The sequence below is a fragment of the Gorilla gorilla genome, chromosome 6, assembly GCF_029281585.2.
Source record: "Gorilla gorilla gorilla isolate KB3781 chromosome 6, NHGRI_mGorGor1-v2.1_pri, whole genome shotgun sequence".
Lineage (NCBI taxonomy): Eukaryota > Metazoa > Chordata > Mammalia > Primates > Hominidae > Gorilla > Gorilla gorilla.
In genome coordinates this window covers 137,333,440-137,457,500 of record NC_073230.2, presented here as the reverse complement: position 1 = coordinate 137,457,500, position 124,061 = coordinate 137,333,440, and the positions used below count along the sequence as shown (strand labels likewise).

Genomic DNA, 124,061 nt, shown 5'->3' with positions numbered 1-124,061 from the left:
CCACCGCGCCCAGCCAAGAGTCTGCTTTTCTAACAAGCATCCGGTGCTGCTGGTCCAGGCCACACTTTGAATACGAGGACCTAGAGGACCTGGGCCTACTTCTGTCCCTTTCTCCTCTGCATTCGTTCAATGATTTGTGTCTTTGGAGCTCCCACAATATGGCATTCTCCACTTTCCCCCCGCCAGCTTCACCCCCTGGCACTGGCTGTGAGGGCCTGGCGGGGGGTGGGGGGAGTTGCTGCCCACTCTCCTTTCCCTGGCAGGGTCTGGTCCCTCGGGGGCCGGGAATGGCCTTGCTCAGGGTGCCAGGATGAAGTGAGCACTCCTCCACTGGGCTTCCTCGTCACCTTCCACGCTTCTGCCAGCCCTGTGTCTCTGTGGTCTCCGCCCTCCCAGCTTTTCCTGCCCTTGGCCCTCAAAGACATGACTTCACTCGCCTATCAACTAGCAGTGACCCCGCCTGGAAGAAGGAGGGTGGAGCCGCCTTCGCAGCTTTGCCAATGCAGAACTGGAACACAGCTCTCTCCATTCCCAGGGAAGGCTGATCCAGACACTTTATCAGGATTTCAGAATTTGGGGTGGAGTTCGATGAATGACTTATTACACCTTGTAAAACAGGAAGTGTGTTTTGAGCAATCTGCCCCAATAGCCGGAGGCACTAGTATTTCGGGTGTGTCCCCTTCACCCAAGCCCTCATTCCTGGGCAGGTCTCAGAAAGGGTTCCTCTAGCGCCCCCTACAGGCCACATCATCAGGGCTCGGCTTGTGGTGGGGTGGGGAGCGCAGAAACGTGCAGACCACAAGCTGTTTGCACGAATAGCCTGCACTCCAGATATCCAGCAGCCCACCCAATACCCAGGAGAGGGCCGGGGGGAGCAGGGGAGAGAGAAAAGGAATGGAGGGCATCGGAAGGGCTCCTCTCTTCTCCCCCAGCAGCCCCAGGCACAGAGCATGTCCCCCACCAGCCCCTGCCCCCAGCCTCCCTGCCCAGACAGGCTCTCTCACAGGTCAGGGAGATAAGTGGCCCCAGCACCAACACTGCCATTTAGCAGTCCTGCCACTTACATCACGAAGGCCTCAGATCTCAGAGGAGACAGGGAGGAGGGCTGAGAGGAGGAGCCAGAGATTGCCATGAGGTTCCTTCCCAGCTCTTGGCTGCAGGGAGTGGAGAGGCCTGCAGAGGTGAGCTGGCGGCCTGTACTGGGGCTCCAGAGGGAGCATAAGGTGTCTTCCTTTATGCATCGACACCCTGACTAGGCCTCATGTGGGTGCTGACCTGGTGGCTTTGTTGTGGTCCTCCCCCTGCCACAGGCCCCTCAGCTGCTCCTCTGTTCTCTGAGGACCTGAGGGATCATGACCTGGGAGGGGAGGGGGTCACAGGCAGCAGGTCTCCACTCTTCTGATGCAAGAAACAGCTGAGTTCGCCTGGCACCTGCGGAAAGCCTTCAGGCTGTCAAAAGCCAAAGCCTCACTGAGGTTTGTTCCTACTTTGGTGTTGGTGCAGGAGAAGGGGCTTGGATCCAAGCCCCCAGTGCTGACATTGACCTACCACCCCATCCCCCTTACCCTGTGCTTGGGTGGTCCAGGGGTCTTTGGCAGGGTGGGAGGGGCAGGAGTGGGGGACTCTGCTCTAAGTGGGCAAGTTGTGTGCCTTTTCACTGTGACAGGAGAACAAGGACAGTCGGCCCTGGGGCCTACTTTGCCCTACAAAATAGATCAGTCTTGCAGATGGTGCATAGCTCCTCCCAGCTGCCAGCCTCCTCACCTCTTTACCTGCTGGTGAGAGTGCGCCTTGTGGCCCAGCCACTGGTAAGACTCCTGTCCTGGCCGCTTGCATCTCTTCCTTGCCCCCGGCCCTGTCCTGGTGTCCCCCACTACCAGTCTCTCCTGTTCACTGACCCAGACTTCTCCACCCCCTCCACTGCACCCAGCGGCTTCATCTTTCACTCTTTGGAATCCTAGTGCTGTAGTAAGAATAGTAGCAAACACTCAGACAGCATTTCTATGTGCCGGGCACTGTTTAAAGCACTCTGTATATATTGATTCATTTAATGGTGGCAGTAACTCTAGGAGGGAGAGACAATTATTATCCCAATTTTGCAAATGAGAAATCTGTTACATTGGGAAACAGTAAGATTGAGTTAAGCCTAAGGGCTGAAGAAAGAAGGAGATAGAGACCAGCAAAGCAGGCCTTGGGAGCAGTCATCCTTATCCAAAGATGAAAAGACTTGTTTTTTGTCATTACAAAGTAATGTGTGCAGCAGACTTCCCTGACCCTTGCCCTACCTACTCCTGATCCCCAAGAGCTACAGACACAAAGGGATGAAAAACAGGCACCCAGGGCTGGGCACGGTGGCTCACGCCTATAATCCCAGCACTTGGGGAGGCTGAGATAGGCGGATCACTTGAGGTCAGGAGTTTGAGACCAGCTGGGCCAACATGGTGAAACCCCGTCTCTACTAAAAACACAAAAATTAGCTGGGTGTGGTGGCACATGCCTGCTGTCCCAGCTACTTGCGAGGCTGAGGCATGAGAACCACTTGAACTCGGGAGGCAGAGGTTGCAGTAATCAGAGATCTTACCACTGCACCACTCTGGCCTGGGCTACAGAGGGAGACCCTGTCTCAAAAAAAAAAAAAAAAAAAAAAAATCAGGTACCCACTGGAGGGCCCCTCTGCTGGCCTGTTCCCATTCTCCAGTCCTAGAATCCAGGGCAGGAGGGGAGAAGGCCAGGGACCAGAGCCAGGAGGGCTCCTGGGTTCCAGGCTCTATTCCTCAAGCCGCCCCCCTCACCACTCTGCTTCTTGTTCACCTCCAGTTTTCTTCATTTCTCTTGGGAGAGAGCGGGGCCTGGCCCTGTGGGTGCTGGGAAAGGTGTTCTGGCCTGCCTGGGAGGGGGCAGCCCCACAGAGCTGGGCTGAGGTGCCCTCATTCCAGGCCTGTCGTGCCCTCATTCCAGGCCTGTCTTTTCTTGACATCCCTGCCGTGGTCCTTCCCCTCTGCCTTCCCTTCGCTGTGACTCCCAGACCCAAAACAAACTCTACTCTCAGGTGGTTGGTGCCTGAGTCCCGTGCTGTTCCTGGTACACTGTCCCCTCCCAGAAGGGATTCAGCTGCAGCAGTATCCCTAGAATGTAGCCTCACTCTCTGCCCCTAGAGAAGGACAGAAAGCCTCAGAGTGTGGTTGAAAGAGGGAGAGAGTGCAAACTGCTGAGCTCAGAGAGGCCAGATGAGGAAGTAGCTGTTGGAAAGATGTTAGCCAGGGCCGCTGGGAGGGGGTGAGGGAGATCAGAGTCTGGGACCCAGAAAGATGACAGGGCTCTTAGATGACAGAGGTGTTCAGGGTGTTGAGATATACACCTGGGTGATTTGTTTGGTATTGATTCTAAATATCACTCTTTAAATTGTGATTACAATGTAATATATGGGCCGGGTGCAGTGGCTCATGCCTGTAATCCCAGTACTTTGGGAGACCAAGGTGGGAGGATTGCTTGAGGCCAGGAGTTTAAAAACCAGCCTGGGCAACATAGGGCTAACTTAAAAAAAAATTAGCCAGGCGTGGTGGCACACACTTGTAGTCATAGCTACTTGTGAGGCTGAGGCAGGAGAATCCCTTGAGCCCAGGAGTTCTAGGTTACAGTGAGCTATGATCATGCAACTATACTCCAGCCTGGGCAATTGAGGGAGACCCTGTCTCTTTAAAAAAAAAAAGCGGTCTATGGATAAGCCATGACTGGGAGAAAATATTTGCAAAGGACGTAGCTGATAAAGGACTGTTATTGAAAATATTTTTTCTTTCTTTTTCTTTTTCTTTCTTCTTTCTTTCTTTCTTTCTCTTTCTTTCTTTCCTTCCTTCCTTCTTTCTTTTCTTTTCTTTCTTTTTTTTTTTTTGAGACAGAGTCTCGCTTTGTTGCCCAGGCTGGAGTGCAGCGGTGCAATTTTGGCTCACTGCAACCTCTGCCTCCCAGGTTCAAGCGATTCTCCTGCCTCATCCTCCTGAGTAGCTGGGATTACAGGTGTGTGCCACCATGCCTGGCTAATTTTTGTATTTTTAGTAGATATGGGGTTTCACCATGTTGGCCATGCTGATCTCGAACTCCTGACCTCAAGTGATCTGCCTGCCTTGGCCTCCCAAGGTGCTGGGATTACAGGCATGAGCCACTGTGCCTGGCCAAGAACCCTTAACACTCAATAATAAGAAAAAGAACAATGTGATTTAAAAATGGGCAAAAGAGCTGGAAGGATAGCCCAGCAAAGAAGATATACAGACAGACAATAAGCATATGAAAGATTCTCAACATTGTATGTTATTAAGAAATTGCAAATTAAAACAACAGTGAGAAACTACTACATACCCACTGGAATGGCAAAAATCCAAAACACCAAATGCTGGCAAGGATGTAGAGCAACAGGAACACTTATTCATTGGTGGTGGGAATGCAATATGGTACAGCCACTTTGGAAGAGAGTTTGGCAGCTCCTTATAAAACTAAACATACTGTTACCATATGATGCAGCAATTGTGTTCCTTGGCATACCCCAATGAATTGAAAACTGTCCACAGAAAAACTTGCACAAGGATGTTTACAGCAGCTGTATCCATAATTGAAAACTTGGGAAGCAACCAAGATGTCCTTCAGTAGGTGAACGGATAAATAAACTGTGGTACATCCAGGTGATGGAATATTATTCAGTGCTAAAAAGAGGTAGGGTGGGCATAGTGGCACATGCCTGTAATCCTACCACTTTGGGAGGCTGAGGCAAGCGGATTGCTTGAGCTCAGGAGTTTAAGACCAGCTTGGGCAACATGGTGAAACCTTGTCTCTATAGAAAAAAATACAGAAATTAGCCAGCGTGGTAGCATGCACTAGTAGTCCCAACTACTCGGAGGCTGAGGTAGGAGGATCACTGGATCACTTGAGCCTCGGAGGCAGAGGTTGCAGTGAGCCAATATCACACCACTGCACTCCAGCTTCAGCCTGGGTGACAGAGTGAGACCCTGTCTCCAAAAAAAAAAAAAAAAAAGGAGGGGGAGAGTTATCAAGCCATGAAAATACAACATGGAGGAAATGTAAGTGGATATGACTAAGCCAATCTGAAAACATGCTATGTGATTCCAACTATATGACATTCTGGAAAGGGCAAAACTATGGAGGCAGTAAAAGGATCATTGGTTGCCAAGGGTTAGAGGGGAGGAAGGGATGAGTAGGTGGAACATGGAGAACGTTTAGGGCAGTGAAACTGTGCTGTATGGTACTATAATGGTGGATACGTGTCATTATACATTTGTCCAGACCCACAGACTATACAGTCCTGGAGAGATCCCTTATATAAACTATGGATTTTGGGTGATAACAATGTGTCAATGTAGTTCATTTATTGTAACAAATGTACCATTCTGGTGAGGGATGTTGATAATGGGGGAAGCTGTGCTTCTGTGTGGGCAAAGAGCTTATGGGAAATCTCTGTACTTTCCACTCAGTTTTGTTGTGAACCTAAAACAGCTGTAAAAAAGTAAAGTCTATTAAAAAAATTGAGATGGAGTCTTGCTCTGTCACCCAGGCTGGAGTGCAGTGGTGTGATCTTGACTCACTGCAACCTCCGCCCCCTGGGTTCAAGCGATTCTCCTGCCTCAGCCTCCTGAGTAGCTGGGATTATAGGTGCCCACCACCACGCCTGGCCAATTTTTGTATTTTTAGTAGAGGAGGGGTTTCATCATGTTGGCCAGGCTGGTTTTGAACTCCTGACCTCAGGTGATCCATCCACCTCCACCTCCCAAAGTGTTGGGCTTACAGGCAAGAGCCACTGCACCTGGCCTATTTAACAATTTTTTAAAGTATTGAGTAAAAAAGGAAACAGAATGAGGCCAATTACCCAATGCCATTCATGTAAATTAAAAGCATAAATACAAATAAAATAGTATTCCATGTCAAAAAAAAAAAAGCTATGTTCAGGCCAGACAATTAGGAATACACAGAAAAATAAATGTAATAATTGTGATGCTGTTGTATATATGCTTTTATGTCTTGCTTTTTTTCTCTTTTGCAGGCTTAGTATTTTAGTTCCACCTGGTTTGAAAAATTAACGTTGTAACATAATTATTTTTCATTTTATTACAATCTTTAACACTTTATTTATATTATTATTATTATTATTATTATTTTGAGACGGAATCTTGCTCTGTCACCCAGGCTGGAGTGCAGTGGCTCAATCTTGGCTCACTTCAACCTCCGCCTCCCAGGTTCACGCCATTCTCCTGCCTCAGCCTCCTGAGTAGCTGGGACTACAGGCACCCGCCACCAAGCCCAGCTAATTGTTTTTTGTATTTTTTAGTAGAGACGGGGTTTCACCATGTTAGCCAGGATGGTCTCGATCTCCTGATCTCATGATCTGCCTGCCTTGGCCTCCTAAAGTGCTGGGATTACAGGCGTGAGCCACCACGCCCAGCCTAACACTTTATTTTTAATAGTTGCATTACGGTTGTTCCATAATTTATTTAGCCATTTCCCTATATCTTTTTTAATTGAGTCGGAGTCTGGCTCTGTTGCCCAGGCTGGCGTGCAATGGTGCGATCTTGGCTCACTGCAACCTCTGCCTCCCGGGTTCAAGTGATTCTCCTGCCTCCGCTTCCCGAGTAGCTGGGACTACAGGTGTGCGCCACAATGCCCAGCTAATTTTTTTTGTATTTTTAGTATAGACAGAGTTTCGCCATGTTGGCTAGGCTGATCTCGAACTCCTGATCTCAGGTGATCCACCCGCCTCGGCCTCCCAAAGTGCTGGGATTACAGGCGTGAGCCACCGCACCTGGCTGCTATTTCCCTATTGTTAGACCATGTGGTAGTGTCCAGTGTTTTGTTGTTATAAATAATGCTGTCAAGAATATCCTTAAGCTTTTTTGTTTGTTTGTTTGAGACAGGATCTGGCTCTATCTCCAGGCTGAAGTGCAGTGGTGCCATCATAGCCCACAGCAGCCTTGATTTCCTAGGCTCAAGCAATCCTCCCGCCTCAGCCTCCTGAGTAGCTGGGACCACAGGCATGTGCCACCATGCCCAGCTAATTTTTGTATTTTTTGTAGAGGTGGGGTTTCACCATGTTGGCCAGGCTAGTCTCAAACTCCTGGGCTCAAGCAATCCACCCACCTCCGCCTCCCAAAGTGCTGGGATTACAAGCTGAAAGGAAAATGTCTTTTGGTAGAGAGATTGACTATTGCTGTTGTTGTTTTGGTAAGAAATGGTTGAGAAAAAATAGTTCTATTTTGAACATGACAAGTTTGAAGTATCTCTTAGATAGCCAGGTAGAGATGTCAGGTAGGTGGTTAGATAAGATTAGTCTGTGGTTTAGAGGTCGGAGTTGGCATTTCCTAGATAGATGAGATTACCTAGGAAAAACTATAGATGGAGGAGGCAGAGCAGCAAAGGAGGAGAGCCAAGAAAATGCAGTGTCTCTGAAGGCAAGACAGTGAGTCTTCAAGAAGAAAGAGTAAATGATTGTGATGGTTAATTTTATGTATCAACTTGACTGGGCTCAAGGATGCCCAGATAGCTGGTAAAATATTATTTCTGGGTGTGTCTGTGAGGGTATTTCAGGAAGAGATTAGCAGTTGAATCAGAAGACTGAGTAGAGTTTACCCTCACCAATGGGAATAGCTATCATCCAATTGTTTGAGAGGTTGAAGAGAACAAAAAGTCAGAGGAAAGATGAATTTTCTCTCTGCTTGAGCTGGGCATCCATCTCCTCATACCCTTGGACGTTGGTGCTCCTGTTTCTCCAGGCTTGAACCAGGACTTACACCATTGGTTCCCCCAGTTCTCAGCCTTCAGGTTTGGACTAGAACTATACCACCAGCTTTCCTGGGCCTTCAGCCTACAGATAGCAGATTGTGGGACTTCTCAGCTTCCCTAATTGCATAAGCCAATCTGTCATAATAAATCTCTTCCTACATACCTACATATATCCTTTTGGTTCTGTTTCTCTGGAGAACCTTGACAAATACAGTGATCAGTGAGATCTACTGTTTCAACAAGGTCAAGGAAGAAGACCCAGCTCCACTGGACACAGCAGCCTAAAAGTCAGAATGACTTGGCAAGAGCTATTCGGTAAAGCAGTAAGATGGATGCCAGACTGGAGTACAGGGTGAGAATGTGGAGACGATACATGCAGACAACTCTGCTGGGAAGAGCAGGGAAATGGGGTGGGAACTTGATTAGTGCTGCTTCCCATTTCTTTGACCTTCCTGGATTCTTATGCCAGCATCACAGTTTTTGTTTGTTTGTTTGTTCATTTATCACAGAATCACTGTAGCTTTGTAAGTATAGTTTAACAAAATGAGTATATACAAACCGTCCAAAGGAGCAAGTTTCTGCCATACATCCCACTTGCTACTCTTCTTTTTCAAAAGGGTTTATTTTCCCCCATTATTCTCACCAATGAGCTTTAAAATAATTATTTCAAACTTTAAAAATATATTGATAATTTATTTTATCTTATTTTATTTGAGGAGGAGTCTCACTCTGTCACCCAGGCTAGAGTGCAGAGTGCAGTGGTGCGATCTCGGCTCACTACAACCTCTGCCCCCAGGTTCAAGTGATTCTCCTACCTCAGCCTCCTGAGTAGCTGGGATTACAGAGATTACAGGCCACCAAGCCTGGCTAAATTTTGTATTTTTAGTGGAGACGGGGTTTCACGATGTTGGCCAAGCTGGTTTCCAACTCCTGACCTCAAGTGATCCGCCTGCCTCAGCCTCCCAAAGTGCTGGGATTACAGGTGTGAGCCACCACTCCTGGCATATATTGATATTTTAATTGAAATAGTACTAAAAATAGAAATCAAGTTGGAGAGAATAACTTTATAAAATTTTGAGGGCCTCTATCCATAAATAAGAGTTGTTTCTCCATTTATTGAAGCCTCTTTTATCTCTCTCAATAAAGTTGTATGGTTTTCTTCACAAAAGTTCTTTTCATTTTTTGATAAATATAAACTTATTTGTCTTTAACGCACTTTGTTTATATGGAATAGGATATTTAGCTTTAATCTAATCACATTTTTTTCTAATAGTTTTCTAACTGTTTCACAAAACAATTTTTTTTTTTTTTGAGACAGAGTCTCGTTCTGTTGCCCAGGCTGTAGTGCAGTGGTTCGATCTTGGCTTACTGCAACCTCTACTCCCTAGGCTGAGGTGATCCTCCTGCCTCAGTCTATCTGGTAGCTAGGACTACAGGCGTACCCAGCTAATTTATTTATTTATTTATTTTTTGAGAGGAAGTCTCACTCTGTCGCCCAAGCTGGAGCGTAGTGGCACGATCTCAGCTCACTGCAGCTTCCGCCTCCCGGTTCCAGTGATTCTCCTGCCTCAGCCTCCTGGGTAGCTGGGATTACAGACACGTGCCACCACACCCTGCTAATTTTTGCATTTTTAGTAGAGAAGGGGTTTCACCCTATTGGCCAGGCTGGTCTCAAACTCCTGACCTCAGGTAATCCGCCTGCCTCAGTCTCCCAAAGTACTAGGATTACAGGCATGAGCCACCTCACCTGGCCACTGCCCAGCTAATTTTTATATTTTTTGTAGAGACATGGTTTTGCCATAATGCAATTAGCCAGGTGTGGTGGCATGCGCCTGTAGTCCCAGCTACTTAGGAGGCTTGTTTAGCCAATAATAATATTTTAACTTTTCCTTTATTCTTTTCCAATATTTTGTGCTTATTTTTTCTCCTCCTCCTTCTTTTTCTCCTCCTTAATCTTCTCCCCCTCCTCCTTCTATTTTCTTTATCCTCCTCCTTGTTCTTCTGGTCTTATTGCATTGGCTACAAATTGTAAAACAAAGTTAAACATCAATATTGATAGAATCTCCATTTCTTTCTCTCTCTTTTTTTTTTTTTTTTTTTGAGACAGAGTCTTGCTCTGTCACCCAGGCTGGAGTGCAGTGGCACAATCTCAGCTCACTACAACCTCTGCCTCTCGAATTCAAGTGATTCTCCTGCCTCAGCCTCCCGAGTAGCTGGGAATACAGGCACACGTCACCATGCCTGTGTAACTTTTGTATTTTTAGTAGAGAAGAGGTTTCACCCTGTTGGCCAGGCTGGTCTTGAACTCCTGACCTCAAGTGATCCACCCACCTCAGCCTCCCAAAATGCTGGGATTACAGGCGTGAGCCGCTGCACCCGGCCCTTTTTAGTTTTTTAAAAATGTACAATAACTTATTGTTGACTGTAGTCACCCTGCTGTGTTATCAATACTAGATCTTATTCATTCTAATTATATTTTTGTACCCTTAACCATCCCCACTTCTTCCCACTGCCACTACCATTTCCAGCCTCTGGTATCCTTCTACTCTGTATTTCCATGAGTTCAATTATTTTCATTTTTAGCTCCCACAAATAAGTGAGACCATGGGAAGTTTGTCTTTCTGTGCCTGGCTTATTTCACTTAACATAATGACCTCCAGTTCCATCTATGTTGTTGCAAATGACAGGATCTCATTCTTTCATGTGGCTGAATAGTACTCCATTGTGTATATGTACCACAGTTTCTTTTCTTTTTAAATTTTTTCTTAAAAATTTTTTTATCAACTTTTAAGTTCCGGGGTATATGTGCAGAATGTGCACATTTGTTACATAGGTAAATGTGTGCCATGGTGGTTTGCTTCACAAATAAACCCATCAGCCAGGTATTAAGCCCAGCACCCATTTGCTGTTCCACCTGGTGCTCTCCCTCCCCCAACTTCCCTGATAGGCCGCACAATTTCTTTATCCATTCATCTGTTGATGGACACTTAGGCTGCTTCCTAATTTTCTGTTATGTGAATAGTGGCACCATAAACATGGGAGTGCAGCTATCTCTTTGATATACTGATTAGTTTTCTTTTTTTCTTTCTTTTTTTGAGACAGAGTCTCACTCTGTCGCCCAGGCTGGAGTACAGTGGCTCGATCTTGGCTCACTGCAACCTCTGCCTCCCAGGTTCCAGCTATTCTCCTGCCTCAGCCTCCTGAGTAGCTGGGATTACAGGCCTGCACCACCACATCCGGCTAAGTTTTGTATTTTTAGTAAAGATGGGGTTTCACCATGTTGGCCAGGCTGGTCTCGAACTCCTGACCTTGTGATCCACCTGCCTCAGCTTCCTAAAGTGTTGGGATTACAGGCGTGAGCCACTGCACCCGACTATATACTGATTAGTTTTCTTTTGGGTATATACCCAGCAGTGGGATTGCTGGATCATATGGCAGTTCTAGTTTTAGTTTTTGGAGGAACCTCAAAACTGTTCTCCATAGTGGTTGTACTAATTTACATTCCATTTCTACCAACAGTGTACAAGAGTTCCCTTTTCTCCATATCCTCTCTAGCATTTGTTATTGCCTGTTTTTTTGGATAAAAGCCGTTTTAACTGTGGTGAGATGAGATCTCATTGTAGTTTTGCTTTGTATGTCTCTGGTGATCAATGATGTCAGACAGATTTTCATATACCTGTTTACCATTTGTATGTCTTCTTTTGAGAAATGTCTATTCAGATATTTTGCTCATTTTAATTTTTTTAATTTAATTTTTTTTTTTTTGAGACAGAGTCTTGCTCTGTCAATCAGGCTAGAGTGCAGTAACATGATCTTGGCTCACTGCAGCCTCCACCTCCTGGGTTCAAGCAATTCTCCTGTCTTAGCCTCCCGAGTAGCTGGGACTACAGGTGCACACCACCACACCCAGCTAATTTTTGTATTTTTAGTAGAGACAGGGTTTCATCATATTAGTCAGGCTGGTCTCGAACTCCTGACCTCAGGTGATCCCCCCCACCCCGCCCCCCGGCCTCGGCCTCCCAAAGTGCTGGGATTACAGGCATGAGCCACTGCACCAGGCCTAATTTTTAAATTGGATTATTTGATATTTCCCTATAGAGTTGTTTGAGCTCTTTATACATTCTGATTATTAATCCCTTTTCAGATGAATAGCTTGCAGATATTTTCTCTCATTCTTTGGGTTGCCTCTTCACTTTGTTTTGTTGCTGTGCAGAAGCTTTTTAACTTAATGTGATCCCATTTGTCCATTTTTTCTGTTGATGTCTGTGCTTGTCAGGTATTACTCAATAAATCTTTGTCCAATTCAATGTCCTGGAATTTCCTCAGTGTTATCTTTTTAGTAGTTTCCTAGTTTCAGGTCTTAGATTTAAGTCTTTTTTTTTTTTTTTTTTTGAGACGAAGTCTCACTCTGTTACTCAGGCTGGAATGCAGTGGCGCCATCTCGGCTCACTGCAATCTCCGCCTCCCAAGTTTAAGAGAGTCTCCTGCCTCAGCTTCCCTAGTAGCTGGGACTGCAGGCACACGCCACCATGCCCGGCTAATTTTTGTATTTTTAATAGAGACGGGGTTTCACCACATTTGCCAGGGTGGTCTCGAACTCCTGACCTCAAGTGATCTGCCTGCCTTGGCCTCCCAAAGTGCTGTGATTACAGGTGTGAGGCACCACACCCGGCTGATCCTTTGAATTTCTGTGATATCACTTGTGATGTCTCCTTTTTCATCTCTGATTTTATTTATTTGGGTCTTCTCTCTTTCTTCTTAGGTAGTCTGGCTAAAGGTTTGCCAATTTTATTTGTCTTTAAAAAACAACTTTTCAACTGGACGCAGTGGCTCATGCCTGTGATCCCAGCACTTTGGGAGGCCGAGGCAGTGGATCACCTGAGGTCAGGAATTCAAGACCAGCCTGGCCAACATGGTGAAACCCTGTCTCTACTGAAAATATAAAAAATTAGCTGGGCATGGTGGTGCATGCCTGTAATCCCAGCTACTTGAGAGGCTGAGGCAGGAGAATCACTTGAACCCAGGAGGCAGAGGTTGCAGTGAGTTGAGATCGAGCCACTGTACTCCAGCCTGGGCAACAGAGCAAGACTCCATCTCAAAAAAACAAAATAAAAATAATTTAAAAACTTTTCATTTCATGGATCTTTTATATTGTTTTCCTTGTTTCAATTTCATTAATTAATTAATTAATTAATTTATTTTTTAGTCAGAGTCTCACTCTGTCGCCCAGGCTGCAGTGCAGTGGCACGATCTTGGCTCACTGAAACCTGGTCCTCCCGGGTTCAAGCTATTCTCCTGCCTTAGCCTCCCAAGTAGCTGGGACTACAGGCTCATGCCACCATCCCTGGCTAATTTTTATATTTTTAGTAGAGACGGGGTTTCACCATGTTGGCCAGTCTGGTCTTGAACTCCTAACCTCAAGTGATCCACCCACCTCGGCCTCCCAAAGAGCTGGGATTACAGGCGCAAGCCACTGCGCCTGGCCTCTGCTCTGATTTGTATTATTATTTTTCTTCTACCAAGTTTGGGTTTGTCGCCTTGGCTTGTAAAAAAAAAAAAAAAATAAGAAAAAAATGAAAGAAGAAAAAAAAGTTTGAATTTGGTTTGCTCTGGCTGTCCTAGTTCCTTAAGATGCATTAAGTTGTTTATTTGAAGTTTTACTACTTTTTTGATGTAGGTGCTTATAGCTATAAACTTTCCTCTTAGTACTGCTTTTGCCGTATCCCATAGGTTTTGGTATGCTGTGTTTCCATTATCATTTGTTTCAAAATCTTTCAATTTCCTTCTTGATTCCTTGATTGACCCACTGGTTATTCAGGAGCATTTTGTTTAATTTCCATGTGTCTGCATAGTTTCTAAAGTACCTCTTATTGATTTCTAGTTTTATTCCATTGTGGTCAGAGAAGGTACTTGATATAATTTCAGTTTGTTTTTTTTTTAAATTTTAAAGTCTTGTTTTGTGGACTAACATATAGTCTGTCCTTGAGAATGATCCATGTGCTGAGAAGAATGTGTTTTCTGCAGCCATTGGATGAAATGTTCTGTAAATATCTATTAGGTCCATTTGGTCTGTAGTACAGAACAAGTCTGCTATTTCTTTGTTGATTTTCTGTGTGGATGATCTGTCCAATGCTGAAACTGGGGTGTTGAAGTCTCTAGCTATTATTGTATTGGGGTCTATCTGTCTCTTTAGCGCTAACAATATTTGCTTTATATATCTGGGTGTCACAGGTATGCTTAAAAAAGATAAGAAAATGGGCTGGACTTGGTGGCTCATGACTGTGATTCCAGAACTTTGCAAGGCTGAGGTGGGAGGGTCAGCCTGAGCCCAGGAGGTTGGTGCTTCAGTGAGCTGTGATTGCGCCACTGCCTTCCAGCCTAGGTGACAGAGCAAGACTCTGTCTCAATAAAAGAAAGAAAGAGAGGAAGGAAGGAAGAGAGAAGGGAAAAGGAGAAAGAAAGAGAGAAAGAAAGAAGAAAGGAAGGAAAGAAGGAAGGAAGGAAGGGAGGGAGGGAGGTAAATGAACATCCATGTATCTGTCTCATAGATTAAGAAATAAAACATCACTGGTATCTTAGAAGCCCCTTGGATTCCCCTCCTGAGTCATAACCACTCCCTCCTTGTCTTCTTTACCCCAGGGAATGACTCTCTTGACTTTTAGGTTAATCCTTCCCTTCCTTTTGTCTATGGTCTTTACCATATATGTGTATATTCCTAAACAATATTGGGAAGCAAACATAATCCTAATATGAAAGGAAAGGACAATTTTATACTAGATGAAGACTCCCAGGATTATTTTAATCTACAGTCCTGGGAAGCACAGGACTCCCTGCAATGAGGGCATGTGGCCAGGCTGTAGCATCAGCCAGACCTTGGACATCTGGGTGGAATACGGTCAGGGGCAGCTGGCTGCTCTGTGCTTTCTGCCTGGGAGCTCACTTCCATCTCCTTCTTTCATGGGCAGGTCAAGTGCAAATTTCCTGATCAGGCAGCAGGGTGTGGCAAGAACATGAGCTCTATAGCACTTGGTCAAGTTAAGGCTAGTACAATTCAGTATCAGGGCCAGACTCACCAGACATTCTGATCTGAGTCAGGTTCCAAAAATGGTACACTGACAGCAGTGGTCTTGGTGGTGATAGCTGCCAGTGTGCCTGTCTCCTGAGTTAGTAACACTGTTCCAATCTGAACTGGGATCCCTTTGCATGTGGCGCACAGCTGCTATCTTGGGATCCCCCTCCACTGTCTTCCCAGGGCCTCCCTTTGCTTCTACCCTGTGGCGGATCTCTATTTCTTGCACCCTGTGCTTTCTACTTTCCTGTTTGACTCTCTGGTTTTGGTGGAGCACTTTCTCCGGTAGCTTTTTCAGATACTGTGCATGGGAGGCAAACCTTTTGAAATTTCATACATCTGAGAATGTAAATACCTGTATTCTAACTTCTTACTTGATTAATAGTTTGAATGGGTATAAATTCTCAGTTGAAAGCATTTTCTTCAAAATTTTGAAGGTATTGCTTTTTACTTCCAGTGTTGCTGTTGAGAAATTCAAAACATGTATGATAATTGAGTCTTTGTATGTTATGTTTTTGTCTTTCTATCTGGAAATTTCTAGACTCTTCTCTTTAATTTGTCTTGGTGTGGGTTTATTTTAATCTACAGTGTTGGGGACTTGGTGGACCATTTTATGGTCTGGCAACTTGTGTCCTGTTCTAGAAAATTTCTTCATATTCGATAATTGATTATTTTCTCTCTTCCATTTTCCTCTGGTTCTTTATTTTTTTCAGTTTGTTTTCTTTCATCATTTTTCATTTTTTTAATAGCCCTGGGAAGAACCCAGAGCCACAAATGCATTCGAAGTGTCAATGATCAACTTGATGCAGGACTCTTTCTTTCTTTTCTTTGTTTCTTTGTTTCTTTTTTTCCTTCCTTCCTTCCTTCTTTCCTTCCTTCCTTCCTTCCTTCCTTCCTTCCTTCCTTCCCTCTTTCTTTCTTTTTTTGGCAGGGTCTCCCTTTGTCCCATAGGCTAGAGTGGAGTGGTGTGATCATGGGTCACTACAACCTTCACCTCCCAGACTCAATTAATCCTCACCTCAGTCTTCCAAGTAGCTGGGATTACAGGCATGTGCCACGAGGCCCGGCAAATTTTTAAAAACTTCTTAGAAAGACCAGGTCTCACTATGTTGCCCAGGCTGGTTTTGAACTCCCGGGCTCAAGTGATCCTCCCGCCTCGGTCCCCCAAAATTCTGGGATTACAGACATGAGCCACTGCATCTAGCCCTTTTTTTCTTTTTAGAACATTTATGTTGATGCTGAATTCCTGGAATTATCTTTTAATGCTCTTATCTTTTCTCTCCTATATTTTCTATCTTTTAGTATGTTTGCTTTACTTCCTAGGGAGATTTAATCAACTTTTTAAAAAATTTAATTTAATTTAATTTAATTTTATTTATTTATTTTTTTATTTTTTATTGATCATTCTTGGGTGTTTCTCGCAGAGGGGGATTTGGCAGGGTCACAGGACAATAGTGGAGGGAAGGTCAGCAGATAAACAAGTGAACAAAGTTCTCTGGTTTTCCTAGGCAGAGGACCCTGCGGCCTTCCGCAGTGTTTGTGTCCCTGGGTACTTGAGATTAGGGAGTGGTGATGACTCTTAAGGAGCATGCTGCCTTCAAGCATCTGTTTAACAAAGCACATCTTGCACAGCCCTTAATCCATTCAACCCTGAGTGGATACAGCACATGTTTCAGAGAACACAGGGTTGGGGGTAAGGTCACAGATCAACAGGATCCCAAGGCAGAAGAATTTCTCTTAGTACAGAACAAAATGAAAAGTCTCCCATGTCTACCTCTTTCTACACAGACACGGGAACCATCCGATTTCTCAATCTTTTCCCCACGTTTCCCCCCTTTCCATTCCACAAAACCGCCATTGTCATCATGGCCCGTTCTCAACGAGCTGTTGGGTACACCTCCCAGACGGGGTGGCGGCCAGGCAGAGGGGCTCCTCACTTCCCAGTAGGGGCGGCCGGGCAGAGGCGCCCCTCACCTCCCGGATGGGGCGGCTGGCCAGGCAGGGGGCTGACCCCCCCACCTCCCTCCCGGACGGGGCGGCTGGCCGGGCGGGGGGCTGATCCCCCCACCTCCCTCCCGGAAGGGGGCGGCTGGCCGGGCGGGGGGCTGACCCCCCTCACCTCCCTCCCAGACGGGGCGGCAGGCCGGGCAGAGGGGCTCCTCACTTCCCAGTAGGGGCGGCCGGGCAGAGGCGCCCCTCACCTCCCGGACGGGGCGGCTGGCCGGGCGGGGGGCTGACCCCCCCACCTCCCTCCCGGACGGGGCGGCTGGCCGGGCGGGGAGCTGGTCCCCCCACCTCCCTCCCGGACGGAGCGGCTGGCCGGGCAGAGGGGCTCCTCACTTCCCAGTACGGGCGGCCGGGCAGAGGCGCCCCTCACCTCCGGACGGGGCGGCTGGCCAGGCGGGGGGCTAACCCCCCCACCTCCCTTCCGGACAGGGCGGCTGGCCGGGCGGGGGACTGGTCCCCCCACCTCCCTCCCGGACGAGGTGGCTGCCGAGTGGAGACGCTCCTCACTTCCCAGATGGGGTGGCTGCTGGGCGGAGGGGCTCCTCACTTCTCTCAGACGGGGCGGTTGCCAGGCAGAGGGTCTCCTCACTTCTCAGACGGGGCGGCCGGGCAGAGACGCTCCTCACATCCTGGACGGGGCGGCAGGGCAGAGGTGCTCCCCACATCTCAGACGATGAGCGGCCGGGCAGAGACGCTCCTCACTTCCAGGATGTGATGGCGGCCGGGCAGAGACGCTCCTCACTTTCCAGACTGGGCAGCCAGGCAGAGGGGCTCCTCACATCCCAGACGATGGGCGGCCAGGCAGAGATGCTCCTCACTTCCCAGACGGGGTGGCGGCCGGGCAGAGGCTGCAATCTCGGCACTTTGGGAGGCCAAGGCAGGCGGCTGGGAGGTGGTTGTAGCGGGCCGAGATCACGCCACTGCACTCCAGCCTGGGCGCCATTGAGCTCTGAGTTAACGAGACTCTGTCTGCAATCCCAGCACCTCGGGAGGCCGAGGCTGGCAGATCACTCGCGGTTAGGAGCTGGAGACCAGCCCGGCCGACACAGCAAAACCCCGTCTCCACCAAAAAAATTTGAAAACCAGTCAGGCGTGGCGGCGCGCACCTGCAATCTCAGGCACTCGGCAGGCTGAGGCAGGAGAATCAGGCAGGGAGGTTGCAGTGAGCTGAGATGGCAGCAGTACCGTCCAGCTTCGGCTCAGCATCGGAGGGAGACTGTGGAAAGAGAGGGAGAGGGAGACCGTGGGGAGAGGGAGAGGGAGAGGGAGAGGCTAATCAACTTTATCTTCTAATCTTTCTATTGAGGGTTTTTATTTCTGCTGTCATGATCTTTTTTTTTTTTTGTTTTAGATGGTCTTGCTATGTTTTCCAGGCTGGTCTTGAACTCCTGGGCTCAAGACGTCTTGCTGTCTCAGCCTCCTGAGTAGCTGGGATTACAGGCATGGGGCCACTGTGCCTGGCTTATGCTGTCATTATTTTATTTTCCAAGGCATTATTGTTACTGTTACTGTTCTCTGAACGTTCCTTTCTATAGCATCTTATTCTTGTTTCATGGATACAGTATCTTCTCACATCTCTGAGGATATTAACAATGATCTTTTTGGTGCCCTCTACTCTTTGTATAACTTGTTTCTCTAAGTTACTTTTTCTGATTGTTTTGTCTCTCACTTCTGTGTTAGAAATGTCCTGCATGTCTGGTAATCTTTGGTCATGATTAAGGTTGAGGGATGGGGGTAGGAGGTTGGTGGGAAACTCCAAGCTCACATGTTGGGTTTGCTACAGTAGGGTGATCTAACTAGGTTGTTTTTGGAGAACCCCCATGTCAGAATCTTTAGATCTTTCCTCTTAGGCTGGTAAAATGCCCCAGTATAGAATCTTCTGGTCTCCAGCCTGGAAGCAAAGGTCCTGCTCCTACGACTTTGGGAACCAGTTCTGGGAGAAGGCTCAGGGTTTCTGTATTCAGCATTCAATATGACTTGGTCACTTAATCCCCTCATTTTCAGCATTTTCAGTCTGGCTTATCTGTTCACAACTGTGCCGGAAGTTTCCCCAGTCCAGATACCTTCAATCTTACCTTCCTCAGAGGAAAATCCTCCAGACTCTTGTGATATGAGAAAGACTGTTGCCCAGTGGTTTGGAGTTAGGGAAGAGGTCTAGGGACCTAACTGTATTTCAGCTCAGTCCCTACTTTAGCAACCTTTCCCGTAGTTCTGGAGATACCTTGGAATGCCAGTTTCTGTGCCTTCTGAGAGCCTTGCAATGTAAATCAAGTTGGCTCTCGGTTTTCCCCACTGCCAGTTGGGGATGTCTTTTTCCTTGGGGCTGGTAAGTCAGTAACCGCATGACTGCCTGCCATCCTGTCTCAAAAATACTATTGCTATTGTCTCCTTTCCTGGTCTTTGCATCCTTGCAGGTTTATCTCTTGATTTGAAAATCTCTTTACTGGAGTTTTAGTGGGGTTTTGGGAGGTAATTGAATATGCATTCAATTACCATCTTAACCCAGAACTCTTACTTCCTTTTTCAATATATTTTAAAAATTATTCCTGGGAATAACCCCACTGGGTCATGGAGGATTGCTATCTTAATGTACTGGGATATGTTTATTTCTGTCTTTCCACGTAGAAGTCTTTAAGTGAACATGATTAGCAGGAAATGGGCTTTTCTATGAGGAGGATTCAAAGAAAATGTCTCCAGTAGGATAACTTTTATTAAGCATATGAGAGAAAATTAGAGGCTGAATCCCAGTTTGCAGCCTCCGGGCAGCCCCTAATGGACTTGGGGGTGGGGGCAGGTTATGATAACCCCTGGGGGTGCATCTGGAGATGTCCTTTGCAATGCTTTGTTAAGGGACCTGGAATAAATCCCAGACTTTATCATTGATGACCCTGAGAGTAGTTCAGTTGGTGGCCTGATTTGATTTTACATGAATTGGCGGGGTTCTGTGATAAGGAAGATGCCTTTCTGAAAAGCAACCCATTGCCCATATGGACCCCAGAACCATTCATCATTATTCACTTATCAAATAGGCGTGGACCATATCCACAAAGTGCTAAGCTAGCTCTCAATTACTGAGGCAGAATCTGCCCTAGGTAACTCTTTAAGCAACACCAGCACCCGCCCCCCGCCGCCCCACACCCTGCAACTGCCACAACCTTCAAGAGAAGAAGAGAGGGGATATAGATGGAAAGGGAATTCAGGGTCATATACAAGGCTACAACATGGTGACAATAATTTTTCTGTCTCTGTGGCTCGTGATGACGAATAAGTAAGGAGACTCTTATAAAGCATCCACCATCATTCTTGGCACACAGTTGGAAGTTTAGATTTTGAGGGAAAGTTTTAAATGGTGCAGGGAGACAGAAGTGTTTCATGTTCTGATACTTTTAAATTACTATCATTGTTTGAAGAAAACATGAAGGGATTTAGAGACTCAAAACCACATGAATGAGTCAGTAGTACTTAAATTAGTCACTACTACAACTTAACAGGTTCCATGAAGTATACATAGTGACTGCTCAGTTTTCTTGGTCATCTTCAACATGTGTCAGCTTTTGCCTGAGCTCTCTTACTTTCTGTGAAGGGGCACGCTCTTTTTTCTTTGTTTTTCCTTTTGAGACAGGGTCTTGCTCTGTCGCCCAGGCTGGAGTGTAGTGGTATGATCACAGCTCACGGCAACCTCCACCTCCCAGGCTCAAGCAATCCTCCAGTCTCAGCCTCCCAAATAGCTGGGACTACAGGTGCCTGCCACCATACCCCATCACGCCCAGATAATTTCTTTCTTTCTTCTTTTTTTCTTGCTTGCTTGCTGTTTGTTTGTTTTTGTTTTATCTTTTGCTGTGTTGCCCAGGCTGTTCTTGAACCCCGGGGCTCAAGCGATCATCCTGCCTCAGCCTCCCAAAGTGTTAGAATTACAGGCGTGAACCACTGAACCCAGCCTTTGATTTTACTGTTCTCCTCACACCTCTTACTAGAAACCAGTTGTAATCCACTTCTCACAAGCAGCTTAGCTCACCATTCTTTCTGGCAGACATTTCTGAAACAGTATTTTTGAGAGATCAGTTTTAGCGAAAAGACATGTCACACAGGGATTGGCATTTGGCAGTTCACCGGTGAAGTGAACTGCTGTGTAGCAGTGCAACTGTTGAAAACCACCAGGTGGTGGAGAGGGCCGGCAGGGAGACGTTCGAGTTTCTACCAAGCTGTGCAATCTTGGGCAAATTCGGTAATTTTCTGTGTCTTCATTTAATTGTCTGCAAAGTGGCGACATACACAGGGTTGCGGTGAGGACTCATGAGATAAAGGAAGTAGAATTGTCCATTGTACTTCTACTTAGCAAACGGTGGGGCTCTTATTGCCCGGGGTGCCATCCTGGGGCAGGCTGCCATGTGTGCGCGTGTGTGCGCGCGCCCTCCGACCTGCGAGTGTGTTTCCTGGCGCGCGTGTGGATGTGTGTGCTGGGCCGCCCTGGGAGTGTGTGATTGCTCTCGCCAGGCTCACAGCGAGGCGCCCGCCGCGGCTGATTGACAGCGCTGGGTGAATGAGCGCGCGTGGAGGCGCCCGGCACCGAGGTGGCCGCGGCTCCGCGCTGCTGTGAGCGCCTGCCTGCCCGCCCGGGTGTGGGGGGACCGCGGGCGGCGGGCTGGGTGGGAGGAGGAGGAGGAGGAGGAGGAGGAAAGAGGGCGCGGGAGCGAGGGCGGGCGGGCGGGAGGGCAGTCAGAGCCGGCTGCCGCGGAGCCCCGGCGCGGGCGGCCTCGCCGGGGAGCGAGGCTCGGAGCCAGGAGGCGGCGCCGCTGGGAGTGAGCGCGGAGTGCGGAGCGCGGGGCCTGGCCGCCCGCCTGGTGAGAGCGCTGCGGGCCGCGGGCCGGGTCGGGGGCGGATCAGGGGCAGCGGGGCGGCGAGGCTGCGGTCTCTGGACTAGGCGAAGGGCCGCCGGGGGCTGGAGGTCCGGATCTTCAGTCGGGGCGCTGGGCACAACAGAGAGAAGCGGTGAGACACCACGAAGCGTTGCCCAGCCGGGCGCCAGGGCCGCCACGACCGCCCCTTTTCGGAGACTCGGCGAGGAGACCTGCCTGCGGGAGAGACCCCGGGGAGCAGGTCGGCCGGTCCGGGCTGGGGGTGTGTGTGCGTGTGCGCGCGCGTGTGTGCATGTGTGCCTGTGAGGGGTGGTGGGCGTGTACGAGTGTGGGGGGATGGCGGTGTGTGGCATGTCTGTGTGTATGAATGTGTGTAGGGGGTGTGCATCTTTCCGTACAGTACATGCCGTGTGTGTGTGTGTGTGTGTGTGTGTGTGTGTGTGTGTGTGAGAGAGAGAGAGAGAGAGAGAGAGACAGGGGAGGCCGGGGGCTCACAGAGCTTGGGTTTGAACCCATGCAGGGAGGAGAGTGGCTCGGCAGGACAGAGTGTGTGTGTGTGTGTGTGCGCGCGCGCGCGCGCGTGCAGGGGCAGGGGTATGTGAAGGGTGAGTGTGTCACGGGCGCTAGGTGTGGCTATGTGTGTGATGTAAGGGTGCCGGGTGCACGTGTGTCCCTGGCTCACCCTCCCTTCCCCCACCAGATGTGTGCGCACAGAGGAGAGAGTTCTGGGGAGGGGGTAGGAGTCCGCCGCAGCTGCCTGCAGTTTGCCCAGCTTGCCTGCCTGGCGTTCTCCTCCAGGAAGCCGGAGATCGCCAAGCTGCCCCTCCCCCGAATACTTCAAGGGTCCTAGGGAAGGGAACAGGCCCAGCCCCAGGAAACGGGAGGGGCGGGAGGGAAGGTGCTTCTGCCAGATTGGGAACCTTGCTTCTCTGGCCCAGAGCCTGGGCGGCCTTCTGACTGGGCCAGCTCACTCAGCTCTGGCTTTACCCCTCCCGAGGCCCTCTGCCCCCTGGGGTCTGAGAGTGAGGGCGCCAGCACTTTTGGCCGGGGCGGGAGGTGGGGGTTGGAATAGGTCAAGACATCGGAAGGGCTTGCTTGTTCACAGTTATATGCCCAGAAGGGTGCTTGGCAAACGGTAAGCCTCTGTAAATACTCGAGGCTCAGCAGAGGGAAGGAAGAGAGGAATCCATGTCTGGAAGCCCAAGTCCATCTCTTTTGCTACTAGTTAAGGATGAGGGCCCCTGGTTGCAGTCAGACCCCAGTTTCTGCATGAGCAGAGGGGGAAGGAGGAACCCCCAGGCAGGGATTTGTGCTGGGGCCTGAAGGTACAGGAAGGGCCCGGCAAGAAGAGCCAGAGCCATGGACAGGACACTTTGCATCCTGCCCACACTACCTGCTTCTCTGAGATCAGAAGCCTCTCTCTGGGACATCCAATCCTGGGAAAGGGAAGAGGGTGGCCACAGCCAGGGCTCACAGGGCCTCTCCTCTCTCCAGGACCTTCCTCCTCAAAAGGTGCTGAATAACTGAGTCCCTGCCCACCAAGGCCACCTGAAGCCAGGTGGGGCCATGGCCAGGCATGGCTGTCTAGGGCTGGGACTGTTCTGCTGCATCCTGTTTGCTGCTACTGTGGGCCCCCAGCCCACCTCTTCCATCCCAGGTGCCCCTGTCACCACTTTGACCCCCGCACCTCAAAGTGAGGCCTCTGTGCTGTCTCTCAACCTGGGACTTAACTTCAAATTCCATCTTCGGGGACCTGCTGCTGTCTGGGGGAGCCCAGTCACAGAGACCCAGCCACTCTCTCTTGGGCCAGGCCAGGAGCCAGGGGAAGAAGTGGCCAGTGGGCTGAGGACTGACCCCCTTTGGGAATTGCTGGTGGGCTCCTCAGGGAACTCTCTCACTGAGTGGGGCTCCACCGAAGGTGGCTCAAAGCCCCGGGCCTCCTCCCTGCTTCCGGAGTCCACATCCCGGCGCTCTGGGCCCAGCGATGGGCCCACTGCCCCCTATCAGCCCAGGAGGAGCACTGTGACCTGGGACACTGCTCTGATGGTGACAGCACTTCCATCCAGTGCTCCCAGGCCCCACCAGAGCGAGCTGGAGCTGAAGTTTGACATGGCACTGAGAGCAGGTGCAGCCCCCACGCTTGGGCATCGAACGCTGCCCCTGCTGCCCAGCCTGCGGGCCAGCCTGGCAGAGATTGCTGGGCGCCTGGGACCCTTTGGTGAGTAACCACCCCATCCCAAGGAAAGCCCCTGCTGGGCACCCCTGGCAGGTAGGAGGCAGCTTCAGCCTGGGCTTCTTTTGCAGGATTCTTTGGCACTACTCTGTCCCCACTCCGGAACTTCTCCGGCCTGAGCCCCCCAGGTGAAACTACATCCACAAGCTCTGCCTCTGGAGTTTCAGGTTCTCTGGGTGAGTTTATTTCATTGCAATAAACTATTGTGGAACACCTCTACGTGCCAAGCGCTGTGCTAGGAGCCTAACAAGTACCTTTCTTTTTTTACTTTCTTGCATTGCTTCTTCCAGGCCCTAGGATATGGGCTACTACTTCCACGGAAGGAGTATTCTCTTTGCCATACTGAATCTGGTTTGCTCTTTGTAGCTTAGCTCATGGTGTACATGAGCTTAGCATGTGGCTACAATTCCTGGGACAGTGACTTCCTTAGGACAAACTCTGGGGAAGGACATAATTTTCTCCAAACTCCCAGAGGCAAGGCTGGTTGGTGGGGTGGCACTTGAGCCCCATGTGCTCCCTTTGCAGGGTTCCTTGGTACCACTCTGTCCCTGCCCCCATACTCCCTGGAGAGGAAGCTCTCCAGCCCAAGTCCTCTGGACCCAGCTGCTTCCCTAAGTTTTGCCTCGATTGCAACAACATCATTAGGTAAGTATCCAATTCATTTGAACTTGACAATTATTTATTGAGCACTTACTACATGCTAGTCACTCATCAGTGTTCTGGGACCCTTTTATTTCATTGTCATCATAATCATAATCATCATTCTCTTCATCATCACCGTGGAGATATATATGAATGGTCTGAGAGCAAGTATTGCTGGAGAAAGTCCCACACAGAGTTAAGTAATGGTCCCCTGAGAGTTTTGCAATGAGAGGCAGAGCAGGATGTAGACAGATGTATCAGGGACAAACGGACACAGGAACTTCTTCATGATTTCCACAGCCCTGGCACTAACCCCACCCTCCACTCCAGTCTGCCTGACCTGACTCCCCACCAACCTTGGGGCTCTTTCCTTTGCCATCTGATCTGACATGACATGCTGTCAGATATGGGCAGAGCTGGGTTTCTCATTGGGAAGACACTGAGGAGGAGACCTTGAGCAGGCAGATGCCACCTTCGTTCAAGAAAGCCTTTCAGAACATGCACACGGACAAGCTGGTGGTACGAGGAAAGACCACAGGCTCGGGAATCTTGAGACCTGGCTTTGAATTACAATTTATTTACTCACTAGCTAGTGACTTTAGGCACGTTATTTAACCTCTCTGAACCTAAATTTTCTCATAGACCCAGGGTTTAATAATAGTACTTGCTAGTTATTGCAAAGCTCTCAGCATGATGCTGGGCACAAAGTAGAGGCTCATTAAATAGTAGCTATTAACCTTGCTTCTGTCCCCCACTGCATCCCAAATCCACTTCCAGATCCTACCTCTCAGAAACCTCAGCCTTGGCCCCAGGCAGTGGTGGGACAACACAAACCACACAGCAGAGGGCACAGGAGCTGGAGGAGAGGTTCTGGTGGATGAGGCAGGGAGTCATGGAGAGGGACTGAGGGGCTTTCAGGCCCAGCTTTGCTCTGCAAAAGGTTTACTGTGGCTGTGAAACTTCTCAGTCACCCCACACTAGGCTCAGCAGTGGAAACCACTGGTCTCCCCAGCTTCTTCCAGCTCCAGACCTTACCCATGACCTGGTTCTCTGGCTCACTCCAGCCACAGTCACTGCACTCCCTTGGATGGTGGGTGAGGGGCCTGCTATGCCCCTGTCCAGCTCAGCGTGCAGCAGGGGCAGGATGTGATTGGGGGTGGGAGGCAGGTTCTGTGCCTCAGGGGAAGGATGCTGGCTGGCAATCTGTCGGCCTTGGTGACAGCGCTGGCCAGGCAGGTTTAATGAGTCTGGACAGTATCAGAGGCAGTGCAGCCGGGCAGGCTGGCGGCCCCACCTCATTCCCCCTCCTCCCTGGTAGCTGCAGGAACCCAGCCCCTGATACTGCACTTCTAAATAAACCCAGGAGAGCTATAGGCCTCCTGGAGAGAACGCCAATGGGCCTTGCTCTTGCCAGCAGAGAGAGAGAGAGAGAGAGAGAGAGAGTGTGTGTGTGTGTGTGTGTGTGTGTGTATTTGTATCAAGCAGTTACCATACAAAGGGAGTCTCTCTGTGTTGCCTCTAGAATCTTTCTAACCTAAGTGCAACTAACCTTTGACTCCTAGGCCCTTCTTGCATTAGGTCCCCTTCACCTCAGACAGAGCCTGTATTCAGTCCATACATACCAGAACAGTTATCAAGTTAATCAGTGTGCAGCTTTCATGCCAGTTAATCAGTGCCCACCTCGCTTAGTCCACAGAGGGTTCCCCTCCACTCCCTGACCACTCTGGCTGGTGTCAGTTCTGATTGGCTGGCACCTGTGCCAACTCAGTTGCTAAATATTTTGAGTGTCACCCCTAGAAAGTGTAACCACCCTCCATGAACCTGGAGGTGGGGGTGGGGAGAGGGATGGGGCCAGGCCACTGAATGGACTGTAGCTTCCAGCATCCAGAGTGGAGACATGATTCCTAGCCCTTTGATCTGGGCAGCTGGTGGATAATCAGGCCTGACTTTTCCATGAATCAAACTGTTCCCTCCCACAACCCCTCCCCAGCCAGCGCCTGCCTCACCAGTTATTCACATTGATATCTCCTCTCCTCCTGGCCACTGAGGTCAAGAGGGCCCACAGGGCCAGAAAGGGACCTCCCAGTAAAGGAGGCTTGCTCAGGAGAGAGATCCTGGGAAGGGAGGAACAGAGATGACTATCTTCTGGACTCTTCTGGGGAAAACTGAAGGCTCTTTCTGGAGAAGCCTCCAATGGGGAGATGGGTGATGAGGTCAAGAGGACCCTACAAAGGCAGAAGCCAGGTTTTTTTTCCACCTGTCCCCATTCACACCTGGACCAGTGTGGGGCATGCAGAGCATGGGATCAGTGTTTCTAATTCAGAACTCCTTTTATGACACTTGAGCCATCCCTGTACTTTGCCTATTATCTGGTTTTTATTCCTTTTCTGGATTTATTTTATTTTATTTTTTATTTATTTATTTTTTTGAGATAGAGTCTTGCTCTGTCGCCCAGGCGGGAGTGCAGTGGTGTGATCTCAGCTCACTGCATCCTCCGGGTTCAAGCGATTCTCCTGCCTCAGCCTCCTGAGTATCTGGGACTACAGGTGTCTGCCACCATGCCCGGCTAATTTTTGTATTTTTAGTAGACACGGGGTTTCACCATGTTGGCCAGGCTGGTCTGGAACTCCTGACCTTGTGATCTGCCCACCTTGGCCTCCCAAAGTGCTGGGATTACAGGCGTGAGCCACCAGCCCAGCCTGGATTCTTATGAATGTTGAAATTTGCTGTAGTTGCCATAGAGCTTAGGTATAGAGATGAGAGATAAGGTTTCCTGTGGCCCATGGGTGAGAAGTAAAAATGGAAGAGGGTGAATTGGAGCCAACCTCTGACAGCTGCACTTACCTGTACAGTGAATAAAGAGGGTGTGGTAAGGGGGTGACAGGCTGGGTCAGACTGTGGGCTCCTAGGTCATGTCTTCCTGCCCCTCTGCAGAGGCCACAGAGGCCAAAGAGAGATACAGCAAACCCAATCACTTTGCAGAGGAAGTGGGTTGGGCAAGGGCATCTGAAGGGACCAAAGAATGAGGGGTGAGGTGGTGTGTGCGTTTGATCCTGCCATTGCCAGACCTATGCCACCTGATCAGCAAGCTCTCCATTCCCAGCTAAGTAGTTTCTCGTTTAATTGATGGCTGGTGTCTTTATTAGTGTTAAGGGGTGGGTAGGCCATCAGAAAAGTATTATTTGGCCGGGCGTGGTGGCTCACGCCTGTAATCCCAGCAGTTTGGGAGGCTGAGGCAGGTGGATCACAAGGTCAGGAGTTCGAGACCAGCCTGGCCAATATGGTGAAATTCCATCTCTACTAAAAATATAAAAATTAGTCGGGCATGGTGGCATGCACCTGTAATCCCAGCTACTTGGGAGGCTGAGGCAGGAGAATTGCTTGAACCTGGGAGGTGGAGGTTGCAGTGAGCTGAGATCATGCCACTGTACTCCAGCCTGGGCGATGAAGTGAGACTCCGTCTCAAAAGCAAACAAACAAACAAACAAAAAACCCAAAGTTATTAGTTAAACAGAGTTCATAAAGTGAGACAATGTGTTGATGTTCACTATTTGACTAATCGTTGTCTTTCTATACAAGTTTAGGACTGTGAAAGGCTTTGAAAACAGACTGCAGCCTTTAGTTAATTGAATCAAGAACCTGTTTGAGACCGGAGGTAGTCACACTGACACACACACAAACAGGTGATGGATCAGCGAAGAACATTAGCTGGTGATCATGATAACGACACAATCTTGACTGAAGGATCATTATGCACCAGGTTTTCCAGAGTTTTACACACGTTGTCTCATTTTTCTCACAACAGTCCTATGCAGTAGGTACTCTTACTCATTTCAGATTTGAGGATGTGATGGAATGGGAACCACGGCGCATGCTGCCACTTGCAGTTGGCAGTGAGCTGTGTATATTTAATGTTTTGGCTGCTTCCTTTCTGCCCTCCCCAGTTGTCCAATTCCATCTTCCCTTTCCTTCTCTCAGAGCCACCTGCCAGCCCCCTCACTCCTTCCTTTTCCTTGTTCTCAGAACTCTTATGTTTTTTGTTTATCTTTTACGCATTTATTATTTTTAAGAACTGTTGTGTGTGTGTGTGTGTGTGTGTGTGTGTTTTTGAGCCAGAGTCTTGCTCTGTCACCCAGGCTGGAGTGCAGAGGCGCGATCTCTGCTCACTGCAACCTCCGCCTCCCTGGTTCAAGCGATTCTCCTGCCTCAGCCTCCAGAGTAGCTGGGATTACAGGCATGTGCCACCACGCCTGGCTAATTTTTGTATTTTTAGTAGAGATGGGGTTTTGCTGTGTTGGCCAGGGTGGTCTCAAACTCCTGACCTCAGGTGATCTGCTCGCCACGGCCTCCCAAAGTGCTGGGATTACAGGCATGAGCCACCGCGCCAGGCCTAGAACTGTTATGTTTTGAGTGTCCCCTGCATGAGCTGACCCTGCCTGTGGCTGGGGGTGCTCCTGGGGTCTTCCTGTGTTGTCCAGCTAGGGCATGGCCAGGGCAGGGCCAGGCAGTTGGGTGATTGTCAGGCACCCTCCTCTCACATTCCATATCTGTCTTTTGTCCACCTATCCATCCCTGCCAGGCTGTCCACATCCTTCGCCATCGTTTCTTCTTCCACCCTTGCCTGTGGCTGCGGTCCTGCTGAATCTGTAGGTGAGGGCAGATAGAGGTTCAGCTTCCAGCATCTTCCCTTGCTGCCTGGACCTGGGGAGAATCCTTGAGTCTAACTCTACCCAACTCTTCTCTTGCTCCAGAAGAGTAGAATTAAGGATCTTACTCCTCACCCTCTCTTAGTTGACTTCCCTTTTTCCAAGGGATATGGGAAGGTATTGGAGCACAGGATGAGGCTAGGGACCCAAGATAGCAAACCCCAGAGCAACTGAGGGGCTCACTTACTTAGATGGCATTTTATCCCACTATGATGTCCCCAAGAGTTTCTCCCTGGGAGTTCCTAAGGGCACCTTTTGAGACCTGGGGGAGTCCATCTCAATGTCACCTTCCGTACAGTGTGGGGAGAAGCATGGAGGCATCTATATTAAGACAGTTAGACCAATGGCTTTGTGGATGAGGCAGGATAGGGGTCACTGCCATGGATAGGCTAAGGGTTGGGGTGTAGCAGGCAGGAAGGCCAATGAATAAGGAGAAATGATGTTTTCCTCAGAGTGCTGAGACAGCATTGTCTTACCTCTCCCCTGATGTACGTGTGTGTGTGTGTGTGTGCGTGCATCTGTGTATGCACACGTGTGGGCTTTTCCTTGAGATGGAGATAAGGTGGGGGAGTAGTTGAAAAAGGGCAGGGAAGCTCCTCCTAGCACTAAGTTGGGGGTTGGGAGTCAGGGGTGCAGAACAAGAGATAAGCACACTAATGTTAGAAAGAGGCTTTGGAATCACAGAAAGGGGCTCAGACTGATGTTCAGACCTGGGTTCTAGGTGCAGCTCTGCCCATTTGTGACCTTGGGCAGGTCACTTTGCCTCTCAGAAGAGCTTCAGTATCTGCATCCGGCAGTACAGGGATTCATTTAGTCAATGAATATCTGCTAAATTCCAACTGTGTGACAGAAACTAATTTAAGTATGGAGATTCAGATGTGAGCAAAGAAACAAAAATCCCTGTTCTCGTAAAGCTTCCTTTCTGGTGGGGGGATTGAACTGGAGGGGGTGTCTAAGGCTCCTTCCAGTTGTAAAGTTCTGTGACTTCAGAGAAAAACTCTTTAGTAGAATCACAAACGAGCCAAGCAGGGAGCTGGGGGGCCGAGGCAGAGCGGGAGAAGTAGGAGAAGGAAGAGGGGAAGGATGACAGCTGAAACTCCAGCGAAGACATTGAATAAGGGCGCGGGGGAGGGAAAGGTGAGAGGCCAAGAGGTGGGGAGAGTCTCATATGTAAGACAAGTGTGTCCTGGATACCGTAGGGGACTCTGACTGGCATTCAGGCTACTGCTTGTGGGGTGGGTAAGGGGAGGGCTGCATCATTGCCTCAGCCAAACGTTCTTTGCCCACAGACCCCACAGTCCCCATCTCTGGCCCAGATGACCTCTCTCCTCCCGCCAGCCTCGGGAACCCTTCGGGGCAGCCAGAGTGTGGGCCAGGGTCCTGCAGCGTGGGAGAATTGCCTGAACGCGAGGGGCAGCCTCCCGAGGCGCCGAGGCCCCTCTTTTTCCTGACCCTGGAGGCCGACTGGGCAGAGGCCAGGGCTCGCTGGGGGCTGGCCTGGGAGGCCCACGTGTACGGGGTAGGCGCGCTCTTCGGCCTGGTTGCCCTGCTGGCGCTGCTGGCTCTGGCCCTCTTGCCCTGGCGCTGCCCGCCCGGCGCCCCCTGCCTGGCGCTGCTGGACCTGCTGCTGCTGTCGGCCGGGACCACGCGGGCCTTCCCGCTCTTCTACGACGCCTATGGGCACAGGGATCGACTGCCCGCGCTCGCCTGGCTGCTGCTGCAGGACCTTCCGCTGCCCTGCCTGGCTGCCGGCCTGGGGCTGGCCTGCCTGCTGCTGGCCCGGCCGCGCCCGCCGCGGTGCCCCGCCGGCCTGGCTGCGCTGCTGCTCCTGGGGCTGGGGCTGGCGGCCGCCGCCGCCCTCGGGAGCGCCGCGCATCGCCCGCTGCGGCCCCTGCGGCTCGCCTCGCGCGGGCTGCACGCCTTTCTCGCCGCTTTCCTTTCGGGGCTGCTGCTGGCGCTCTCCTGCTGGGGCGGGCGGCGGCGGCGGGCCGGGGCGCCCCTGGGGGGGTCGGGCTTCAAGGGCGCCACACCCCTGCCGCAGGGGCGCAGCCCCTTCGCCCCTCGGGAGTCCTGGCGGCGCGCGGCGCGCACGGCCCCGGTGGCGGGCACCTTCGGGCTGCTGAGCGGAGCCCTGCAGGGCTATGAGGTGCTGCACGCCCTGGGCTACGGCGGCCAATCCGGCCTGGAAGGGCCCTGGCCCTGGTGGGCCTTCCAGCTAGGCCTGCGCCTGGGCGAGGTGGGCGTCGCGCTCCCGTTGGCGCTGCTGGGCCTCTACCCGGCGCTCTGCAGTCCTCGCGTGCCGCCGCGCTGCTGGGCCAAGCTCTTCCGCTTGTCCCCGGGCCACGCGGCTCCGCTGCTGCCGGGAGGCTGGGTCACTGGGCCCCCAGACAAGGAGCCCCTGGGGAGCGCCATCGCTCGCGGGGACGCGGAGCTGCTGCAGCTGTGCGCGCTGGCAGGGCCAGGCCCAGACCTCCTACTCCAGGGTGGAGGTTGCCGGGGCTTCGAAGGCGCGGCGGCCAACCCGGCCCCGTCCCCGGCTTCCTCTCCCTGCAGCGATTACACCGTGGACTTCCGCCCGCCCTCCCCAATCAACCTGCGACGCAGCATCGAGGAGGCCCTCTGCAGCGAGGCCCTGCTTGCGCCTGGCCTCTTCCAGGGCCCTGCCTTCGAGGACGCTCTGCCTGGGCTCGGCCTCTACCGCACCGCTTCGCTGGGGACCGGGGGCAGGTCCAGTGAGAGATCAGGGGAGGCCCCTGGCCCCCCTGCGCCCCCGGAGCTCCCCTCCCCTGGGGCTTGGCCCGCAGGCAGCAGCGTCTCATCTGGCTCGTTCTGCGGACTCTCGCGGGACAGCTCGTCCATGCTGCTGTGTTCCAGCCCCGACAGGCCCCCGCGCTGCCCTCTGGTCTGCGTCCTCAGTCCCCCGCGGCCCTCAGGAAGCAGCCCCAGCCTCCCGGCCTCAGGATCCTACCAGGCCCTATCCCCACCCTCTCGTGACTCCCCAGAGCCTGCTTCTGAGCTTCAGGCCGAGGAGGCCTTGCTGCAGGAGCAGTTCCTGGACGCCTGCCGACAGATCGACGAGCTGAGCGTGGGCAGCGACACCATAGACCTGTGAAGAGGTGGCCACCTTGCTACCCTGCGATATGCCCCTTTCTGGCGCCTGCCCTGCCCGAGACCTGCACACTGTAATCCTTCCCCAATCCTCCCTGGCTCAGATACCTCTCCAGATTCCTTCCCCATCCAGGGGTCCCTGGGTGGGTGGGTCAGCAGCCAGGCTCTATCGATTGGGAATCAGTGCCACCTTCTCTGGAGCCCTGGGTGCTGATGCCCTCAGCTGCAAATCTAGGTTGGCAGGGGTCCCATTTTCCTTGGCATTCACCAGCAATAAAGCTCCAAGGTGCTCCACTCCTGACCACCACTCCCCACTCTGGTGCTGAGTGAGAGGGGCTGTCCTCAGAGGACCCTGGGACCTGCCTCAGGCCCCCTACCCACCTCTGCCATGCCTAGGAATCCCACCCCTGTGTGAATGGGACTCCCTTTCCTCCATGTGACACCCACAGGGGTCCATGACCCATCTAGGAGACTTTATAGCAGTTGGGTGGGAGGGGAATGCTCTTAATTTATCAATAAAATATTTTCAGAGGAGCAAGGTCTGACTTTTTTGGGAAAACTCGATTGAGCAACAGCACCAGTGATTCCATCACTAGTGGAAGAGAAGCAGCTCTTGGGTGGGATGGGTCCATTCCAGACCCCAGGGACCTTCATACAAGACCAACGAGTCTTGTCCTGTTTCTGGGATGAGTGGGGTTACTGGGAGCAGCCCCTTGAAGACTCTTCTGAATCGTTGGGAAGTGGCTTTTCACAGAGATGGGACATCACCCTGGGGGGTGAGGCAGAAACTCTACTGTCATTGGTGGAAATGCCTGCATTCTTAGGAGTCGGCTTCAGGTCCTGGTAGACAATTGGCTGGGGACTAGTTAGGAGTCAAGTCCTTCATGGAAATATTGAGACGCATGTAAAAGGTCCTGGTCACCTTGAGCTGGGATCCTCAGCAGCCTCTCTGCCATGTTCCCACAGTTTGGGATCTACAAAGAGGAAACTACCTTTCTACCTTTTCACCCACCAACAGGGGCTCTTCAACCCCCTCCCCCTTCTCCTGAAGAACTCTCATCTCTAATAGGTGCAGATCCTCCCTGGAGAAAGCCTGTCCAGCCCAGCCAGCTCCTGTAGCAAAATTCACAGTGAGAGACCCACAAACACATCCAACCACCAGGCACTCTGTAATCCCTCCCTTGCCTGGAACATTTGGCTCTGCGCTCTGTGGTGTGTGTTTGTCATTTGGCTAAAATGCAGTCGTTCCGAGTAGCACAAAAACAGGGTTGTGGATTAGATTTGAAAACAAAAATCTGACAGTGTTTTGGCAGCTGTCCTGCATATCACAGGGAGACCTGCAGGAGCATACAAACTAGGCTCAAAGTGGAAACACAGGAACCTCGTGATTTTTTTCTTCCAACTTTGACCATCAGCTCCTGGGGACTGGAAGGGAGGCTTGGGAGCCAAGAGGGAAGCAGGCAGGGAAGCCAGGAGAGGGTAGAGCCCTCGGCCAGACCAGGTCCAATGCAGGAGTGGAAGAATTCAAGCACTACTCTCCTTGCAGATGAACATCTGTCTTGGCTGAGAGGAGCGTCCAGGGCCTGGGACCTCAGATGGAGGAGGAGAATCAATTGTGTTTGGAGGAGAGGGAGAATCGTAGTGGGGAAGAGAAATGGGAGGGAGGTGGTGCCGGTGCGGTGGAGGGATGGGACTAGAATGGTTTTGATTGCGTCTCCTCCATCACCTGGCTCAGAAATTCTTGCTGCATCCTCACTCTGGGCTGAGGCCCAGAGAACTGCCAACCTCCTAATTACAGGCATTTCTCACTGGTGTCGTAGTGGCTGCAGTGGGCCCAGCATCAGAGCTGCTTTGTGTCATGCAAGGAGTGTTGCTGCTCTGAGAAACTGCTCCTTTTCTTTCCCACTCACTCTTCTATCTGCCTCTCATCTGCCTCTGCTCACACTCAGCTCCTCGATGCCATCTCTTCCTCACACTGGTCCTTGCCAGCTCCTGTCTCTCTCACTCACTTTCCCCAGCAAGGGTCCTTGGGTTCATGCACACACTTCCCAAAAGAGCAGTCCAAGCCCTGAATACCCCAGCCAGTCTCTCTGTTGGCCTGTCTATTGGTCTCTCTCTCTCTCTCTCTCACACACACACACACACACACACACTCACACTTCTGCACATACACTCCTTTTCTGTGTGGCAGCTCTAAATGGAGTTGGGGGGGGGCAGGAGGGAGTTGAGGGAATACAGCTCGGTGTTCACCAGCTCCAACACTTCTTTGATTTTCCTCGGCAAGGATAACCTCAGCCCTTTTACTTCATAAAGAGGCCAAGATTTTGTTTAGAGGACCCTTTCCTTTTGTCTCATGCCTCATCCCTTACCCAGAGTGGGTTTCCCAGGAAGAATCCAGGTAGATCCTAATGCCTACACCCTTCAGTTCCAAGTCTTGGTATTGTGGGGACTGAAAGACAAACTCACATTCATTCATTTATTCATTCATGCAATCTCTTAAAGAATATTTACTGAATGCCTATGACGTACGAGGTGCTGGGAGTAGACAGGTGAACGAGGTAGACACCAGCCATGAATTTACGAAATTGAAAGCCTGTTGGGGGAAGGCAGATGTTAAACAACTGATGACATAAATAATCACAATAGCACAAATAATTAATTATAGTTGTGACAAGTGCTAAGGCCAAGAACTATTCTGTATTATAAGAAGGTTTAGCTTGCCAGGGGGAATGGAGCTAGAGGGATGGGATCTGGAAGAGGCTGGCTGAGAACAGCCCAGGCCTCTCTTACTTTCTTTCCTGGCTCCTGCACAGTGATGGATGAGGAGGAGGCCAGCAGTTTATTTCCCCTGGAAGCCACATTGCTGGTGTGATGCAGGGTAGCACAGCGCCTGCTATTTAATAAAGATTGCTTCATGTGTCTTGGGTAGATGGATGAGCAAATATTCCTGAGGAAAGAACCATTGCCTGCCCTGATAGAAATGGATTGGAGGGGATTGGGCTGAGAGACAGATCGGGGAACCAGGTCTGAACCGTGGGGAGGGTAGAAAGGGTCAGCTGCACTGTTGTCCTCCCAGAAGGGCACAGAACCCTGCACTGTGGGTGGCTGCTGCCCCCTGATGGGCATAGAGACACAGTTAGATTTGTCCTAAATTAAGGAAGATTTGGATCAGAGCTATTTAAAACTTAGCATTTGTGGAGGGTCTCACAAAGGAATATTGGAACAATCTTCTCAGGATTGTTTTCCTTGTACAGACTGCAGCCAGGACTAGGAAGGCTTCCCCTTAGCTGGGGTTCTGAAGCTCACAATTTAATTTTGGGGGTGGAATTTTAATTCCTAAGGTGATAGGAGTGGGCAGGAGGGAAGGAGAAGGAAGAGGAGGATGTGGAGTCCCAAACCAACTTTGTTACATGATCCATCCCATTGCCTTTATCTGTTTGTTTCTCTTTATCCTGGATAGGATTAACATAGCAGCCTTAAAAATCTGTTTTGTATTTCAAAGCTTCCTTTCCTGAGTAATATTTTTAAATTTATTTTTAAATTTTTATTGTTATTGTTTTGAGATGGGGTCTCACTCTGTCACCCAGGCTGCAGTGCAGTGGCGTGATAGCTCACTGCAACCTCCGCCTCCCCAGGTCAAGCGATCCTCCCACCTCAGCCTCAGAGTAGCTGAGACCACAGGCACATGCCACCACACCCAGCTAATATTTTGTACTTTCGGTAGAGACGGAGTTTCATCATGTTTCTGAGCCTGGTCTCGAACTCCCAACCTCAGGTGATCCGCCTGCCTTGGCCTCCCAAAGTGCTGGGATTACAGGCATGAGCCACCACACCGGGCCTACAGGCATTTTTTTTTTTTTTTGTCTGACTTTCTGGAGGGCCAAAGAATGATAACATCTGCTTATTGTGAGAGGGTTCTGAGAAAGTTAGCCAAACCTTTAGCAGAAAAATACCTAGGGGAAACCTTCAACAGAGAGGGCCCTTCTCCATCACAGTGCTCTTGCTCACTCCTCTCATCAAACAAGGGCAATTTTTCAAGAGTGTTAATGGGAAACCATTAGGCATCCACCTTAAGGTCCTATTTTGGCTCCTTCTGACTTAGTTTTGTTTCCTAATCTTAAAAAATCTTTAAGGGGCTCACATTTTTCTTCAATTATATATATATATATATATATATATATATATATATATATAGAGAGAGAGAGAGAGAGAGAGAGAGAGAGAGAGAGAGAGAGAGAGAGAGAGAGAGAGAGAGACTGCATTGACATGCTTAAATTCCAAAGACGTTAAGTTCTTTAGAGATGGACTAAGTGGCTGGTATCATTGCTTACAAATGTGTTTTGAACTTGATGGAGCTAATGTTGAAAAATAAAGTTTAGGCTGGGTATGGTGGCTCATGCCTGTTATCCCAGCACTTTGGGAGGCCGATGACGGCTGATCACCTGAGGTCAGGAGTTCAAGACCAGCCTGGCCAAGTTGGTGAAACTCTGTCTTTACTGAAAATACAAAAATTAGCCAGGCATGGTGGTGGGTGCCTGTAATCTCAGCTACTCAGGAGGCTGAGGCAGGAGAATTGCTTGAACCTAGGAGGTGTAGGTTGCAGTGAACCGAGATCGCACCACTGCATTCCAGCCTGGGTGACAGAGTGAGACTCTGCTCAGAAAAAAAGAATAATAAACTTGTATTTTATTTTCAGAAGTCTCGAACTCCTGAGCTCCAGTGATCTACCCATCTTGATCTCCCAAAGTGAGTTATATATATTTTTGAGATGGAGTCTTCCTTTGTTGCCCAGGCTGGAGTGCAGTGGTGCAATCTCGGCTCACTGCAACCTCTGCCTCCTGAGTTCAAGCGATTCTCCTGCCTCAGCCTCCCGAGTAGCTGGGATTACAGGCATGTGCCACCATGCCTGGCTACTTTTTGTATTTTTAGTAGAGACGGGGTTTCACCATGTTGGCCAGGCTGGTCTTGAACCCTTGATCTGGTGATCCACCCACCTCGGGCTCCCAAAGTGCTGGGATTACAGGTGTGAGCCACCGCTCCTGGCCGTGAGTTGTATTTTTAAAAAATAATCGTGAAGTTTTATTTTAAGCATTGATTACTTACTTCGAACGAGAGCTCCATAAACGTGATGTTTAGTGTCCACTCCCATCACTATCAACCAGTCGTCTAGCCATCCAAAATGTATTGAAAGTGAATGGGGCTTGAGGAGATCATGAAACTTAATTTTCACCGTAGTGCCTTATAAAAGGTACTAAAACTGTAAAGTTTTTGAGTTTTCTATCTGCCATGTTACTATCATTTAAAAGTAATGATTTGGCTGGGCTCAGTGGCTCACGCCTATAATCCCAACACTTTGGGAGGCCGCAGTGGGAGGATTGGTTTATCCCAGGAGTTCAAGACTAGCCTGGGCAACACAGGGAGAACTGTCTGTACAAAAAAATAAATAAATTGGCCAGGCATGGTGGTATGCACTTGTGGTCCTAGCTTCTCAGGAGGCTGAGGTGGCAGTATTGCTTGAGCCCAGGAGATCAAGGCTGCAGTGAGCCATGATGGTGCCACTGCACCCCAAGTTGGGTGACAGAGCAAGAGTCTGCTAAATAAAAAAATTATTTAAAAAATGGCCTTGGGTACTTTTTTTTGAGCTAGTTGTTCTGCAAGGTGTAGCTCTCTTGCACCTATTCAGGTCCTGAGCCCAGTGGCATGGCAAACACTCTCTGTGTTCCAGAACCAGGAGCACCCAGATCTCCTAGCCAATTAAGAGCTCTCAGCTTTGGGTCTGTCTGATGAGCTGACTTGAGACAAAGATCTTCTGTTTCTAGGAGGACCTGGGTTCTAGGTCTCTGTGTATAAGTTGGATGTTATGTTTGCTTTGAGTGTGTTTGATGTGGTCCTGCAGTGTGTGTGCTGTAATTTATTTGTAAGAATTTTTGGACTAATAGTCTTCCCAGCCAGGTGTGGTGGTTCACACCTATAATCCTAGCACTTTAGGAGGCTAAGGGGGGCTAATTGAGCTCAGGAGTTTGAGACCAGCCTGGGCAACATGGTGAAACCCTGTCTCTACAAAAAATACAAAAATTAGCCAGGTGTGGTGGTGCACCTGTAGTTCCAGCTACTCAGGAGGCTGAGGCAGGAGGACTGCTTGAACCTGGGAGGTCGAGGCTGCAGTAAGCCGAGATCGTGCCGGTGCACTCCGGCCTGGTTGATAAAGTGAGGCCCTGTCAAAAAAAAAAAATCTGTTTCCACCATTAGACTGTAATCTCTATGAGGGCAGGGACCCTGTCATTTCTTTGCTCACCAGTTTTATCCCTAATGCTTGGCTCATAGTTGGAGCTCAATATATATTTATTGAAAGAATAATTGTGTACGATCTGTGTCTATGTGTATTTTAGTAGCTACAATTTGTTTGTGAGGCTGAGGTGACAGACAGCTGATGTTCTCCGAAAATGAGAATCGTCCGAATGATGTATATGATATATCTATGTCTACGTCTTAGTGTTCCGGTTGTGTTTTATGCACGTAATCTGGGAATCTGTGGAGGCACTTCAGAAAATATCAAACACCCACAGTATATCAGATCCTGAGTTACGCCCGGGGCAAAAACGACTTCTTCTGCCTGTCCTGCTAACTTTGGGGAGGATCTGGAGGTGAGATTTTTAAACAGGGTTGAAATTATTTATTTTTATTTTGTATATTAAGAAAAAAAATTACTTTTTGGAGGCCTTCCGGCAAAAACCAGAAAGCCTGCTAGGCAAATTCTAAAAAAGCTGTAACACTAGGGTAGAAATTATTGATGCCAAGTTTACACAAAAGCGGCGAAGGCGATGCTAGGGCAGGGGGCGGAGCCCCGCTCCAGAAGCTACGCCCCGGGGCGCCATTATTTTTTCATTCCGGAACCTTTTATCCCCCTCCCGACCACGTTTTCCTCCGGTCTCTTTTGAGCAACGAGCACTTCCGGAATCTCTCGGCGTGTGAGCTTGGTTGTCCTACCAAAGCCAGCCTCTCGGCTCGCGTGCGCCGGCCTAGTTTGCTCGCGTCCTCACGCGCTTTGGGTTTCCCGGTCTCATGGCCGGCCTGACCTTATTTGTGGGCCGCCTCCCGCCCTCGGCCCGCAGTGAGCAGCTGGAGGAACTGTTCAGTCAGGTGGGGCCGGTGAAGCAGTGCTTCGTGGTGACTGAAAAAGGTAGGGGCGGGGCGGTCGAGGATAGGGGCGGGGCGGTCGAGGATAGGGCCGGGGTTTCCTGCGATCGAGGGCACCTTCCCAAACTTCAGGGAGCCGTATCATTCTTTACCCGCCCCGAAGAGAAGGGACAGGGAACTGAGTTTCTTTTCCAAACTGATTCTGCTTTAGATGCGTTCATAGGGGTCAGTTTATGAAGGGCAAAGCATTCCCTTACGTTTCTATAGCGCTTTCTGTTGATTATGCGCGCTAAAAATGAAAATAGTTAACTAGAGCATCAGTAAGACTTATTGAGAGTCACCTGATTGGCAGGTACAGTGATCAGTTTGATACAGGTTATCTCATTTAGTTTTCTCAGCAATCTTACCGGATGGAGAGTCTCAACGTCATTTTACAGACAGGAATCCGGGATTTAGGGGAATTTAGTAACTTTAAGTTTGTACAGCTGTTAAGTAGTGGACCCCCGATTTGATCCTCAGACCTGGACATCTTAGCCAGGATGCTATCCACTTGTTCATTCATTTATTCAGCAAATACTTAATACCTACTGTGTGCCAGGAAGTGTTGTAGGTCCTGGGGATGCAGCAGTGCACAACACCAAACCAAAAAAATCTTTGACTTTATGTCTTCAAGGTGGGGAAGAGAGCCAATAAACAAGCCAACCGTGAAAATGATGTCAAATGCTAAGGAGAAAAATAAGCCAGGGAAAGGGGTTAGGAAGTCTATGTGCATGTGTGTAGTGGGGAGAGGGGGTGAAGAGTGGCAATATAGGTAGGGTGGCCAGAGAAGGACGGACTGAGGTGAGAGAGTGAACACATGCCTCTCCGGAGGAAGAACAATTCAGGAAGAGAAAACAGCAAGCTCAAAGGTACTTGAAACAGAGGTGTTTTTGGTATATTGGAGGAGTAGTAAGGAGGACAGGGTGACTGGATTGAAGTGAGTAAAGGGAAGAGAATTAGGAGATGAGATCTAGAGTAGCAGATCATGTAAGATTTTTTTTTTTTTTTAAAGACTGCGTCTTGCTCTGTCGCCCAGGCTGGAGTGCAGTGCCACGATCTCCGCTCACTGCAACCTCTGCCTCCCGGTTCAACCCATTCTCCTGCCTCAGCCTCCCAAGTAGCTGGGATTACAGGCGAGTGGCACTACACCTGGCTAATTTTTGTATTTTTAGTAGAGACGGGGTTTCGCTATGTTGGCCAGGGTTGTCTGGAACTCTAGACCTCAGGTGATCCGCCCGCCTCATGTAGGATGTTATAGACCATTGCAAGGACTTTGGCTTTTACTCAGAGATAGGAAGCCACTGATTTTAAGCAGAGAGCAGTAAGTGTGATCTGGCATTCGTTTTGAAAGATTCTCTCTCTGGCTGGTGTGTTGCGAATAGACTGTTGGAGAATAGGACAAAAGCTTATATACTTAAAATAGGGACCGAAAGTGCTGCACAGTAATGTTTATTAAACTGCAGATTATTACCTATTAGTGGGTCTTGAGTGGGTCATGACTAGAGTTTGTTTTGTTGTGTTTTAGAAACAGGGTCTTGCTCTGTCAACCAAGGTTGGAGTGCAGTGGTGCGATCACAGCTCAGTGTAACCTTAAACTCCTGGGCTCAAGCAATCCTCCTACTTCAGCCTCCCAAGTAGCTATGACTATAGACGTGCTTCACCATGCCTGGCCAATTTTTGAATATTTTTTGTAGAGACAGGGTCTCACTACATTGTCCAGGCTGGTTTCAAATGATCCTCCCGCCTTGGCCTCCCAAAGCACTGGGATTACAGGCGTGTGCCACCACGCCTGGCCTAGAGTTCTTAAAAAATTAAATAGTATAGGAATACATCCATATATGGTAAAGGATAAGTCTTTGTAAAACTTTTAAGTTTTAAATAAAGAATATAAGTATGTACTGGGTTCCAGTGTAAGTAGCATTCCGTACTGTGTGTACTACACAGTGCCAGGTGGTTGTATTCCAGGGAAGAATAGGCCATTGAATGGGAGTTCTCCTCTGAGTCCTCAGAATATAGGCTACATGCAACCTTACCTTAAACCTTGTGTACTTGGTCTAAATCCTTAAAAATCTCTTACTTCCTTTTAAAAAACTATGCACTTTCCTATCCAGACAGCTGAGATGTACTGGAAAGAGTGCTGCACTCAGTGAAACGGGAGGGAGGGTATGTGGAATGAAGTCTTCCTCAATAGCAGTGCATGTCACTTCACCTCTTTAAGATGGGAATAATTTCACAGGGTTGTCAGGGACTCTAAATGTACGTGAGCATGCTTTATGCAGACATGTAAAATGTGTGGTATTTACTGTATGTCCTTTCATTTGGGTGTCAAACTCCTTTACATTTCAGCTGCTTTACTTTTGGTTGTACCGATCAGGAAGGGCTATGAATTTTCTTGTTCTCATTTTCTGAAAGGTGAGTGGGCAGCTTTTATGATAAGGAGTTCAAGAGAAGAGAAAAATTGATGTTATGTTGCTTTAACCAGTTTATGTAGATCAGTGTCCTGTGTCAAAGGGCTTATACCCTGAAGGAGATTCAAAGGCAGTGGGAAGAGAAGCAGAGCATATGAACTATGTGTCCTTTTCAGGTAAAGGCAGACTTCTTGATCTGTCCTTTTCCTTTTTGATGCAATAAATTATTTAAAATTTTACTATACAAAATGTTAAACCAAAAAGGGCAAAGGTGGGTTACAGTTGATATTTGTAGTTTTTATCTCCTTGGTCCTAATATTATTCTTTGTGGAGTCCTATGGAAGAACATGGGGGCTGGTGAGGAGGAGTTAATTCAGCTACTAACACCCTGTGTGACATTAACCAATTCACTTACTGTCTTCCATCTCAAATTACTTACTTGGAAAGAAGGGGTGATAATATTTGCTTTACCTATTTTGAGGTGTTCTAAAGATAAAATGAGACAAGAGTGCACAGCTGCTTTGGAAAGGTTTAATTTGATATTGACAGCTAAGGCGTTGGTAATAGTGGTCATAACATCTGCAGTCTCTCTGAGCAGTATTTATTGTTTGAGGTTCTTTTGTCTGGGCCTCAGGCATTTATTGCTGATCTATTTTGAGGAGTAACTGCATTATTGTGTTCTGATTTTTGAAGCTACCATACTGTCTTAATTCATTTTCTGTTGCTTATAAGAGAATACCTGAAACTAGGTACTTTGTAAAGAAAAATTTATTTCTTAAGTTCTGGAGGCTGAGAAGTCCAAAGTTTAGTGGCTGTATCTGGTGAGAGCCTTCTTGTTGGTGGGGACTGTGCAAAATGCCCAGACAGTGCAGAGTGTCGTGGCGAGGGTGCTGAGCATGCTAATGTGCTTGCTCAGGTCTCTCTTCCTCTTCTTATAAAGCCCCCAGCTCCACTCTCATGATAGCCCATTAATCTATTAACCCATTAATCCATAAATTGATTAATCTATTCCTGAAGACAGAGTCCTCTGATCCAGTCACCTCTTAAAGACTCCACCTTTCAATACTGCTACATTGGGGATTAAGTTTCCAACACATGAAATTTGGGGGACACATTCAAACCATAGCATATACTTACCTTTCCTGCCTTCTTTGGTGATGTTTTGTTCTTTTTGATGTTGAGTTCTTTGAGGGCCTCATATGTCATGGATTCTCTGTTTCCTTGGGATTATCAAGAAAGGGGGAAGAAGAGGAGCCAACAGCAAAGGCACTAAATTAAAAGAGGAGGAAGGCTAACAGTTTCTAAGCAAAGTGGGGAGGGAACCACTGATACCACCCTTGTTTCTCGCCCTCCTGAGACTTTTGGCAAACTGATAGCAAGATGGGTTGGCAGTATATCCTCTAGCTTAGGCTTTGAGGATTTACTCATTTAGTGCTCTTGGCTTATGGTTCTCTCTCCTTTTCACACTGCCCCTCCACTCCTTCCCCCCTCCATTATTCCAGGGAGTAAGGCATGTCGAGGCTTTGGCTATGTCACTTTTTCAATGCTGGAAGATGTTCAGAGGGCCCTCAAGGAGATTACCACCTTTGAAGGTTGCAAGATCAACGTGACTGTTGCCAAGAAAAAACTGAGGAACAAGACAAAGGAAAAGGGGAAAAATGGTGAGTTTCTAGTAATTGAAGGAAGTTTTTCTCCCAGGGTGAGGAGGAGCACTATGAAAATGAAAGAGGGAGGCATGGAGGTAGCTTCTAGAACTTAAAGCTTTTTGCATTTCTTTTTGATCTCCAAAATCATCCAGTGTATTGCGATACTCATTTTAGTTCTTTGGAAAAATCTGGTATTCCTTGGTATTATTGCCACACTTAACCCTGTGGTAAATGCCATCTGTCGCCAGTAGCTTTTTTTTCTGTGATGTTCTGGCGTAGAAGTGGGTGATTTTCGAGTACTTATTCCATTACCTCTTATTTTTTAGAAAACTCAGAGTGCCCAAAGAAGGAGCCGAAGGCTAAAAAAGCCAAAGTGGCAGATAAGAAAGCCAGATTAATTATTCGGAACCTGAGCTTTAAGGTAAGTGAGAGAGAAAATGAACATTGCATGTTTTGAAGGCTTTTAGAGCCAAGATGTGATCATTAGTAGAACTCCTCACCAAGATGGTATAATTGGGCTTAATTCCTTCTGGGAATCAACCTTACCCCTGTTGAATTCAGAAAGTGGGCCTGTGTAATAAGGGCACTAAGTGTGAAGCTGCTTTCCTTTTTGGGGAAACTACTACTGAGAAAGAAAAGGTAGAAAAAGTTCTCAGACGTCTGTGTTTTTGCCTTTTAGGTACAAAGTAAAATGTCTTCTATTTAGAAACATTTGATGTCCTAGTATCAAAAATAAAAAAAGTAAACATATTCATGTTTTTCATAATTAATGAATTTAGTAGTTGATATTTTATGTTAATTTGCTGTGATTGTATTTCTCTTTTTCTTTCTTCACTTTTGGCTTCAGTGTTCAGAAGATGACTTGAAGACAGTATTTGCTCAATTTGGAGCTGTCCTGGAAGTAAATATCCCTAGGAAACCAGGTACTAATGAACCTTCACTTGGTGTGGATTACGTTAGTTAACATATTACCCTTGAACAAACATGTATGATACATATGAAGTATTTGGCACAGTGCTTGACAACTAATGAAAACCCAAATAATGATTTTATTCCCCTGATGATATTTTCTGTTGGATCAGAATTAGTTTTAGAAGGTGAGTTAGTTTGAGAAAGTGTTTTGCTCTCCCCAAGTCCAAGTCAGAGTATACTCAGTAAGAAGATGTAAGCAATTGCTTTGGGGAAGGGGCTGACCTGCTGGCAGAATTTGGGCCATCTTGTGGGCCTGAATTGCAGTAATTTACTTCTTAGTATTCTGGCTACCTCCTGCTGCCTCTCACTTCTTTGTACATTTGCACACAGATGGGAAGATGCGCGGTTTTGGTTTTGTTCAGTTCAAAAACCTCCTAGAAGCAGGTAAAGCTCTCAAAGGCATGAACATGAAAGAGATAAAAGGTAAGCTTTCTATACCCATATCATTGACCCAGATATTTCTGGTGTTTTGGTGAATTAGTATAGTAACCCACTTTCTGCATTTTCAAAAGATGTTTGCATTATTAAGAGGCTCATTGCTAATATGGTAGCTATTTAGGTGAAATACTCTAGAACTTGATCTTGGGGTTAAACTTGAAAGAACCCTTGCCAGTATTCTTTCTTTTATCTGGTGAGAGTGTCCTTTTAAATCCCTAGTGAAAAATGTCCCTGAGATAATTGCTGATAGATGCAGGTTGGTATCTAGGTTCCTCCTTGGTTATATCACTGTTCAGCATCTGTGGGCTATTTATTAAACTGACTGTGACTTATATATTGACTTATCAAGTACTGTGCCTAAAGAAGTTATTGCCGGCCAGGCGCGGTGGCTCACACCTGTAATCCTAGCACTTTGCGAGGCCGAGGAGGCAGGTGGATCACCTGAGGTCAGGAGTTCAAGACCAGCCTGGTCAACATGGCGAAACCCCGTCTCTACTGAAAATACAAAAATTAGCCAGGTGTGGTCGTGCACGCTTGTAACCCAGCTACTCAAGAGGCTGCGGCAGGAGAATCGCTTGAATCTGGAGGCGGAGGTTGCAGTGAACTGAGATGGCACCACTGCACTCCAGCCTGGGCGACAGAGCGAGACTCTGTCTCAAAAAAAAAAAAAAAAGTTATTGCCGTAGAGATGTCCTAGCTTCCAGGTAGGGTGCAGACGATTCCAGAATGCCTGTTTTGATTCCTGATAGTCTAACTGGAAACATAGTTCTAATTCTTTATTTTTTTACTCCGTCTTATCCCAGGTGTGGTGGCTATGTAGAAAGGCAAAATTTCTGTTCATTGATAAAAAGGTTAAGGGTTAAAAGGAATAGGCAGTGACTAGGAGCTTTATTTAAAGACCAGCATTCCCTGAATTGGCAGTTTCTTTGTCTCCACTGGTTCCATTATTGTCTATGATGACTAGGGGTCATTTACAGAGGTAGGGTTTTTAAAAGGAGAGCCTTTCTGATGCCACTTCTCTGCTTGACAGGCCGGACAGTGGCTGTGGATTGGGCCGTGGCAAAGGATAAATATAAAGATACACAGTCTGTTTCTGCTATAGGTAAGATGTGGTAGTGTTGGGTGAGTAGGGGCGTTGTATAACCTGGGTGAGAGTATTGAAACAACTCCTATGTTCATGGTAAAAGTGTAAGAAAAAGGCTGGGTGCAGTGGCTCTTGCCTGTAATTCCAGCACTTTGGGTGGATTGCTTGCAGTCAGGAGTTTGAGACCAGCCTGGCCAACATGCAAAACCCCATCTCTACTAAAAATACAAAAATTAGCTGGGCTTGGTGGCGGGCGCCTGTCATCCCAGCTACTTGGGAGGCTGAGGCAGGTTCTTGAACCTGGGAGGCAGAGGTTGCAGTGAGCCGAGATCACCCCACTGCACTCCAGCCTGGGCAACAAAACGAGACCTCATCTCAAAAAAAAAGTGTAAGAGAACCTGCTTATCAGAGTAAGACTATTGTGGAAGATTAACCAAAAGAAGGAAAACTCTGAATTCCTGCTGGCTCAGAAGTGAGTCCAGGTCTGTTTGTCAATTCATATCGTACCATTTGGTGCTCTGGTCCCAAAACCTAGGCTCTTTTGAGTCTAAGCCCCTTCCTGGGAGTGGCTGTGAGTGAGCCTGAGTTCATTGTCCCCTTTACTTGCTGTTCTTTCCAGGCTGTGCATAATAGGAGTGATGGAACATTAAGAATAGAGAAACTTAAAACTTGAGGTTTATTTAGAAAATAATTGGCTGGTAAGCCACCAGGGTGTCAGAGAATAGAACGCACTGAGATTAAAGTTCATGGCTTGGCTTTGCCCCCTAGTGAGCATTTTGCTGGCTGTGATGTACGAATGGTAGACTGCTTGGAGAGGCTCAGTTGCCACTTCTTTCAGTCTGGGCCAGATGAACCTTCAGGCTGATGAATGGGACAAACTCTAAAGGAATCTGGGTGATGAGAGTTTTGTTTATTTCTGTTTTTGCTTTTTCTTTTCTTTATACTTTCTCCTGTTATATGCAGTAAGAAAAATATATGAAATTCTGTAAAACCAATGAAACCAAGAACTTGGAGTATTGGTTACTTTTGTTGAAATAACATTGTTTTGGATATTAAATGAATTCCTACTTTCTTTACCTCCCTCCATAGGTGAGGAAAAGAGCCATGAATCTAAACATCAGGAATCAGTTAAAAAGAAGGGCAGGGAGGAAGAGGATATGGAAGAGGAGGAAAACGATGATGATGACGATGATGATGAAGAAGATGGGGTTTTTGATGATGAAGATGAAGAGGAAGAGAGTATAGAATCAAAGGTGACCAAGCCTGTGCAAATTCAGAAGAGGTAAGCAGCTCATCCTGTTCTGAGACAGCAGGGGAAGATTCAAGATTGTCTCCGAGAGGAAAAATTCTCCTTTTTCTGCCTGTATCATTGCAGAATTGACATGTGTAATGAAATTGAATAAGCCCTCTGTCAGCCCACCTCCTTAGTTCTGATCTGTGCCATTGCAGAGCAGTCAAGAGACCAGCCCCTGCAAAAAGCAGTGATTATTCTGAGGAGGACAGTGACCTAGAGGAAAGCGATAGTATTGATGATGGAGAGGAACTGGCTCAGAGTGATACCAGCACTGAGGAGCAAGTGGATAAAGGTTTGTTTGGATTTTCATAAATGTCTTTAGACTTTAAAAAAGTTACTGAAGTTATGGAAATGAGCATCAGTTCTGCTTAGATCTCTTTTTAAATAGGACTCTAAGGTGTTCTATCAAATTTATGTTTAAATGCTGAAAAGGAAACCTTTATACTCCTTTCTTCCAAAGGTTTTTTTGTTGTTTCCTTTTTGTTTGTTTTTTAAGTGAGTTTTGGAGTGGTGTTTGAGGGTTAAGATTCTTAGGGAATTGAAAACCTAGCTTAATGCTGAGGTTCTACCTCTCTCTGGATTGTCCAACTTGATTGAATAACCAGGTAAACAGCATCTTATACAGATAATATAGATGAAACAGATGATATAACCATCTCAACATCAAGCTAGATTTTAAACAACTCCTAGGAGTTGAGATGGGGATAAAGAACTGTTTAGTCAGTTTGGACTGCCATAACAAAATACCATAAACTGGGTGGCTTAAACAGCAGAAACTTATTTTCTCACAGCTCTGGAGGCTAGAAGTCCCAGGTGCCAGCTGATTCATTTTGGGTGCAGCTCTCTTCCTAGCTTGCAGACTGCTGCCTTCTCGCTATGTGCTTGCATGACCTTTTCTTTGTGTGCTTGACAAGGGGAGAGAGAGAACAAGTAACAGTGAACTCTGGTCTCTCTTTTCTTATAAGCACAGCAATCCTATCAGATTAGGGCCCAACCTTAAGACCTCATTTAGCTAGCCTCAGTTACCTCCCTAAAGTCTCTGTCTCCAAATACAATTATATTTGGGGTTAGGGCTTCAATGTATGAATTTTGGGGGAACACAGTGCATTCCATAACAAGGACCTCTTTGAACATGTTGTAAAACTTTAGCCAATCCTTATTGCTACCTTTATTGAGAATAAATTCAACTTGTTTATTGAGGAAGGCAGGTCATTACAGAATGAGAAATGGCTAATAACTGGTTCTTTGATTTGTCTGGGTGGAGATTTTTATTTCAGCTGTTTTTATTCTGATTCCATTTCAGTAAGTCTGACATGTTGGTTTGACCATATAAGAAATCTGAGGAAATAAGCTTTTTCTGTGAGGAGAGAATGGTATACACCTTAGAATCAAAGAAGCTTTTACACTGAAGGGACTCTGAGATCCTGTATTCTACAACCCACAGTCAGCTGTCTCATGCCATTCTTTCACCTAAAAAACTTATAGGACAGATAAATGATAATGATAAAAAGTTAAAACACAACACAGAAGAGTGTAGTACACAAAGTAAAAGTTTCTCACCAATCCTAACAATTCCCTGAAGTAATCACTGTTGTTTCTTGTGCATCCTTCCAGATATTTTCTTTGTATGTATAAGCTTATATGTCTGTTCTTGAAAACAAACAGTGAGTCTCCCTTATACCCAGATCCTCAGCTTCTTAGGGAACTTCCCCAGAGACAACCAAGGTTATTTGTTTCTTGTGTATCTATAGATATTTTAATACATTTATAAGCAAAATGCACACATATACACACACATACACATTCAAAATGTAGTGTATTTTATAATTTGTATGTGATTGTATGTGTATGTTTTTTCCTCAAAGTTTCCTATGTCCTATACAGTATTTCCAGAAAGTTTACACTGTCATAGTAGTATATGGAAATGTCTTTTTCCCATACCCTTACCACATTGGATTCCATCAGTCTTTTTGATTTCGCAATCTGTTCGTGAAAAATAGTATCTCATTTCTTGTGCTATGTTTTCTTTAATTAAGAGTGAGTTTAAACATCTTTCCATGTACTTAGCATGTTCTTTGTCTATTTTTATTTTTATTTATTTATTTTTTTTGAGACTTTGTTTTGCTCTTGTCACCGTGGCTGGAGTGCAATGGCTCAATCTTGGCTCACTAAAACCTCCACCTCCCAGGTTCAAGGGATTCTCCTGCCTCAGCCTCCTGAGTAGCTGGGACTATAGGCGCCTGCTACCACGCCCGGCTAATTTTTGTATTTTTAGTAGAGACAGGGTTTTGCCATGTTGGCCAGGCTGGTCTCGAACTCCTGACCTCAGGTGATCAGCCCGCCTCGGCTTTTCAAAGTGGCGTGAGCCACTGCGCCAGGCCGATCTTTATGTACTTAAGAAGTTAGCTGTTTGTCATGTGGCTTACACTAATCTCTTTAAGTTTGTTGTTTTTCTTTTTACCTTAGCTGTGCAAGTCTCAAACAAAAAGAAGAGGAAATTACCCTCTGATGTGAATGAAGGGAAAACTGTTTTTATCAGGTATGGTCTTTCTGCCTCCAGAATTGCTTTTGCATGGTCTTCATAGATCTCTCTTCCTTCTTCTTCTCTTTTTGGCACTAGTTCTGTTACCTAGCCCAGAAAATTAGATCAAGCACATCTGGTCCCAGGAACATACTAAACAATGAGAAATGTAGGACAATCAGAACTATAACACAGAAGACAGATAGCATGGGTCCTGACATCATGTCTTCATTTAGATTTCATGCTTTGTAATTGGGTTGGCATCATTTGGAAGAAATCATTTCAACATCTTGCTTCCAGCCTTTGTTTTAGGGGGAGTGCTGGAGAGGATTGACACTGCTTGTCTCAAATGATTTCTGTCTTTATGCCTAACTTATCTTCTGATGCAGTGTCCAGAATAAAGTAAGGCATCTCATCTGTTTCCAGGAAAACTAGGTGGGAGTGGGGGTGGCGACAGGCTTTATTTCGTGTTGCTGTTGTGTTTTAGCTCTACTGACTGCAATAGATTGCTGCTTTTATGAGGTCAGGATGTCTTCAGTATACCTCAGGCCTGCCTTCTAGTCCTTCTTAAGTACCAGTGTACTAGGGTCATTTGCATCCGATTTTAGAGGTATATATTTTATCTTCTTGTACAATCTTTTAGAATTATTTTCTTGGGTGCGGTGGCTCAGGCCTGTAATCTCAGCACCGTGGGAGGCTGAGGCAGATGGATCACTCGAGGGCAATTCGAGACTAGCCTGGCCAACATGGTGAAACCCCATTTCTACTAAAAATACAAAAATTAGCTATGCATGGTGGTGCGCGCCTGTAATCCCAGCTACTCAGGAGGCCTGAGGCACGAGAATCGCTTAAAACGCAGAGGTGGAGGTTGTAGTGAGCTGGGATTGTGCCACTGCACTCCAGCCTGGGCGACAGAGCAAGACTCTGTCTTAAAAAAAAAAATTTTTGTTTTCTTATACAATTTGTGTTCATTCTAGGAAATTGATGAAATACATGAGCAAAAAGTCAAAAAAATTAACCTTAATAACTACTCAGAGAACACCTACACTGCATGCCCACATCATAAAGATTCACAGAGATGAATTTATACATGCTATACTGAAGCCCATTTTCTCACCTAACTGCATGTTTTTCCATGTGTTTTAAAGATTGTATTATTTGGAACTGCCATATAAATAATTTTGTATTTGCGGAGGATCTGTCTAACAGGAAGGAAGAAATGTCACAGTGAAGAAGCAGCCTGTGACCTCAGTACTAAGGATACCATTCCTTATACACCTTTTAATAAAGAACTTAGGGAAATAAAGGGGTGGAAGAGAGAAAACCATGTCTATCTTAGATAAGGCAAATTAAAAGAAATAATGTAGCTAGGATATGTTTTATTGCAGAAAACCTTTTTTATCTGGGTTATCCATGAAATAGAATCATCCATGGGGCTATTCAGTGCATATAAGAGAAGTAAAATTACAGATACTTATTAGGGACTGTTTTGCTTACCCCTGGAAGGATTTACATAGTTGGGGAAATGAGGAATCTTTATACTGTGTTGAAATTTAAGGACAACAAAATTTCCTTCCAACATTTTTTTAATCCCATCGAGAGAAGTAAGTAGTTTTCTTTTTTTGGACTTAGTAAATTTTACTGTATTTGCTTTTGTGTTACTATTTTGAGGGATTTTTCTGACTTTAGTAAGATTTTAATTGAAACCTGGATTTAATAGCAACACAGAGGAAAAAATGGCTAATTGAGAGAGATAATTTGACTTTTCTCACTAGTCTGCTGTGAGTCTTCTAGTTTGTAGTAAGAGAAATGAATTTTGGTCAATTTAAGTGAAAAAAGAGGGTTTCAGAATCAAAGTTGTCAAAGAGCAAGCCTCAGGAAGAGGGTGAAAATCTGGGCAGTTCTGGGGCCCTAGGTGATGGAGGCTGTGGGTATTTTCTCTGGGGACACCACTTTTTTTTTTTTTTTTTTTTTTTAAGGTATAACATAGATTCTGTAAAGTACATTAATATAAGCATATAGCTCAGTTAAAATTTTATATGTATACATCCATGTAGCCACCACCCAGATCAAGATGTAGAAATTTCCAGCACCCCAGAGGTTTCCCTAGTGGGGGGCACCGCTGTTTAGAAATGAATCTTTACCTGCAGTTTCTGGTCTTTGTATGTGTCTGTTTACGTTTTCAGATTCCTGAGAAAGAGAACCTCATTGACAAAGGAAAGTCAGTTGGGGCCAAGGGTCACTGGGGGCCATCCCTATGTATTAGTGCTATTTCTGAACAAGGGAGAGTTGATATCTAACTCACTTACATTGTCCTGGAACATAGGATCTCACTTATGTAATTGACTTTTCTTGTGATCATCTGGTTATCTTCCATAGAAATCTGTCCTTTGACTCAGAAGAAGAAGAACTTGGGGAGCTTCTCCAACAGTTTGGAGAACTCAAATATGTCCGCATTGTCTTGCATCCAGACACAGAACATTCTAAAGGTATGTGTTGTCAGCTGGCCAGGCCCTAAAAGGATTGAGACCACTGCCGTGGGCACTGACTAGGTTACGAGAGCATAATGTGTGCCATTTTGAGGGGTTCACAGTCCATCCAGCCCAGGTTTCTGGGTTCTATAAAAGTACCAGGGATGCTGGGCACGCTGGCTCACGCCTGTAATCCCAGCACTTTGGGAGGCCGAGGCAGGCAGATTGCCTGAGCTCAGGAATTAGAGACCAGCCTGGGCAACACGGTGAAACCCCGTCTCTACTAAAATACAAAAAATTAGCCGGGTGTGGCAGCGTGCACCTGTAGTCCCAGCTACTTGGGAGGCTGAGACAGGAAAATTGCTTGAACCCGGGAGGTGGAGGTTGCAATGAGCCGAGATCATGCCACTACACTCCAGCCTGAGCCACAGAGCAAGACTCTGTTTCCACGAAAAAAAAAAAAAAAAAAAAAAAGGACCAGGGACATCCTGGTCTTTAATGGTGTCACACTCAACATCTTTAATGGTGCCGCTAGCCATAATTTTGTCTAAGCTTTTTAATCCCTTGCTTATTTACTTTAGGGTAATGAATTCCATTTTTGCTCTTTGCATTTCAAATGTGATAGTATCTCATAGGTACTAATCACTCCACATTGCTTGAAATTACCAGGATCTTTTTTTTTCCTGTTGCTTTTGTTAGAGGTAGAAGCTGACAGAAAAACTCTGTTGCAGTGTCGGCCATTAGAAGGAAAACTCTATGTTGCAGGAGTGCTGCCTTAGATTTCTTTTTTTTTCCGAAAGCTATTTCTTTTGAGTTTTAAGGATTGACCATTCTTCATTCTAGTATACTGTTGTTAGGTAAGCATCTTTCCAACCCATTCATAATCTTTGATATCACCTATTGCAGTCATTCTCCTAAAGCACTAAGTTCTTTTTTTTTTTTTTTTTTGAGACGGAGTCTCACTGTGTTGCCCAGGCTGGAGTGCAGTGGCGCCATCTCGGCTCACTGCAAGCTCCACCTCCCGGGTTCACGCCATTCTCCTGCCTCAGCCTCCTGAGTAGCTGGGACTACAGGTGCCCACCACTGCACCCGGCTAATTTTGTGTTTGTATTTTTAGTAGAGTTGGGGCTTCACCGTGTTAGCCAGGATGGTCTCCATCTCCTGACCTTGTGATCCACCCGCCTTGGCTTCCCAAAGTGTTGGGATTACAGGCGCGCCCGGCGTTAAGTTCTTAATTTATTGTGATTCATGATGCGTTTGAGATCTAGCAAAAGCTGTGAATCCTCTCCTTAGAAAAGTGCTGCTTCGGAGGCTGTGTGGGCTCTCTCGAGCCTATCCATGGCTTAAGAACCTCCATGCTAAGCCTTTTTATCTTTCACATTGATAGAACCTAATCACTTTTGATTTTTACTCAGCTAAAAAAAAGTAAGACCTGGCCGGGAGCAGTGGCTCACGCCTGTAATCCCAGCACTTTGGGAGGCTGAGGCAGGCAGATCACCTGAGGTCGGGAGTTCAAGAGCAGCCTGACCAACATGGAGAAACCCCATCTCTACTAAAAATACAAAATTAGCCGGGCGTGGTGGCGCATGTCTGTAATCCCAGCTACTCGGGAGGCTGAGGCAGGAGAATTGCTTGAACCTGGGAGGGGGAGGTTGTGGTGAGCTGAGATCGTGCCACTGCACTCTAGCCTGGGCAACAAGAGCAAGACTCCGTCTCAAAAAGAAAAAAAAAAGTTTAAGACCTGGTGTGTGCCTGAAATCCCAGCTACTCAGGAGGCTGCGGGGAGCCCAGGAGTTAGAGGCTTCAGTGAGCTATGATTGCCACTGCACTCGAGACTGTGAGACAGAACAAGACCTCCTCCATCTCTTTAAAAAAAAAAAAAAAAAAAAAGATGTGAATAAGTTAGCACTGTGGAACAGAGTTAGGGATGTAATCCCAGCTATGCTACAGATAAACTGGGTGATTTTTGGCAAATCATTTAACTACCGTTGGCTTCAGGTTTTCATCTGTAAAATGAGTGGGTTCGAGTAATCACTTAAGGTACCTGCAGCTCTCATGTTTAGTTATACTACTTGGATCTTTTCCATTTCTAAAATGTTTTTAGACAATTTGAGTTGCATAGAATGTTCCAAGTTAGTGGTATGATATTGCTTTACTTTGGTGGTAGTATCTTTTGTCTCTTTTTTAGTGCAGTAGTATATTGGGTTAATACTTTTAGAATGAAGCCTACAGTTGACTGACTAGATATCCCTTGTGGTCTATTAATGTTAACAGAGTTCATGATCTTAATAAGCATAGTTTTAATCATTTAAAAAAAATGTATTGTCCTTCCCTAGCTCATTAAATTTTTCTGATACCTTTTTTGCCTACTCATGCAGCCTCGTGCTGCTCCTGTAATTTATCCCTCTCAGCATGCCATTTCACTACCTGGAAGAGCTAAGTATTAACTGCAGTCTTTTAGGGAAATGTTAAGACTGAACCCAGTACTGACTCTGGAAACTCCAATGATAAAATTCTTACCCATTCAGAGAGAAGAACCCATTTTCTTCATATTCAATCTAATTAGATTCATTTGAATCTGCCTATTAGAAACATTTTCCCCATATTTCCTTATTTGTTTCTTTCTATTGAGTATCTATTAATGCTGTACACTATGGTAGGTGCTAGGGATATAGAAACAGATAATAATTGTGGTCATTTTTCCTGAGGTATTCATTCTGTTTGGGAAGATGTCACCTGACTAGTGCTATAATAAAGATGTGAGTGGAGGATAGGAGGCAGGAGGGAACACAGAAGCTCCTAGATGGTGACCTTTGTGTTGGCCTGGCGCATGTGTCCTTTCAGTTAGTCTGTGCCATTCATTTTTATAGGAGGCAGACGATCAATGCCCCCAGTAGCTCTAGGAAATATGGCAGCATTTTAAATATTTAAAATTTAAAGGAATATTAAACAAAATTATGAAACTTGTATTTCTTTTTTGGAATCTACTGAAAGGTAAACTTATTTTCTTCGCTTATAAAAGTTGTTTTTTATTGACCGGGTGCGGTGGCTCACACCTGTAATCCCAGCACTTTGGGAGGCCAAGGCAGGCGGATCACCTGAGGTTGGGAGGTCGAGACCAGCTTGACCAACATGGAGAAACCCTGTCTCTACTAAAAATACAAAATTAGCTGGGCATGGAGGCATCTGCCTGTAATCTCAGCTACTTGGGAGGCTGAGGCAGAAGAGTCACTTGAACCCAGGAGGCGGAGGTTGCAGTGAGCCAAGATTGTGCCGTTAGACTCCAGCCTGGGCAACAAGAGTGAAACTCCGTCTCAAAAAAAAAAAAAAAATTGTTTTTTTGTCAATAGCAGAAATAGAGATGGGTTAATTGGTCCTGCATCTAATCAAGGAAAGGCATGCCTTATGGAGATTCTAGAGTATGAGCCAAGAATTGAGCTCCTGGCTTTCTGGTTCCCTGCTATATTCATATAGTAGAGGACAGAGACTTTTACTCTGAGAAGCAGATCTGCCCATATCTGATGCCTCCCAAGTGACTTTGAGACAGTGAGATCTGTAATTAAGTTCAGGGTTAAGTGGTTCCTGCTTTATTTTTTAGTCCTCTTAATAGGTACTTCATAAGTGATGCTGAATTAAGTGTTAGGCTGGAATTTCTCTACCATTTCATGTGGATATTTCTTTCTTTTCTTTTCTTTTTTTGAGACAAGGTCTCACTCTGTCACCCTGGCTGTAGTGCGGTGATCATGGCTTACTGCAGCCTTGACCTCCCGAGGTCAGGTCATCCTCCCACCTCAGCTTTCTCAGTAGCTGGGACTATGGGCATGCACCACCACACCCAGCCAATTTTTTTTTTTTCTTTCATAGAGACAGGGTTTTGTCATGTTGCTTAGGCTCTAACTCTTGGGCTTAAGCGATCTTCCTGCCTTGGTCTCCTAAAGAGCTGGGATTACAAGTGTGAGCCACCACACCCAGCCTTCACATGGATATTTCTTATTAAGAGAGATCATGAGACTAAAGTTCTAAGAAGAATTAGAACAGATGAAGGAAGTAATAATAAAATTTCATTAAGAGCAGTGGTATCTTTGTCTTGATTATTTGGTACCTAACATAATGCCTGTGTCATAGTGCAATATGCGTCACTTAATGATGGGGATACATTCTGCAAAGTTCATTATTTGGTGATTTTGTCATTGTGTGAATGTCATAGTGTACTTACACAAACCTAGGTGGTATGGCCTACTACACACATAGGTCATATGGTATAGCCTATTGCTCCTAGGCTACAAACCTGTACAGCACAGCATGTTGTTATACTGAATGTTGTAGGCAGTTGTAACATAATGGTAAGTATTGTGTATCTAAGTATTTCTAAACATAGAAAAAGTATAGTAAAATGCAGTATAAAAGATAAAAAATGGTACAACTGTATAGGGCAGATCCATTGTAATCTTCTGGGACCACTGTTGTATATGCAGTCTGTCACTGACCAAAACTTCCTTATGCAAGTACATGGCTGTATTTTTTTTGTTTGTTTGTTTGTTTTTGAGACGGAATCTTGCTCTGTCGCCCAGGCTGGAGTGCAGTGGCACTATCTTGGCTCGCTGCAAGCTCCGCCTCCCAGGTTTACGCCATTCTCCTGCCTCAGCCTCCGAAGTAACTGGGACTACAGGTGCCCGCCACCACGCCTGGCTAATTTTTTGTATTTTTAGTAGCGACGGGGTTTCACTGTGTTGGCCAGGATGGTCTTGATCTCTTGACCTCGTGATCTGCCCGCATCGGCCTCCCAAAGTACCGGGATTACAGGCGTGAGTCACTGCGCCCGGCTACATGGCTGTACTTAATAAATGGATGCCACCTATCCCTTCCACTCTGTGTCAGGCTGTTGCCATTTGCAATGTTGTCTTTGGTTTATCTGTGGGAGTTTGGGATCTCACTGAATTGTGTCTTCTTGTGCAGGTTGTGCATTTGCCCAGTTCATGACTCAAGAAGCAGCTCAGAACTGCCTTCTAGCTGCTTCTCCAGAGAATGAGGTAAGGAAGATATTTCCTTTACCTTATAACACAGGAGGCAGTTTGGCTCTTAGGGGCAACATCTGGTATTTATACAAAGCTTTATTATTATTATTCTTGTCAGTAATAATAAAACTAACACTTATTTAGCACTTTGTGTTAGGCACTGAACTTTACATGCATTATCTTAATCATTACATCAGCCCTTTGAGCTAGGCAGAATTATGATCTCTACTTCATAGGTGAGGAAAAGGGGATAATAACGTATCTGATATTTGTTGCTTGCTGTCTGTGTCAGCCTCTATCCTAGACTGATAACATGAAAGACTAGGATAAGGAGGTATTAAGGTCGTCTGTGAAGTAGAGTAGATGTTTGAGAGAGAATATGTGTGGGAGATGGAGAATTACTCCATTTGTTCTATAATCGAGTATAATGTTATCTAATATTGCTGTTATTTCTTAAGTCCTCTTGAGTAAGTACTCTACTATTTCATTAGCTTTCTTTACAATACTAGACATTTGCCTGGTTACAGATAATTTTCCTCAGTTTGGGTCTACTTTGGGACTAATCAACTCCCAGAAAATAAATTCTTTACTGCTGACTGCCTGAAATACACATGTGGACTTTTGCACAGCTATACTAAATATTGTGAGGCCCAGTGATCCATTTGTAGCTAGCTGAGCTGAAACGTCGTAGGGCTTGGCTTCCATAGCGTAATTGATGTTTGCTGTATCCCTTTCTGTGGTGTTCTTGTCAGGTGCTTAGTTTCTAGTTTCTACTCATTATGTGTTGTTTTGTTTTGTTTTTGTTTTTTTTATTTTTTTATTTTATTTTATTTTTTTTGAGATGGAGTCTCGCTCTGTTGCCCAGGCTGGAGTGTAGTTGCGCGATCTCCGCTCACTGCAAGCTCCATCTCCCAGGTTCATGCCATTCTCCTGCCTCAGCCTCCTGAGTAGGATTACAGGCGCACACCACCATGCCCAGCTAATTTTTGTATTTTTAGTAGAGATGAGGTTTCACCATGTTGGCCAGGCTGGCCTTGAACTCCTGACCTCAGGTGATCCACCTGCCTCAGCCTCCCAAAGTGCTAGGTTTACAGGTGTGAGCCACTGTGCCCGGCCATTATGTGTTTTAAGAAAGGGTTGTGATCTGTTACAGGCTGGTGGGCTTAAACTGGATGGCCGGCAGCTCAAGGTTGACTTGGCGGTGACCCGTGATGAGGCTGCAAAGCTTCAGACGACGAAGGTGAAGAAGCCGACTGGCACCCGGAATCTCTATCTGGCCCGAGAAGGCTGTGAGTAGGGAGATGTAACCCAGGCTTCTAAGTACCTGGCCCTGTGCCATATCATTGATCCAGCAATAGTATGTCTGGGAGCATGTTTCACATTAAAAACCCAAATGTTCTCTTTATCAGTGTTATATGATCATTCCACTTTAATAAATGTGGCTCTCTATTCGTAAACCTTCACTCATTTTTGTGGATTAACTGTCCCATTATCTTTTCTGCCTGGTTGCCTTTAGTCTTTTTCAGTAGAGGATTGGCAAGGCAAAGGGGGAGGAAGAACTCAAAATACCTTTGCTTCTTGTCATCATTTCTAATAAGAGGTTTTCATTATGACTAAAATTACTCTTTTGGATTATTCATGGATTTAAAATGTGCACCCAGTACTTTCCTTTAGTGTCAGAAAGACAAAAAAAATTAGCTTTAAAAATTTAAAAAAATTCTTCTAGGTCACACAGCATTTATCAGCTCACCTCCTCCATAGCTTCACAGCCTGTACTAGTAATGTCCTTTAGCCTTCGACACCGGCCCTCTATGGCAACATAACTGTTTTCGGCTGGCTTATCTCACTGTTTAGTAATGGACCTCAAGTATATAAGGAACAGCAAAGTTAAGTTCCAAGGGCAGATTATAGGTGGAACATTGTGCATTCTAAATGCCCAAAATGTACTTATGTTCCATACTTCTTCCAGGCCTTTCTTTCTGACTTTGGGCATGTACGTGAAGATTCTTTGAGGGGAGAGAAGGAGGAGAGGAATAAAATCACAAAATGTTTAGAGTTTTAGTCCTTGAGAGCAGCTCTGAGCCCAGAACTTAGCCCTGTAGCCTATTTCTGGACCTAACCAAATGCCACCGTGTCCTGGCCAACATAGTCCTCTGGGCCCTGTACAAAGAGTTTGCATCATTCAAATCACATTCCTCTTGTTGCTCAGTGAAAATTCCCTTGTTGATGTCTTGGCCTTTTTCCCTCTTTCTGCAGTGATTCGTGCTGGGACGAAGGCTGCAGAGGGTGTGAGTGCTGCTGATATGGCCAAAAGAGAACGGGTAAGTAGATTAGGCATTGACCTTCACGTTCTGCATGGCCTATAAATCAATCAAAAATAGTTATCGAATGCTAGATGTGCTCATCAAAGAGCCCAGTATGGTCACAGACCATACTTATTGCCCTGTTAGAGAGAAAAGCACATAGGTGAAATAGCAAGTAACCCAACATTATACATAGTATTCTATCTGTTTTCTATGCCGGTATAAAAGAACTCTGTCTTATTATTTGTTTCCCTAGTGCTTGGCAGTAAATGTTTGCTGAACACATGCTGCTACATCATGCAGTAGACAGTCAGAGGCTATTGCTACGTGTAATTAGGTGTCAGTATAAACACAGAATAATGTAAAAGGGGAAGATCAGAATGAGCTGGAGTTATTAGAGAAGGGAGAAGATATGGCTCTTGAAAGGGGTAGCTGTCAGTTGGGAGGAGTTATAATCTCCAGATTATAAAATCATTTTAGAAAAACTCCATCTTATGGATGTTTCCGATGTTAACCGATAACTCATATTCCTTTGCTGCTTGGTAATGTTCCCAGTAATTTTTACTTTTTCTCATATAACTTACTTTCAAAAAGCCAAGCCAGCCTAGAATGGTAAAGATGCATAACTGTGAACAGAATTAGCTATGGAACCTTAACATACAGATGAGGAACAGGGGTGAGAGTGTAATGACAGCAGGAGGCAGTGTGTCTTTTTTTCAGTGTGCACAGATTCTGCACTAGTGTTTTCAACTTTTCTGGTAGTGAACACCTAGAAATCATAGGCTCTGGAGACCCATCCCTAACTGGAGAAATTACAGAAAATTTTAAAGCCTCAATTTTATAAGGGCACTATATACCCTTGTCTGATCACAGTGCAATAATGACATATTTAATTTAAAACTAATTTTGTTAGCAAAGAGCTCATTCAGTGATAGGTATGCATTATAAATTCACAGCAGGCACAGCTTTTCCTGACAGAAAAATAGTCTGTTGAACTTAAACATGATAGCCTTTTCAGATGTTCCTTTAATAGTCATTTTCCAGGGGATTTGTTTATTTTGTGATCTGTTGGTACTTTTACCAAACAAGAAGCAGCAGGACTGAGAAGACTTGACAAAAGAGAAACTTTTAATTGAAAACTTTTTTCTACCAACTTGGTTTAAAAAAAACTAATTGGGAGAAGAATGTCATCTTTCATTTCATTTTAGACACAGATCACGCAGGAACTGGGGTTTTGTAGCAGCATAGTTGAGGGTATTGCTCTAAGAGGAAAATATGGTTCTGTGGTCATTGATACTCCTTTGCCTCAGGGTGGCAGAGTTGAGACAAGACAGCATTCTGTCAAGTATTTGAATAAGTTCCATTTCCTTTTGGAAGGATTAGATAATCAGTTGAGTTGGTGGGTAGATGAGGACTGGGCATAGATGTTAATCACGGTATTATTTGTTGTTTGTTCTGGGCTACATTTTGAGCTAGGGATTTTTTTTTTTTTGGGACCGAGTTTCACTCTTGCTGCCCAGGCTGGAGTGCAATGGCACGATCTTGGCTCACTGCAACCTCCGGCTCCCAGGTTCAAGCGATTCTCCTGCTTCAGCCTCCCGAGTAGCTGGGATTACAGGCATGCACTACTATGCCTGGCTAATTTTTGTATTTTTAGTAGAGACAGGGTTTCACCATGTTGGCCAGGCTGATCTTGAACTCCTGACCTCGGGTGATCTGCCTGCCCTGGCCTCCCAAAGTGCTCGGATTACAGGCGTGAGCCACCCTGCCCAGCCTTATATTATCTCATTTTGGCCTCACCTCAGTGCTCAGAGACTTTGATCTACTGTTTCATTTTATAGAGGAAAAATTGAGGCTTTAAAATTTTATGTAATTTCTCCAGTTAGGGATGGGTCTCCAGAGCCTATGATTTTACTATTACCCACACACCATCTTGTTCCCTTGGACTTTTCTTTCCCTATACTAGGCATTGTAAAGCTGCGGTGTGGGCAGTTTCCATCCGTTTTCTATATGTGTGGTTATGTGATGGGGATCATAATTCTTTCCTTTTGGAGAATTATGAGCCTGCCTCTTAAAAAGAGTGGGTTGTACTGTTAACCATTGGTTGTTCTTTCAGTTTGAGCTGCTGAAGCATCAGAAACTCAAGGACCAGAATATCTTTGTCTCCCGAACCAGGCTCTGCCTGCACAATCTCCCAAAGGCTGTAGATGACAAACAGCTCAGAAAGCTGCTGCTGAGTGCTACTAGTGGAGAGAAAGGGGTGCGCATCAAGGAGGTGAGACGTGGCCCTGTCCATTTTGGAACTTTCATTCTGATCTTGGGTCAGATCAAGCATTTCCCTCAGGCTGTGGTGCCAGATTTTGTTTGTTTTGAGACGAAGTCTCACTCTGTTACCCAGGCTGGAGTGCAGCGGTGCAATCTTGACTCACTGCAACCTCCTCCTCCTGGGCTCAAGCAGTTCTCCTGCCTCAGCCCCCTGAATAGCTGGGACTATAGGCGTGCGCCACCACGCCTGGCTAATTTTTGTATTTTTAGTAGAGAAGGGATTTCACCATGTTAGCCAGGCTGGTCTCGAACTCCTGACCTCAAGTGATCTGCCCACCTCGGCCTCCCAAAGTGCTAGGACTACAGGCGTGAGCCACTGTGCCGGGCCATCAACAGATTTTCTTCTGGACATGTTGTCAGCATGCATAGCTGAGTTTAGCAGTTTCTTGGTTTTGTTCTTTTTCTGCTAAGAATTGTCTTTTACATCTGACTGAATTACAGCAGAATGCAAGGAAGTCTCTGTCTGCATGAATTAATTTAGCAAGCATTTATTAAATGCCTGTTGTGTGCTTAGCATTATACTTTGTGCTATTATGTGAATTTTCTTGCAAAGAAAATAATCTGCTTTGCTTTTTGGAAGAGTATTTTACTCCTAGTTAGATTCTTACCCTGTGGTCAGAGTCCCCTATGCCTTGTGGTCAACACAGGAAGCCATGTAGATGTTCAGCAGTTGAATTAGAAAAACACTGGGTTGACACCAACTTGGTTAGACTCTGTGTGAGTACAGAACTTTTCTGCCTCCACATTCCCCTTTGCGTATTTCTCTTTTCTTTTTTTTTTTTTCTTCCTTTCTTTCTTTCTTTTTTTTTTTTTAGATGTGGTCTTGCTCTGTCTTTGGCTGGAGTGCAGTGGCACCATCTCGGGTCACTGCAACCCCCACCCCACCCCACAAGCTCAAGCAGTCCTCCCACCTCAGCCTCCGAAGTAGTTGGGCCTATAGTTACACACCACCATGCCTGGCTAATTTCTTTCTTTCTTTCTTTTTTTTTTGAGACGGAGTCTCACTCTGTCGTTAAGCTGGAGTGCAGTGGCACGATCTCGGCTCAATGAAACCTCCGCCCCCCGGGTTCAAGCGATTCTCTTGCCTCAGCTTCCCGAGTAGCTGGGACTACAGGCACGCACCACCACGCCCAGCTGATTTTTGTTTTTTTAGTAGAGACGGGGTTTCACCATGTTGCCAAGATGGTCTCGATCTTTGACCTCAAGTGATCCGCCTGCCTCGGCCTCCCAAAGTGCTGGGATTACAGGCGTGAGCCACCTCGCCCAGCCCATGCTTGACTAATTTCTTATGTTTTTGGTAGAGACAGGGTTTTGCCATGTTGCCCAGGCTGGTCGCAAATTCCTGAGCTCAGACGATCCCCCTGCTTCGGCCTCCCACAGTGCTGGAATTATAAGTGTGAACCACTGGGCCTGGCCTTGCATATCTCTGTCATACTGCTTACTATTACCCTGGCCTCAAACTGTCTGTCAGTCACTTCTCCCCACTAGACTGAGTTTTTGAGGCAAGCGTTATCTCATTATCCCCAATCCTTGGTGTAGTACCTGGTACATAGTCATCTCTTGGTCAATGTTTATTTTAAAAGTACCATTGCCAATATTTTGGGTCTGCTTTACTCTGTTTCACCACCATAAACTGTTTTCCTAATCCCTGAAAACCTCTTCAAAATGTGTGGATTGGTATTTGGGAGATTACTTGAGAGAATGTGAATATATCAGCACATATCTGACACCACAGTTAGTAAAACTGCTCAGTGTTACTGGTTATAGGGGAGGGACAGTTGTGTAATTTCTCCTATCATCCGAATACTTAGTGTCTGCATATTTAACACCTGTCATAATTTAGAGAAATTTATGTTTATTCTAGAATATTTTGCATTATGTTGAATTTTCCTCTTAATTCTTTCCTATTTGTATGTATAGTGTCTCAGTAAGATGGTAAGCATCTTGAGAACAGGATCTTCATTATATGCTTCTCTTGATTCCCTTACAGTGTATGACAGTTCTAGGCACAGAGTGGACACTGGACGTAAACTAAATGTGGCATCCATGTGTCCCCAGTACTTAGCCGTTTCCATTACATGAGAACGACAGCTTTGGTAGTAATGGCATGTAAATGATCAGTTTTCTCAAAAAATCCTACCATACTTTGGTGCCCCAGATGTTTACTACATCTGGCTTAAGGATTTAAGGGAAAACCACACTAGAGAGGATCTGAGCTGCAAGCAAAGAGAGCTGAAACTTCTTCCTGTATTTCTGACCCTGTATGTTGGGGAGACTTTTTCCTATGCTTGAAATGTCTTTCTTATCTAAAGCCATCAGGCCTTCCTCCTTTCCTTCTTCAATAATTTCCTTCCTGAGGGCTTTTTTCAGTTGTAAGATCTATGGACAGTACTCCATCCTCGGCAGCAACTTGTTACATGCTTAAAATACCATGTACCTCTCAATTTGTATGTATCGCGAACAGTTGTGTTTGTATTGTGTTTGTTTTTTAACATCCAAACCACTTTATAAATTTTCTTTAGGAAGTTTTGTTTATGTGCTTTTTTTTAGGTCTCTGTTGATGTCTATAAACTAGTAGAAAGCAAGAAAACACAATTTTAATCTGTTTTATGCTCTTAGTAGGTAAATTCTAATAAGATGGACACACATAAGTGTTATTCCAGTGTGATTTTTGTGATGGTGGTATAAATGAAGATTATGTTTCAATAACCTGATTTTTTTTTTTTTTTTTTTGAGACAGGGTCTCACTCTGTTGCCCAGGCTGGAGTACAGTGGTGCCATCATGGCTCACTGCAACTTCAACTTCCCCGGGCTCAGGTGATCCTCCTGCTTCAGCCTCTTGAGTAGCTGAGGTGCCACCACACTGGCTAATTTTTTGTATTTTTTGTAGAGACAAGGTTTTGCCATGTTGCCTAGGCTGGTCTCAAACTCCTGGCCTCAAGCAATCCTCCTGTCTCAGCCTCCCAAGGTGCTAGGATTACAGGCATGAACCACCATGCCCACCCAATAGCCTGATTTCTTATTGACTCTATTAAAGCAGTTCATGTCAGGCAAGTCTTCTCATTCTGTAATTACTGATTTTTTTCTTGCTCTACTCATAGTGTAGAGTGATGCGAGACCTCAAAGGAGTTCATGGGAACATGAAGGGTCAGTCCCTGGGCTACGCCTTTGCAGAGTTCCAAGAGCACGAGCATGCCCTGAAAGCCCTCCGCCTCATCAACAACAATCCAGAAATCTTTGGGCCTCTGAAGGTAGGCCTTGTCCTCTGGGGAGACTTGTTCCCTTAGGACCACTTGCAGGAAACCAGCCTTCTCCTTTATGCCTAGTGTCCTCTGACATTTGAGGGGTGGGAAACAGTGGCAAGTGGACAAAAAAAAAAGGTGGGTTGGGGGAGGATGTGTGAAGGGGAAAAACTCAGCTCATTGCATGCACAGATTAAGAAGTCTAATGAATGGCATTCTGTCTCCCTCTGACAGAGACCAATAGTGGAGTTCTCTTTAGAAGATCGAAGAAAACTTAAAATGAAGGAATTAAGGATCCAGCGCAGCTTGGTACAGAAATTAAATGGTCCATATTTTTAAGGACATAAACTCTTCTATTTTGTTCAATTTGTGCTTCTGCTCTCTTAGGGTAGTTCTCCCCTCAGTTAGGTTTTTTTGCTCCCAGTTCCCTTTACTCCCAGTTCCCTAAGCCTCTCCAGGCCATCTTCTTATCTGCTGGCCCATGTCTGATAGCTCTACAGCAGAAGGGAAAGGAAGGAGAGACGAAGCAGACCAATGTTATTTCCAGTCAGCCGTTTTTTACAGTGTTTGGTGATAGTACGTGCCAAAATTAATGGTTGAGGTTAAGGTTTCCCATTACCTGTAGATTTCAGTTATCTCTTCCATATTTTCTTTTATTAGTTGGCTCCAGAAGTGTGAAGCCTGATAGTTTTAGTACTGTTTTTAATCTGGTGTGGTATAGAAGGTGGAGCAGGGACTTTAGGAATACCTGTACTCATGCTCATACTCTGGCTCTGCCCTTTTTGCTGCATGTTCCTTGGCAGTTATTACCACTCTGAACTTCAGTTTGTAAAATGGCGGGGACAACATCTGCCTCACTTGATTGTTGAGGACTAAATGAGATAATACATGTCCATCGTCTAGCATACTGCATGGTCAGCACGCAGTCAGTACTCATTCTCTTACCCATCTTCCCCCAGGACATACAGGGCCAGATTATTCTTGACTCTGTCATTTTTAGAGCTCTCATTGATATTGCACAGCAAAGTTCGCTTGCATATACAGCAAACATTTGTAGTCTTTGTGGTGTATACCAAGAGGATTACCAACAGACGAGCCATTCTGGTGGTTAATGCAATGGCCCTAGGTTGGAAAATCTGGGATCTGGTTATTGTTCAAGGCAACTTTGTTCCCCAGATAATAGAATTGTTTATTACGGTTAGCCATTGTTTCAGAGGTGATTCTGAAGCTACCAGTTTTGTTTGTTTTTCTGTTTGAGATGGAGTCTTGCTGTGTCGCTCAGGTTGGAGTGCAGTGGCACAATCTCAGTTCACTGCAACCTCCGCCTTCTGGGTTCAAGCGATTCTCTTGCCTCAGCCTCCTGAGTAGCTGGGACTACAGGTGCACACCACCATGCCCGGCTAATTTTTGTATTTTTTTAGTAGAGACAGGGTTTCACCATGTTGGCCAGGCTGGTCTCGAACTCCTGACCTCAAGTGATCCACCTGCCTCAGCCTCCCAAAGTGCTGGGATTACAGGCGTGAGTCACTGAGCCCAGCCTTGTTTGTTTTTTAACATCCAAATTACTTTATTTGTTGCCTGGATTTATATTCATACTGTTCTTTCTGTGTAAAAATGCCTCTACTCACTTTGCATATGCAGATCAAATGATCTCTTTCAAGTTGCATGCCTCCACCTCTCTCAAAAGATATAAGGCCCTCTTTACTTGATTTTCATGAACTTCCTTAAGCTATGTAGTTTTTTTTACTTTGGTTTATTTGTGTATGCATCTCTTATCTCCACCTGGCTGTGAGTCCTGAAGGGTAGACACTATTTTTTTGTATCCTGGAAACAGACTGGCACACACTAGGCATATAATAAATGTTCATTGTATCATTGTACCTATCTAGATTTCTAAGGTGAAAGGGAAGAACAACACACACTTATCATTACATTAATTTCACTTGAATCTTCTGTTTCTTCCACTTCAGTGCAAACACTTCTATAACTTCCTTGATGCCTTCCTTCCCACAGCATCTTTTCCTTGTTGTCTTCACTTCATTTATTCCATTCCTGATGTTCTTCCTTTCTTGAAAACGATCTCAGTTTCTGACCTATGTCATTTTTCTTCTCTCTGAAGAGATTTATTTCGTATTTCTTGCAGACAGGTCTACTGGCAACAAATTCCCTCCATTTTCTTTTGTCTGAGTAAGTCTTTTCCTTCACTTTTGAAGGATAAGTTTATCGGATACAGGATTGTAGGTTGGTGATTTTTTTTCTTCTAAAAATTTAAATATTAAATATCTCACTTCACTCCCTTCTTGCTTACATGGTTTCTGAAGAGAAGTCTTGGAAATCTCTCTCAATCTACTCTGGTTTGGTAGGGTGCCTATTAAAAACAAAAGAGAGAGAGATTTGATGTAATCTCATCCTTGTTCCCCTATAGGTAAAATTTTCCTCCTGTCTGGCTTCTTTCAAGATTTTATCTTTGATTTTCTGCAGTTTGTCTATGATATGACTAGTTGTAAATTGTTTAGTATTTATCTTATTTGGTCTTCTCTGAGTTCCTAGATCTGTGGTTTAGTGACTGTCATTAGTTTTGAAAAATTCTCAGCCCTTATTACTTCATTATCTTTTCTGTTGCTTGCTTTCTTCTTGTATTCTCCTTCTACATAGGTTACACCTTTGATAATTGTCCCACCTACTGACTTTTGAATTTTGGGCATGCACTCTTCCTTATTTCTGTGTTATGGGAAGGGGAATGGTTATTTTGTGGCCCCCACCCAGTAACCATCTGTTACTGTGGCAGGGCTTGTGAACTACATGTATTCACTTTCCTCTAGTCTCCAATTGTGTGGGGGAGGAATTCCTCTTCTTTCATGTAGCTCACATAAAGCTCATCTTCTGCTGAGTATTTGCAGCAAACAAAGCTCATCCAGAAACCAGATGGCATTTTCTTGTTTTATGCAGCAAAAAATGAGATCCAAGCCTGCAACTGGTGAGCCTCAGAAGGGGCAACCAGAGCCTGCAAAAGACCAGCAACAGAAGGCAGCTCAACACCACACAGAGGAACAAAGCAAGGTGCCCCCAGAGCAGAAGAGAAAGGTGGGCTCTACCTCATGGACCGGGTTCCAGACCAAGGCTGAAGTGGAGCAGGTGGAGCTGCCTGATGGAAAGAAGAGAAGAAAGGTCCTGGCACTCCCCTCACACCGAGGCCCCAAAATCAGGTGAGATGCAGGAGGGCAGAAGCATTGAACAGTGGGTGAGTTCTAAGCGGGTTCGTTTTTGCTGAGTTATTTTCTCTTTGTGGCATTTGTTTGGTTGAAAAGGATGCTTGGTGCTATGTATTCCCACACACGGGGTTAACACGCGAGTCTTCAACACCATCAGAGATGTCACTCTTAGATCAATGGCAGAGGGGCCTCCTAGGGCAGGCTTTTGTGCCCCTTTTCTCCTCTTGAAGAGCTTCCTCTTGTCCAGATGGCCATCTCTGCCAGCTGAGACCACATACTTGAGGTTCAGTTGTAGTTTCTGTTTGGGACAGCAGATTAGTGCTCTACAGAAATAAATCTTTACAAAATATTTGTTAAATAAATGAAGGTTTTTGAGATATCCATGGGGTTTTATTTATTTATTTATTTTATTTTTAGAGACATTGTATTATTATTCAGTTCTTCCACTGCTATAAAGAAATACCTGAGACTGGGTAATTTATAAAGAAAAGAGGCTTGGCCGGGCGCGGTGGCTCACGCTTGTAATCCCAGCACTTTGGGAGGCCGAGGCGGATGGATCACAAGGTCAGGAGATCGAGACCATCCTGGTTAACATGGTGAAACCCTGTCTCTACTAAAAATACAAAAAATTAGCCGGGTGCGGTGGCGGGCGCCTGTAGTCCCAGCTACTGGGGAGGCTGAGGCAGGAGAATGGCGTGAACCTGGGAGGCGGAGCTTGCAGTGAGCCGAGATCGCGCCACTGCACTCTGGCCTGGGCGAAAGAACGAGACTCCGTCTCAAAAAAAAAAAAAAGAAAAGAGGCTTAATTGGCTCATGGTTCCACAGGCTGTACAGGAAGCATGACAGCAGTTGCTCATCTTCTAGGGAGGCCTCAGGAAACTTAATCATAGTGGAAGGTGAAGTGGGAGCTGGCACATCACATGGCCAGGAGCAGGGGGGAGTGTTTTAAACAACCAGATCTTGTGGTAACTCATTCACTGTCACGAGAACAGCACTGAAGAGATGGTGCTAAACCATTCATGAAGGAGTCATCCCCATGATCCAGTCACCTCCCACCAGGCCCAGCCTTCAACATTGGGGATTACAATTCAACATGAGATTTGGGCAAGGACACAGATCCAAACCATGTCACAGGGTCTTGCTCTGTTGCCCAGGCTAGAGTGCAGTGGCATGATCATAGCGCACTGTAACCTCAACTCCTGGACTCAATCCACCTTCCTCAGCCTCCTGAGTAGCTGGGACTTTTTAAGTTCGTTTTAGTAGAGACAGGGGATTGCTATGTTGCATAGGCTGGTCTCAAACTCCTGGCATCAAGCAGTCCTAAGTATACAAATGTTGAGCTTTCAGAGGGTCTGTTGCAGTATCCCTTTTTAGAATGACTTCACTTATCATGGGCTTGGGAAGGGCCAGTGTACAAAGAGAACCTAGGGGTGTCAAATTAGAAGAAGGACTCAAGGTGACACTCGGCCATGTTATTTCAGGTTGCGGGACAAAGGCAAAGTGAAGCCCGTCCATCCCAAAAAGCCAAAGCCGCAGATAAACCAGTGGAAGCAGGAGAAGCAGCAATTATCGTCCGAGCAGGTGAGTTCTGCAGGACATACAGCTTTGGTATGGCATGGTTCTGCCAGGTCGTAGCCATGTTTGTACCTTGGTTAGTTGAGCAAAAAAGAAAAAAAGAAGGACTTCTGTGTAGGACGGTAGCTTTTTAGAGAATGTTGAGCTATACAATCATAAAAATGGAGAGAAAAAAGTAAAATGAACCTCCATGTATCTGTTCCTGTGTTTCAGCAGTCTCCTTGTTTTACATATTCCCCATAACATGCTTTCCCCACTAGAGTATATTAAAGCAAAGCCCATTTCACATGTAAATGTGTCTCATATGAAAATGAAACATATTGCTCAGAAAAACCTCAGAGTGCATCTCTAACTGATCAGGCCTTAAACACACACACCTTATGCCATTATAATATCTAATGAAACTAATAAGCCCTTTATCATCTACTACACAAATGATATATTAAATCCATATTAAAATTTGCCAAATTGCCTGAAAAAAATTTTTTTATACTTGGTTAATGTGAGTCGGGATCCAAAGTCCACACATTATACTTGGGTTTTTAATTTCTTAAATCATTTTTTTCTTCTCTAATATCCATTCTCCCTTACCACCCTTTTTTCCATGCTATTCATTTTTGGAGAAACCAGGTCATTTGTGTTACATTTTTAATTTAGCCATTTGCTTCTTTGTGGTGTCATTTAACTTGTCTCTGTGACACCCCCATATTGCCTGTCATCTGGTAGTTAGTTCGGTCTGGTAGCTTGATCAAGTTCAGTTTTCTTTTTTTTTAGTTTTTTTGAGATGGAGTTTTGCTCTTGTTGCCTAGGCTGGAGTGCAATGGCGCAATCTCGGCTCACTGCAACCTCTGCCTCCTGGAGTAGCCTCCCGAGTAGCTGGGATTACAGGCATGCGCCACCATGCTCAGCTAATTTTGTATTTTTAGTAGAGACGGGGTTTCACCATGTTGACCAGGCTGGCCTTGAACTCTTGACCTCAGGTGATTCGCCTGCCTCGGCCTCCCAAAGTGCTGGGATTACAGGCGTAAGCCACCGTGCTTGGCCTCAAGTTCAGTTTTCTTGAAGAGAGTATTTCATAGGTGGTGTGTGTGTTTCCTAATATCACCTGAGGCACATACTACCTGGTTGCCCATTTTTAGTGATTCTGAGATTGATCAGTAGATTTGAGGATTATCTGCCTTATCCCTCCATTGATGAAGTTCCCAATTAGCCTTTCATGTAATGGCCTTAGCAATTATTGATGAGTGTTACCAGATCCATTATTTCATTATGGGTTACAGAATGCTGATTATTTAAACTTCTATCTTTTTGCATTTTTAATTAGAACTCTAGAAAGAAAAATCTTCCTTTGTCAATTATTTGGTTACCACAAAATATCATTTATGTAGGAAAGACAGGATAAATGCTTGATTTTTTTTTTTTTCTCTCTCTATTAGTTTTCAGAGTAATGAGCTGTTGCCATACTGGCTCATTTTAGTATTATGAAATCCTGAGTTTTCATATGCTTGATGTGTTTCAAATACTGTCATTATTCTTACTCTGTGTAAGGCTGGCAGAAGCCCCTGCAGGTTGGCTTCTGAGTCTTTCTGATGTGGCCTATTTGTCTGGTAGTATCCTTGCTTTCTAGTGCAGGATGTCCCAGGCTCAGCTCAGGTACCTCTTCCCCAGTCCTGACATAAGCCATTTTCCCAAGGAGCCTTAGTTCCTTTTAGTAGAAAACGGTGGTCCTACATTCTTGAACACTTGAAGTCAAGCTTGCTTCTCCCCTTCCCTAGTCTCTTTCCTTTAAGGGTAAAAGCAGCATTAGCTTCCCATCCTACTCAAGAAATCTGTGTCTGGGAAGTTTCTGACCTATACCATACTATATTATAGAGATCTCTGAAATCCCATGAGCAGTGTTCTTGGGGAGGGAACGGGCAAGCAAGAATGGCCGGACTCTGTGCTGGCTCATCTGCTTTGAGGCTAAAGTGAGCCTTTGGGAGCTAGAGTAAGAGAGGCCCCTGAGCCCCCAGCAGACAGGGAGGTTAGTCAGGCCCTGCTCCCTGTGCACTCACTCTTGGTCTAATTTCTTACCAGTGGATGATTTTGTTTGAGCCTTTCTCTCTAAGAGTCTCTCTCTAGAAACCTACCCCTTTCTGGTAGATATGATCTCTGTCCCACTTACTTTCTCTCTTGGGTGGCCTGAGGGTAAGGTGATATATAGTCTTTGAAATCGATTATATTATGTTTCTAATCCTTTCATTTGTAGGTATCTAGGAAAAAAGCTAAGGGAAATAAGACGGAAACCCGCTTCAACCAGCTGGTCGAACAATATAAGCAGAAATTATTGGGACCTTCTAAAGGAGCACCTCTTGCAAAGAGGAGCAAATGGTTTGATAGTTGATGATGCCAGCAGGCTGGGTAAGAAGCTGGGTTGTGTACTTTCTGGTGACACTCCTGGGCTCCTCCCCATCCCCCGTGTCTCTCACTGAGGGAAAGAAAATCCCCGGGGGGCACTGCCACTGTGCTCGGAGGTGCCCTGGACTGTGTACATCTGAACTTTGGTCCATCCTTTGATGTGTGGTTCGTTAGCCACAGAGAGAAATATCTGAAAGTCAACATGATGCTTCTTGCATATTATCCAGATTATTGTGTGAAGTTGTGTCTATAATTATTACCAATTTTTATTCTTTATTTCTCAAATGGAAACACCTGAAAAAGCATTCTGGAGTGCTGAATTTTTAAGATGTATATTTTGTTAAGCATATTCTCTAAATGAGATATTGTGTGGCTTTTTAGTAACAATGTCATTTCTAATATGTGTGACTCCTTTATTATGTATGAACATTCTTTGACATTCCTAATTCAGCTCTGTAGTCTTACACACTGCAGGAACCGACTAAGCGAGAGCAGAGAGAAATGCTTTCTAACCTAATCACTGCAGGCGGAGACACTTGGAAAAGAATGGGGGGAGGTGGGGCCTGACAGAGAGCAGCACTTATGTGTTTGTCAGATGAGGGGATATCCAGTTGAATTGGCCTGCAGTGGCCTAAAGACACTAGCCTGGTTAGCGATGACCTGCATTTCTCTCATAGAGCACCTCCTTTTTCATCGTACCCACTAGCTCTCTAAGTCCTCCTTAATGAGGACACTTGATCCTCATTAAGTCTGCCCCTTAAGATGGCTTCACACCTACTGAAAAACTCCAGGGGTTTGACATCTCACTTTGATTGAAATCTTGTCTTCCTATAACATTTGATTCCCTGGGCTCTTCAGCCCTGTCACCTCTGCTTGTCTTTATCCACTCTCTTCTTCATTCACTTTTGGCTACACAGGCCTTCCTTCCATCTCTTGACTCTTGACCACCTCAGAGCCTTTGTGTCTGTTCCCTTTGCCTGTAGAGTTTTTCCCTTGCATCTTTTACTTGTCACTCAGATCTCCACTAGTTGTCGCCTCCTCCTGGAGCTCTTCCCAGACTATCTAAAGTAGGGCTTTTCTTCCCCTCCCCTCTATCTTGCCCCCTTACTGAAATCTGCTTCCCTGTTTCTTCTTTTTTTTTTTTTTTGAGACGGAGTCTCGCTTTGTCGCCCAGGCTGGAGTGCAATGGCGCTGTCTCAGCTCATTGCAACCTCCACCTCCCAGGTTCAAGCGGCTTTCCCGCCTCACCCTCCCAAGTAGCTGGGACTACAGGTGCACGCCACCATTCTTGGCTAAATTTTGTATTTTTAGTAGAGATGGGGTTTCACCATGTTGACTAGGCTGGTCTTGAACTCCTGGCCTCAGGTGATCCGCCCACCTCGACCTCCCAAAGTCCTGGTATTACAGGTGTGAGCCACCACGCCTGGCCTGCTTCCCTGTTTCTTTCTAGCACTAATCTCTATCTGAAATCATTTGTCTCTTTCTAGCACTAATCTCTATCTGAAATCATTTGTCTCTTTCTAGCACTAATCTCTATCTGAAATTGTTTGTCTCTCCAGTTAGAATGTATGCTTTGTGAGAGGGACTTTATCCCTCTTGTTCACTCCTGTAGACACAGCACCTAGTACTGACCCAGGCACGTAGTAAGTATTGAATAAATATTTGTTGAATGAAAAAAATAAGGTAGGAAAGGAAGAAACAGTATTCAGTAGGCAAGAGAAAAAGTTGAGAACGTGGCCCAAAATTCTTGATTGCTTAGTCTAGTTGAGTGTTACAAATAATGCTTTGACAGAACCATTGCTGAGCTAGAGATATGGTTATATCTTTTTTTTTTTTTTTTTTTTTTTTTTTTTTTTTTTTGAGACAGTCTTGCTCTGTTGCCCAGGCTGGAGTGCAATGGCATGATCTTGGGTCACTGCAACCTCTGCCTCCTGGGTTCAAGTGATTCTCCTGCCTCAGCCTCCCGAGTAGCTGGGATTACAGGTGCCGCCACCACGCCCGGCTAATTTTTGTATTTTTAGTAGAGACGGGTTTTCACCATGTTGGCCAGGCTGATCTCAAACTCCTGACTTTGTGATCTGCCCACCTCAGCCTCCTGAAGTGCTGGGATTACAGGCATGAGCCACTGCACCTGGTTGAGACATGGTTATTTCATCGCAATATCTTGGGGAACCCATGAATGCTCTGAAATGCCTTTGGTTTAGAAATGGATGAAGGAGAGGCCATGAAAATATTTTAGACCTTTTGGAGAGATCGAAAGGACAGGTGATTTATCTCCAAGTTCACCTCGAGACATGACTTGGGCTGTCAAACGTTCTTACGGTAGCCTGGCAACATGTCTTTCTCAGCCTGGTCTGTACAGTGTGGAGGAAGTAAGGGACTTTATTAAGAGTGTCACAATAGCTATAACCTGCCAGTCAGTTGATCTGTTTTTCCTTGGCCACCTCTCCGTCTGCTCACCACTCTTTTTTCCCTAGTACACGAATATCTTTAACATTCAAAAATATATCTTAACACTTAGGATAGATCAAAATTGGTGTTCATTCAGATAACATTGTCAGATTCTCTTAGATCCAAATATTTCTTTTAACAACTTAACAGTATGTTAAAACCTCATTCACTTGCTTGGAGAGCTGTTGTACAGTTCTTTAAAGAGTTCTTTATATGAGGTTGAATCTTCCCTTTCTTAATAGTCAAATTCTATATATGGTGTCTTCCTTTGGAACACCTTACCATGGGCTATTTGGTCAGCTCCATTGACTTCTTGCCTTGGGAATTTTAGTGCAGTGAGAGTTGTGCTCACTTCTCCTTCACTTCAGGGCCTGATGTGTCAGGAAATGGAGTTTTCTGAATTAACATGAAAGTTGAGTAACAGATTGCTTGGTTAAAAAACAACAGGTGGGGCACAGAGTCTCATACCTATGATTGCAGCACTTCGGGAGGTGGGAGGATTGCTTGAGGTCAGGAGTTTGAGACCGACCTGGCCAACATAGTGAGACCCCCATCTCTATTATTTTGAAAAACAACAGCAAATTTTTTGTTAACATCCAAGACAAGGCCACCAGTCAAAACTATCAAGTTTTAGTAGTATTTTCCTGCTTGATTACATAATAGCCTGGCTTAGAGATACAACCTTTAAATAAGGAATCTTAAGATGATGTGCAGCTGTTCTTTGCCTTATTTGTTTGTTTGTTGGTTAGTTTGTAGTTTCTAAGAATCTGCTCTGTTCAGCTGTACAGTTCCTTCTTCTGGAGTTAACCTGTGGCAAGGATTATGTTTCACCTGTCACAAAAATGAGATCTGTGCCTTCCTCTATTATAAAGTTAGGGCATGTGATTCATTCTTTGAAATACTTCAAAATGTACCTTGGTATGTTTTTGTCTTGAAAAGAGGTTTTCTAGCTAGAAATTCGGGGCCCAGAAGGTCAAGGCTCCAGAGATCCCCTTCTCATCATCCTTCAGTTGTCTGAGGAGACAGAGGATCACATGTGTCACAGTGAGTGCTGATTCCCCAGAATCTGCAGTCTTAAGCTCTCCCGCTGACCCACACAGCCAGTTCTCTGTTTCATATTCATGTGACCCACTGTGAAATGACAGGCAGCTGCCAATTCTGTCATATAAGAAGCAGCTCTGCCCATGCAACTTTGAAAGTTCCTGCACTTCTCCATAGACTGCTCCTTCATGGAAATAAACACATCATCACACTGTGGGTGCCTAAGCTAAATTTGTTTGCAGTTTGATGATGCCCAACTCCTTTTCAACTCAGCCTTAATTGGCACTTTAAGGGCCAGGATGAGGTTTCTCTCAGGCCAAGTCGAGATTTCCAGATTTCCTTTTGTCCAAGGCTGACCAGTTTAGAAGTTATTCACATCCTTGTTTTAGTTCTTTCCTTCTTGTCCTGGTACCTCTTCCTTTCCAGGATTATTTGCAGAGTCTGTGATGGCTTACTTGGTGACCAGACATGGGGTGAGCTACTGGTATAGTCTGCTTACTTTGGCATCTATTCTGAACTGGTCATTGGCTGTACATGAGTTTTTGTGCTGGTAAAGGAATATACTGGGAAGATTGGAAGGCACAGACTGGGAACTAATTCTGAGAAGAGAACTGCTGAGTCACTGAAAGACCTTTTGGACCACCCCCAAATGGAGCATCTTGATAGATGGCAAATCCAGTGTTTCTTAAACTTGTCCATGCTGCCCAGAGCCCACTGCCTTTTATCAGATGTGAGACTTCACTGCCACAGTGTCATCCCACAGTCTCCTTCCCTGGACATTTGATAAAGGGAAAATCATTTCTTGTCCTTCAAGGCAGGGACTATTATTTTTTCACTTTTCCACATACCCCACAACACCTAACATTGATTTACTCGTAGTAGGAGTTTCGTACTGTTGAACTCTCTAAAGGCCATTTGTTCCAGGGCCTAGCTGGGCTTGTGAAGGACAACAGAGTCATTTCCTAAGGACCCCAAAAGACAGCATGAAGGAAAAAATAATAATAAACTGCTGTTCACAGTGCCTTGAGTGTACCACCTATGTACTTTCTGCTATGCCTTGTCCATTCCAATCTGGACAGTCTCTGTGCCCCTCCTTTCCACTCAAGTGCTATCCAGCACTCAAGTTCTGGCTCAAGGCCCAACATCTCCCTGGGGACCTCAGCCATCCCAGGGCATTGTGACCCCTTCCTCTAAGTCCCCAGCACACTCGCTGATTGGTACCCTCTCATTCGACAAAGCATATGCCATTGTGGCTTACTTGTCATTTCTTTAGGTCTTGCCTTCCCAAGTAGATCATGAGCCACTTATAAGAACTAGCTCCCATAGTCCCAGCCCCCAGGCCTGGTACATGGCAATGCTTAGTGATTGGTGATTGAGGATAATGGTGGTAAAGGATGTACCAGACAGTCATCTCCTGAAGAGATGCCGAACAACCTGTCCTTGTTTTATGTATTTTCTCTTTCTTTCTTGTCCAGTTTTATTCCTCTCATAGTAACTGCTCAAAAAATGTCAGTTCCTGTCACTCTTCCACCCCTTTTCTCCCTCTCCCCTGCACTGTGGTCTGGGCCTTGGTCCACTAGCAACTCCCCTTAGGTGTTGCTTAATCTGCCTCATGGCCAAAGCCAATCCCATTCCTGTCCCCCTGCTACCCAAGGGACTCCCAGTCTGTATGCACAAGGCGGGATGGTGAAGTCTGGATGTGCAAGAAACCCAGCTGTAAGAAACAGGTTCCCTCGGCTTGGCATGGTGGCTCATGCCTGTAATCCCAGCACTTTGAGAGGTCAAAGTGGGAGAATCACTTGAGCCCAGGAGTTCAAGACTAGCCTGGGCAACATAGCAAGATCCCACCTCTACAAAAAAAGAAAAAATTCAGAGTCTCAAATGTCCCTTCATCTCCTTACTCTCGACCTGTCTCCCTAGTTCTCTGCCGCCTTTTCCTCTCCCCTGGATCTGACACTCAATTGTCTGCACGCACTTTTCAACTGAAGGAGACTCCAATGCCATCCTTCTGATGAAATTTTTGCTTTGGATACTACTGCAGAAAAAATGCTATCTTGTATTCTGGTCCATGGTGGGGAAGACCCTGTCGTAGAACCTGGCACCTCAAGTGGAGGGAGGGGCCAGAACATTGTTCTTATGCTATTTACAGTGAGACAACAGGATTGATGCAGAACTTTTTTTTTTTTTTTTTTTTTTTTTTGAGACAGAGTTTCATTCTTGTTGCCCAGGGCTGGAGTGCAGTGGCGTGATCTCAGCTCACTGCAACCTCCACCCCCCAGGTTCAAGCAATTCTGCTTCCTCAGCCTCCGGAGTAGCTGGGATTACAGGCGTGCGCCACCACGCCCAGCTAATTTTTGTATTTTTAGTAGAGACGGGGTTTCACCAGTGTTGGCCAGGCTGGTCTCGAACTCCTGACCTCAGGTGATCCACCCACCTCGGCCTCCCAAAGTGCTGGGATTACAGGCATGAACCACCGTGCCCGGCCGTGATGTGCAACTTTCTAATAACATACTTCTGAAAGTGCTCTGACATACATCCCTCCTCTGGTACCACAGTGGCCATCAGTTGCCAGAGAACATGAAATTATCCAGCCCTCAGCTCTGCAGCAGGATTCTGAGGAGTAAAGCAGGCCTGTAAAGTACTCTAAAGTACTTCAGAGAGGTAATGCCACAAAGCGAAGAACACCTCTTGGAGGCAGAGCCCCTCAGCCCTATCCAGGCCAGCAGTGTCCACTTGAAATCTGAAAGCAGCCTCCCTCACCAAACCAGCAAGATGGAAAACCTCCCTGGGTTGGCAAGTGGCCCTGGGAAGCACATGCCCCATCTCTGTCAGGATAGCAGTGGAGAGGTATCGTGCCAGTGCCAGCTCCACCCACCCAGATGGTACTCAAGACTCCAAGCCTGTCAATGGGATGGAAACTTTCTGGCATTTTCTGTCAGAAGGTTGAGTTAGCACTGAACCATCTCATGTGTCTTTTCACTGAGTAACAGCCCATATCCATTCCATGAAATGAGTGACTGCTTTGCTGAATCAGATAGTAACAAACATTTATTTGTAGTCTGGTTGTGTCATATCATGGTTGAATTGCAAACAGGTTGGATACAAGAGTCAGCAAAAATCAACGAAAGCATTCTGTAAAAAACTTTTCTAGAATTACAATAAATGGCATTGTATATTTTATTATTTATAAATTATGTGCTGCACATCATTTTTATCAATGAAATTTATAATAAATTTCTGTACATATATACATTTTTATCCCAGAGAGCCAGTTGTTAAGCATTTACCAGCAATAAATGCTTTTTGTTTCCTGCTTACACAGGTTCTGGGAGTGGCCAGCCCACTCTTTGGGATGTCCCCACTTCCTTTTTTAGTTGTCCAAGTAGTGTTCTGCCCAGCCTTCCAGACTCTCTTTCTTATCCTTCCCTCGAAACTATTCTGTTCCTTATGCTTAAATACTTTCCAGTTGTGGGAGCTTTGCTATAGGCCCTTGGCCTTTCATGGGTAGCTTCTGATACGTGCATGGGTGTTAATAGAGGAAGTTGACCCCGCCTGGTAAGAATAATGACCTATGGAGACCTGGCCCTTTGTCTTATGGCTTCTCAAAGTGACAGCTGTTATGGGAAGTTCAGGCATCTTGACGTGGAAAATACATTGTTCATTTTCTTTTAATTTTTTTTCCCCTAACCACTATACCAACAGGGATGGAAAGATACTTTTAGTTGGAAGGAATTTGGAGCCCTTAAACGACACCTGGAGCAGCTGCCTGTGGGTGGGGCTTTGCACAGTCTCATCCTGGCAAGGGAGGACCAGCCAAGGACCAGTTTTGCAGAATTGTCATCATGAGGCCCTGGTTGTGTGCTGGGCTGGGTCATTGCCCCTTTCCAGGAGGCCAGGCCAAGCAGGGCTGCCTGGCTTAGGCTTTTGCATCTTCAGCATCCTTTCACGTCTCTTATCTCAGGTGACCTTCACAGCAAGCCTGGTGAAGGTTATTGAGAAGCAGATGTCACCACCTAGTCTTAGAGCTGATGAAAGCAGGATGTGGGGAAGTCCAGACCCTCTCCTGAAACCCCTTGGCCACCTGAGCTAGTACCAGAGCAAGGTCCCACTTGGCCGTGAGTGCTGTCTCTAGGGCCTATTTCAGGAACTGTCTCATATATAAGAACAGAACACTTTTTGCCAGCTATACCAAATGTTTTTGGGATTAAAAAAGTAGTTTCTCTTTTCCAAATTAGGTGGTAAGAAAAGGAAGGGCATTTTCATTCTCACATTCTTTGAATGTTGAAACGTTTTAAAAACTTCCAGCTGGGCTTGGTGGCTCATACCTGTAACCCCAGCACTATGGGAGGCTGAGATGGGAGGATCCCTTGAGGCCAGGAGTTCAGGACCAGCCTGGGCAACATAGTAAAACTGCTCAAAATTAAAAAATTAGCCTTGTGTGGTGGTGTGCACTGTAGTCCCAGCTGCTCGGGAGGCTGGGGCAGGAGGATTGCTTGAGCCCAGGAGTTTGAGGCTGCAGTGAGCTATGGTTGTACCACTGTACTCCAACCTGGGCAACAGAGTGATACCCTGTCTAAAAAAATAATAAAAATAAAAAAGGATTAAACCCTTTACTTGACCAGCTTCTTTTCCCACTACCCCAGGACTAACTAATCATTACATATTTTTGTAGTTGTTTTTTCTTTCTTTCTCTCTCCTGATCTACCACAAGCCAAATGTACTCATATTACATACTAATAGGTGAAAAAAGATAGTTTGAGGAGTGAATACATTTATTTTGTGATTTCCTAGGCAGTAGCTAGGACTCCCTTAGAGGTTGCTAATAGGGAAAGGGTGCGCTGGCTCTACTCAGTTTTATAACTGCTTTTCCCCGAATTCTGCAGACATCTTCATTCCCCTGGAGGTCAGATAATGGCTATTTATTTTCCATAGCCATGAAAATCTCTGGGGAGAGCTGTGGCAATTTGACGAGAGCTATTAAAGGGACATTAGGATTGAAGTGGCTGCTCAGGCAGTCACATACCCTCGATCCTCATCTGCAGGGACAGCTGCCAGAACGAATGAGCCCAGCTCTCCTGCCCGCAGCCAGCTGCGTGTGGGTGCAACTGGCGACCAGCCACTGGAGTGAGTCCCAGGGAAGGGGACGGGTTCTTAGAATCACTATTTGTCTCTGCTCTCTCCCTCTCTGCAATAGGACGGGCACTCTAAACTCACATAATGGTTAATAACAACAGCTAACAATTACTGAGCACCTACTATGTGTCAGGCATGTGCTGAGGATGATCGCATCAAGTAAAATGCCTGTCTCTGGCCCAGAGGCCCAGAAGAAGAGAAAGAAGGGAAATCTGTAGGAGGCAAGCAGTCCCTCACCCCTCTGCTTGCAGACCTTTGGTGACAGGACACTCCCTGTTTGCTCCAAGCACCTCTTGCATTTTCAGAGCTTGGGACACACATTCAGGGACTTGCACTTCGATAGAGTGCCTCAGGACCCCTCGTCGGAGCCATGGAAAGTCAGTTTCTGGGCCCATCCTTCCTGTGGGGGTGTCTTTCCTTCTCTTGGCCACCCCCTAGGAATCCCTAGTAGAGAGCAGGCACTTAATAGCCAGTGCAGTGAGAGTGGTCTGTGATGTCTGGGCCAGGGCAAGGCCCGCCAAGTGGGCTCCCAGGTGCCTGCCACAGAGCCTCTGGGGTTTGAGGCCCTCAGTGACCCTTAGGCAATAGCTGGGTCTTAATGAGGGATCATGTCCTTTCCTGGGTAGTCGGGGGTAGAGGGGTGTGAACTGATCTGAGCTACTCTAGGAAGGCTAGAGACAAAAGCAGGAACGAAGAGAAAGGCTGAGGCTCCTTCCAAGAGACTCCAAGTCCTGAGGGCAAGAAGCGGAGAGCCTTGTGCCAGGCCAGGTGTTGCCCCTGTCAGTGCTGACGGACAGGCAAGAGAGGCTGCTGATGCTGCAGCCCTGTGAAGCTGAGACTCACCCTTTGCCCACTTTCACAGCCATCTCCCTAGGAGGCTGTGGTGACACAGGTAAAAGCCAAAGGACAGAGGATGACCCTGGACAAATCACTCAGACCCTCCAGTCCTCTTTGCTCATTTATAAAATAGAGGCAAAAAGCCCCCTAGTAGTAAATGAAATAGCCACTGTAAAAGAGCACGGGAGATAGGGTCTGTGATGTTTTTTGTCCCCAGTGTCCTGAGTGAATTCACAGGAAAGGGGAGAAAGACTGGTTGCCCACTTCCAGGGTGATTGGCTAATTTCCACTTCTTTCCTGTTAGGGATGGGAACACACGCCAGAATCCTGGGAAGGCTGCATGTCCTCAGGTGGTGCTGGCCCCACCTCCAGCCTCTGCAGGGATACCAGGATATGAGCCAGGCTCTGCTCCCAGGGTGACCCATCCTCCTCAGTGCCCCTTCTTTCCTCACAACTGCAGGCAGAAGGAGAGTGTGTCTTGTCTCTCTGAGGAGCTGGCTATGCCATTTAAGCAGGCCCGAGGGGTGGAGCACTGTGAAGAGATGGCACCCGGGTCCCTGTTCCTCCTTTTCCAGAGCAAACACTGCTAAGGGATCATGACAGTCCCTGCATCTGGCCCAGACTGGGCCTCGGGAGGCTTTTGACATCAATCCATGCAACCACACCCAACAATTGGAGTCAGCATGGGAGGTGAGACCCACTTGCCAATTTTGCTCTCAGGGAACAGCCTTCTTTACTAAAGCATAGCACAGTATTGATAACAGTTGTTTCCAGGCATCGTAGAAAGCGTTTAGTGGGCATTAATGTCTTTGATCCTCACCACAAGGTCAGGGGTTGGATGATGTTAGCATGCTCATTGAAGGATCAGAAAAGTCAGGCTCAAGATAGCTCGCCCTTCATTCAGACAGCCAGTGTTAACTGAATATTAACTGTGCACCCGTCTGTGCCAGTGTTCCCCCAGGAGCTGCAGAGGGTCCTGAGCAGAGTGAGCTCAAGCTACTTGGGAGCTCACATTTCAGCTATCAGTGCTGATTCATCTCAAATGTTTGATCCATGCTGGGTTCTAACCCTTCCCTGCTCAGAGCCCTCAGAGTCCAGGCCAGGTAGAACCCAGAACAGAGCCTCTGGCAGGAAGGAGCTTGCATGGTCCTCAGGCTTCATGTCCAGAGATCATTCCTCCACTTTGAGCTTCTTTGTGAAAACCAATCACAAAGAGAGGAGGGGCGAAATGTGCCAAAGCCTCTGCCAGGGTTGTAGCAAGGAAACCTGGGCTTCTAGGGAAAGTTGAGAAAGGGCCTATATTAGTCAGCTAGGGCTACTGTAAGAGAGTACCACAGGCTGGGTGGCTTAAACAACAGAAATTTATCACCTTATGGTTCTGGAGGCTAGAAGTCTAAAATCAAAGTGTTGGCAAGGTTGGTTCCTTCTGAGGAATTTCTTGGCATTGCCTGGCATATAGATGCATCACTGCAGTCTCTGCCTCGTTGTCACATGGCCATCTGCTCCCTGTGTCTATAGGTCTATGTCCAAATTTCCCTCTTCTTATAAAGACACCAGTCGTATTGGCTTAGGCCCAGCCCAATGATTTCATCTTAATTTGATTACATCTCTGCTATGGTTTGAATGTGTCCCTTCCAAAATTCAGGTTATTGCCAATGTGATAGTATTGAGATGGGGGCCTTAAAGAAGTAATTAGGCCATGAGGGTGCCTCTCTCTGAAGGGAGGCTCATTGGATTGTATCAGTGTAACATAATTTACATAACCAGTTCTTTATGTGATGGAAATCCCATTCAACGGTTTCCAACCTTTGCTATTACAAACTGCTGTGAAGAGAAACATATGTCATTATACTAATCAGGTGCTGTTGTTGTTTTTATAATGCATTATCCTGGAGAGACTGCCCCTCCCAGGGCTAGCTACTTTGGGGAGAGAGTGAACAACTTGGTCGAGCGTGCCTTTCGTATGCAAACCAGTCAATCCAGAGCCCATACCCCCAGTCACCTCCTTTATCAAACTCTGACACAGCAAGCCAATATTCCCCCTGCCCTAAATCACTCCAGGGACAGGCATGGGACAACTAGGGACCATCCCTATAGCCAGGACCTGCCAAAGTTATACAGATTAGCCAATCCTAAGCCTGCTTCCCTGCCTTGCCTTGCCTTTCTGCTGGAAACTACATTAAAGGCGCTGGATCGTGCTTTTCCCTCACCCCCTCTGCTTCTTGGCTGACCCAAGTTCTTCCTGTGTGGCCCTGCAAGGCGTGACACACCTCTCCTCCTGGGAACTGCATAACAAACTCTTCTTGCAGAGATAGTTTTCTCTGTGTCTGTCATCTTACCATACCTGATGAAGACAAATATGGGTACATTTTTTTTTTTTTTTTTTTGAGAGAGAAAGGGTCTCACTCTGTCTCCCAGGCTGGAGTGCAGTGGTGTAATCACAGGTCACTGCAGCCTCGACCTCTTGGGCTCTAGTGATCCTCCCACATCAGCCTTGCAAATAGCTGAGACTACAGGCACACACCACCATGCCTAGCTAATTTTTGGTGTATTTGTTATAGAGACAGAGTTTCGCCATGTTGCCCAGGCTGGTCTCAAACTCCTGAGCTCAAGTGATCCACCCACCTTAGCCTCTCAAAGTGCTGGGATTATAAGTGTGAGCCACAGCATCCGGCCATGGGTACATTTTAAAGCAGGCGTTTTGTTCATGTGCAGCCCTTGCTCTCAGTTAAGGGGAAAATGAGTGATCCTTTGCTTGGCTCTGAAGCAGCAGTGTTTTATATGTAAAGAATATATTCTGTATATTTAAAGAAAAGCAATGGGGGGCATTTGAAAATAAATCAATTCATTTTTTTCTGATTATAAAAATAATATATGCTCAATAAAGAGAATCTGAAAAATACAGAAGTATTGGGGGAACCCACCCCCAATATTTCAACATAGGTTCTTTCTATTTTCCGTAAGTGTCGGCCGACTGAGAAATAAAGAGAAAGAATACAAAGAGAGGAATTTTACAGCTGGGCTGCCGGGGGTGACATCACATGTCAGTAGGACTGTGATGCCCACCTGAGCCTCAAACCAGCAAGTTTTTTATTAAGGGCTTCAAAAGGGGAGGGGGTGTAAAACAGGGAGTAGGTACAAAGATCACATGCTTCAAAGGGCAAAAAGCAGAACAAAGATCACATGCTTCTGAGGAAACAAGACAAAAGGCAAAACAGAACTACTGATAAGGGTCTGTTCAACTGTGCGTGTATTGTCTTTTTTTTTTATTATTTAAGTTTTAGGGTACATGTGCACAATGTGCAGGTTAGTTACATATGTATACATGTGACATGCTGGTGCGCTGCACCCACTAAGTCGTCATCTAGCATTAGGTATATCTCCCAGTGCTATCCCTCCCCCCTCCCCCCACCCCACAACAGTCCCCAGAGTGTGATGTTCCCCTTCCTGTGTCCATGTGTTCTCATTGTTCGATTCCCACCTATGAGTGAGAATATGTGGTGTTTGGTTTTTTGTTCTTGCGATAGTTTACTGAGAATGATGATTTCCAATTTCATCCATGTCCCTACAAAGGACATGAACTCATCATTTTTTATGGCTGCATATGTGTATATGTGCCACATTTTCTTAATCCAGTCTATCATTGTTGGACATTTGGGTTGGTTCCAAGTCTTTGCTATTGTGAATAGTGCCGCAATAAACATACGTGTGCATGTGTCTTTATAGCAGCATGATTTATAGTCCTTTGGGTATATACCCAGTAATGGGATGGCTGGGTCAAATGGTATTTCTAGTTCTAGATCCCTGAGGAATCGCCACACTGACTTCCACAATGGTTGAACTAGTTGACAGTCCCACCAACAGTGTAAAAGTGTTCCTATTTCTCCACATCCTCTCCAGCACCTGTTGTTTCCTGACTTTTTAATGATCGCCATTCTAACTGGTGTGAGATGGTATCTCATTGTGGTTTTGATTTGCATTTCTCTGATGGCCAGTGATGGTGAGCATTTTTTCATGTGTTTTTTGGCTGCATAAATGTCCTCTTTTGAGAAGTGTCTGTTCATGTCCTTTGCCCACTTTTTGATGGGGTTGTTTGTTTTTTCTTGTAAATTTGTTTGAGTTCATTGTAGATTCTGGATATTAGCCCTTTGTCAGATGAGTAGGTTGCGAAAATTTTCTCCCATTTTGTGGGTTGCTTGTTCACTCTGATGGTAGTTTCTTTTGCTGTGCAGAAGCTCTTTAGTTTAATTAGATCCCATTTGTCAATTTTGGCTTTTGTTGCCATTGCTTTTGGTGTTTTAGACATGAAGTCCTTGCCCGTGCCTATGTCCTGAATGGTAATGCCTAGGTTTTCTTCTAGGGTTTTTATGGTTTTAGGTCTAACGTTTAAGTGTTTAATCCATCTTGAATTGATTTTTGTATAAGGTGTAAGGAAAGGATCCAGTTTCAGCTTTCTACATATGGCTAGCCAGTTTTCCCAGCACCATTTATTAAATAGGGAATCCTTTCCCCATTGCTTGTTTTTCTCAGGTTTGTCAAAGATCAGATAGTTGTAGATATGTGGCATTATTTCTGAGGGCTCTGTTCTGTTCCATTGATCTATATCTCTGTTTTGGTACCAGTACCATGCTGTTTTGGTTACTGTAGCCTTGTAGTACAGTTTGAAGTCAGGTAGCGTGATGCCTCCAGCTTTGTTCTTTTGGCTTAGGATTGACTTGGTGATGTGGGCTCTTTTTTGGTTCCATATGAACTTTAAAGTAGTTTTTTCCAATTCTGTGAAGAAAGTCATTGGTAGCTTGATGGGGATGGCTTTGAATCTATAAATTACCTTGGGCAGGATGGCCATTTTCACAATATTGATTCTTCCTACCCATGAGCATGGAATGTTCTTCCATTTATTTGTATCCTCTTTTATTTCCTTGAGCAGTGGTTTGTAGTTCTCCTTAAAGAGGTCCTTCACGTCCCTTGTAAGGTGGATTCCTAGGTATTTTATTCTCGTTGAAGCAATGAGAGCACTCATGATTTGGCTCTCTGTTTGTCTGTTATTGATGTATAAGAATGCTTGTGATTTTTGTACATTGATTTTGTATCCTGAGACTTTGCTGAAGTTGCTTATCAGCTTAAGGAGATTTTGGGCTGAGACAATGGGGTTTTCTATATATACAATCATGTTGTCTGCAAACAGGGACAATTTGACTTCCTCTTTTCCTAATTGAATACCCTTTATTTCCTTCTCTTGCCTAATTGCCCTGGCCAGAACTTCCAACACTATGCTGAATAGGAGTGGTGAGAGAGGGCATCCCTGTCTTGTGCCAGTTTTCAAAGGGAATGCTTCCAGTTTTTGCCCATTCAGTAGGATATTGGCTGTGGGTTTGTCATAAATAGCTCTTATTATTTTGAGATATGTCCCATCAATACCTAATTTATTGAGAGTTTTTAGCATGAAGGGTTGTTGAATTTTGTCAAAGGCCTTTTCTGCATCTATTGAGATAATCATGTGGTTTTTGTCTGTGGTTCTGTTTATATGCTGGATTACATTTATTGATTTGCGTATATTGAACCAGCCTTGCATCCCAGGGATGAAGCCCACTTGATCATGGTGGATAAGCTTTTTGATGTGCTGCTGGATTCGGTTTGCCAGTATTTTATTGAGGATTTTTGCATCAATGTTCACCAAGGATATTGGTCTAAAATTCTCTTTTTTGGTTGTGTCTCTGCCCGGCTTCGGTATCAGGATGATGCTGGCCTCATAAAATGAGTTAGGGAGGATTCCCTCTTTTTCTGTTGATTGGAATAGTTTCAGAAGGAATGGTACCAGTTCCCCCTTGTACCTCTGGTAGAATTCGGCTGTGAATCCATCTGGTCCTGGACTCTTTTTGGTTGGTAAGCTATTGATTATTGCCACAATTTCAGCTCCTGTTATTGGTCTATTCAGAGATTCAACTTCTTCCTGGTTTAGTCTTGGGAGAGTGTATGTGTCGAGGAATTTATCCATTTCTTCTAGGTTTTCCAGTTTATTTGCATAGAGGTGTTTGTAGTATTCTCTGATGGTAGTTTGTATTTCTGTGGGATCAGTGGTGATATCCCCTTTATCATTTTTTATTGCATCTATTTGATTCTTCTCTCTTTTTTTCTTTATTAGTCTTGCTAGTGGTCTATCAATTTTGTTGATCCTTTCAAAAAACCAGCTCCTGGATTCATTAATTTTTTGAAGGGTTTTTTGTGTCTCTGTTTCCTTCAGTTCTGCTCTGATTTTAGTTATTTCTTGCCTTCTGCTAGCTTTTGAATGTGTTTGCTCTTGCTTTTCTAGTTCTTTTAATTGTGATGTTAGGGTGTCAATTTTGGATCTTTCCTGCTTTCTCTTGTGGGCATTTAGTGCTATAAATTTCCCTCTACACACTGCTTTGAATGTGTCCCAGAGATTCTGGTATGTTGTATCTTTGTTCTCGTTGGTTTCAAAGAACATCTTTATTTCTGCCTTCATTTCGTTATGTACCCAGTAGTCATTCAGGAGCAGGTTGTTCAATTTCCATGTAGTTGAGCGGTTTTGAGTGAGTTTCTTAATCCTGAGTTCTAGTTTGATTGCACTGTGGTCTGAGAGATAGTTTGTTATAATTTCTGTTCTTTTACATTTGCTGAGGAGAGCTTTACTTCCAACTATGTGGTCAATTTTGGAATAGGTGTGGTGTGGTGCTGAAAAAAATGTATATTCTGTTGATTTGGGGTGGAGAGTTCTGTAGATGTCTATTAGGTCCGCTTGGTGCAGAGCTGAGTTCAATTCCTGGGTATCCTTGTTGACTTTCTGTCTTGTTAATCTGTCTAATGTTGACAGTGGGGTGTTAAAGTCTCCCATTATTAATGTGTGGGAGTCTAAGTCTCTTTGTAGGTCACTCAGGACTTGCTTTATGAATCTGGGTGCTCCTGTATTGGGTGCATATATATTTAGGATAGTTAGCTCTTCTTGTTGAATTGATCCCTTTACCATTATGTAATGGCCTTCTTTGTCTCTTTTGATCTTTGTTGTTTTAAAGTCTGTTTTATCAGAGACTAGGACTGCAACCCCTGCCTTTTTTTGTTTTCCATTTGCTTGGTAGATCTTCCTCCATCCTTTTATTTTGAGCCTATGTGTGTCTCTGCATGTGAGATGGGTTTCCTGAATACAACACACTGATGGGTCTTGACTCTTTATCCAATTTGCCAGTCTGTGTCTTTTAATTGGAGCATTTAGTCCATTTACATTTAAAGTTAATATTGTTATGTGTGAATTTGAACCTGTCATTATGATGTTAGCTGGTTATTTTGCTCGTTAGTTGATGCAGTTTCTTCCTAGTCTCGATGGTCTTTACATTTTGGCATGATTTTGCAGTGGCTGGTACCAGTTGTTCCTTTCCATGTTTAGTACTTCCTTCAGGAGCTCTTTTAGGGCAGGCCTGGTAGTGACAAAATCTCTCAGCATTTCTTGTCTGTAAAGTATTTTATTTCTCCTTCACTTATGAAGCTTAGCTTGGCTGGATATGAAATTCTGGGTTGAAAATTCTTTTCTTTAAGAATGTTGAATATTGGCCCCCACTCTCTTTTGGCTTGTAGAGTTTCTGCCGAGAGATCAGCTGTTAGTCTGATGGGCTTCCGTTTGTGGGTAACCCGACCTTTCTCTCTGGCTGCCCTTAACATTTTTTCCTTCATTTCAACTTTGGTGAATCTGACAATTATGTGTCTTGGAGTTGCTCTTCTCGAGGAGTATCTTTGTGGCATTCTCTGTATTTCCTGAATCTGAATGTTGGCCTGCCTTGCTAGATTAGGGAAGTTCTCCTGGATAATATCCTGCAGTGTTTTCCAACTTGGTTCCATTCTCCCCGTCACTTTCAGGTACACCAATCAGACGTAGATTTGGTCTTTTCACATAGTCCCATATTTCTTGGAGGCTTTGTTTGTTTCTTTTTATTCTTTTTTCTCTAAACTTCCCTTCTCGCTTCATTTCATTCATTTCATCTCCCATCACTGATACCCTTTCTTCCAGTTGATCGCATCGGCTCCTGAGGCTTCTGCATTCTTCACGTAGTTCTCGAGCCTTAGCTTTCAGCTCCATCAGCTCCTTTAAGCACTTTTCTGTATTGGTTATTCTAGTTATACATTCGTCTAAATTTTTTTCAAAGTTTGTAACTTCTTTGCCTTTGGTTTGAATTTCCTCCTGTAGCTCGTAGTTTGATCGTCTGAAGCCTTCTTCTCTCAGCTTGTCAAAGTCATTCTCCGTTCAGCTTTGTTCCATTGCTGGTGAGGAACTGTGATCCTTTGGAGGAGGAGAGGTGCTCTGCTTTTTAGAGTTTCCGGTTCTTCTGCTCTGTTTTTTCCCCATCTTTGTGGTTTTATCTACTTTTGGTCTTTGATGATGGTGATGTACAGATGGGTTTTTGGTGTGGATGTCCTTTCTGTTTGTTAGTTTTCCTTCTAACAGACAGGACGCTCAGCTGCAGGTCTGTTGGAGTTTGCTAGAGATCCACTCCAGACTCTGTTTGCCTGGGTATCAGCAGCGGTGTCTGCAGAACAGTGGTTTTTCGTGAACCGCAAATGCTGCTGTCTAATCGTTCCTCTGGAAGTTTTGTCTCAGAGGAGTACCCGGCCGTGTGGGGTGTCAGTCTGCCCCTACTGGGGGGTGCCTCCCAGTTAGGCTGCTCAGGGGTCAGGCACTTGAAGAGGCAGTCTGCCCGTTCTCAGATCTCCAGCTGAGTGCTGGAAGAACCACTGCTCTCTTCAAAGCTGTCAGACAGGGACATTTAAGTCTGCAGAGGTTACTGCTGTCTTTTTGTTTGTCTGTGCCCTGCCCCAAGAGGTGGAGCCTACAGAGGCAGGCAGGCCTCCTTGAGCTGTGGTAGGCTCCACCCAGTTGCAGCTTCCCAGCTGCTTTGTTTACCTAAGCAAGCCTGGGCAATGGCGGGCGCCCCTCCCCCAGCCTCGCTGCTGCCTTGCAGTTTGATCTCAGACTGCTGTGCTAGCAATCAGCGAGACTCCGTGGGTGTAGGACCCTCCGAGCCAGGTGCAGGATATAATCTCCTGGTGCGCGGTTTTTTAAGCCCGTTGGAAAAGCGCAGTATTCGGGTGGGAGTGACCCAATTTTCCAGGTGCCGTCTGTCACCCCTTTCTTTAACTAGGAAAGGGAACTCCCTGACCCCTTGCACTTCCCCAGTGAGGCAATGCCTCACCCTGCTTCGGCTCACACACAGTGCACTGCACCCACTGACCTGGGCCCACTGTCTGGCACTCCCTAGTGAGATGAACCCGGTACCTCAGATGGAAATGCAGAAATCACCTGTCTTCTGCGTCGCTCACGCTGGGAGCTGTAGACTGGAGCTGTTCCTATTCGACCATCTTGGCTCCTCCCCCCCCGTATTGTCTTGATAAACATCTTAAACAGCAGAAAACAGGGTTGAGACCAGAGAACTGGTCTGACCACAAATTTACCAGGGCGGAGTTTTTCCCCACCCTAATAAGCCTGAGGGTACTGCAGGAGACCAGGGAATACCTCAATCCTTATCTCAACCACATAAGAGAGAAACTCCCAGAGCAGCTGTTTACAGACCTCCCCCCAGGAATGCATTCCTTTCCCAGGGTATTAATATTAATATTCCTTGCTAGGAAAAGAATTTAGCGATATCTCTCCTACTTGCACGTCCATTTATAGGCTCTCTGCAAGAAGAAAAATATGGCTCTTTTTGCCCGACCCCACAGGCAGTCAGACCTTATAGTTGTCTTCCCTTGTTCCCTAAAAATCAGTTATTCTGTTCTTTTTCAAGGTGCACTGATTTCATATTGTTCAAACACACATGTTTTACAATCATTTTGTACAGTTAACACAAATATCACAGTGGTCCTGAGGTGACGTACATCCTCAGTTTATGAAGATAACAGGATTAAGAGATTAAAGTAAAGACAGGCATAAGAAATTATAAAAGTATTATTTGGGAACTGATAAATGTCCATGAAATTTTCACAATTCATGTTCCTCTGCCGTGGCTCCAGCCGGTCCCTCCGTTCGGGGTCCCTGACTTCCCGCAGCACACAAGAAAATTTTAAAAATTTAAAACCAACTATTCCTCCAAAAATTAAAAATAGAAATATCATATGATCCAGAAATTTCACTCTTCAGCATATACTCAGAAGAACTGGAAGCAGGGATGTGAACATAAATGTGTGCATCACTGTTCATAGCATTATTCACAGTAGTTAAAAAGGGGAAACAGCCCAAATGTCCATCAACAGACAAATGGATGAACAAAATGGGATATTTAAGTTATGTACAATGGAACATTATTCAGCCATAGAAAGGAATGAAATTCTGATACATGCTGCAACATGGGTGAACCTTAAAAACACTGTGCTAAGTGAAAATAACCCAGACAAAGGGAAAATATAATATGATTCCACTTGTATGAAGTACCTAGACTAGGCAGATTTGTGAGTGACAGAAAGTGCCACAGACGTTACCAGAGGCTGAGGGTAAGTGGCAATGGGGAGGGAGGTATTGTTTAATGGGTACAGAGCTTCAGTGTGGGAAGATGAAAAACTCCTGGAAGATGAAAGAAAAAAATTCTGGAAAATTATAGTTGTGAGGGGTTACCTAATATTGTGAAAGTACTTAATGCTACTGAATTATACACTAAAAAATGGTTAAAGTGGTAAATTTTGTTACATGTATTTTACTGGAATGAAAACAATTAAAACCATCTATAAATCATGGTATCCAGAGGAAACAATAAGTATTTTGGCTGATTTTAACACTTTTTTTCCCCTGTAGATATGTGCTTTATAAAATTTGGCTAATAATACTATGCATGTAATCCTGAGCTCTTGAATTTTACATTTTAATTGTATTTTCCATGTCATTAAATACAATGAAATCACCACCTTTAATGGTTGCATAATTTAACATTATATGGATGTTCCATGTAATGTTAAATATGTGTAATGTTCCATGTCATTTAACTGTATTTTCCATGTCATTAAATACAATGAAATCATCACCTTTAATGGTTGCATAATTTAACATCACATGGATGTGCCATGATTCCCTTTAGACATTGAAGCAGTTTCTAATTTTTCATTACTATAAATAAGGCAGTGATGAACATCTTTTTGTTGTTTTTTGAGATAGAGTCTTGCTCTGTCACCCAGGCTGTAGTGCAGTGGTGTAATCATAGTTCATTGCCAGCCTTGAACTCCAGGGCTCAAGTGATTCTCCAACCTCAGCCTCTCGAGAAGCTAGGACCACAAGTGTGTGCTACCATGCCCAGCTAATTTTTTTATTTTTTGTAGAGATGGGGGTCTCCCTTTGTTGCCCAGACTGGTCTCAAACTCCTGGGCTCAAGTGATCCTCCTGCCTTAGCCTCCCAAAGTGCTGGGATTACAGGCATGAGCCACTGTCCAGCAATGAGCATCTTTGTAGATAAACATTGGCCTAACTTTCTAATTAATTCCTTAAGATAGATTTTTAGAAGGAGAATTACTGAGTCAAAGGTATGAATTTTAAAAAGCCTCTTTATACATAGCACCAGATTATATTCTAAAAATTGTAGAAATTTATACCATGTATGGTATTATGGAGGGACATACAAGGATACAAGTTTTACTGTACCCTCTCATGATTAAGTTAATTTGAAAGGCAAAAAGTGTCTTCTATTTATATGGATTTGATTACTAGCAAGGTTGGATCTTTTGTATGTTTATAGTCATGTGTATTCTGTGTGAATTGTCCATTTTCTTCACCCAATTTTCTTTCTTTTGTTTTTTTGAGGCAGAGTTTTGCTTTTGTTGTCCAGGCTGGAGTACAATGGCGTGATCTCGGCTCACCGCAATCTCTCCCTCCTAGATTCAAGCGATTCTCTTGCCTCAGCCTCCCGAGTAGCTGGTATTACAGGCATGTGCCACCATGCCTGGCTAATTTTGTATTTTTAGTAGAGACCGGGTTTCTCCATGTTGATCAGGCTGGTCTCAAACTCCCGACCTCAGGTGATACGCCCACCTTGGCCTCCCAGAGTGCTGGGATTACAGGCATAAGCCACCATGCCTGGTCTTCTTCACCCAATTTTCCAGTGGGGTTTTAAGGTTCTCCTTACTCATTAAGAATAGTGGCCATGTTGTCATTTTGTAGCAGTTCAATTTCCAAGTTTGCTGTTTACCTTTTAATTTTGGTAGACCTATTTTTTATATAAAGTTTGATTTTCCTTTTCGATTTTTTCCATTGCTTTTATGCTTATAAAGTTCTTACTGCTTTTAAAAAATGTTTTATTTTTTAAAATTTTTAGACTCCTCTTGCTATCATTCCCAAAGTTTCTTACTGCTTTTGCAAGTACAGTATATACATTTTTTTTTACCTATATTTCCTCTGAATTTTTAACATGGTTCTATAATTAGACATTTGTATTAGTGTCCTAGGGCTGCTGTAGCAAAGTGCCACAAATTGGGTGGCTTAGAACAACAGAAATGTATGGTCTCACAGCTCCGGAGGCTGGAAGTCTGAGATAAAGTGTCAGCAGGGCCGCTCCCTCTGAAACCCATAGAGGAAAGATGCTTCCTTGCCACTTCCAGCTTCTGGTAGCCCCAGACTTCCTTGGCTGGTAGCAGCATGGAGCTCCAGTCCCTGCCTCTGTCTCCACACGCCATCTTCTTATAAGCACGTAAGTCATATTGGATTAGGGGCCTACCCTACTCTCCTATGACTGCAATTTAGCATAATTAATTGCATCTGGAATGAAACCGTCTCCAAATAAGGTCACATTCTGAGGTGCTGGGGGTTAGAACTTCAACATATCTTTTTTTATGGACATAGTTCAACCCATAACAGCGTTTAACTCATCCACACAGAATGTACTTATTTGAATGTGAGATGTGAGAGTATTTCCCCCCAAATCGTTAACCAATTTTCTCTGTACCACTTGCCAAATAATGCCACCTCACCTCACAGCAGTGCGATTCCATCTTCATTAGACACAAGCCTCTTGTACGCGAACTCCTGCTTGTAGATATGACCCCACTGATGTGTCTGCTAATTCTTGCATCATGGCTACACTATTTTCATTGTTTTAGCTTTATTGTATATTTAATATCTGATAAGGCAAAATTCTTCCTTATTCATCTTCACATTTTTTTTCTCAGCTATTCTTGCCTATGTATTTCTTCTGAGTAAACTTTAGAAGAACTGTGGCATGCTTAACAACAACAAAGCAGCAAATCTCCTTGGACTTTTAATTGGATTGTGTTCAACCTACAGGTCAACTCTGCAGCACATGCAGCCTTTCTATTTGGGAACATGGCATGATTTCCCATTGAATTAATTATTTCATGGGTTTCTAAAAAAGTCTACAAAGTTATAAGAGATAGTTTCCATTTCTAACACTGGTGCAGTAGATTTGAGGTGTTTTTGTTATTGTTGCTATCTCTGCTTCCCCATCCACCCACCCCCATTATATCTTCTAATTGGTTATTGCTAGTTGATAAGGAAGCTATTGAATTTTGCATCCAGCCACTTTATTAAATTTGCCTGTTAGTTCTAATAGCTTTTCAGTTTATTCTTGTGGGCTCTCTGGAGCTTTTTGCATAAACCAATTCAAATGAATAATTAACTCTCCAGCTGAATCAGTGACCTTCCCTAAATCAGGCCTCTTGTGAATTTAGGGAATTTGGCTGAAGGAGAATGCCGTGTAAATGCGGTGTGCAAAGGGGCCTTGGAAAATCCTGGTAGCCTCAGGAATGCTCATATTCTTTAATTCATTATTTCACTCAAGCGATGAATCATTTCACTCAAAATCTTCCACTAAAAAAAGGGATCAGAGCCAGGTGCAGTGGTGCATGCCTGTAATTCCGGCTACTCAGGAGGCTTAGGCAGGAGGATTGCTTGAGTCTAGGAGCTCAAGACCAGCCTAGCAAGACCTAGTGAGACATAGTCTCTAAAAATATGAGAAAAAAAAATGATCAGAACTGTGAATGAAAGAATTTAGGTATCAGGCCATGTATTATATTTATAATAATGAAAATTGGAAACAATCGGATGATTAACATTAGCGGATTTCGGCTGGGTGCATGGCTCACACCTGTATTCCCAGCACTTTGGGAGGCTGAAGTGGGAGGATCACTTGAGGTCAGGAGTTTGAGACCAGCCTGGCCAACATGGTGAAACCCTGTCTCTACTAAAAACACAAAAATAAGCCGGGTGTGGCGGTGGGAACCTGTAACCCCAGCTACTTGGAAGGCTGAGGCAGGAGAATCGCTTGAACCCAGGAGGCGGAGGTTGCAGTGAGCCGAGATGACACCACTGCACTCCAGCCTGGGCAACAAAGTGAGACTCTGTCTCAAAAAACAAACAAACAAAAAAACCAACCAAACAAAAAAAACCATTAGCAGATTGTTTGAGTAAATATTCACGTGGTTTTCACCTCAGCCTCCCGATCCCCTTACTCTGCTGACTCCATCACAGGCCCAGATGTCTCCCTCAGACTCCAGCCTCCAGCCTCCCAAACCCTGCCCACTGTGGAGGCTCTGACTGTTGCAGAGGCTGTCCAACCGCTACACACCCAGTCAGAGCTCAGCCTCTTGGTGGAGGTCAGGTTCCTCAACCTTGGGCAGGTTCTTGGCAAATGCTGTGAGGTGCATTTAAGTGCAGGAGATGACTGGGGAGGACTCGGGAGAAGCATCCGAAGGGAGTGAGGAAAGCAGACCATGCAGAGGGAGAACTTGAACTTCGACACACGGAGCCATCAGCTGGTCCCACAGCTCTAGAGCTGAGATGATCCTTCAGAATTGCCCCAGAGAGACTCTGGGAGCTGGGCTCTGGTATGCCCGCACCCACCAGTCACTGGATGGCGACTCTCCTTGGAGAGGGGATGTGACTTTAGGGGAGGACAGTTCCTGGAGAGGGACCCAGGTATGAGCAGCCAATACGCCCTCAGGGAACCAAATGCCTCCATTCTGAAGGGGCACCTGGGTGGCGCCTCACAGCATTCACTGCACCCACTGTGGTGGGTTAAAATGGCCACACGTTCTTTGCTACTCCTTCCATTCAGAGTTGGAGGCTGTTTCTCCTTTTCTTAAATATGGACTGGATCAGTGACTTCTTGTACCCAATAGAACGTGGCAGAGTGACTTTGTGTCATTTCTGAGATTGGGACATGGAAGATATAGAGCATCTGCCTTTGATTCTTAGAATACACCCTCTGGGAGGCCACCCCATTGAAGAAGTTCAGCTATCCTAAGACCACCATGCTGTGAGGAAGCCCAAGCTAGCCACTTGGAGAGAGAGGGGCCATGTGGAGGAGCACCAAGGTGCTGAGCATGTGAGGGACACATGGACCTTCCAGACCAGCCATTGGCTGGGCACAGTCAAGAGAATGGCCCCAGGTAAAGTTGTGTGGAGCAAAACTGCCCTGCTGAGCCCTGACCATTTCTTGGCCCACCCAATCATGAGAAATAATAAATTGTTATTTAAGGCCACATTTTAGGGAGGTTTTTAATGCAGGAATACAGGGAAATGAAACACTTTCTGGCTTACTCTTTTTCCTACATCATCTGTCCCAGTTTGTGGCACCATGATCCACAATCATCCACACTAGACACTTCGGTTGTAGGAGACTTCTCCGCTCTCACCTCTATGCCATGTCACTGGCCAATTCTTGGGGAGGGTGTAAAATGTTACTCCTAAATAATTCCTGAGACCGCCCCACCTCGACCTGCCTGTTGCCAGCACATTTGCCCAGATTCTCAATCTTCTTGCCCTGGACAGGTGCCATGGTTTCCACACCAGCCATCTCAAACTCCAGCTTTGGCCAGAGTCACCTCCCTAACAGGCGTGTCGCCCTCTCCCTGACCTAAAGCCTCATGGTGGCTGCCCATCAACTGTGGAATAAAGGCTCAACTTTAGCCTGATGCACTAAGAACTCTGCCCATTGGGTCCACGCTTGCTTGACCAAATTTCCCTGCTCTTCTAACTTAAAACTTCAGGCTTCAGCAACAGAGAGCTCTGCTGGGTTTTGCCACTCATATGCGATTTCTCCTTTTTGTGCTTCTCTCCAGAATGCCACCTTCTCTCTCCTCCTTCCAGCTGATTCTCAGGTCAGCAATCACGCTTTCTGGAAACCTTTCTCCTTTCCTCCCCCAGCATCTACCACACTTGCTGGACTGGGGGGCCCTCTCTGGGAGTTCATTGCCATCAGATTTGTGTGTCAAAGAAACAGCCACATTGGAAAGGAGTTTTACACCCCTTCCCAAGCTAGACTGGGCGGGGACTGGGGGACTGTGAGATGGCTGCCAGGCCCAGACAGAGGCTCTCACGCAGTGGAGGCCCTAGGAAGGAGAGGGAGGCTTCTGGCCTTCATGGAATTGAATTGAATTCATCATACATTTCTCCTTTCCTCCTTCCTCCAGCCCCAGCTGACAGCGGGGCCAACAGGTGAATTCAGGGACCAAAGCTGTTTTGTTTTTTTTTTGAGATGGAGTCTGGCTCTGTCACCCAGGCTGGAGTGCAGTGGCGTGTTCTCGGCTCACTGCAACCTCCGCCTCCCAGGTTCAGGTGATTCTCTTGCCTCAGCCTCCTGAGTAGCTGGGATTACAGGCATGCACCACCACGCTGGGCTAATTTTTGTATTTTTAGTAGAGACAGGGTTTCACCATGTTGGCGAAACTGGTCTCAAACTCCCGACCTCAGGTGATCTGCCCGCCTCGGCCTCCCAGGCTCCGTTACAGGCATGAGCCACCACGCCCGGCCAAGGCTGTTATTCTTTTAACAAAGTTACTGATTTTCCTTCAGCCCAGTGTACTGGAGTCGTAACAACCAGTATTTTACATCTGAGATGTAGGTTCAGTTGCTACAGTATTCGTGGCTGTAGAATTAAGTGGCTGTAGTATTTAAGACACATAGTATTTCATATCTGTAATATTTAGTTACTCTAGTATTTAGTTTCAGGTATTAGCCCCATAGGACTCAGTGGCTATCATATTTGGAATCGATCATATTTCGCAGTCATGCTATTTAGTGGTTGTAGAATTCAGTGGCCTCCTGAAATCCAGTGACTAAGAGTGTGCTCAAGTTTCCTTTGCTGCTGCTGGACAAACTGTCGTCCCAGCAGTTCTGTCTTTCCTGTCAGTTCAGCTGCTCCCTGAGCCGATGTCCTCTGCTCATAAGCAATTTTTCAGTCCCTTGGCAAGTCTTCATTTAAAACTGCACTTCTCTGCAGTGCCCGAGAGATTTTTCTTCTGTTTTTCAAAGTTCAGCTGTTTCTGAATCATTTTCTATACTCTCCTCCCTCCACCCCTCCCTTTGCTGCAAAATGGAGTTCTTTTCAAAGTGGAATTTTTGGGGTTTTTCATGCCCTGCCTCTACCTACAGTACAAGAGAGTGATTTGGCTTTGTGACCGGAGAGGACAGGTGCTTGTCCAAAGGGATCGGTGGGCACCAGCTCCAAGCAGGTGAGGAGAAGAGGGCGACTGCTGTGGCTACAGTCCATCATTTGTGGCAGGCAATGATGGGTGGTGGGCCCAGGCTCTGAGGACTGAAAGAAGGCTGGTGGCTCAGGCCCACCCTGGCCAGTGGTGTCACCCTGCGTCCTCTCTGACCTGAAGGTGCTGATTTATACATGAAATGGTAATACCCTCCTCTCTGAGCGCTGTGTGAGGCTGAAGCAAGTCCAGCTACTTGGAAAGTGCTCAGCACGGTGCCCAGCACTCAGAGCTGTTGCAGTAGCTGAGTGAGGGCTACATGTGTGGCCAGCTGCGCTTGCTGCACAGCAGGGTCAGGGTCATTTAAGAAGCAAAGGAAGGCTCTTCCCACCTATTCTCCACGAAAAGAATAGAATGCTATCCACTGGGCCAGGTGCAGTGGCTTACACCTGTAATCCCAGCACTTTGGGAGGCCAAGGCAGGAGGATCGCTTGAGCCAGGAGTTTGAGACCACCCTGGGCAACATAGTAAGACCCCATCTCTACAAAAAATTTTAAAAATTAGCCAGTGTGGTGGTGCACGCCTGTAGGCCCAGCTACTCAGGAGGCTGAGGTGGGATGCTTGTGTGAGCCTGGGAGGTGGAGGCTGCAGTGAGCTGTGATCATGACTGCTCAAAAGTCATGGCTCTCTGTCTCAAGCCCCACCCCTCAAACAAAAAACAAAACTAAAAAACAAAAAGAAGAAGAAGAAGAAAACCATCAACTGAGAGCTGGGAGTCCTCTATTAGAGAGTTAACTGTACTGATACCTTCTTTCTTCTCCATTTTAAACTTTTTTTTCTTTTTTTTTCCATGACACAGCTCCAGGAGATCCTGAGAACAGATGCCCCTTAAATTTAAAATCTGTCTGGAAGGGGAACATATCAGGTCTCCAACCGATAGGTTGAAACATGCACACACCCTCTTATTTCTTTAAAATCAATTTTGCTTAATTATACAAATACTTATTGAGCACCTGCTCTATATGAGACACTGGGCTGGGTATAGCAAATCCACATTTGAGTAAGAAAAACATGATTTCTGCAACTTGAAAGAACCTTCATCATTCTTTCACTCTCTGGGCTGACTGAGAGAATTTCTTGGGTCCCCATTTGGGTCCTTGGAAGGATCAGACTTTTCTAGTTGAGATCTGGTCCCACCCCCTGCCTTCTGGTCTCAACCCTTTTCCTCTGAAGCCTCCTCTCTCAGATTAGTCTCAGGCCAGGAGCTGTGTGCGGCTGCCATCCGGGTTGGGCCCTGTGAACTGTCCCAGCCACTCTTCATTTTCTTGGGTACCCTTTGTCCTGTGATCTGGGACACCTCTGAAGAGTCTGATCATTTCAGACTCTTATGACAATTTAAGAATTGCAAATGGAGACATTTAGCCTGGTCCCTGGGATGGTTTAGATTCTCAATCAAGTCCTTTAGCCTTATTGATTAAAATAGAGACATTTACTATCACTAAATGATGCCCCCAAACAGCCTCAAACCTGACACATTAGTTTCCCTTTCCTGCCTCGGCCTAAAATAAATGTTTTTCTTTCTCTTCCCTTGGGTTCTTCTCTCCCTCCCCTCCTCTTCCCTCCCTCTCTCCCTTCTCTATTCTTCCCTCTCCCTCTCTACTTGTCCTTCTCTGCTCCAAGTCCTGCCACGAACCCAGGATTCATCAGCCTCCCTGGACACATCCCATCCAGCTCCTGACCGCTCACCTCCTTCACTCCTCATCCTCAGGGCCCTTTCCTCCATCTGCCTCAGCCCATGCCAGCGGCCATGCTGTGCACCTGGAGGGGCCACCCACCTGCCAGGAAACAGCACATTCAGCCATGCACCTGACTGCAGCCTCCAGTCTAGCAGATTAGCTCAGTTACCTGTGACACACTGTTGCTCTGGCTCTTTGGGACTTTCAGCCCATGGACACCTCCATGCCCATCCCTCAATCTCCGTTTATCCACATCTCTCCCTTTCCATCTCAAATCTATGCTCCAGCACCAAACACTAACTGTTTCCATTCTAAACTCCCTCTCCCCATTGTTCTTCCCTTACAGGCACCTGGCAAAACTCCAGTCCTCAACAAATGCAGCCAATGGCGTTTGCTAATGCCAGCAGGCCTGGCCCTGTCCAGCTGTGGTCTCCTCCCTCAGCTGGGCCTGCAGCAGCATCCGGCAACCCTGCTGCTCCTAGTTCAGCTCTTGCTTCCATCCTCCTCAAAGACCACACTCCACATCCTCGGACTCTGACAAGCAGGCCAACCCAGTGGTGTGCTGGCAGATGCTTAACAACAGGCTCTAGAGGAGGTGGGGAAAGCCCTGATTTGTAGTGTTTGCCCATTCTTGTGGTATAAGTATTCTCACAAGAATCTGAATATGAGGCCAGACTCAGTGGCTCACACCTGTAGTCCCAGCACTTTGGGAGGCCAAGGTGGGTGGATCACTTGAGGCCAGGAGTTCAAGATTAGCCTGACCAACATGGTAAAACTCTGTCTCTACTAAAAATACAAAAATTAGCTGGGTGTGGTGGCACATGCCTGTAATCCCAGCTACTCGGGAGGCTGAGATGGGAGGATCACTGGAACTGGGAGGTGGAGGTTTCAGTGAGCTGAGACTGTGCCACTACACCCCAGACTGGGCAACAGAGTGAGACCCTATCTTTAAAAAAAAAAAGTAATTAATAGCCTATCAACCAAAAAAAGCCCAGGACCAGACGATTCACAGCCAAATTCTACCAGAGGTACAAAAAGGAACTGGTACCATTCCTTCTGTGTTGCAGGAATTCAGGGACCCCGAATGGAGGGACTGGCTAGAGCCGTGGCAGAGGACATAAATTGTGAAGATTTCATGGACATTTATCAGTTCCCAAATAATACTTTCATAATTTCTTACTCCTGTCTTTATTTTAATCTCTTAATCCTGTTATCTTCATAAATTGAGGATGTACGTCACCTCAGGATCACTGTGATGATTGCGTTAACTGTACAAATTGATTGTAAAACATGTGTGTTTGAACAATATGAAATCAGTGCACCTTGAAAAAGAACAGAATAACAGTGATTTTAGGCAACAAGGGAAGACAACCATAAGGTCTGACTGCCTGTAGGGTCAGGCAAAAAGAGCCATATTTTTCTTCTTGCAGAGAGCCTATAAACGGGCGTGCAAGTAGGAGAGATATCGCTAAATTCTTTTCCTAGCAAGAAATATTAATATTAAGACCCTAGGAAAATAATTGCATCCCTTGGGGGAGGTCTATAAATGGCCGCTCTGGGAGTGTCTGTCTTAAGTGGTTGAGATAAGGCCTGAAATAAGGCTCTGGGAGTGTCTGCCTTAAGTGGTTGAGATAAGGCCCTGGTCTCCTGCAGTACCATCAGGCTTACTAGGACTGGGAAACCCCAACCCTGGTAAATTTGAGGTCAGACTGGTTCTCTGCTCTTGAACCCTGTTTTCTGTTAAGATGTTTATCAAGACTATATGTGCACCGCTGAACGTAGACCCTTATCGGGAGTTCTGATTTTGTCCTTGCCCTGTTTCCTCAGAAGCATGTGATCTTTGCTCAGCTTTTTACCCCTTAAAGCATGTGACCTACTCCCTGTTTGTACACCCCCTCCCCTTTTGAAATCCCTAATAAAAACTTGCTGGTTTTGCAGCTCAGGTTGGCATCACGGTCCTACTGCTATGTGATGTCACCCCTAGCAGCCCAGCTGTAAAATTCCTCTCTTTGTACTCTTTATTTCTCAGACCAGCCAACACTTAGGGAAAATAGAAAGAACATATGTTGAAATATTGGGGGCGGGTTCCCCCAATACTTCTGAAACTATTCCAAACAATTGAAAAGGAGGGACACCTCCCTAACTCATTTTATGAGGCCAGCATCATCCTGATACTAAAACCTGGCAGAGACACAGCAAAAAAAAGAAAACTTCAGGCCAATATCCCTGAAGAACATCAATGTGAAAATCCTCAATAAAACACTGGCAAACTGAATCCAGCAGCACATCAAAAAGCTTATGCAACACGATGAAGTTGGCTTTATCCCTGGGAGGCAAGGCTGGTTCAACATATGCAAGTCAATAAGTGTAATGCATCACAAAAACAGAACCAATGACAACAACAAAAAAATACCAACATGACATCAGTCGGCCACCAGATAGATACAATAGATATAAATAATCTCAAGGACACAGATAGAAGGGAAATGTAATAAAATAATTAGGAAGTGATGAGTTTTTAGTTTGCTTACCAAATGACCCAGCAATTGCACTCTCAGACATTTATTCCAGAGAATGAAAACTTAATGTTCATTCAAAGCCTGCATATGAATGTTCACAGCAGCTTTATTTGTAATAGCCAAAAACTGGAAACAACCCAGACGTCTTTCAATATTTTAAATTTATTTTAATATATATGTTTAATATATTTTAAACATATTAGAAATATAATTTATTTATTGTAATTTTATATGATTTTTGTGATAATTGTATGTGTACATGCCATTGTAAGAAATGACGCAGAGATATCTCTTACACCTTTCATCCAGTGATAACATCTTGTGGTGCCATATGACAACCCGGAGATTGATGCTGATACAATCCATTGGCCTTACTCAGATTTCATCATCAGTGTGACAGTGTGACATGTATTCATTTGTGTATGTCTCTGTGTATTTAATTCTATGCAGCCTTATTACATGTGGGGATTCATGGGGACCACCACAGTCAAGATACAGAATAGCTCCATCACAAGGAGCCCCCACTACATTTTTATAGCTATAGCCACTTACCTCCACCTACCGTCTAAACCCTGGGAAACTAATCTGTTCATCTCTATAATTTTGTCATTTCAAGAATGCTATATCAATGGAAACATACAGTATGAAACCTCTTTTGAATGTAGTTTTAGTTAAACTTTTAATTCTGAGATAATTGTAGATTTATATAGAGTTGTAAGAAATAATAGATCCTTTGTACCTCTACCCAGTTTCTCCCAATGGTAACATTTTATGCAACTCTAATACAATGTTGCAACTAGGATATTGATGTTGATACAGTCAAGATGCAGAACATTGCCATCACCACAGGGATCCCTCCTGTCACCCTTTCAAAGCTGCACTTGCCTTCTTACCTCCTTCCATTCCTAACACCTGGCAACCACTTATCTGTCCTCTACCTCTATAATTGTGTCATGTCAAGAATGTTATATAAGTGAAATCGAACAGTATGTAATGTTTGAAGAACTGGCTTTTTTCACTCAGCAACATGCCCTGGAGATTCATCCAAGCTGGTGCATGTATCAGTAGTTCATTTCTTTTTCTTGTTGATTAATATTCCATGGTATGGATGTACCACAGTTTGTTTAACCATTCACCCGTTGAAAGACATTGGGGTTGTTTCCAGTTTTTGGCTATTACAAATAAAACTGCTGTGAATATTCATATGCAAGCTTTTGTGTGAACATTACGTTTTCATTCTCTCAGATAAATGTCTAGGTGTACAGTTGCTGGGTCATATGGTTCGCACATGTTTAACTTTGTAAGAAACAGCCGTACTGTTTTCCAGAATGGCTGTTCCATTTTGCATCCTCAGCAGCAATACATGATGAGTGATCCAGTTTTCCATAACTTTTTTTTTTTTTTTGAGACAGCGTCTCACTCTTATTGTCCAGGTTGGAGTGCAGTGGCGTGATCTCAGCTCACTGCAACCTCCGCCTCCCCAGTTCAAGTGATTCTCCCACCTCAGCCTCCCAAGTAGCTGGGATTACAGGTGCCTGCCACCACGCTTGGCTAATTTTTGTATTTTTAGTAGAGACAGGGTTTCACGTGTTGGCCAGGCTAGTCTGAAACTCCTGACCTCAGGTGATCTGCCTGCCTCGGCCTCCTGAAGTGCTGGGATTACAGGAGTGAGCCACCACACCTGGCCATTTTTGGTAGAGATGGGGTTTTGCCATGCTGGGCCAGGCTGGTCTCGAACACCTGATCTCAAGTGATCCACCCACCTCGGCCTCCCAAGGTGCTGGAATTACAGAAGTGAGCCACCACTCCTGGCCTCAGTTTTCCACATCCTTGAGAGCATTTGGTTTTATCATTATTTTTTATTTTAGTCATTCTGGTAGGTGTGCAGTGATAGCTCGCTGTGCATTTCCCTAATGTCTAACGATGTTGAACATCTTTTCATGTGTGTGCTATTTGCTATCTGTATATCCTCTTCAGTGAAAAGTTTGTTCATGTCTTTTGCTTATTTTTAAAATTATATTGTTTTTTCACTGTTGCGTTTGGAGAGTTCTTTATGTAGTCTAGATACTGTCCTTTGTCAGATATGTAGTTTGCATATATTTTCTCCCAGTCTGTAGCTTGTTTTCTCATCTTCTCAACTAGATTTTTCACAGAGCAAAAGTTTTTTAATTTTTATGAGGTCCAGTTGCTCCAACATTTGTTGAAAAAGCTCTCCCAGGGCCAGGCGCAGTGGCTCATGCCTGTAATCCCAGCACTTTGGGAGGCTGAGGTGGGTGGATTGCCTGAGGTCAGGAGTTTGAGACCAGCCTGGCCAACATGGTGAAACCCCCATCTCTACTAAAAATACAAAATTTAGCCGGGTGTGGTGGTGCACACCCATAATCCCAGCTACTTGGGAGGCTGAGGCAGTAGAATCGCTTGAACCCAGGAGGCGGAGGTTGCAGTGAGCTGAGATCTCGCCACTGCACTCTAGCCTGGGCATCAGAGAGAGACTCCGTCTGAAAAAAAAAAAAAAAAAAAAGAAAGAAAGAAGGAGGGAAGGAAGGAAGGAAAGAAAGAAAGAAAGAGCTCTCCTTCTCTTGAATTGCCTTTGTACCTGTGTCAAAATCAGTTGGGCATATTTGCGTGGATCTATTATAATTTAATTTTTAAAAATAGCTATGTTTAACAACTAGTTCACGGCTCTCTCAGCAGGTTCTGACATAAGTTTGGTCAGCCCCTCCAGTTTTCCCCACAACCTCAGCATTTGACTTCGTGTCCTGCTTCTGTGGCAAAAGAGTAGCCACATGACAATTCCCTTTCCTCATCTCCGAGTCTACAAACCTGCACACCCACCACCTCAGGTCTGTGCTTGCCTTCACCCTCCTGCTGGAAGAAAAGACCCCAACCCTCCTCCCTTCTGAGGCCAGAGCACCTGGTGCTCTGAATTCTGAACCCCTGCCCCCCCACTTCCTTAGACACCTCAGCCCAATGTTTATCCCTCCTGCTCTCCAGGCTCTCAGAATTCTTTTTATTTTCTTTTTATTTATTTTATTATTTTGAGACAGGATCTTGCTCTGTCACCCAGGCTAGAGTGCAGTGGGGTGATCATAGTTCACTGAAGCCTCAACTTCCCCAGCTCAAGCGATCCTCCTGCCTCAGCCTCCTGAGTAGCTAGGACCACAGGTGTTTGCCACCATACCTGGCTAATTTTTTTCTTTTTTAAATTTTTGATAGAGACAGGGTCTCAATATGCCCAGGCTGGTCTCAAACTCCTGGCCTCAAGTGATCCTCCCTCCTTGGCCTCCCAAGTGCTAGGATTACAGGCATGAGCCACCATGATGGCCAGGCCCAGGCTCTCAGAATTCAAACAGATGTGCTTCCCAGGCCCATGCTCCAGGTCTGCCCTGCCTCCCCCTCAGGCTCTCCTTCCCACTCCCTCATCACATCTCCCATTCAGTAACTTGTTCCAAGAACCAGTTTCCACTTCCTCCCCCACTCTCCCTCCTCAATATACTTTGGTCTCCTTTTAGTCCAACCACAGTGCTGAAGCTGTCCTCCTCAGGGTCTCCAGCAACTGAACTGTCCCCGAATCCCACCTGTGTGATCTCCATTGACGTTCTGCATAGCTGGCGCTGCCATATTCTCAAGACATTCCCTCCCTGGGCCCCCATGTAGCCCTCTCTTCTGATTGGTTCCTGGTTTCTGCTTCCTCTCTCCTTGTTCCTCACATTTTGGGGTTCCCCAGGGCTCTTCCTGGCCCTCGGCCCTCTCTCCCCCACACTCTCCCAGGGCAGGGTGATCCTGCCTGCTGGTGCCTCGCCCCCAGATCTCCCTGCCTATCTAGGCTGTCTCCTCAGTGCCGCCCCCGGAGCAGAACACGTCCTCCTCAAGTCCCCTTGGGGCTCTTGCAGGTGCCTCAAACTCTACCTGGCCCAATTCCATGGAGCTCAGCCCCTCTTCCCCACTCCTCCCACAATCAGTGGTCCCCAGTCCCATTTGCCTCAGCCACTCTCCTCACCCTACCCCTGCACCCAGCAATCACCAAAGCTGTCCATTCTGCTCCTGCCTCTCCCTTGAAGCCTTCTTTTCTCCTTCCCCGCTGCCACTGGTTCTGGTCACCAGGATCCCTCATCTGGACTGGTGCAGCAGCCTCCTAACTGGTCTGTCTATCCCCCGCCCAGTGCATTCTCCACACTTCAGCCACAGTGACCTTCCTAAAGTGCAAATCTGACCATGTCACCTCTTAGCTTAGAGCCTTCTACTGGTTCCCCCAGCCCTCAGCACAAAGTCCATTTGAAGTGGACCTTGTGTGATCTGGCCTGGCCCAACTCCCCCTTTCATGCCAAGGGAGCTGTGCTTCATTCAGTTGCTCAGTGGGCCTCAGGGCCTCTCTTTTTAAAAAATTGAGATATAATTCATATACCATACAATTCACCATTTTAAAGTATAAAATTCAATGGGTCTTGATATATTCACAAGATTGTGCAACAGTCACTACTGTCTCATTCCACAGAATTTTTATCACCCCCAAAAGAACTTCTGCCTATTAGCAGTTATTGCCCATTCCCTCTCCCAACCCTGGCAAATACCAACCCGCTTTCTGTCTCTATGGATTTACTCATCCTGAACATTGTCTACAGATGGAATCACATAGCATGTGGCCCTCTGTTTCTGGCTTCTTCCACTGAACATACTGTTTTCAAGGTTCCAGGGCCTCTCTCTTGCCTGGGAACTTTAAAAACACTGTTCATCTATCCCCAGCAAGCCCCCTCCATCCCTCTACCTGGAGAACTCCTGCTCAGCCCTCAGGTCTGATTATCCCTTCTTTGGGGGGCACTTTTCTGACCCAGATCCCTGACCCTCAGGCTTGGCTGGGACCCCTGCTTTATGCCATAGCAGCCTCACTTCTCCCAGAATAGCCCTCATCACATCCTACGGTTGCTATTGATCTAAGCTGTTCTCCTACTGGACTGTAAACTCCCTATGTTCTGTTCACTCCTGTACCCTAGGGCCTCACCCAGGCCTGGCACATGAAAGGCCAACAAATGTGCTGCATAAAAAAGTAAACCAAGACCTGCTGGAGCTTGGGCAGAGTCCACTGGAAATCCAGCACAGGCACGTCGAAGCCTCACTGTGTAGCCTCTCATCCTTTCCCTGTCTTCTTCCTCTCTGACATCGGGATGGGATCATAGGGGAATGTAGGGAAGGGCTTTGGACAAGACCCTGTATCTCAGAGAATCTGGGATAGTGGGGGGCAGTGGAGAGTGGGAAGCTGTCAGCCCATAGCCCTGTGGAGTTTTTGTTTAGGAGAGGCAAAGCTTAAGAGACTGAAGCCCTTGAAAGGCCTTCTGAGCTCCTGAAGGTCGCCCAGGCTGCTTTTATTCTTGTCTTCCCATCCCCAGTGCTGGAGGAGAAGGAAGTGTCCAATATGTGTCTCAGGAAAGAGTCAGTGGAGACAGGCTGTAGCTTTGGGGTTTTCAGTAAGAGCACCCTGACTCCACCTGTGCTTCTGCAGTACCAGGGAGGTTCAGTACAGTGCAGAGTTGCAGAGTTTCTTTCTTTCTTTTTTTTTTTCTTTTGAGACACAGTCTCACTATATCACCCAGGCTGGAGTACAGTGGTATGATCTCGGCTCACTGCAACCTCCGCCTCCTGGGTTCAAGCGATTTTCATGCCTCAGCCTCCCATGTGGCTGGGATTACAGGTGCATGCCACCACACCCGGCTAATTTTTGTATTTTCGTAGAGATGGGGTTTCATCATGTTGGCCAGGCTGGTCTCGAACTCCTGACCTCAAGTGATCCATCCACCTCGGCCTCCCAAAGTGCTGGGATTACAGGTGTGAGCCACCGTGCCTGGCCTTACAGTGCAGAGTTTCTGTCTTTCCCACCCATGCTGGCACTGCTGGGGCCTCGTGGTGGTGTCCCAGGAGGAAGTGTGCTCCAAGAGAGACACATGCTGGAGCCCAAGGAGGAGAGTACGGGATCCTAGAGTCTGGGCTGAGGAGTTCCTGAGTCCCACAAGGCAGAAGACTCAGGGGAGGTTTGCAGGATGCAGTCAACGCCAATACCTCCTGTAGAGGGAGAGGCATCTGCTCTCTGAGTCAGCAGCGGGTCAGAAAGCAAAGCTGGGGGCTTTATTTCCAGAAGGCTCAGTCTGTGGCCCATTTGGATCTTGACCATTGTCATTCAAGACTCTATCAAATGCTCACGGGGGGGGGTGTTTCTACTAAGGTGTAAATGCTGCCCTACTGGAGCCTGAATCAGTCAGTGCAGGTGAGGGAGCAGAAATGTTGAAGATCTGCACTTTTGTTCCTAGTTCACTCTTCGGGCATTTGCCTTCTCTAGTCTAACTCTCACTATAATAGCATGAGCTGGGTGTGATTATCCCTATGTTACAGATGAGGAAATGGAGGCTCCACGTATCTGGCATTTTCTGAGATCCCTGGGAGCGTATTCAGCTCGGGGCCGAATACAGGTCTCTAGACTCAAGTCCTTTTCACTGCAGAATGGGGTAGAAACGAGGGCCCCCTGGGGCTCCTCCACAGCTAGGTGCTCTGTAGTTGTTCTGGAGAGGGAATTTCTAGGGAGGTGAGGTCCTAGGAATCCAACTTCATTGCTTAGGTCAATCTAGATCCAAGTTGGATGAGACCTAGTGCAGGGCCAACAGGGCTAACATTGCCATATTTAGCAAATAAAAAGACAGGACACCCAGTTAAATCTGAATTTCAGATTATCCACGGATCGTTTTTTAATGTAAATATGCCCCGATAAACAACAGATGCATTTTTAGTGTAAGTATTATTGCATAGCACACACTCCCGTGCACACGCATGTAAAGTCCAGCCAGCTAGACTTGTCTTCCCAAGCCTGGCAAAGAACAGCAATTAATTCAAATGAAGAAATCACCACTGGTAGATATTTAGACCTAAGTGTAGGGTGATATTTTGTGGGCAGGAACCTTCCAAATCTTCTCTTCAAATCTTAATGCTCAGATGAAAAATTACTGGTTTGCTGGGCTTTCATTGTTATGTTATTGTTATTGCTTGACTTGGTGGCTGACAATAACAGTGTGGGATAATAACAGCACCCACTCACAGAATTGAGATGATGAAATGAGTTAAATGGAAAGTGCTTGTTAAAGGGGCCGAAGTCATCCAGGTACAGTTAGCTGAGGGTACCGGACCTGCGGGCAGCAGGAGCGCTCACGGGACCACTGGCGCCGCTGTCCATCGCCCCGCCTCCCACCCTGACCCTCTCCAATCCTCTTCGACTGGGCCCTCGGGGATGGGCATTCAGTGGTCTTGGCAGAAAAGAGGCCCAGAAGGGCAGCTCGAGGCTGGCTGGGGGGTTCGGGGGCCGCCGAGGCTGGGGGACCCCGGGGCGCTCCGTGCGTCTCTCCCTTTGGCCCCCTGTGCTTCGCTGGGCTCAGCATTGCTGACTCAGGGGAAGAAGGAAAAGGAAAGGGGGTAAAAGCCAACAGACAAAACCAACAATAAAAAAGGGAAATTTGCTGAGCGGGTGGGATCATCCAGACCCAGCCGGGCGAGTCAGGGCGCAGCTCTGCGCCTGCGGACACCGACCGCGGCAGTTTGTGGCTCCCCAGGCCGGAGATGGCGCCTGGGGAGAGGCCCCAGCCCTCCCGGACCGGGTCAGAAAGGGGCACAGGGTGGGTTCTGTGAAGAGCCGGGGGCGGGGATCATGAAGACATTTCCTGTACTGATAGATTCCTTCCAGGACAAAAAGAAAAGGCACCCGAGCAGCTCAGCGGTTTCCAGAGGACTCGAGTCTCCTCCGACTCGACTCCTTGTGAGAGAGATTCCGACTCCCCTTTTCTGGGAGACACTGGGCGGACAGCCGGGATGATACTGGGGTTCCCAGCCCTCCCACGCCCGCCCAGGCAGTCCTCCTGCGTGGGGAGTGAGGACTCCGCCGGGCCCGCGCGCGGACCTGGCGCGCATCGTTTCATTCCACTCCCACCACCAGCCCCGCGGGGCCAGCACGGTACCATGCCCCGCGCAGGGAGGGATTGAGTAACTTGCCCACGGTCACAGGGCGCTGGCACTAGAACCTAGGCGTCGCCCTCCCGGCCTCCCGGCCCAGCTGTTAACCCTGTGCTCTCTTGTCTCCCGCTGGACCCAGCTGTGGCCTCAGAGCTCGCTGGCACCGCAAATAGAACGTGTGTTCCAAACGTGTTATGTTGGCTCAGAGGCAAAGGATTGTGGCTGCTGGGGGGTCTGACTGGGTGTCATCCTACCGGATACACCAGCTACCGAATCGTGGAATTGTTGATGCAGAATCGACCTAAGCAAATGGGTCTAGGATGCGATTTTTCAGCCGAGGAAACAGGCCCAGAAAGGGGAAAACGTGTGCCCAGGCCACACAGCATCAGGATTAGACTCCTGGTGGCTGGCATCCCAGTGGGGGGGCCCTTGTTAACTCTCCCACGTGGCTGCGCTCTTCTCCCCAGCCCGGCGTGGAAAGCCTTGACCAAGACGGCGTCCTTGCCCCGGACCTTGCTTTTTGCAACCCCCACCCCTTTCAGCCGCGTGAAGAGCCGCGAGGCAGAGCGGGAACACACTGCCTCTGCCCAGCACTCCTAGCGGTTTCCCGGTGAGGCGGAGGGGTCCCCGGAGAAGGTGGAGGGCGCTTTCCACATCCAGGCGTGGAGGACTAGGCTGGGCCTCTCGGCCGAGCGCCGCCTGACGGAGGAAGCCTACGAAGGGCTTGAGGCACCGCGGCCCCGACCCATGTGGTGGCTGAGTTTGGCGAGAGGAGCACGGGCCAACGTTTATTGGGTAGCCACCGGGCGCTGGGCACAAACCGTGGTTCAATCAGCTTAAAGGACTGGCAAGCGCGTATTGGAGACCCACGGCCTCCCCTGTCCAGGCCCTGGGGGTACCTGGTTCCATCAAGCCTATTTTAAATGGTCCTGAGGCTGCCTTTTCAGATACTTGGCTCCTTTGGCCACAGAATACGTGGGTCACAGATGCTCCCTCCCCACACCCCACAAGGGTCCCTTGTCTTCTTTTTTAATTTTTTCTTTTTTTCTTTCTTTCTTTTTTTTTTTTTTTTTGAGACGGAGTCTGTCGTTCAGGCTGGAGTGTAGTGGCACGATCTCAGCTCACTGCAACCTCTGCCTCCTGGGTTCAGGCGATTCTTCTGCCTGAGCCTCTCGAGTAGCTGGGATCACGGGCACACGCCACCACAGCCAGCTATTTTTAAAATATTTTTGGTAGAGACGGGGTTTCACCATGTTGGCCAGGCTAGTCTCGAACTCCTGACCTCAAGGATCCACCCGCCTCGGCCTTCCAAAGTGCTAGGATTACAGGTGTGAGCCACCGTGCCTGGCCTTAAATTTTTTTTTAATTTTTAATTTTTGTGGGTACACAGTAGAGGTACATATTTATGGGTTACATGAGATATTTTGATACAGGCATGCAAATGTGTGCTAATCACATCAAGGTAAATAAGCTATTCATTCCCTCAAGCATTAGTTATTTTAAAATGTACAATTAAATTAATTTTTACTATAGTCTCCCTTTTATGCTAGCAAATACTAGGTCTCATTCATTCTTTCAATTTTTTTTGTACCTATTAACCATCACCCCTCCCCCCACCCCCACTACCCTTTCCAGTCTCTGGTAACCATCCTTCTATTCTCTATCTCTATGAGTTCAACTGTTTTAATTTTTAGCACCCACAGATAAGCGTGAACATATGAAATTTGTCTTTCTGTGCCTGGCTTATTTCAGTTAACATAATGATCTCCAGCTCCATCCACGTTGTTGCAAATTACAGTATCTCATCTTTTTTATGACTGAATTGTACTCCATTGTATATATGTACTACAATTTCTTTATCCATTCGTCTATTTTTTTTTTTTTTGAGACAGGGTCTCACTATGTTGCCTAGGCTGGAGTACAGTGGAGCAATCATGGCTCACTGCAGCCTCAACCTCCTGGGCTCAATTGATCCTCCTACCTCAGCCTCCCAAGGAGCTGGGACTATAGGCACATGCCATGACACCTGGCTAATTTTTGTATTTCTTTGTAGAGACAGGGTTTCACCATGTTGCCCAGGCTGATCTCAAACTCCTGGGTTCAAGCCATCCACATGCCTTGGCCTCCCAAAGTGCTAGGATTATGGTTGTGAGCCACCGTACCCAGCCCCATTTATCTATTGGTGGACCCTTAGTTGCTTCCAAATCTTGGCTATTGTGAGCAGTGCTACAGTAAACATAGGAGTGCAGATCTCATATGGTAGCTCTATTTTTAGTTTTTTTGGAGAAACCTCCAAACTGTCCTCCATAGTGGTTGTACTAATTTACATTTCCACCAACAGTGTATGAGGATTCCCTTTTCTCCACATCCTCGCCAGCATTTGTTATTGCCTGTCTTTTGGATCATACATATATTTGCCATTTGTTTGTCTTCTTTTGAGAAACGTCTATTCAGATCTTTTGCCAATTTTAAAAGTGGTATTATTAGATATTTTTCCCAGAGAGTTATTTGAGCTCCTTATGTATCCTGGTTATTAATCCCTTGTCAGATGGGTAGTTTGCAAATATTTCTCCCATTCTGTGGGGTCTGTCTTCACTTTGTTGATCGTTTCCTTTGCTGTGCAGAAGCTTTTCAACTTGATGTGATCTCATTTGTCCATTTTTGCTTTGGTTGCCTGTGCCTATGGGATATTGCTCAAGAAGTCTTTGCCCACTTCAGTGTCCTGGAGAGTTTCTCCAATGTTTTATTGTAATAATTTCACAGTTTGAGGTCTTATTTCAGCCTTTAATTCATTTTGATTTGATTTTTGCATATGGTGAGAAATAGGGGTCTAGTTTCATTCTTCTGCATATGGATATCTAGTTTTCTCAGCACTACTTATTAAATATATTTCCTCAATGTATGTTCTTGGAAAGTTTGTTGAAAATGAGTTCACTGTAGATGTGTGGATTTGTTCCTGGGTTCTCTATTCTGTTCCACTGGTTTATGCATCTGCTTTTATTAGGGCCCCTTGTCTTCTGTTTAGCCTCATAAAATATTGTATTATTTTCAACAACTGTTTACACATAAATCAATGTGAACATGACCCATAGGAAACTCAGCAGCAAGTGTGCATCCAGGGATATGAAAGGGCCACAGGGCTACTGCAAGATGAAGACAGGGAGGCTCCAGCCATGCATCACACCATGGTCTGCCCCTTCCCTGCCAATTACAGCATCTCCTCTAAGCTGCACAGAAACCTGGGAGGGAGGCTTTGAGAGCTTAGTGACTTGCCCCAGCTCACCCAGCCTGGAGTGACAGGGCATGGACCAGGCCCCTGACATCCTGACCTCAGGTCAGTGGGTGATTACTTCTTCCCCCTTCCCAGATGTAGCAGGAGGCCTAAAACGTTGCCATTTTGATCCCCTGCCCCCTGTTACCACTGGAGGGTTTGAGGGCTTCAAGAATTTCCTCTTTAAACAAATCATCCTGGAAGTAACTCTCCATCAGCCACTAATACTGTAAAAGGATTACGGTACTTGCAGGGATGAGGGGCATGGAGGAGGGGGTGCCAGGACCCCAAAGATCACCTCCATATGTTTCCCACAGCTCAGGGAGCCTCTGTGTCCCCCAGTGCCACTGTCTTCCCACCAGGCTATGAGCCCCTCTATTTGTTCAGTTTTGTTTCTCTGGAGCCTGGCACAGCATCGGGCACATAGTAGGCACTCAGAAATATTTGCCCAGCTCCTCGCTTACCATCATTTAATCTGTCTGACCCAGGACCTGCCAGAATTGGCCAAAGGGCTGCCATTTGCACTCCTCCTCCCAGCACCCCCCGACCCCTGGCAGCCCAAGAATGAGCATGGTGGCACGGGAGGCCACAGGATTCCTCTAGAATCCTGTTTTTCACAATCTAGCCTCCAGCAAGGGATTTGGGAATTCCTCAAACAGCCAGTGTGCATTGTGCGTACACAGTTAGCCTGCCAGCTCTCAACATGCCATGAAAGACATCCACAAAGCAGCCCTCCTGGCCAGACTGGGCTGGGCAGCCCCAGACCTCCACGATGCTGTCCAAACCTCTTGGGGCTCTCTGATCTGTGCCAGTGCCTCATTCCTCATCCCCGGACCCCCTGGCAGCAGCAGCAGCTGGCCCCTGAGACAGTAGCTTCCTGCCCTCCCTCCTTGGCTGGGACTCATCTGCATTTGGCAGTGCTCAGATTAATCCCGATTACCTTCCCTGCTGACTGCGCAGGAGCTGAACAATTTCTCTGGCCCCCGCCCCCATCCCCTGGGAAAACACAGCTGAATGTTCCTGCAGCCAATGTCCTCACGAACCAAGAAGATTATGGCCATGTCGGGTTCTAGGAAGAGCAAGGCCAGAGTGTGTTCTTAGGAGGGCAGGAGGCACCGAGGGATCTCGTAGCTCCCTAAACGGGGCAAATGGAGCGAGGCTGTGAGCAGGAGTGATGCAACACCAACAGGCGGAGACTGGAGAGAAGATTAGAGAGGGAATGCAGAGGGAGGAGGACGACAGCCTCTTTTGCAGGAGCTTTTATTTATTTCTATTCTCTTTGAAGTTAGACATCAAGTGGAATCAGGAGGGGAAAAGCAGTAAAGAAGCAGGGAAAGAAAAAATCAAGAGTCAGGCAGCTGGTATGCGCCTCAGAGACCTGTGGGGGGACTTGTTTCATGCCCAACCCCGTGCCTGGGCAGAAGGCCAGGAACGATCCTACCCTTAGGGATGCAAACATGTGACCATCAGAGAGAGGCTGCCAGGGCAACATTTTCCTAGGAGACAGTACGATCCTGGAGGGCAAGGACCATGGCTCTCAATCACTTCTGTATCTGCAGTGCCTGGGACAGAGCGTGGTATACAGTAGTTGCTGAAGAAATAATAGCTATGTGCTAGGAGCTATTGAAAGGCCTTTGAATGCTAATTCATCATGTCCTTTCACAAGGCTGTGAGACAGATACTACTATCTTCATGGTAGAGAAGAGAAAATGGAAGCACAGAGAGGTTAAGTCACTTGCTCAGGGTTACACAGTTTGAAAGGAGCCAGGCTGGGATTCAAACCTGTGCAGGCTGATTTGAAAGACTGCTCTTATTCACCATTCTCTACCCTCTTGAAAAAAAAGAGGGATCTTTTTCTACCCTTTTCTACAGACTCTTGAAAGAGTGAAAAGAAAAAAAAATATGTTAGTTGTAGAATCGAAAGAGAGCATTTAAATTCAGTTTCTTATTTTATCAACTAAGGACTAGAGAGGAGAAGGGATTTGTCCAAGACCTTTGGCACTAGCAGCTACTAGTGGAGCTGGGGTTAGAACCTAGGTCTCCCAGTGCCTACTCCCAGGAGCTTCCTACCTCACCGGTTTGTCTTGGAAGAGAACAATCAGTGCCCTCCATGGTTTGTAAACTGACTATTTAATGGCATAATTGTCTGCTGGGCTTGGGAATCTGGTGGAAAGCAGACCTCTTCTTTACCTCCCCAGCCTTTCCTCAACCTGGTCAGGCTGGCTGCATAGGGCGGACCCGAGATCTTCAGGCCTCGGCAGCCTGGCCCAGCAGGAAGACATTGAAGCTCACCAGGAGGTGGCAGGGAGTGTCCCTGGGGGAAGCTGCTGAGGCCAGTGCTCAGGAAGGAACCAGGGCTCTGTCTGAGGACCAATTCCATCCGGGCCTGGTAAGGGACATGTGGCTGTCCAGTGTGAATGTTCTGTGCTTGTATATTTCAGCCTAAATTCCCAGTTCTTTGGCAACCTGAATACTGAACATTTTCAGAGTAGTTTTTCTCCCAAGGCATTTGTTCTGGATCACTAGTGTCTGGTATATATCATTTTTGATTCAACATATTTAAAACTCATTTTCCCCCCAGACAAGACAAATAGAATTTGTAGCTTTCCATATGGGCTTTTCAAAAAGATTGGTACTGGGAGCCATTGGCTTCCCGGAGTGGTGTCATTTGATTAGCCCTGGTGTTCTTCCACTTATGCGGAGTGGGTAATTGCAGTTGTTCCAAGTGGGAGATGGTGTGATTGGGTTTTTCTCCTATGGGGAAAAACAAATCCTATCAGATAGATGAGTTTCTGGCATTTCCTATTCTTCTTTGAGACAGGATCTTCCAGAATAGAAGTCTCCCAGCAGTGCACATCCAGGAAGCATCCAGGCCAGGTTGGGCAGGGTTTAATAAGCGCTGGGCCTTTCACCTGGATGCTGGGAATGTGCTTGGACCTATGAAAACCCCAGGGTGGGGTCAGGGGCCAATGCAGAGGTTTCCCAGAGAGCTCTGGGGCTGGGTCACTTCCCCACTGGCCAGTCTGTCATGCTGAATGCCCAGGACTTCCACAATGAGTCCCAGAGGTGAGATGACAGGGTCGGGGTCAGGGCCCACTTCTGCAGGGGTTGCCACTTACCTTGTTTGTTAGGACACAGGCAGAGTGTTGGAACAGAGAGGATTGCCTGGAGGTTCCTAGGACCACAGCAAGAGGTGTTGTGGGGGGCTTCCCGGCTTCCCGGAGGCCCTTCTTCCCATGACAGGAGGGACAGTGGAGATAGCACCTACTCTGGTGACCTTGCTCTCTGCTTTTGTCTTGTGACCTGCTTGTGGGTGAGCCCTACCCCTTGGTTTCCACGTGACCCATAAAGTCTACTCATTTTCTGTCCAGGGTTCAGGCACAGAGAGAAAAGGCAAGGATGTGGAGGGAGAGGAGAGTCCCTGGAAGGAATGTCCCCAGCATATCAGCCTGAAGTTTCCATTCAGGAAATTTCCCCAGCTCCCCAGACCCTCCCAGACTTGCCTCCTCCCTCCTGACAAAGCCCCAGCCCTACCCATAGCCCCAGCCACCACCCCCTTTGAGGAGAGAAGGTGCTGGGTTGGGTGAGGAGCTCTGCAGGAGGACTGAACCAAGCTGTGGGCTCCTGGGCACCTGCCCATGAACCAGGCCTGCATCTCCCAGACCTGCTTGTGGGTGAGCCTGCATGCTGACACGCTTGGCTGGGCTCTAGCCTTGGCTATTGGTGGCCCAGGGTGTGTATGTGTGTGTGTGTGTGTGTGTGTGTGTCCCTTTGGAGCTATGTAGTTTGTGTACCAAAATAAGAAGGGAGCTGGGGAGTTGAGCCCTGATGAACTTTGTAACAATAAAGCCTTATCTTGTTAAATAAATCAAGCCTTGAATAAATGCCTGCTTATTCCTTGCCAATATTTTCCTGCTACCTAAGGCAACATAGCTCTGTGACCTTTAACCAGTCACTTAACCTCTCTGGGTCTATTTCCATATCTATAGAAAGTGGATATAATACTATTTGTTCTCCTCAATGCTGCTTATTGTAGAGATCAAATGTAATAACGTGTGTGAAAGTGCTTTATAGATGGCAAGGTGCTGTTCTGCTGTAAGGAATCCTTCTGATCATTACACTTTTTGTAAAGCAATCAGAACAGCCATCCCTACAACATAAGGTGTCAACAACACGACCTCCATTAAAAGGGAAGAAAAAAAGAACAAATTTCCCAGTGGAAAAGAATGACCCCCCGACAAAGCAGAAAGACCAGTAAAATAACCCCAATGAGAGCAATAACAATTTGGATGACTTAATATCAAGCCCCAATATACTATAACCAATAACAAAAATGTTCTTCATACTTATCAGAAGCAGTTGTCAGAGCCAAGGACAATCACTCCACCCTTTTCTAAATCCGGGGTCAAACATTATTTTTTATTTGATGCCGTGTGGTTGAAGTTAAGAGCCAGTCAGAGCTGGTTTTGGTTCTCAGTACAAAAGTAAAGGGTCAAAGGGAGTGAGTCTCTTCCTTCTCTCAGAAAGAAATCCAGACTGGGACAAGGTTCCAGAAAGCTGTCAGGAATCAGACAGGCCAGGAAAGAAAGGCTCAGAGCATTCCTGGAGGAAATCTGTTGTTTCTTCCTTCCCAAGACCATTTCTCCTGCTTTTTGGTAACACACCCTCTTTTCCTTTGGGAAACTACCCTATTCCCATTCTCATTCCAAGTGCAATTGACCCCTTCCTTGGTTCGACTCAGATCTAACCAATCAGAGTACTGCATTTTCCTGGTCCCAGTGATTGGCTCAGCAATAGACATGTGATTCAAGCCAGACCAATGGGAGTCAGTTCTGGGGCTTTTGCTGGAACATTTAGGAAGGAGAGCTCTTTTTCCTGGGGAGTTGCCAACCTGGAAGGTATAGGACTGGAGTTTTTGATGATCACTTTTGACACCGTCTAAGAATAAAGCCAATGCCAAAGGAAACAAAGCTGAGATGGAGAATGATTCCCGTTGACATGGTTTGAATACTGGTTCAACTGCAAAGGAAAAGCAAGGCAAGTGAGGGTAAGCAAGTTTAGGATTGGCTAGTTTGAGTAATTTCAGTGGGCTCTGGAGCATGGGGGCTGGCTCTAGTTGTCTGGTACCTGGCCCTGGGAAGATTAGGGTAGGGGATAGTGGCCCTGAGTATGACAGCCCAATAGAGGAGGTGGTTGGGGTGTGGGCTCTAGATTGGTTGGTTTGCATTTGAAAGGTATGCACCCCTTGAGCTGTTTGCTATCTCTGGGAATTAGCTAACCCTGGGAGGATCGGTCCCTGCAGTGTCAGTGAGGTCCCAAGATGTCACAGCATCAGAAAATATAGGAAAAAAAAAAAAGACCAACTAATACAGCTGGGATGGCTGGGGCTGGGGCCTCTCTCCACAGGGTCGCTTATCCTCTTGGAGGCTAGTCTGGGCTCCTTCGCATAGTGGCTGAAGATTTCCCTGCAGCGAGAGAGGACAAGCCCCCATGGGCAAGCACTTTTCCAACCTTTGCTTGTGTCTTGTTTGCTGTTGTCCCACTGTGGCAAGCAGGTCACGTGGCCAAGCCCAGTGTCAGTGTTGTGGGGAGCCTACATCGAGGGTGGACACCAGAAGGCAGGGGTCACACCTGGGCGCCATTGCCACAGCAATCTGCCCACAGCCTGCCCCAGCTGGCCCTTCTATCGGAGAGTAGTTCTGATGGTACAACTAAGCCAAAGCTTGCCTTCTGCCACATTCTACCTGTTGATCCCCAATCTCCCTCCAGTCTTGTCCACATGACAGGACTTTGGCAACCATATCTGGCTTGGAATCCTCTAAGTGGACAGACTGCTGAGCATTCCACCTCCCCTCATGCTACTTCTTTGTACCCAAATGCAAAGGGGACATGGGGCATCAGCTCTTGAGGTTAGAGACCCATTCAGCCAACAGGTTGTACCTACTCTGTGTAAGGATCTAGCCTAGATGCTGGGGATCTAGCGGGAAACAAAACAGACCAAAAGACAATCCCTGCCTGCCGGGAGCCTACATTCTTTTTTTTTTTGAGATGGAGTTTCGCTCTTGTTGCCCAGGCTGGAGTGCAATGGCGCAATCTCGGCTCACGGCAACCTCTGCCCCCCCAGGTTCAAGCGATTCTCCTGCCTCATCCTCCCGAGCAGCTGGGATTACAGGCGCCCACCATCATGCCCGGCTAATTTTTTGTATTTTTAGTAGATACATGTTGGCCATGCTGGTTCTGAACTCCTGACCTCAGGTGATCCACCTGCCTCAGCCTCCCAAAGTGTTGGGATTATAGGAGTGGGCCACTGCACCTGGCAGAGCCTACATTCTTATTGGGGTAGATATTAATAAACAAATGTACAAGTAAAATATATGAAAATGAAGACGAGTGGATGGGGTGAGGAACAGGAAATAAATGACTATGTTTTTTTTTTTTTTTTTTTTTTTTTTTGTTGAGACGGAGTCTCCCTGTGTCACCTAGGCTGGAGTGCAGTGGCGAGATCTTGGCTCACTATAGCCTCTGCCTCCCGGGTTCAAGTGATTCTCCCACCTCAGCCTCCCAAGTAGCTGGGATTACAGGTATGTGCCACCACTCTTGGCTAATTTTTGTATTTTTAGTAGAGACGGGGTTTTGCCATTTGGCCAGGCTGGTCTCAAACTCCTGACCTCAGGTCATCCACCCACCTTGCCCTCCCAAAGTGCTGGGATTACATTTGTGAGCCACCGCGCCCAGCCACAATGACCATGATTTAAAGAGCTCTTCATCTCAGAGAAGGAGCAGGACAGGAGACTAATGGAGGGGGCTTCCGGCAGTGCTGGTGGGGAAGGTGGGCAGACCTGTGGGTGAGCCCTGGAGCCAGCTCTGTGTGTGTGTGCATATGTGTGTGTGTGTGTGTGTGGTGTGCGTGTGTGTGTACAGTCAACCCAGGCTGTAAGCTCCTCAACTTTAGACACTTCCCAGCACTTTGGGAGGGTGAAATGGGAGGATCACTTAAGGCCAAGGGTTTGAGACCAGCCTGGGCAACATAGCAAGACCCCACGTCTAAAAAAAAAAAAAACTTAGCCAGGCATGGTGGCATGTTCCTGTAGTTCCATCCATTCAGGAGTCTGAGGTGGGAGGATCGCTTGAGCCCAGGAGTTTGAGGCTGCAGTGAGCTATGATGGCACCACTGCACTCCAGTCTGGGTGACAGAGTGAGACTCCATCACTAAACCAAACAAATAAGCACAATAAGAACAAACAAAAAACAACATTAGGATAGAGACATGGCCTGCAAGTGCATTTCCTAATGGATGTCCCTCTGGGGAGAGGTGGGGATGGGTGGGCAAGCAGAAAACGGCTGGAAATCTCTGTGTGTATGTGTTTGGGGCACAGATGGGGCAAGTAAAGAAATATCCATCAATCTCTGTCTTTGTATTTCTACATGTATATATATGTCACCTGGGCATTGCAAGTCAGGTTCTAATCCTCAGATGTGAGTTGTTTGGGGGCAGGTCTTATGAGGCTTCTAAGCGTCAGTTCCGTCATCCATTTAAGTTGACTGAGTAAAGAACACCCTGACATGCTCCCCCAAGGCTGGGCTGGACCCTCAATTGTTCCATCCTGAAGTATGGTGGGGGTTCCTAGACTGTTTCCATGAGCCCCAGATCATTGCTAGGCTGTGCAGACCGGCTCCAGATTTTGGGTCCAAAATCCAGAGGCAAAGTCCAAGCCCATGAGAGGAAGGGAGCCCCCCACTTCTATGATTGTTTCGGCCTGCGTGGGGGAGGCTCTGCTCCATATGGCTGGCACAGCGCCTACAGCTCTCCCTCAGAGAAATGCGCACATTTTCTACACAGAAAGGGTGAAGCTGTGAGGGTTGGTGTTTCTCAGAAATTAAGGCATGAAAAGGGTGGGGCAGGGGTGCTTTTCTGAGGTGTGACTGGGGACATTTTCCCCAGATGGAACACCAACCTTCTGCAGGGAGGGTCCGTCTTTGTCTGGAAGCCTCCGGCGCTGGAGGGCCCAGTTTAGGCTGGCTGAAGGGAAACCCCAGAGGGAACGCTGGCAGGCCTCTGAACAGGCCCCTTGGTGGTTCCTTCTGCACTCTCGGAATCTCCTGGACTCAGGAGGATTCTGTCTGGGGTGGGTGGGGTAGGATGTGAGTAGTGACCTGCCCCTGGCCCTGGAAGGGGTCTAAGTAAGCAAGGGAAGAGATGGGATGAGCCGGCCACAGGCTGCTGCTGGATCAAGGTTGTGAAGGGAGAAATAGGAGCCTCGTTTCTGAGGCTTACAATGTACAATTTAGGGGTCATGTAGCTCCTGGGTAAATTACAATTTAGGGGTCATGCATAATTAATTACAATTTAGGGGTCCTGGCTCCAAGAGTCTGAACCTCCCCAAATTGCTCCTGGGGGTAACAGCACTGTTGTAAAATCTAAGATCAGTGCTTGAGATATTTTGCAGAGCCTACACTCCATGGATAAGCTGACCCCACCCAGAGCAGTAATCTGGCCCAACCAGTTCTGCCATCGCACCCAGGAACAGAAGACATTAAGAAAACCTAACTTGACTGGGTGTGATTCTATCCGCAACCTGACCAATCAGCACTCCCCACTTCCCAAGCCCTTACCTGCAAAATTATCTTTAAAACCCCCTGCTCTGGGGAGACTGATTAGAGTAATAGTAAAACTGCCGTCTCCTGCACAGCCTGCTCTGCATGAATTACTCTTTATTGGAATTCCCCTGTCTTGATAAATCGGTTCTGTCTAGGCAGCAGGCAAGGTGAACCCATTGCGTGGTTACAAATGGTCTAAAGGCTTCTCTGCCTACACAGTGTTATTTAATATGGAGGGACAGCTGCACAGCAGGAATACCACGATGCCTCCTTGGGTGGGGGGAGTTGGCTTCTGTGGGACACCTGAGGCCCAGCAGGACTGGGGCAGAGCTTGAGGCCCTGATGTCTGCTGCTTTGGCTTTTTCCTGTGAGCTTCAGGACTTGCCTCTCCCTGCCCCTTGCAGCTGGTTCTTACCATTCCTTCCTTGTTTGATTTGCTAAATCCCTGTCTTAGTTCACTGTTTCACACCCGCACTGACAGTCTGCGGTCCCCCCAAGGCCCTGGGACATCTGCCAGGCAGTGAAATCAAATGTGCTCTTTAAATACAGCTCAGCTCCACGTCACATTCTCCTTCTCCCTCTTCTCTCCCCACCT

The 124,061-nt window shown here is 46.4% G+C and overlaps 2 protein-coding genes and 1 non-coding gene across 8 annotated transcripts; 2 read left to right on the top strand and 1 right to left on the bottom strand.

Moving 5' to 3' along the window:
- The first annotated feature begins 21,566 nt into the window (after nucleotides 1–21,566).
- Nucleotides 21,567–32,934, top strand: PRRT4 (proline rich transmembrane protein 4). 4 transcript variants are annotated; one of them, XM_019030308.2, is made up of 6 exons: nucleotides 21,567–21,952; nucleotides 23,206–23,929; nucleotides 24,016–24,120; nucleotides 24,470–24,589; nucleotides 30,582–30,811; nucleotides 31,846–32,934. In XM_019030308.2, the coding sequence occupies exons 2-6, from the start codon at nucleotides 23,278–23,280 to the stop codon at nucleotides 32,026–32,028; spliced, it is 1,290 nt and encodes a 429-aa protein (XP_018885853.1). In that variant the 5' UTR covers nucleotides 21,567–21,952; nucleotides 23,206–23,277; the 3' UTR covers nucleotides 32,029–32,934. The 4 variants fall into 4 exon arrangements, with proteins under 4 accessions (XP_018885853.1, XP_055248189.1, XP_030868493.1 ...); XM_055392214.1 differs by lacking the exon at nucleotides 30,582–30,811; XM_031012633.2 differs by having other exon boundaries at nucleotides 30,582–32,934.
- A 6,179-nt stretch (nucleotides 32,935–39,113) lies between these two features.
- On the bottom strand, nucleotides 39,114–39,175 carry LOC115935459 (U7 small nuclear RNA). The gene has a single exon (XR_004071087.1). It is a non-coding gene; the product is annotated as a U7 small nuclear RNA (small nuclear RNA).
- Nucleotides 39,176–39,284: 109 nt separating this feature from the next.
- Nucleotides 39,285–103,099, top strand: RBM28 (RNA binding motif protein 28). Of its 3 annotated transcripts, XR_010134763.1 has the most exons (20): nucleotides 39,342–39,580; nucleotides 43,487–43,645; nucleotides 43,957–44,051; nucleotides 44,478–44,553; nucleotides 44,933–45,025; nucleotides 46,071–46,142; nucleotides 47,214–47,406; nucleotides 47,574–47,710; nucleotides 49,885–49,957; nucleotides 52,319–52,428; nucleotides 57,367–57,440; nucleotides 58,579–58,714; nucleotides 59,682–59,746; nucleotides 61,845–62,003; nucleotides 65,155–65,304; nucleotides 65,530–65,604; nucleotides 68,245–68,501; nucleotides 69,989–70,088; nucleotides 101,442–101,690; nucleotides 102,163–103,099. XR_010134763.1 is itself a non-coding variant. In XM_031013167.3 (19 exons), the coding sequence occupies exons 1-19, from the start codon at nucleotides 39,463–39,465 to the stop codon at nucleotides 72,463–72,465; spliced, it is 2,277 nt and encodes a 758-aa protein (XP_030869027.2). In that variant the 5' UTR covers nucleotides 39,285–39,462; the 3' UTR covers nucleotides 72,466–72,880. The 3 variants fall into 3 exon arrangements, 2 of the variants coding, with proteins under 2 accessions (XP_030869027.2, XP_063564832.1); XM_031013167.3 differs by lacking the exons at nucleotides 101,442–101,690; nucleotides 102,163–103,099 and adding an exon at nucleotides 72,331–72,880 and having other exon boundaries at nucleotides 39,285–39,580; XM_063708762.1 differs by having other exon boundaries at nucleotides 39,315–39,580; nucleotides 101,442–103,099.
- The last annotated feature ends 20,962 nt before the right edge of the window (nucleotides 103,100–124,061 follow it).

What these genes read in the sequence shown, in the direction of transcription:
- PRRT4 (XM_031012633.2), top strand. Translation starts at nt 23,278, where the DNA reads ATGGCCAGGCATGGCTGTCTAGGGCTGGGACTGTTCTGCTGCATCCTG. An exon ending in TGGGCGCCTGGGACCCTTTG is followed by an intron (nt 23,930 to 24,015) that starts GTGAGTAACCAC and finishes CTTCTTTTGCAG; the next exon opens with GATTCTTTGGCACTACTCTG. An exon ending in GATTGCAACAACATCATTAG is followed by an intron (nt 24,590 to 30,581) that starts GTAAGTATCCAA and finishes CTTTGCCCACAG; the next exon opens with ACCCCACAGTCCCCATCTCT.
- RBM28 (XM_063708762.1), top strand. Translation starts at nt 39,463, where the DNA reads ATGGCCGGCCTGACCTTATTTGTGGGCCGCCTCCCGCCCTCGGCCCGC. An exon ending in TAAGGATCCAGCGCAGCTTG is followed by an intron (nt 65,605 to 68,244) that starts GTACAGAAATTA and finishes TGTTTTATGCAG; the next exon opens with CAAAAAATGAGATCCAAGCC. An exon ending in CACCGAGGCCCCAAAATCAG is followed by an intron (nt 68,502 to 69,988) that starts GTGAGATGCAGG and finishes ATGTTATTTCAG; the next exon opens with GTTGCGGGACAAAGGCAAAG.